The sequence below is a fragment of the Ambystoma mexicanum genome, chromosome 12 (genome assembly GCF_040938575.1).
Source record: "Ambystoma mexicanum isolate Mex_15411 chromosome 12, UKY_AmexF1_1, whole genome shotgun sequence".
Lineage (NCBI taxonomy): Eukaryota > Metazoa > Chordata > Amphibia > Caudata > Ambystomatidae > Ambystoma > Ambystoma mexicanum.
Genome location: NC_090936.1, coordinates 916,621,214 through 916,765,392, shown reverse-complemented (window position 1 = coordinate 916,765,392; position 144,179 = coordinate 916,621,214).

The window sequence follows — 144,179 nt, the reverse complement described above, 5'->3', positions numbered from 1 at the left end:
ATACCCTGGCCCTAACCTTGCTTTTACAGTTATAAAGTTTTATGTATCTTGTTGTTATAATGTAAAGCGCTTTGGATTAAAGCGCTATATAAACACAATAAATACAAAATACAAATAATGGGCATCATTGCTCAGTGTTACTCCTGGGTACCCCGCTTTCACCCATACATTTTCAGCTTGGTCCCCAACTGTGGCTACTAACACGTTTTTAATGTCTCCCATTGCTGTGTTCATTTCAAAAGCATATATCCACTTTCCTGCCCCTGCCGTGGTGGGAGTGCCTTAAGGAGGTTATTTTTGTTCATTTGCACCCAGTGTACATAATGAGGCCTCCATGCTCCCTTTTGTATCAGTAGCATTTGCATTTCCATCTTGCTTTTCCACCTTTAGTCACACATCCTTTTTTTCTTGCTGATGCTATCCTGCCAAATCTCTCCCCCAATCTTCCGTCCCACAAACTTTCTAACCTCGGTGTGTGCTGAGGTGTTTTCTCTGTATCCCCTTCCCCTTCCCCATCGTCCTCATCAAATTCACTTCAGTCTTTCATCTCTCCTTTCCGTGACCCTACATTCTCATAGCCTAAGCTGTCTGTCTCTCCTTCCCACTCCACGTGAACGGTTATTATGGGTGCGTTGTCTATTCTAAATAAGAAGTCTCCCAACTTCCACTCATCCCTCCTATAGGTGGCATCGGTGTACCTGCCTTTATAACATCACATGCTGCCCATACCCTGGCTAACTCTGTCCACGTTGATGCCAGTGCTACTTCCAGGTCTCTTGCGCTCACTTTAGTGTAGGCAGTAACCTCCGGAGGTGAGAAATATGGGGGAGGTAGGGCTGTGGCTGGTGCTGCTACCATCATGCCTGATGATACATATGTTGGATTAGTATATCCTTCCACCAGGCGAGTTGCTAGCAGATATATTCCTTTTTCCCTTCCAAGTTCATCCCATTTTCCCCTGATCCTGCATCTTTACTATTGTCGTGTGTCACCCCTTCCCCTTTTGGATCCTCTGTGTCCTCAAATATTTTCCAGAGGTTCAATACTTCCCTTCCATTCTGCAACGGTCTCCCCTTGTATTTGGCTGTCAGGAAGCTAGACATATGTTCCAACATGCTTCTGTCAAAAGATCCCTGATCTGGCCAGGAGTGGGGCATTCTCCCTCCTCTAGGGTCAGTCACCACTGGTTGTGTCTTCTTAATTTCTTCACAATACAAGGGCAGGGCCTTGCACATTTGTTCTATGGTGTCTCTCCCCCCTATGGTTGCCCTCTCGTGTGCATGTCAGTGGTGCCATACCTATGCTGCTGTGCCACAATTATACAAGTGTTTGTTCACACAATGCAGTTCAGTGTTGTCAATAATAAGTTAATGTCGTCAACATTTCCAGTTCAATTCCCCCACGCCCCTATTCTCCATTAGGGCTCTTTATTCATGCAAATACCACTCTCTCCTCACATGTCCATACACAATCCACACGTGCCCCTCTTGGCCTTCCTCCCTACACCATAAATACACTAAAAAACAAAGTTAAAATAACAAACTAAAACAGTAACCAATACTATTCCCGAGCTCTCTAATTATACAGAGCTCCTATGTATTTCTCATTTTCCCTTATTGTTGTTTAAACGATTGTGGTGCCACCTTCTCCTCTCACTCGGGGAACTTCCCACTCTTCCGTTTTCCTTTTCCTTATTATTCTCAAAAAATGTATAATAAAACACATACAAAAACATCAACACACTCCCAATTCCAATAGTCTTGTGTTCACACTATTCACACTCTTCCATAAATTCACCCTTACTTTGTTATCCCTTGTAAGCTATACTCAAGTGCACATGTTCACCTGCACTCCTCCGTTAACGAGGTCCCAACACCAGCCTGCAGCTCTCCTTGGGGCCATACCCTGCTCCAAAAAACCGGCAGGATTCTGCAAAGACGAATCCTGCAGGGCCACTCGGGGTACGCGTTTACGTCCCTGTTTACGCTCACACCAGAAAGTATACAACCATCTAGGGAAAAAGGCCAAGAGATTGCTTGAAAGGATAACAAGGTTTAATTGTACAAAATACAAAGGTATCAGCAAAGAACTCTGCTGCTCGAGAATGTTCTGACTCCAAATTGATTGTCATACAATATAAACCGCCACAGTGTCACAAATTACATCACATATAGGGTCTAAACCCACACAATTGATTGGCGAGCGCATATACAAGATCCTGCCCCATAGGGGATGCCAGGCTATGATTGGTTTTCACCTCTGCCGTCTGTCAACCTCCATGTGGGTCAGTTGGGCTAATCTTTCCAGGGAATGATGGTCAGGCGCTTCACATGTTGCTTGTTCCAAGGCCATGTCTATGAGCTAATACTCCTACTACATCATTATGGCATGCACCTGGGAGACTCATGGACTGGCAACAGGGGGAAGGGAAGAAATACAATCATGCTGACCCACGCAATCTGTGCTCTATCTCTGTTGCACCCATCGCACCGAAGGCCTCCACCTCTGTTTTGATCTATAATTTATCCCTCACTGTACCCCATACTACAAAAGGTGTATTTATGGGCAGAGGTGACATGGTCATGCATGTTCGAGTTCTTTATGGCCGATGGGTTTATTGCTGGGGTTACTCACTTATTGAGGCATGCAGGGACCCTTGGAGGGGGTCTGAGAGGGGCACTGTGCATCCTGGTGGGCTGGGTGGGGGTTGGAGGTCTGCTGTGGACCTAGTTGTGATGAATGGGCATAGCGAGGAGCCTGGTGCTGTCTCACGGCCTTGCAGGGCACATTCCTCATTGTGATACTAAATAATTGCAACAGTCAGTGAACAAGGAGAAGTTGCTGTGGGAATTAGCAGCACAGGTTCCTCTGTCCCCAGTGTTTGGGCCTGTTCATGTTTTCTCTGTCGGGTCTACGTTTACCGCGCAGCCATGTAGGGCTGCAGAAGTTTTGCAGAACTAAAAACTGCTGTCTCTTTATATGCACACACTACATCTATGCATCTATAATGCCAGTGATATTGCATCAGGATGGAGTTGCTTTTAACCCACTCTAAAACATTGCACTATTCATGGGATTCGCCGCACGCTTAAGAACCTAGGGGTTGGGATAGACTCATTTCACTCCCAACACATTGCTGGCAATAGAGTAGGAGGACAAAAAAACAGCTATCTTTTCCCAATCTTCTGTAGGGTTGTGCTAATGTTTGCAAGCATGCTCATCTTTTCTCTGTATTTATGAGCTATGTATTTGCTCAGCAGGTCACTGCATAATTACTGTGAGATTCCTGACACAAAATCTTGCCCAGAGGTTGATGGCCCAGAGTCTGATGGCCCTGTACAGAATAATGCCCTCAATCCTTTTCTAATCCCATTTGATGTGGATGCTGATTATTGTGACATGCGTGTGAACACCCACTAAGCACTTACAGAAACTGTTCTCAAGCCCATCCTGGGACTTCATGTTCTTAAGACTCCAAAATTCCACCCAAAACAGTGCATCTCTGATTGCCCCGTCACCAGAAAGAACACTTTCGGGCATAAATAAATGTGCAGTTGTGGTAAGAGCCACTACTGCACATAATCCACCCCCCTTCACATTGATGGTGAAAATGACTGAAGGAAAGGTGAAAAAAATCTTTCACATTACCACCTGCTGAGGTGGTATTTCTGAAATAGCTATGGAGGCATTCCAGAAATACTAGCTCTGCTGTCGGTAAACTTTTTCAGAAATACCACAGGCGGAGAGAGCAATTTCTTTAGAGGTATTTCATTAAAAGAAAATCCATGCAACTCTGAATGACCCCCTTAGTTTGTAGTCTACTAAGAATTAATACCTGAATACTACATCTTCATGTGTGTGTTTTCAACTGTGCCCAGAGGTATACACCATAAACAGTCCAACAGACATTTCTAAAACCACCATATGGTAACATTCATGGGTGTTATTCAGGGTGCTATTAAACTTTGTGTTGTAATGAACTCACAAGTGATCAGGAAATTCATCAAAACATAGGAGAAGCATTCTTACAGAATTAAACCGAGTACACACTCTAATAAGACATGGAGCCTTACTTCCTTGATAAGTAGAAGGCATAATAAACTGCCTAGGATTGTACAGATCAATAATGTATGGTACGCAGTGGTGCCACCATTACCATCCAGGGTCACGTAATCTGTCATTTCAATGTGGTATGAACATGCCCCTGCAGCTTAGACTCTTCTCTCTCATTCACTCACCATAGAGGCCCTTGTGTGGGAGCCATCTAGGGGCATTTGCAACCTTGCTGAAACCAAGACAAGTGCCTTGCCCCATTTACATAGAAGACGAGCAGGCCTTGCAGCACTAATTTCCTTTGAGGCAGGACAGATTCTAAAGTGTTTCGTCTTTTTTAGTGTGGGCTATTAGACGTCGCTTGTGACACCTATATACCAAAACTATTGCATTGGAGTACAGATAGGGAGGAACGGGGCATTTGAGAATGGACACAGAGGGCTGACACATGAGGAGGGACACACAGCCTGTAGGTGTTGTTTAGTTATGTGCACACCCATTGCCTGCCCATGCCATGCTAATCCTTATGGCCATTTGTAGCATACTGAGTTATATTATTGCCATGTTTCTTCATTGTATAAAGAAGGGAGATGTGTGGCATCCTTACTTACTTCAATTGTACACTGAAAGTGATTTAGAATATGAAATCTGTGAATCTCCAGATTCCAGGAAAGCTTAAACCTAATGGATGTCTGACCTGCACTCTCCTGCCTGCCTAACTGAATCATGTAACATGAAATAAAGAAGTCTCCTTTTCTACATTCTTGTATCCTGGTGTTCCTGCTCTGTGTCATTCTTACCTGAAGTCCCAGGATGCATCATTGAAATATTTCACTGGCAACGAGTTTAAAAAGATCTGCAAGTGCCTGCAAGATGAAGACAAATGCTCTTTGAAGTGGCAGGGGTGATGATGGCAGTTTCAGAAGTGATGATGGCAGTTCTGTGCCAGCCAACTGCAGATGAAGGAAGGCACTGCCATAGCTGTCAAAGGACAACGTCATCCTAATGCTATGTTATATTAAGGCAATTCTATAGCACAACATTCACCGGGTAGGGTATTTTGGCGCTGTAAAAGACTAGTTGCATGAGGAAGAAGGAGAACTAAATGAGAATCGTTTCAAGGGCACACCGAAATGCCAGATGGATAAAAGGAAGGTGTTCCAGAGTCGAGCAGCGGGTCACAGAGAAAAGGCAAGCCAAAGAGAAGCAGAGACGGCACGCATGGACACATGGGCAGAATTTAACCTGTAGGTACTCAGGCCCAGACTTGTAAAAGGCGTGGTGAACAATGCACAGGGCCTTGGAATTAACCTGATTGGCTACTGGAAGCCAGTCAAGCAAGATAAGGAGATGGGTGGCTGACGAAAGTCAGTGGGCCTCCAAGGCTACCCTGTCTGCAGTATTTTGCAAGAACTGCAGTCGCTGGAAAAGGTAAGCTGGTTGAGCCAGGTAAAGTGCGTTGCAATAGTCAAGGGAGCCAGATGTAAGGGCCGACATGACCAAAGGCCGAAGATAGAGAGGCAGATAAGGGAGGACATGCAGAAGGGGCCACGGGTTGAAGTGGACAGCCTGACAGACCGCACTCACCTGGGGCTCCATTGACAGTGAGGCAGACAACTTAACCTCCAGGCCCTTAGCAACCAAACTGGGAGTAGGGAGTGGCCACAGTTCAGACGGCCAGAAGCCGGTAGACCAGAGCAAAAGCACTGCTGTTTTGTCTCCATTGAGATGGATCTAGTTGTTAGACATCCAAGTGTGGATCTTCAGCAGGCAAGAGCGTCATCCGCATAGGAACAGCATAGAAACCCAAAAGAGTGAATAGGTGTTTACCAAAGATTGAATATACACATTGAAAAGAAGGGGGAACAGAGTAGACTGCTGAGGTACACTGCAAGTGATAGGGATAGCAGAAGACTTAAACAGAGAAAGAAATAATGACTGTAAGCGGTCAGAAAGAAAGTAACAAAACCAGTTGAGGACCCAGCCTGCATGTCAGGATCGAGGACTCTCAGTCAGGGGCAGAGACACTCGAACAACCCCAGTCTCAAAGGACAACTGTGGCCTCCTTTCACAGATGAAAGAGACTTTTCCCCCAAGAGTGCAGCCTGCAGAATGACAAAACCTGTCAGGCCAGGGGTTTAGGTGAAAAGGCAGGAGCGACAGCAGAGCTAAGAGGGAGAAAACAGATACAAACATTCAATATCTCTTTTGGGCTCACCAAGTACCACCTGTGTAACCCCCAGACAACCCCACTCTTACCTGTTGTGCTGCAATGTCAAGCGGGAAACATACTTGCACAAAACTCCAGCCAACAAGGGGTCGAAGATCCAGAACTCGTTAGAGACGGTGAGAACCCAGGCTAGGATTTTTCGGATTCTTCAATGCAGAGTAGTTCCCTAACCCGGGCCCACAAGGCCGCCGTCTAGGAGAGAGATACAGTCACAAAAGTTCCAGTAGGCAAAGGAAGTCCAAAGAGCACATCTCTCAGAAGGCAAGGTCTGTTGAAGCAATCCAAAGCAGAGTTCCAAAGGGAAATGCCAAACCAGGATGAGACAGCAGGGAACATCTTTGATGTATCAGCAGAGCATCCAAAAGACGCAGAACACTTTTCTGGGTCGTGAAAACTGAAGCTGGGCAGAGCGAAAGACAATCCAAAACATGTTAGCCAAGGTCCATGGGGGGCCAGGAAATCATGGAGGAGGGGTTGAGCACCGGACAAAGGACAAGGGCAGAAGCGAAAAGCAGTAACTGGAGTGGAGAATGCCAAGTCAGGGGAACCAGGTAATCAATCTGAGGGAAAGGAAACAGCGCCAGAAACAAATCGAGGGACAAACTCACAAAGCAGTTCCAAAGTTGTTAGCCAGGAAGGTCGGAATCATAAACAGGAGTGCAAGTACCAAGAAACACACAGCAACCGTAACACAACCACACGCAATGGTTTAGTAGTGTTGGCTTGCGGTTCAGGAAAGCCTTAATGCTGTACTTCCTGATGACGCGCGTGATACGTAGGCTGCAACGCGCCACATGACCAGGAGGCGCTAAGGTTCATGGGGATTGTAGTACGTAGCGGGCACCAAGGTTTTGCTTGCATTAGGCGCTAAAGCAGACGCCACTGCCCATGACATGTAACATTCCAGGGACGACCAGCCCCTGGATGCCGAAGGGATGCAACACCTGAATATCTGCAGAGGCAAGCCTGTCAACAAAGATGGTGTGGTCGACTGTGTCGAATGAGGCCAAGAGATCTAATAATATCAGCACACTGACACTGACCAGATCGGCAATCTGGGCAAGGTCATCAACCACTAACAGTAGAATGGACTTGGTGCCCCAATTGGGGCAAAAAACAGACTGTATGGGGTCAAGAATTCTAGAGTCCTCCGGAAAGGAACGCAGAAGAGATGTGACTAAAGACTACAGGAGTTTCATAGGAAAGAAAAGCAAAGAAATAGACTGAAAATTAGACAAAAGGATGGGCTTAAGGTTTTCCACCCGTGAGTAGCTTTTAACTATCAAGGAACAGTAGGCATCATATGCAGAGCTGAGACGAGTGCAGCTTCCAACTGTCAAGGGACAGTAAGCATCATATGCAGAGTTTTGCAACAAGCACAGAGAGTCCAAGTATATTCATAATGTACTAGCCCTCATTCCGAGTTTGGAGGTAAGTATCGAACCCTTGCCGGCATGGCGCAAATAGTGTGTCCGAGCTGGCAGCAGCCCGATAACAGAGGACTATTACGACTTTGCGGGCACGAGTTTTGCGCCATGCCGGTAAGGTACCTAGCGCCATGCCGCAAAAGGGCCCCAAAAAGCCCTTACCGGCATCAAGCACACCGTAGATAACACTACTGCCATAGTCCAAAGCGGTTATAGGTCAAATGTTCGAAAACAAGAAGTTTGAATGCCTTTTTTTCGACAGTAAAAGGACCGAAAAAAAGGATCGAATATTTTTTAATTTTTTTTACGGGGGGGTTCTCCCCCAAGCCCCTGTTTTCTTTTTATAAAAAAGTTTTTTTATGCATGCTAAACTAAAAAAATATATAAATAAATACATTTTTAAAAAATTCGATCCTTTTTTTCAGTCCTTTTACTGTCGATCAAAAGGTCATTCGATCCTTTTGATTCAAACATTTGACCGGACACTGTCCAAAGCAGCATTATCGGTGACCGTAAATAGGGGTGACCGTAATTAGCGGTCACCGCTATTTACAGTCACCATTAAATAGCTTAACCAGAAATAGCGTCATCGCAGAGGAATGGGAAGGAGCACGGCAGCCATCTTTAAAAACACAATCCATTGCCATCCTCACCACACAGGACCTCTGGGACACTGGTGATCTACCGAAAGCACATCCTACCTTCCAAGAATGCCAAAAGCACCCAACAAAGGATCTGCCCGCCTCCGAAAGGAGCGCTTCAGCCAGGATGAACTACAGATGCTCGTCGACACCTTGCATGAGCATGCAGGGACAGTGTTCAACAGCAACATGAGGAGGTAGGCAGTGTTGCGGAAAAAGGAGATTTGGGCACTAGTCGGGCAGAAGGTCAGTGCAGTCGCAACACCCCCCGCACGGTCAAGGATTGCTGCAAAAGGTGGGATGACCTGCGGCTGAGGGTGTGGAACATTCTTTCTCAAAACCGTACCCAGGCCTTGGAGACCGGAGGAGGACCAAGTTCTCCCATTAAGCTCACCCCTTGGGAGGAAACATGTGCGAGCATGATTGCCCCAGAATCCATAGAAGGCGTGGGAGAGATGGAGTGTGGCGCCACGTCATCTGCTGATGGAGGTGAGTGTTTAAAGTAAAAAATGCTAAGCCAAATCTAATGAAAGTCAATGCCAATGTCTGTCCAAAGAGTGATGCCATGGTCGGCCACACACACACTCCCTGTAAAGTATGCCGAAGCAAGTGAGACACATGCCGATGCTTGGTCCAAGGCCGTAACGTACATGACACATACCACACAAAGTAGGAAATTCCATGAGGCACAAACCATGCATTACCTAAATTGTGAGCATGTCAGACAGCACAGTACCTGGCCAGCATGAGTGAGACTGACATATGGCTACCTTTACCACCCATGTATGGAATGACGTGCCGTTCCCACCACAAATGCCTATTGCCCACAATTGTGTGGATGTGCAATCATACCAATGTATGTATGATGCCTATCCAAACATCCCTCATGCCGTCCCTCTCTTTGACCCCCACAGGCAGTGAGCATAACAGTGAGGAGCAGGACACCACCCCTGCACAGGACAGCAACCGTCCCTCTAAATCAAGGGGCCAAGACAGGGGTTGCCGTGTCCCAGCAAGGAAGCTGCCACAGGGACACATACCACCAGCAACACCAAGGCCCGTGGAGGGCACAACACCTCCCCCCCACCCCTCATTGCACTGCCTGCAGACACCTGTCCAACGCCCCGTTCGGAGGAGTCCAGTGTGGCTGGGGAGGTGGCAGCCACAGCACCCCTCACAGTCGAAGACAGCCTCAATGACATATGGGGCACCATTGAGGACGACTCAGTGGATGTTGTCTACGCCCCAGCACAATTGTCATCCTCCCAGGTATCCATGAGTGACACCGTTGATACCAACACCCCGGAGCAGTCTGGGCAAGTACAGAACAAGGGACATATCAGTTCCATATACAGTCTGGGGGAGGATAAGCAGGCTGGGCATGCCAGCCAGATCGCCAGCACGGCCACAGGTTCAGCGGCAGGAGCACAGCAGGCTGACCAGCTCACTGCACTAATACAGGAATTCGTGCAGGACAACTGTCAGGCCAGGGAGGAGTGGCGCATGCATTTGAGGGCACTGGGCCGGTCCATCACTGATAACACAAACCGCCTCTGCGAGGTGCTCGGGTGCATCGCTGATGCTTTGGAGGCAGCTCTTCCCACCCAACAGCCTCAGCATGAGGCCACACCATCCACAAGCAGCTCTACCCAAACCAGCCCGCTCCGCCGGTCGGTCAGTGCGGTGCGCCAATGGGACATGCCTCCCCTTGGCTCCGGGAGTGCTGAGTGACTGTACTGACAGTCTCATGTAGGCTCCTTGGACCCTATGGGACTTGTGTGGGGGAGTTGAGGGGGGAGGGGGATGAGGGTGTGTGGGGGAGTTGTGGGGGGAGGCAAAGGGGGGTGAGGGTGTGTGGGGGAGTTGTGGGGGTGGGGGAGGGGGTGAGGGTTTGTGGGGAGTTATGGGGGGAGGGGGAGGAGGGAGAGGGTGGTGGAGGGTTTGTCATTCACCTTGATATTATTACTTTCAATACACCGGTTGTGTTAAAAAAAGAACCAGAGTGGACATTCATCATTGCGCATGTGTTAATTAATCTTGCACAGTACATAGTGTGCATGTACCCCCACACCCAGTGCCCTAGGTCCAACCATTATGTCACCCTCTGCTGACATGTAAGTCAGAAATATTGTGCGATCACTGACTGGCGCATATCACGTCCCTCCTGCGCATCACCAACGTGATGAGGTCCTGCCACATCTTCATCATTCCCTTCATAATCATCAGGTGGTAGCAGTTCCATGTGAGGGGGCAGGGGCACGTTCTGGCGGATGCACATATTGTGCAGCATTACACGTGCCATGGTGATCTTTGCCACCTTCTCATGTCTCTAGAGCAGTGCCTCACACGACCGTCTGAGGCAGTGAAATCGTGACTTCAATATGCCAAAGGTCTGCTCAATTACCACACGTGTACGGGTATGGGAACGATTTTAGTCCTCCTCGTGCCTGTTCTGTGGGTTTCGGACAGGGGTCAAGAGCCACAGCTTCAAGGGATAGCCACCGTCACCTGCATGAGAGGGGAATTAAGGTAATTGTTCGCTAAATCATATTGGACAACTGTACTACTCTCACAGGCCTGCAGGTAATCGGTGCCCACATCCACATGTCCCTGGATGCATTGACACCCCCATTCCCACCCAGGTGGAGTATGCATCCCCTCCCCCTCATTCCCACCGAGGTGGAGTATGCATCCCCCCCATTCCCACCCAGGTGGAGTATGCATCCCCCCATTCCCACCCAGGCAGAGTATGCATCCACCCATCTCACAGCCCTGATGCACTGCCATGGCCCAGTCAGGAAACTCACCAAGCAGCCAGGCACGTCGTCCAGCATGTCGCTCCATGAAGCGTGGTAGCGTGGAGTTCCGCAGGACAATAGAGTCATGAGTTGATCCGGGATATCGGGCACAGCAATGTGTGATGATCTTGCTGGTGTTGCATACCATCTGCACATTGATGTAGTGGTATTACTTGCGGTTGCGATGCACCACCTCCATGGCATGCGGGACCACCAACTCCAAATGTGTGCAGTCGAGGGCACCTACACAATTTGGCATGCCTGCCAGTGCATGGAAGGCAACTTTTGTATTGAATATCTCCTGGGGAGTCTGTGGTAGGGATATGTAGTCCCTTAGTCCCTTGTGTGCTTGAGGAGGGCATCCAGCACTTGGTTCAGAATCCGGGAAAATAACGGTTGTGATATGCCATGCATGTGCCCCACTGTGTGCTGGTAGGTGCCTGTGGCAAGGAAGTGGAGCACAGACACTACCTTCAGTAGAGGTGGGATGGCGGTGCGTATTTCTATGAGGCTCACTATGTCGTCGTGTATCAGGTCCACTATGGTGGTGATGGTGTCCCGGTCAAGCCAGTAGAGGGTGTGGATCTGCTCAGGGGTTAGATTGAATGGACTGGCTCTGATGCAAGGGATTGTGGGCTGCTGGAGTGGTAATGGTGGCTGCACTGGTGGGGCTTGCTGGGCATGTCTCACCCTTCTTCTCCTCCTGCGTCTCCTCTGTGGTGGCAGCTGTTGTTGTTGTTGATGTTGAGGCATTGCAAGCAGGTCCTCCAGCTCCAGTAATGCTATTACTATTGGTATCATCTTGGTGTGGGAGGGGGTGTGGTGTGTGGGTGTGCTACTTTTGTACTGGGCCTGACTCCATTGCCTCCACCTGTGCTTATTGTGTGCACCTCTGGTAGTTGGAAACACTGCTCAAGGCTCTTGACGCCTGGTCGGCGATTCCGGTATTTACGCCATGCGGTAGGCACTTTGTCCGCCTTCATGAGGCCGTTATTTGCATGTCCGCCTCACTTGTGATCTTCTCCGGTTTACGGCATGTCACTAATGCCGGCATGGTGTGTCGCGTGCACACGCCTAGACCGCTATTAACAGCACCGTACTTTACGATGCCGTTAATAGCGGTCTGGTTGGTCAGAATAGGCCGTAGAGGTAAGCGATGACGGTATTCCTTTACCGGCATCATTTTTCCCTTAGCTCCAAACTCGGAATGAGGGTGTGTGGGACATCTGGGAGCTACACTCAGTGAAGAGCAGCCTTGAGGCACTTCTAAGGGAATGAGCACTGTGCCGCTTTTTGTAGAAACGGGCAGCTGTGCAAGATTTGCCATCAATAATCTGCCGGTGGGAGATATTGGGTGCTCCGAGTTGCCAGGTTGTAAAGTGCCCCGAATGACTGTTGTTAGGCAGAGAGCTCCGAGAGGATCCCCTACGTAAGACAGCATGATGACGTATAATGCAAGCTGTGTAGTGATGGTGACAGGTGGAATCAGGCATAAGGATGCAAGCCAAAAAGGATAACAGATCTGCGGTCTGAAAGGAATGAGGTCAACGAAGTAAAGGGGCTATCGGCGTTTGGTCCGCGGTGATGTGGGCATCAGAGTTGAATATGTATGTTTGTTTTCTTCCATCAAAGAAAGAGCGTGTGCATGCTACAAGTTGCCGTGTAATACCTACGATGCAGAATGCACCTGCAGCAGAAAGCGGAAAGCTGAAGCAGAAGTGCTGGGGGTGAAGAATGAAGGTGTTTAATGTGACTATGCCAATAAATGAATGCATTGGCGCCGGGGGCGTCATTTCACCAAAATGCCTGTGGTAGCGTGACATCATACAACCCTTGACCTCTGATGACAACACAGGAAGTGATGTCATTTGACCACACCCCGAAGTGACATCACAGGAAGCGATGGAACACATCCTTTCACCCCCGACAAAACAGGAAGTAGCATCACATAGCATTGTTTCTAAGTGCACTACGAAAAATATGGTTACGATATCGCTGTGAAGTGTTGTGCATTTCATGCAAGAATGGATCACCAAATGTGAATTTGTGGTATAGGGGTGCACAGTAAATTATTACTAGGATAATATGTGAATTCCTAGAATATTTTGGCTTCAAGATGTCTGTCTTTACAAAAAATGTAATTCCTGTTTCAGTTGCAGGCGGGCTGACGTCACAAGGCCACTTGGGACACAAATTTGAACAAAACCAGATTTGTATGCTGGATCTATTGAAATACACATTGTTTATTGAAAGACTTGTTGAAAATTATATGGAATAACCACTCTAATTTAGAAGGAGAATTTATGAATTCATTTGTACAAATCAGAGCCCCTACGGGCAAAGATTTTATTAGAAAGCTAACAAATTAACATTGTAATTAACATTGGAACCTTAGTTCCATTAGGAGTGCATTTGGGCTTACTGGGTAGCAATACACAGTTCTGGTTTTGGATCACCAAATGTATCATTAATATCTGCGTGTATAGGTCCATATTACCAAATTATTGTGAATGCAAGCAGACATCCAAGGCCAAACAATAATGATGTGTTATTATATAGCACTTACGCTTAAGCCCTTCATATAGAACACATATACATGCAATATCACCCAACCTGTGTTGGTACTCATTTCTCAACCTCAGCAGGATGAAAGGCTGTGTTGACCTTGTTCGGAGTCAAACCTGCAACCTGCAGAACACACACACATTGCATCAGTGAGCACTCAACCCACTGAGCTATCTTACCGACTATAGCTATCAGGAAACAAGCCACTCCAGAAACAAAGATACACATGCTGGCCACAGCCTAGGAGCCTCAATTAAAAAAAAAAGTGTTTTAAAATTTCGTTTTATGGGTAGCAGTAAGACCACAGGGGTTGAAAGGGAGACCTCAGGGGTCGCAGGTGTGGCCACTGGCGACGTCTAAATGATATCCCTGGGCAGCGCACTGAGGTTACAGATACTGATGCCAGCACTAGATGTACACTTTTAAAGCGGCGATACAGGAATTTAAGTACTGTTACTTTACCATGTGCCTGCGATGATGTCAATGTTTAAGTAGGCGATGGGAAATAAAGCACCAAAACCATTATCATGGCGACAGATACAGCACAGCAGTGCATAATTATATGTTTGTAAATACAGAAGGTGGTTGGATTATTTCGTAGAGCGGTTGCTGTCTGAGTACTTCATGCGTGACAAATAGTGAATGATTTAACTACAATAATGTTACTATGCTGCATTTTTTAAATGAGTTTAAAGTTCCATGAGTTTAAATTTCCATCAGGCATTCATGGATAGACTTAGTTGCACAATTACAATTAAATACCATGACACCCTGACTAACTGCAGTGTTTGAGATGAATGCTCAATCTAGATGTGCAAAACGATGTAAAGGTGGAAGAAAATGAGTACAATGCAATTATGAAATTGATGAAAGTATCAACATGTTACCTAGATTGGGGTCTGATATACGCCATTTCTTAGTAATATTTGATACTAAAAGAGGTAGCTGATCACTACCACCTTTGCTATTAATATACATGTAGGTACTAGTTCACCTAGAATGTTTGTACGCATGCAAATGTTGGGTTTGAGCTCAGAGTAGTACATGATGTTGACTAAATTGCCGTACTGTATGTGCTTAAAAATAGAGAGCAGATGAAGATGATGAAGATGAAATGAATACGACATATGCAGATGAAGTTAAAGTATTGTGTGCCGTACAGGCACAGAATGCAGATGAAGTTGATTAGTGAGAATTTATGTAGATTAAGTTAACATGCATATGCAGATGAAGTTAAGGAATTTATGTTGATGGATGAGAGATCAAGTTAAACAATGCATTATTGGTTTTGCACTTATTTGTGTTGCTGTGAAGATGAAGACGATAACAAATATTTGGAATATAAAGTGCAAATAAAAGAAAAGTTCCAGTGTGATTGTGAAGAGACTCTGAGTACTTCTGTACAATAAAAGGCATATATTTAAAAGTGCAAGTGTGAAATTGAAGAGTCCAATAGAGTATTTTGTACACTGTAACGCAAGGTATAAAGGATACATAGAAGCTTGCTAAAAAGAGCTATACATGCAATATTTAGGAGGGTCATTGGAAGAAAATGGATGACAGCCTGTGTTAAGAATTAACTCCGTTACCTCAAAAAGATCCGCCTAGGATTGCAAATTGAAGAACTGATGAAGAAGCTGCTTTCACGTGCAGAATAAGGGAGTACTTTGGCGAAGGATCAAGAAAGCAATTTCGAGAGATGGGTGCAAGGCAAGGCACAAAGGAAGTTGAAGGAACGGACCGCATGCGTAAGACATATTTCTGCTAAGATTAGGAGAGACAAGGACATTTGAAAGTGCCAAGCACTGAACAATCATGAGGACAACAGCCTATGTGAGGTGAGGTGAGGTGGTCTCTAAAGGCCAGACAGGGTGATGGCACCCTGTTTTATAAAATCAAATAGTCCTAAATAAGAGGTTGAAATGGACAAAATCATGGTCTTCTTTTTTTTTAAACCTTTATTTAACACATTGACAGTGGGTTTCAGGGAACTCATCATTTCATGCACGACATTGCATTAATTTACATTCTTTTTGTCAAACAGTCACCTTATCTTCTCAATTTGTTACAATGGTATTACCTGTTTCATGGCACTGCTTTCTATTGTGATACATATGCAATACTGAGTATGTCGACATATCTCGATACTTAGAGTTTTGTGACCTATTCATATATACTGGGTATGGAGCCCATATGTCCTTGGGTCTGCATGATGTTGCAACTGTGCTTATATACCCCTCTTCATTTATCATTAACAAATGTCAATTCCTTAAGCCATTGTTGTATTGTAGGTGTTTCTTTTGCTTTCCATTGGTTTATAGTCATTCCATCGAATTCATACAATCGACACACCATTCCATCAAAAAAATGCATTAAAAAATAGCATCAAATGCATTTTTTTGCTAATGTTTTTTTTTATGGGGGTCCTCCTAACCCCCCTTTTTTTACCCTTTAAAACTCATTAAAATTAAACTAAACCCTTTACCTTCATAAAACATGCATCCAGTGCTTTTAATCTTGATGCAATTTTTTAGATGGAAAGGTATTCGATGGTATTGCATTCCATGCAATGATCAGATACCCTTTCCATTTGAGTAAAATACATGTTTTGGCGATTATACATCCCATATTAAAGAGTCTTCGAATCGTTATTTTAACTTTCCCTATATTTCCAAGAAAATATTTCAGATGCAGGAGTGTTGGGGGTATATCAGTCCTTTCATGTAATGTTTTCGCAACTTGTAGCCAAAAGTCATTAATCAGGGGCAGTTCCAAAACATATGGATTGTGTCTGCTTTATCAATACCACATTTCGGGCATTTTTTAATATTGTCAAGGTTAAATCGTGAGATCCGTGCCGGTTTATGATAGAGTCTATTCAACATTTTAATTGTATGAAACATAGTTGTGTATTCAGTGAAACCTCTTTCATAAGATTGCAGACTTTCTCCCATTTAACCTCATCTATTACATTTCCAGTATCTCTTTCCCATTTATCTTTCACTGCCATGTCTATCTTTCGTGCATTTCATTACTACAATAATGACTATGAGCCTTTGTAGGCTTCCATTGTTCTATCACTTGTTAACTTCGTGTCTTGTTGTATCCCCCTCCATCCCGCCACCCTCACCATCTCCCCCAACTTGATGATGCAATATCTCAAAATATTTGGAAATACCCTGGGGTGCCATGTTGATCGCCATGCCCTCCTGGCTGTAAGTGATTTCAATCCGGCACTTCACCTAAGTCAATGCCTAGCAAGTAATGCACAACTGAAACCCTTATTTATTTTGTGTCTAAAAGTTCTTTTATTCTGAACGATGTACCCCCGGTCACACTGAATCAGGAATCAGGCTGGTTTGCAAAGTTAAAATATTTATTTATGTAGTTCACAATACAATCACACTATGTTTAATGGTTATACAATAATCACCAATGGGGTGAGGTAACACTAAGCAATCTCTTTAATCACAAGGAGTAATAGTGAGCAAAACAATACAACACAGAAGGAATACTTTTGTGTGTGTTCAGATCATAATAGCAGTGTGGTTACTATTTCCCCCTGCACACCCCTCGACCCCCAACAAGCAATGTAACGAGATAGGAGGAGATAAAGCAGGTATTCCGGAATGCAGAATTAAAAAAAAAATGTCAATCCCCATTTCCCCCAGCAAACACAGGAGAGAAACCAAACTAATTGGCAAAGTGTCAAACGGTTTTAAAGTTATCTGGAGAATGAATTGGGTAAAAACACTAAATATGGTTTAAAGAATTGATATTGTTTAAATTGTAATGGGAGCCACTTTATATGGTTGCAGACAAACACTAGCAATGATTTGACACTAATAAGCAATGTGAAAACTTAAAATTGAGGTCAGGTGCAATCAAAAGCTGTTTTCCACGTGTAATATTTTGCCAAAATGAAAATTTGCGGCAAAATTTTCCATGCGCAGTAATCGCGATTGCGGAAGAACTATATGGATTTGAAATGCTTTTGGTTCTATGGAAAGCTGAGAATGTTAGGATGTTTAAATTGTGTTTCTAGCATAAAATTTGAGGAAGTTATGGACGTTTTAGTGGATGTTGTTTTTGTGAGATAGGTGCAAGAATAAGAAAACAGGGATGCGCTTTCAAAAGACAAAGAGGATTTCTTTACACTAGGGGATGACGATGAAGAAGCAAATACCACACGGAAGCACAGCCACTGGACCAGGGCGCCACTGGATCCGGGCGACTGCATGCTGAGGAGCTTGCCTTCTTCAGACATATGAAATATATGAGCGCAAATATATTTAACAATACTAGTGCCAAAAGAGATAGTAGGGATAGTGTAGAGAGTTCAGGCAATACTAAAAGATTTCTAACAATGCAGGTTCTGAAGACACGATCGGATGGATTTAAGACAGGGATCACTATGGATAGTACATATGCTAGTGACACAGTCCTATATTATGGATAATCACTATATATGTTTTGAACAGAAGCGTCTGGCATTCTGGTCCGTCAAGATTTCTGGACAGGAATTCTGCTGGGCACGCCGGACTGGACTGGGTCTGCAATGGCTCTGGTCACAGCTATAAGGTGACAGCACGGCACAGCCCGGCACAGTACAGCACAGCACAGCACAACTGGATTGGATCTTTTGGTTCTGGTAATAATTCTTTTAGCAGGAAAGCAGTTACAGCACAGCCCGGCTGTTTCTTTTGTTCCCCTTAGATTTTGTGGGGTTCCTTCTGGTCCTGGAAACTCAAGGCCTAGTTGAAAATGGTTCAAATAATGAAATGGGCCTTTCTGCTTGCCAAGTTTCTGGAGTCAGGAGCAAGGAATATGGATGGATTTGCTTCAGGGTGCTTCACCAGGATCAGGATAGTGGGTGAATCTGTGTGTGTTTCTAAGTCCTCAGCTTTCTCTATTTAGGCATATGGTAAAGGGGTGTGTATGCAGGATTATCCTAAACATGCCCCCTTTGCAGGCTATTGGTTAGAATCTCTTCTCCTCCTTGATTGGAGAAGAAAACAGGGTGTCACCATGATGATGTGGGTTTATGAGTCAGAGAATCATCCCCTTGTCCCTTTGAACATAAAATCTACTTTTAGTACAATACATATTTACAAATGTGCAACCTTTCTAACAATAACATACATAGATCACATATTTTGTGGAGCAGATACTCTTCCAAGCCCTGTCGCTGTAGGATCTTGGGTCTGCTTTTGACAGAATTCTACCCTTTTTGTCTGGATCACATGGTCCAATTTCGGAGCAAATTTCCACAAATGTGCGCATTGCATAGGGGCATAAGCGTATGAAGTTTCATGCTTTTGACAGAAATACATTTGCTGCAAAACCATAATTTCCCCAGTTACTTCCCGGAACATAGCACAGAGTTCTGGCACCTCTTAAAATGTGCAGCCGAAAATTGGGTTCACAAGTCTGGGGTGTACATATTTTTCACAATTTTACACAGTAAATTATCAGTCTTTTTAAAAATGTGCTTTTTGTCCTTGTGAATCAACAAATGGTTGTCTGTCCCTGCCTCCTTACCCTTCTGGCAGCTCAGAAGCAATCTCCGCCCCCTTCCTTCTAGGAGAGGCCGTTTATGACTCTTGACACTCTGCATATCCTTTCAGCCAGAGGAAGTCCATTGTCCTCTTCCACTGCAGCCCAAGATCTCCTACCCTGATCTAATCCTCAAAGAGGTGTGATTTCTTGGCCTTATTGGGGGGAAGCTATCATACTGGTTGGGTGGCTTTGAGGCAGCTTACATTCAATGTCATTTTGTTACATTTTTTTTTCTCGGTTTAAAACAAACTTGCAATTTTCAAATAAGCAGCTAGAACACTTATTCCAGCTTCTAAACCATGGGATTTAAATAGTTACAACCTAGGTTACTCTCAATAACAGATCACTTAGTTTTCAGACATTAGATTCCAATGGTACAAGTTTAAATGCTTATGATGCGATCTACTGACAGCTGTCATACAGGCGGCCGCTTGTACTGCGCCCGGATTTTGACAGATTTCACAGGTAGGCACATTTCTGCTGTGAATGTTTTGATGACAAATCCAGCTTTTCTGGACCTTGTATGTTCATAATGATTTCTTGAATTAAGTGACTTGTAACACCCAGCAAGAATATTGGATGTTTGGTGTTTTGGACTGGCATACTGCAGTTTCAGCAACCAAGAAAAAGGATTTAAATGCAAGATTTCAGATTTCTTTCAGCAAGCACTGCTTTTCATCTGTGCTCCATTTCTACTTGTTGGGCAGCCCAGTGACATGTTTCAGGATTGAGGTCTCCATTCCACCACTGACAACATGCATAGTAGATTTAGCAGCCATCCTTTCATGTTACAAAGCACAATTTCCATAGGTGATGGCGCGCATAGGGGTTTTACAGCCATTTTGATAATTCTGGCACCATCAGGCCACAGTGATGCCGCAGGGCAGAGAATAAGTGGGTTAATACATCCCACATGGCTCAGCTCAAACTTGCCCCATCACAGTCTATTATTCTTTGCCTGCATATTTGGTTACTATACTGTTCCACAGGATAATCCTCTGCTTTATTGCGCCGGTTCAGTCATTTTTGTTGCCATGTTCTGATTCGTCTCTCTGTGGTCCATTCGGTTCTCGATTCTGATGAGGTGGGGGAGCAGGTATAGAGGCATCTATGTAGGTTAACGCCACAGCTGGGCTTTCAAAAAAGTGTGCTCTACCCCCATATTGAATCCTCATCTTAGCAGTTAAGATAAAGGAGTATGGTACCTTTCCTGATCTGAGGAGGCACTTCACTGTGTCTTACGTCTTTCTTTGTGCCTGCTCACCGGCAGCAAAGTCTGGGTAAATGTGTATTTTACTTGATTCAAAGCTCAATGTTCCCATTTCTTTAGATAGTATGAGGATTTCATCTCTGTCTCTATAGTTCAACAGCCTTGCGATTATTGTGCTTGGGGTCGGGCCCTGTCGCGGTGGGGGTGCAAGTGTACGATGAATTCTTTCCACCAGGAATTGAGAGGAGAGTTTAGAAGGATAAAACAGTGTTTTGAGGAGGTTCTCTACAAACGGCTCCATGGGGCCCGTAGACGACCTCTCGGGCGCCCCCATCTCTTGAATATTGTTGCATTTGGACCTTGATTCTAGGTCATCACAATTATTCTTCATTTTGCTGCATTCTGTTTTGATGGAGGTTAAATCTCGGTCATGTCGTTACAGAGTGTTTTTCGTCGTACTGACTCTTGTTTCCACCTTGTTGATGCGACCGCTCTCTTTCTTGATTTTCGCTTTCAAGGATCTTATTGTGGTGACGATATCATCTAATTGAACATTAATGGACATAAACCCACTTTGCATTGGTTGTAGTAGCTGGTCTTCATGAGAGCTGCCTTCTCCGACTTCGACCATATTTGTGTTGGGAGGATTGGTTGTTTCAGGGGTTGAGGGATGGGAGGCAGTGAACAAATCCATGGGGCCTTTCATCTTTTTAGCCCCTTTCGTCATGGTTCAGACTGTGCCAAGTTCTAGGTCAGCTGTGCAATTCCTCAGCTGAATTCCAGTGTGAGTTCAGAATTTTTAATGTCCCAAATTTGCTGGATTTGCCACTCAGTGATACTCTAGGGGGGTAGTTTGTGTCGATTTCTATGTCTGCTTCCCTTTCGGATCACAGAACTTTATGCTTTGGTGGGTGCGTTAGGTGACCCCGACCAGTACTGTGAGGATCTTTTGTGATTTTATATTATTCTTTTCTGGTGTCTGTGGCAGATTTTTCAGGTATTCTAGTTGAGTTATTACAGTTTGCACCACATGCAGGTGTTTTCTAAGTGGATAAAAGTCTTTTCGGGGTTACCTACAGTATGAGGTTACGTCCTAGCCACAATTGCATCTAAGATATGTTAAGAACTTTATCCTTTACGTGTGATTGTTTCACTATTTTCCAGTTGAGGTATGATGTCTACTGTTTAGTTTTCGTCTCTGTCACGGGACATCTTCATGGTGTGTTGTCTTTCAGTTATCTGTGCTTTGCATGTTTCGGAGAGCCTGCTAAGTTACCTCTGCCGAGTTCTGAATCTGCAGTCGGGTAATCTGTATATTCAGGGCATGTTGCATGAACTACTGGATTGAATACGACTCCCCCTCCCCCTGAGCTTCAAGGTTAAAGCTTGTTGGATGCCCCTCCGCGCCTGGTCGCTGAGCGGGTCTTCAAAGTAACGTGCTGGCATGTAGCAGGTTATTATCACTTCCAGTGGGACTCATCCGATCCCGTTGTATGCTTTTTCAGCAGTATGGAACTCTTTTTCACCTGTGTGTCCTCTCAGCTAGTGCAGTGTTCCTTAATATGGTTGCTCGTTGCAGGGGAACAGAGCATGAGCATTGATTATCAGTGTCACAGAGGAGCCAGGCTGTGCCGCAATATTGCAGTTCCTGACTTGTGTACAGTCCTTGGCCTCCCACGGGTGTCGTTTACTCAGCCAGGAGAAGCTGTGTCCTGCTTGCGTGTATGAGCAATGTTCTACATGCCACGCGGGAGAAATATTTATTTTGCCACTTAGCAGGGTTCCTATTATTGTATAGTTCTTGTTGTGTGCACAGCACTTAATCACCGGAGGGGAATGTATGATCTCTTGGTCTATTTTCTTATTATGAATGGCTTCTCCCGTAGGAGACCGGGTCACTGCAGCTCACTCGCTGGCACTAGGCTTTGTAAGTGGGCTTTTTTAACGGCACCTCTCCACTCTGTGTTACGTCACCTTGCAGTCGATCCCTGCCATGCTGGCTGCTCCAATCGCTTCACCGGTTGGCTTCTCCATGAGGGTTCTCCCAGTGCAGTGGGACAGCTGAGTAACTCAGGGCAACAACCCCTTCAGTCTCCCTCCGTTCCAGCAATGCTATGACCATGTGTGTTTACGCTGGGACGGAGCCTCTTCAGGTCCAGATTCCCCAGTCCCTTCCTCCTTGGTCTTGTTGGGAGTCAGCTCTGCCCCTGCCCTGTCCACATGCGGCTTCGTAGCTGCAGTGTTTCCTCATCCAGCTTCCGAGGTCTACAACTTTGGGGTTACTGTACCAACGCATCCCGCTGTTGGACCACAGGTGCACAGTTGCTTCTTGTCTCCGATAAGTCACATAAAACTGTTGTTGTATGCACAGCCACAGATTAATATTGCTAGGATTTTTGGTGGGGTCGGAGCCTCACAATCAGGCGGCCATCACGCTTGATTGCTCAATGGTGCCGCAAAAAAAATGTGGTCTTCTAACACGTGACTCAGAAGTAAACAACAAGGGCTAATAATTCAAACCTAGATGTAGATAGTGGTCTGTTCATACCTCCTCAATATTCCAGAACAGTGAGCAGACTACAAGGTCAACTACAAACAGAAGGTCTTGGTCAGGTCAATGACATATGATGGACTAATGGGAAAACAAGAAATGAATGATGAATCTGGAGCACATAGGTTTCGTTTCTACTGACGTGCCGCTAAACAATCTGAAAGTCCAAGGTTGGATGGGGTTGCCAACCAATTATAAGGCTTGCCATGCACTTTCACATACAATGTTGCCGTTACCAACCTGCTGCCATATCCTCTGCTATAATCAGTATACTGCATATGTAGAAGTAGCCCAGGGCATGTCCTACAGACAAGGACCAGCCAATGAGATGTTAACACTTATATGATTCTATAAGTAGATCACCCTGATCCTGGTGGGTGCAGGAGCTGCCCCCCATCACCAACACCCGCTGCAGGAGCAGCGCTTCCACCCTCACCGTCAGCCTCACTTTTTTCTGTGAAAACCGGAATAAAACAATGATTTCGGAAATCTACCTGGGTATATCCCACAGCCCGCTTGATAACTGAGGAGCAGCATCCAGGCACTATGCAGCTCCCTGACGTGATTTGGAGCCCCTATTTGCTGCCTGGATCCAACACGAGAGTGCTCACACAAGGTTTGTGTTTGAAACAATATTTGAAAATGGCTTACACAGTTGCAGTCTAGAAACCATAGTAGCTCTCAGCTACCATTCGATTTGCTGCAGCCGCCTTCTTAACTGAATCTGGGCAACCGGCAAGCGTAAAGCAAGTCCCTCCCACCAAAGGCCCTGTAACCAAGGCTCCTGTCTGAGCCTCTTACAGATCACCTAGAGCCTCCTGGGTGCAGGAGCCCCCCCATCACCAGCGCCCGCTGCAGGAGCAGCGCTTTCACCCTCACAGTCACCCTTGTTTTTTTTGGTGAAAACCGGAATTAAACAATGATTTTGGATATCTACTTGGGCGCCTCCCAGAGCCTGCTTGGCAACTGAGGAGCAGCATACCAGCACTCTACAGCTCCCTGATGTGATTTGGAGCCCCCATTTGCTGCCTGGGTCCCACACAACGGTGCTTACACATGGTTTGTGTTTGAAACATCAATATTTGAAAATGGCCGACACGTTTGCAGCATAGCAACCATAGTAGCTCCCAGGTACCATCCGATTTGCTGCAGTCACCTACTTAGCCCAATCAGGGCAACCAGCAGGCTGAAAGCCAGCCCCTCTCACTCAAGGCCCAGTAACCAAGACTCCTGTCTGAGCCTGTCCAAGACAGTACGAGCCCAGTCCATGCTGTAAACAGTGTCTCACACCGCCCACACATGGGTGCGGTTCACAACTGCGGACAAGATTTCCGCTTACCCAAAGCAACCTCTGCTACTGCCTGCCAACTGCAAGCAAGCCTAAAGACTCCAGGACTACATAGAAGCAGACTTGCAGCTTGATGACTCTAAGCCTGTAAGGCAAACCACCTGCTATTAAGCACCATCAGGGCTCTCGTTGCACACTTGCATATGGTATGTCAGTTTATTGTTAGTATTACTTGCCTGGAAATATATACACTAACGTACGCCACACTTGCACCCTGTAATCCCGCAGAGCAAGCTGAACACACTACACCATGACTGCCCATTTTGCATGAGCCATCACCCTTCACCCTGACATAGTGAACACTCCCACACATTCACACTTAGCAGGGCCCAGCCTAGGTCCCTTACACCTACATGACACCCTGACCCATAGAAGAGCTATGCTGCGATACCGCACGGAACCCCTGCCCTGTGCATCGCACCCTAGGCCAGTCTCATACAGAAATCACCATCTAGGCATGTGCTCCTTCCAGGCTGTTGCCCCACCTATTACTAGGATGGAAGCTACCAAGGTAACCACATCCAAGTCTCACAAGATCATCTCTCCTTGCCCCTCACCAGACGCCAGCATCACGCCCACTGTTAACAACTCAACTCCCCGTCCAAGGAAAGGGTCACACCATGCACGCTCCGCCAAACAAATCAATCCACCAAACTCACCTCAACACCCTATGCCACACCCCATCTCTCCAGCACAAGTACCCACTAAGGAGCACCCTATGATCTTCTGTACTTGCGCAGCGCCACCCTAGCCACACCTGAGCCCACGTGCCCAATGAAAGTGGTCAAACTACCGTCAGGAAGCAAAACTACACCTCATTTGCACCCTGGCACTCCCATCTTCTCTTTAGATGGCCCCCCCTTTGACCCGCCAACCACTTACCCTACCGTAGCCTCCTCCTCTTACCCGCTTAAATCTGCCACAGCTCCTTGCACCTCATCTTCCCCCTCCCCTGAAGCACACGCCCTAGTAAAGGACACTGCGACTCTGCTTCACCAAAGACATGTCAGCCACTCTGTATGACTCCAGCCACACACGCTACAGAAGACACTACCACCTTGCACACAAATGTCCTCCAACCCCTCTCAATCGCCACACCTGCCAACATCACAGTACCCAAAGCTGCAACTCAATCACAAACCATCCAGCCAAATCAGGTCCGCATCAACAGCTACTGTGCAGACACCAAGGCAAGACCTACACACTCTCCCAGGCCTACCAGCACAACGACCCCAGTTATCTCCAACGTCATCCAAACCACACTGCCCCACAGCCCATCCTCCACCTACACCATCAAACAGTCCATTCCCCGCCATTCGCCTCATCAATCAACGCTCCCTCCCAGCAAACGCCATGGAAACCTGGGACCTACTCACCGGCCACAACTTAAACCTCCTAGCCATCTCAGAAACATGGCTCCACGAGGCTTCTGCCCTGCCATATCCTTAGCCCTCCCCCAAGGATACACCATCTTTCGGCAGGACTGCCAACTCATGAAAGGAGGGGGAGTTGCCCTTATAGCCAACAAATCCTTGCCACTCAGACAAATAAACACATCAACAACATATCTCTAAAACTGTCAACTGCAGCATCTCAATTCACATTGTTTATCGACCCCCTGGTCCGGCATCCAACATTCATAAGAAACTTCCTCCACCTCCTAGGCAACAACCTAAATTCCTCCACCAAATCCACCCCACTTGGTGACCTAAACCTGGGATTTAGTGATCCAAAAGACTTACCTGCCAACTCCCTCGCAAAAGACTTAAACACCTTGGGGTTCATACAACTGGTCACCAACCCCACTCACACAAAAGGTTGTATCCTCGATTGGATCTCGGAACACAATTGCTATGCCACAGTCAGCTCCAACTCCCCCTGCCCCTGGACAGACCACCATGTTATCCTCTTCTCCATCCCCAAACCCACTAAACTCAAAATGCCCACCACACCCTTACCGTTGGCCCTTGCTCGTAGCTCACAGAAATTAACTAAAGAGAACCTCCTACCCTATCTAGACTCTCCTGTCGTCAGACCCCCCCTTCTCCAACAACCCCACAATAATAGCTGAAATCTATAACTCCACACTAAAGAAAGCTGTGGAGACCATAGCCTCAATATCATTGAAAAAAGCAAAATCTGCAAGACACACTAACTCTTGGTTCACCCCAGAATTACTGGAACTATGTTCCCTGAAGCGCACTGTGCTCACCAATTAGCAATATTAGCATTATCTAGACTCTCCTGTCTTCAGACCCCCCCTTCTCCAACAACCCCACAATAATAGCTGAAATCTATAACTCCACACTAAAGAAAGCTGTGGAGACCATAGCCTCATTATCATTGAAAAAAGCAAAATCTGCAAGACACACTAACTCTTGGTTCACCCCAGAATTACTGGAACTATGTTCCCTGAAGCGCACTGTGCTCACCAATTAGCAAGCAAACCCAGATAATCTACCAAAAAAGACTTCAACAAAATAGCTACCCAATATAAAAAGCCATCATCCTAGCTAAATCTACCTCCTTTAACACCAGAATTGCAAATTCAAAATCAGAATCCAAGGAGATCTTCGCCTTATTCAGGGAACTTGTAACACCGGCTCCAATCACACAGGTCATCTCCAAAGACGACTCTTGGTGCTCAATCATTCAAACAGACATGCTCAACAAACTAGACCTTTTCCAGAGCAAATTCAGAACCAGCCATAATGCCCTGCATTCACCATACCATCCCATCACTCCCTCCACAAATACCTATACCCAGGACAAGCCCCTCTTCTCCTTCAAAGATTCCACAGACCTAGTCCTCACCCTCCTCAAACAAATAAAACCCTCCAACTGTAAAGGTGATATTTGCTCAGCCAATATCATGAAAGACTGAACCTAGGAACTGAACCTAGAAGACTGAACCCTAGGCCCTTTCCTCACCGCAGTCATACATGCCTGATTCGCCTCTGGTTTTGTCCCCTCTTGCCTTAAAGAAGCTTGTGTTAGGCCATTCCTAAAAAAACATCTTGACCCTGCCTCCCCCAACAACTACAGGCCCGTAACTACAGTCCCCTTCCTGTTACAAATCCTCGACAAAGCAGTTTACACACAGGTCCAGCACTTTCTACAATCCAACTGCATCCTTGGGATGCATCAATCTAGTTTCCGCTCTGGTCACGGCACTGAATGAGCACTACTTGACTTAAATAATCAATTATGTAAGATCATGATTGCAGAGAAACCTGCACTTCTCCTCCTCCTCGACCTATCTACAGCATTTAAATAGTGGACCATAAGACCCTATGCAGACACCTCACAGCATCAGCCCAGTTCTCCCAAAAATCCACAACCTGGATCATCTCATTTCTCAAAGGAAGAGCCATGAGAATGTTATCTGACCAGGCCTGCGCAGTACCAACCACCATCCACTGCGGGGTTCCGCAGGGCTCATGTATCTCCCTGCACTCTACGACATATATACTAAACCGCTCTTTGACATCCTGGACTCCATTGGCAAAGCATACACTAACTATGCAGATGACACCCATATCCTCCTCCTACTCTCTGCCATCTATAAAACTGATGCAAAAGCACTCAACACAGTCTACTCTACCATCCAGGCATGGATGGCGGCCAAGGGGCTGTGCCTAAATGGAGACAAAACCAAAATCCTCTTAGTTGGCCCCAAGGAAACCCTCAAGAAAATCAACAGCCAATACACATCCTTCACAATTGACAACACACAGATTGGTGTCTCCCCCTCCATCAAGAAATTAGGGGTCTACCTCAATGCCACACTCTCCATGTCATGCCATGTCAATGCTATCACCTCCTCAGGCACATGCTCCACTAAGCTGATTAATGCAGTAAAACCTTTCCTCTCTACTAAGAATTGTCTCTCAATTGCCAGAGCCACAATAGGTGCAGAACTTGACTACTGCAACATCCTCTTCGCTGGCACCTCAGCAACAAATGTAAAGAAACTTCAAATAATTCAAAATGCTCCCCCTGCTGCCCTCAAAATACCCAAAAGGGAACATATCTCAGCTGCTAGACGCGCTAGACGCGCTGCACACTGGCTCCCCGTCAAAGAACGAATCCTTTTCAAAACCCTTACCATCACTCTTAAGTGCCTTACCCACACAGCCCCACCATATCTGTCAGCAAAACTAGTCAGGGCTGGCTCCTCCAAACCCACCAGAACACGCTACTCCAACCAACTAAACAACCCCATACTCAATTGCGCCAAAGCAGGCGGTGCCAGCTTCCCCTTCATTGCTGCAAGACAATGGAACGCCTTGCCACCCACTCTCAGAAACAAACCCTCACATACTTTTACATACCTTACCGCAAAGCCCTCAACATGAGGCTGTTCAACTAACCCACACACTGGCTTCCAGCTACCCTTGTGTGAGAAATTGTACTTGGGATTCATCCAGCTTGCCTGTAACCCATTGAACCGCATAGACCATTATAAGTTCTCACCGCTCTATGCAAGCTACTTTTGTACGTGCTTCTTTACCAGGTACTTCTGTAACCCCACAAACCTCTGACAGCTTGTGTATCTCTTCACTGCAACTAAGTAACATATATACTTCCTTGTAAAAGCACCACAATGCCTAAGGACTGCGTTGTGCGCTTTAAACATGTAAAAATAAATAATATAAAGATGTGTTCCCCTAATCCAATCCCTCCCGTTAATAGGTTTTGTAAAATGCCACGTAGGATGATGTCATAGATAACATACGAAAAGATATATCAACTCTGTATACACAAGAGGAAGTTTGATTGCATGCATCTATTTTAATAGCTGTACAACTCACTACTTTCTTTAATTGAGATGAAAGCAGTATTTTACCATCTGGTTATTTGGTTTAAGATGTTTATTGGTTATTCCATCTTGTGTATAGAGGACGCTTCAAAGTGCTACATCACAGTGCCACTGAGCAAATGAAGATGAAGTTGAGATTGTTACTATGATCCCCATTCCCATTTGAGCCCCCATAGGACTCAATGGGTATAGCTCCATGGTCCCTTAACAGGACCCGCTAAGGGACCTTGTAATAGGGCGGTAGGGGGTTAACGGCACCGGCATCCTTAACGGTGCTGTTAACCCCCTACCGCCAGGGTCAGAATGACCCCCCATTGTCAGCGTGAACTTGAGAACAGGGATAAGCAGCTATATAACACGTTTTACATTTCATCAGTCTACTCTGGAATACAATGTTAGATATGGCAATCCTGGCACTGTTTTCATTGTCCATATATATTCATCTGCAACATTACATTTTGAGAAACATTATGTGTGGATAAAACCTGATTCAGTACCAGGCGAGTGACTCATTAGATGTTGTGTTTTTATTTTTAATGAAAATTATGTTAAGGTAGCGTCTCTTTCTTTAAAGAGTGAAAGTCTAGACAGTACAAACTTTATTATTTGGCTCTTTATTAGACAGAAAGTTCTAGTAACCAGTATCTCCCACTGCCCGTTAAACAATCATTGGCAAAGCCAATATTTTTGGCGTGTGTATTTGTTTAGGGCATTTTATATTTATAGGTAAAAGTGCAGTAAATACTTGGGCTCTACTTATTCGTTCCAAACATGTCTGTAAATGAGTGCTTACAGATAAATAACCTAAGTAATAGACCCAGTCAAAAGAGTTCTCTTCACTCAAGAGTATGGAAGTCTTCTTAGTATGTGTATTACTAAAGTTACATGTCAGGAAACACTATGTTTGGAATTTGTTATGTAATCATGGCGATTTTATGTGTGAGATGGGGTGGCTGTATAGGTGTGAGCTAAGGTGGAAGGGAGAATGGATCAGCTATGGTATAGTCAGGAGGCAGGGGTCAGCATGGTGGGCATGGGTGAGGTAGGATTAGTGAGGGTAGGAAGAGATGAGCAGGTGTGGATGGGAGGTTTGGAATAGACAAGGGTGAGGTAGAGTGGGTCCGGTGCGAATACATGGGGATAGAGATGTATTGGTTTGTGTGGGAGTAAAGAGGGGTAAGGGTGGTGGAGTAGGAATGTTGGGTGTGGTTAGAGAGCGGTGAGGAAGGCTGAGATTAGAGATGGGTGAGGAAAGGTGTGGGGGTAGAAATGGTTGTGAATGAGTGGGTTGGTGGGTGTAGAGATGGGAATGAAAAGGTGGGTGGTGTTGGGATAGAGAAGGGTCAACATGGTTGGGTGGGGGTAGAGAGGGTTGTGAAAGCCTGGGTGGTGGGCATAGAGAGGGTTGTGGAAGGGTGGTTGGGGTATAGAGAGGTGTTGTGGAAGGGTGGGTGGGGGTAGAGTGATGTGAGGATGAATGGACAGTGGAGATAGAGAAGGGTGTAGAAGGCTTGGTGACATTAGAGAGTGGTGGGCAAGAGTTGGTAGGAGGCAGAACAGAATGGTGAGTAAATGTGGGTGGGTGGGTAGAGAGCGGGTGTTTAAGGTCTGCTCAGTGACAGGATTGATGAAGGCTGGAAGGGAGCAGAGATTGTTGAGGGGGGTGGGTGGAAAAGAGGGCTGAGAAAGAGTGGGTGGGTCAGTTGAGAATAGATGGCAGGGGATATAGTAATGAGGAAGGGAGGGCATATGTTGGATAGAGGGGAGGGGAAGGGTGGGAGCATGAGGGGGTCATACAGGGTTATAGGTATGGGATAGGGAGGTGAGGAAGGGTGAGAGTGCCATGGGATACAGGTGTAGGAAAGGGGTTTGGTGAGGGTAGATGCTCAAAGCATTGTGGGTAGTTGCTAGAAGGTTAAAGAATTGTGGGCGGATGGGGTAGAAGTATGAAGAAGGGCGGGTGGGGGAGCTATCTGATTACATTGAAAAAATCACTGTCCAGCCCACAACTTAGAATTTCCCCCTGAATCCGACACCCCCCTTATCCCTCCACGTTAAGCAATACACCAACCCAACCCCCATCTATATTTTCAATGCAATGTGCTCACATTTGTTATAAAAAATTCGATGAAGCGGGCTGCACAGTGATTGCATTTGATGTAATGGAGTAATACCAGCTGGGGGTAGAGATGTGATAAAGGTCGGTGGGCAAAAGGAGAGAGTTGTGACAAAGGGTGAGTGCGGTAGCGTGGGGTAGGGAAGATGTGGGCAGTGGTATGTGTAAGGGGAATGGGGTATAGTTGGACATGGGGTTAGAGTGTGGTGGGACAGGGAAAAATAGGGGAGAGGGTGGGGATTTGAGTTGGGGCAGAGGCAGAATACGGGAATGGGATTAGAGTGGGGTGGGTTAGAGTGGGATGCTGAGAGTGAAGGTGGTAGCTAGAGTGGCGTGATGGAGTGAAGTGCTGAGTTAGGGTGGAGTAGTGGAGTGGTGTGGTGGAGTGGGGCAGTGTGGTGTGGAGTAGCGTGGCATGGAGGTATGGAGTGGTGTAAAGGTGTTGTGCAGAGTGTGGTGTAGAGATCTGATATAGAGATGTGAAGTGGAGGCTTGGAGGGGGTGTGGATTCTGAATACCGAATAGTGAACCTCGAAGAAACTTTGAAAATAGGATACTGTGTGCTGTACAAGACTCAATAACATAGCATGGCAGGGCAAAGGCAAGAGGTTTACTCATTCTACTGTGGGCATGTTTTCTGGATGGCCCATGCAACTTTGGTAACTGGCAGCAATAGGAGAGGAAATAATGTTGGCTGCTGAGGTCAAGCCCCTTTACTAGAAGAAATTACTATATTTGTCCAGGATCACACACTTTGGTTAAACAGTGAAGCTGGGATGTTTACCCATGTTATAGTTAAGGCACTTGAACACATACTTTACAAGCTGTACTTGGTACACATATTCAAATTTTAGATTAGTGGCCTAGAAAAAATACTCTTATAAAGCAGAGCTCTCAGGTTTCCCATGGACATGTGTGAGAACTGTAGGAAAATCTATGCAAACAAAAGCATGCAAAGAAAGACAAGTGCCAGTTTAAAGGCAAACATGTGAGCTGCACCTTGCACACAGCATCCGAAAAATTACATGTGTGAGAAAATGTGTGATGTTAGCAGCCCATATACAACAAGAATATATGTTCAATAGAATATGACAAGCCACAAATGAAATCTTCCCGTTAGCAGTAATTATCTAACAACTTGAAGTTAAATTTAAAAAAAAAAACGTCCAATCTGGGATTAAAAGCAAATCATTTCATAGTAGAACCGAAATCAAGAGACCTGCTGGTGTTTGTTTTTATGTCCCTACAGGATTAAGAATCAGCATTATACAACCTACAGATACCGACCATTGCAGCAGAGAAAGCAACCGCAAAGGCTGGTTTTGTGACTGAAACCAAACCAGTCCTGGACCGCTGTTAGGATTGATTTTCTATACTCTGGCCTGGTGGACAGATGTGTATAGAAGGCCAACCTATATTGTGACATGGACAACTCTGGAAGCTGTAGCCAAACCAATTCAACGTATCAGTGATGAGAGGTCTAGGCTAAGTCTCTAGAGGTGGTGAGCTTGTAAAGGGTCCACAAAGAGTACACACAATGGGAATCACAAATGACACTTAGACAGTAAGTATAAAAATACAGTTATTTATTTATGGCCAAATATCACTATGAAAAATGACTTCTAACAGGTCGAAGTATCACACAACACTAATAATAGATTACATAGATACAGTCACTAGAGTAGGGTATAATACAAATGAAACCACTGTAAATGAAAGTACAGATTAGTTTATACACTAGAGGTCCACAGAGAATTACCCCAAACTTCAAATGTCCTTCCCTAAGTTGTCTGGGGCCTTATGCCCAAAAGTTAAGGAAAGTTTCTGACACAGCTTGTGATGCTGGAAAAATGAAGTTAGGGTCTCTGGGGTCCAGTGAATGGTCCCAAGGGTTAGAGGACAGTTTATTCTAACCAACAAATGTGTCCCTAACTTTCAGAAGGCTTGCGCAAGCAAGCAATGTCAAAGCCAAAGTACAGTAAAAGTTTAATAAAAATTACCAAAACCTTTAAAGGGAGTTTAGGTGCAGGTAAGAACCACTGCAACTCACCCCCATATCCGATTCTTCACGGGACTTGGCAGGTCAATGGAAGAAGGTCTGATGTCACTTTTCCCAATGTCAACTTCAGTCCTTGATTCGCAAAGGTAGCAGGTTCGAGCAGCTCTCAGGTCGGTGTCTTTAGCTGGTGCAAAGACGCTCGGATGAAGAATGCAGAAAAACACAATGCAGGACCCCTCTCACGACTGGACTCGACTCAGGTAAGCTGTTTCAGATAGTGGTCACTGCAGCACGGTAACGCAAGTGGACACACTGGTCGTGGTCAAACTTTCCCTCCTATCTTGGGTCGCCTTGATGCTAGGACTCCGAAATTTGCTGAGGAAAGTCTTGTAGGACAAGCTGAGAATCCACCATGTTCCAGGCCTCAACACAGAACGGCGACATCAGAAGCGTGGTAGCCCAAACTCAGAGCTGGTCAGCCATAGAACGGTCCCGGGACACTTCTGACAGCTCTTCTTTACAGGGTACCGAGCAGACATCAGGAATGGATGTTCCCTCCCCTCCACATGTCGCAGCTCCCTCGCAGGCCTGCTGAAAATCAATAGCAAGACAGGGCTCCTCCAGCACAGCAGCAGAAGTTGGTTGCCAGGCCTCCTTCAGACGGGCCTCCAGTCTCTTCACAGGTCTCACAGCTGGACAGGAGTATTGACTCCTTCAGATTACTCCAGGATCTCTGAGGAGTGGGTGCAGGGGTCCTCTTCTTATCCCAAAGCTAGGTAAGAGCCGAAACTCGCACTATCCAATAGGAGAACTAGCCCCACACACACACCAGCAGTGGTCCAATCAGGACCACTAGTTGGAAAACTCATGCATAGCACTCAGACACACTGAAACTAGTTTGTGAATCGGGACCAGACAGTCCCAGCCCACATCCTGGCAGCAAACACACATTGCCCTCCATTAGCCTGCCAAAAGCCGCAGCTTTCCCAGGCACTGGAAGTCCAGACAAAGGATTTTCCTGGCCTCACAGGCCAGGATGAAGGCTAAACAACAAGATGGCAAAAGAACAAGTCAAAAACCTTGTGGCATGGCCGTGTTTGGTCACTAGCCACAGTTAGCAGCCAAATGCTGTAAACGTGGTAAAACTAAAACAAAATGCACCAAAAATGTTAAAAAGTCACTGCTGCCACCATCTTGTCTATTTATCACACCTAGAGAACCAAACATCCTTTGAGTGTTAGTCTAGGGCAAAAACAAAAGTGTACCACATTGTGCTGTATTGTAAGATGTATTGTACAATGATAACATTTACCACACTTGATAACAAGTTACTAAAAGTAGTAACAAAGTAACTAGACAACAGAAAACAATTTTTCACAGTACTGACAGCCTGAAGGACATGTCAGTTTCCCCATAACAGATGAGCAACATACAGTGTAGTGAAGCTTATGGCTTCACTGCACTGTAAAAAGTACTGGTCAGGATAAAAATTCAAAGCAAAAGGTTTCGGGGTCCATAAAAATGGAAGGAAATGTGCAGTAAAGAGAAATCTTTTCTAATAGAAACCCCAAGTTTTACAAAGTTACAAAGTTACAAAGGAGTGAGGGAGCCCCTCTACCAATACCTGTTTGAAATGTCTTCCACTCAGGAGGGTCTACAACCCGGTTTTAGTTCACTGCACCCTTCACAGAGGAGAACTTACCCTTTGCATAGCAGTCTTTGTCCCACCCACAAGGGCAGTCCAGCATCCAAATGCTATCTCCTCTGAACAAGAGTACCACCAGCAATACCAGACATGTATTTTGTCCTAATCGGGCCTCATCAGGGAGTTGAAGCTGAGCCTCCCTAAAACACAGTGAGCAAGGCGTCCACGTCTGGATTACCCTGGGTTACTTAGGGCGAAACCCTAAGTTTTACAAAGTTTCAAAGGAGTGTGGGAGCTCCTCATCTGAGAATGAACATGGGTCAAATATCCTGTTGTATGGCATTTCTTCCACTCAGGAAAAGAAAATGAAATGTTGCATTGGCGAGATGAAAGTCATGACATTTCTCATGTAATTTTAATATGCCAATGCGAGAATCTATTTTTTACAACAGGTACTGAGAGTTAAAAAGGACTTGTTAACTTCCCATAGCAAAACACTGGAATCTAATCTGGCAAATCTGTGTGATTTGACGAACAATGAGTCCATTATAAGCAGAAAATGATCAATGAAATGGAAAACATGCAACATTATGCCAGGAAGTAAGGGATTATACAATGGCCTCACAACCACAAGAGACAAGTATTTTGGACATGGGGGAGTATTCCCTTCCTCCAAAGACCTTATTCAACCTACCTAAAACTTCCCATATGCATGTGAAAAAATGTGATCTGTATCGAAAAATAACTGGGGAACAATCTATCCCGGCGTTAGAAATTTTCAAAGCAAAGCACAATGCAATAAACGCTAGGGCCCTGTCTAAATGGAAACAACAAATACTAAGAGCTTTAGGAAATGAAGAGATCACAGAAGAAATGCTACAAATGAGGCCCCAGCATGCAAAGAAACGACTAATGTACCAAGATTGGATAAGAACCAATGAATGTATAACTCGATACAAAGAAAATATAGCAAGTAAAGCTGAAATTAGATCGATCAACGTCCTCCCACCGTACCTGGTGATATTTCCGGACAAAGAAATAAGAATTTTTTTTTTTAAATTCCGGCTTAATCTATTACCCACTAGAGAAAGACTTGTAAGAACTAAACAGCTAGTGAATAAAGACATTTTTTGTCTGATATGCAAAAATCAGGACGAGACCGAAAGTCTGTATCACCTTATGATGACATGTCCCGCCCTCAGTAAGGAAAGAACTATATGCAGATCTTATTTTGAGTCAATACAAAAGACGTTGAGTGCTGAGCAAAGATGGGCCTGGATACTAGCAGGGGCGGAGAAACGAATGACTTACATAATCTTTCATTTTTGGAAGAAGATCATTGATAGAATTGTAAACATGAATTGACTAAAATGAAGTTTTAAAACATAACAACTGTAATAAGATAAAATCAAAAGTTTAAATTGAAACTGAAACATTTTTAATTAAAAAAAAAAAAAAAATATGCATGTGAAGGTACATAATATGCTTGACCCCTCTAGAGAGCTACGAGCTGTGCAGTGTATAACATTCCCTCTCTCCCAAATAGTTCTGATCAGGAAGGAGAGCATTCCTTATCAAGCATAGATTACTTCTCGCACTTCCCATTGAGAACTGGGGGGGGGTAGCCCATTCGGCATGTCAGAAGGGGCCAGGAGCGGAAATGAAAATATATCTGAATCTGAGGCAAAATATCAAGAAAAATTGAAAGATGTAGAACTGCACAAAAGGATACTGCAGAGACATCATCTAGCCCACTTGGCTGAGATAGAAACTGAACTCTTCATCTCAGGAAGGGAATTGTATAGGCCTCTTCCCACCATGGAGACTGGGAGGATTCTTCTAGGTCATCTAAGAGAAGAAACAGCATTTATTTTAATCTCTCAGAGGAAGAAATCACTATTAACCAACCTCTAAAATGCATCCTGGGAAAAAAAACTCTGGCAAGTCCCAGAGAAGAGAACAAAGTGAGGAGCCTGTGTCCCATGCATTTATAAGGCATTCCTGAAATCAGAGTAGTAGAAAGGGCCCAGATGACAACAGGAAATGGGGTTCCAGCAATAGCTCTGACTCATGAGTGAGAGTAGACGCAGGTTCAATGATGCAGGAATCGTAGATCCCAAAAGAGTTTAATCAAAGACCCTGTAAAACAAAGAAAAGCCATAAAAAGTGTTATGGCCCCTTATCACAAAAATGCTAAATATTCTGTGTGGGAACATCTAGAGTTGGATGAACATATGATGTCTGCATTTGGAATAAAGAGTGACCTCAATAACATGATGTGTGCAAAATGGACATTCTCTCCAGAGTTTTCCAGCTTCTTTGCAGGGCTGGAGGACCAAAACCATCAAAAATGGTCTACTTGTAATACTCCCAAGATGCCCATAAAGCTGCACACAATATGGCGTGCGGAGATGACCAATCATCAAGAGTAGTTTCCCAGGAGATGAAGCGTACATTTGCACAGACTTTTCTGTGGGTATATAGCAACAGCAGGGAGTTCATTACCACATGTTTTCATTCTCTTCTAAAATACATGGGGCCTCATTATGACCTCGGAGGTAGCCATGCCACTATTGGCGGCATGGCTGCCGCCGAAATCCGGTCCGGGTCCGGGTCCTCAGAATGAGGAATTACCGGGCCATTCCGAGTTCGGAAGGCCCGTTAATTCCTCCCTTCAAGGACCCGGACCCGGTCTTTCCCCATTCCCATTTCAGCCCCCATGGGGCTGAATGGGAATGGGAGAGGGAGCAAACAATGGGCCATTACGAGTTGGCCCGTTGTTTGCTCCCTCTTCCCCTCGCGGGACCCGGTAAGCACGCTTGGTTTGACTTTCCTGCGACCTGGAGACCACTATACCCAGATTCTTAAACCGTAAGGGGGCCCACTTGAAACCCATTAAGTCAGTCAGAGTTGTTGCAGCATCAGTAAGTGGGAAGCACTCCAACATGGCTCTGTTGACTCTATACCCAGAGTATCTAGCTCATTTGTGGACAGTGTCCATCATGGGACCCAGACTGACCTCCGGATCACATACATAAAGGAGAGTATTATCCGCATATAACAAGATGACTTGTGGAGGGCCCAATATGTGAATGCACCTATGCCCATTCAGTGCTCTAATATGCATCGCCAGGGGCTCTATAGGGAGTGCAAAAAGCAAGCGGGAGAGCAGACATCCTTCTGCGTACCCCTCCCCAACTACAGTACCTGCAATATATTATTATGGGTGCAAACCCTGGCCACAGGCCCCAAATAAAGCAACCGTACATACTAAAATAGTATCCACGTTTGTATCACTGCAGAACCCTGAATAAATATATCCACAACACTGAATCAAAGACTTTCTCAGCATCAATCAAAGCTGCTACCGGCCTGGCACAATTTAATTAATTTGAGACATAATGCAGAACAGCCACCTAAGGTTCAGCGATGTGGAACTACCTGGGATAAACCCGGACTTATCCAGGTAGACCAGCTGGGATACCTTTGGGAGAAAACAGGTAGCAAGTATTTTAGCAAAAACCTTCACGTCCACATTAATTAAATGCAATGGGCCTCATTACGACCCTGGCGGTAGAGTGATAACGGCGCCGGTAGTGCTGCCGGCGCCGTTATCACTCTACCACCACATTACAAGTTCTGCTCGTGGGGCTGCTCTGTATGCCTGGTCAGACCACACTTGCAGAGCGGCACCCGCTTACAGAACAGGATGGTAGCAACAGTCCCATTATTAACAGAACTGTTGCTACCATCCTCCCCATTCCCATTGAGCCCTATGGGGGCTCAGATGGGAATGGGGATGTACCAGGTCCGGGTCCTGCAAGAGATTGGGGGTAGCCATGTCAGTAAAAACGGCATGGTTACCTCCAAACTTGTAATGAGGCCCAGTGGCCTATATGAGGCAACTTCAGCAGGAGGCTTATCAGGCTTTGACAAAATGGTAATAATGGCTTCCCAAAGGGAGGCCGGCAATTTCCACACCTCATACGATTTCTCCCACACTCGAAAAAGTCTAGGTGGTAAGGTCTATTTGAATTGCTTATATAACTCGACTCCAAGCCTCTCTGACTCAGTGCTTTACCAGAGGCCAGGGCTGATATAGGCCAGCATGCTCTCTTGGGATAGCTCCAGAAGAGTGACACTGGATAAATAATGATGCAAGGCTGACTCAGAGCATGCGTCTGCATTAATGTACAATGCAGCATAATAGTCTGCAATCACCCTATTGATACCCTCATTGGTGACCACCACCTCCCCGGATGGACTATGAACATCAGTAATGGATTGCACACTGTCCTCTGCTCTAACTGCTCCGGCCAATGATCTCCGAGGCCTCCCCATACGACCGAACCCGCAATGGCTTGACCATATGCCTCACCTCCCTGTCTGCCATCTCTCGGAACCTCAACAGTTTTCCTTTAATCACACCCAATAGGACTCTATCATTCGTCACACCATATTCATTTTCCATCTGTCTCAGCTGCCGTTCAACCCCACTCAACTCAAGCCCTAACAGACTTAAGAGTCCCTGCTGAGACCTACAACAATTCACACCAAATCCACACTTTAAATATTTCCTACACTGTGGAATGCAAGGACACAGAGCCCAAATTAATTCTAAAGAAATTATCGATTTTATCTTGCAGGTTGGCCAGAAGCCCAGGGTCCAGCAACATAATGAAGACATCCTCCATAGAGGAGGAGGTTGCGGCTGCCAGCACAGAACTATGGACAGTACCACCGGAGAATGATCAGACAGCTTTTGTGGTAAAATTTCACATCATTGACCATTAGGGAAAATACAGATGAGAGCAGCCAATAATCAAGACATCATATCGTGCACAATGGAGTAGAAAGTATACTCTCTTGCAGTGGGGTGCAGCCATCGCCAAACATCAGAAAACTGTAGCTGTCGCGTATTTTCGGTAAGTGCCTGTGCCGTAGCGGAACCTGTACGGGGGCTGTGGAGGGTCTATCAAGGACATCATGTGCTGAAGTCACCCCCCAGATGAGGGGGACATCAGCAGCTTGCATGAGTATATCAAGCACAGAGCCATATAAACCAGGGCCCTCAATTTGAGCCCATTTGTATTAATTAAGCCCACAGCCTTAACATAGATCTTCCCTCAGTCTATCAGATACCGGCCCATAGGATCAATGTTACTGTTTCAACCTGAAATGGAATCGGGCGATGTATCAGGGTGAGTATGCCTGTAGCTTGAGAGAAGTAATTAGTGTAATATCTTTGGTGACCCCATCTCACCTCACAAGTATTCTCCAAAGCATGCGTCTCTTGAAGCATAAGGATCTTAGGCTGATGTTTGGTAATGGAGGCCAGCAACTTTCTTGCCTTGATCAGGTTATACACCCCCCGTAAGTTCCACATAAAGAAGGTAACAGGCTTAACATTCCCAGCAGTGTCATTACCTTCCATAAACCTTTATAATTGCCCATCTCCCCCCCACAACACCCCATGTCACCACAGTACAATAGCCATTGCGCCTGTCAAACTTTTCAAATTAACACCCCAATCACCCTCCCCCAACCAGATAGTGGGCCTGATCACGGGTTGGGCGGAATCCCTTAAATGCGGCGTAATGCTATTACCGCTGCATTTAAGGTTCTGCCCTATCCCGAGTATGGCTATATTTACGTCCAGCTCAGAGATGGAGGTAAATGCACTGGCGGAATGGGCAATTTGCGTCGGTACCAATAGTGCCCCCAGCCCCATTGGGTCCAGTGGACCCAATGGGGAATGGTAAAATAACCATTACCCCACTACTCGTGATCCGGCGCAAATAGCGCTGGACCGAGGAGCAGTAACGCTATTTGCCCTGGCGGTATCAGGCCCAGTGTCTCCCTCAAACCTACCCATTTGAACAGTGAATAATCATGTGTTGTTCGAGGCAGGCCATCCAGGAAGGGGAAATCGAAGCCTCAATAAACTGCATAGCGTCCCCTGGAGTCTCAAAGAAATGCACCCTTCACCATGTAAAATACGCAGCTTGGATGGAAAAAGGATAACATATTGTATCCATCGCTCGAGAAGCAGCCGCTTTTACCGGGTCATATGATCTTCTGACTTGCTGGACCCCAGAAGTCCCCAGCAATACATATGCAATGTGCTGGAGTCAGATTGAAGCGAGTCCCTCTCTCTGGATAAATGCAATCCTTGATCACTGTCTCAATAATGTAATAGCTGAGCAATAATTGGGCACACCAGGTTTGTGAGCAGGAACCAGTGCACAGTGGCCGCGCTCTACCAGAATCTGTGCAGAAAAGTTAATAACCCCAAATAGGGACCTCAGGAGATCATCCACAAATTGTTCCATAGGCCCTTTCGCCGCTCTCTCAGGCAGCCCGACAATACAAATATAATAAGGGCGAGAGGGCAACTCCAAGTCATCACACTTCACCCTGAGGGCAGTGAGTTCCTTCCTGACCCCCTTCAGCTGCTGATTATGGGATTCAACTGTGTCCTCAAAGTGCCCAACCCGTGACTCAGTCTCAGTAATGCGCCCACTCTCTTTATCCATCCGAGGCTGTAAGGGAGCCGATGTTGGCCACAATATCATCCAATTTAGTATAAACTGAAGTGAAGCAAGATTGCACCGCTGCCATCATGGGTTCCATACCAGCAGATGGTACCACACCGCATGCATGGGAAGACTCCACAATGGGGGCAGGATTTTCTTCCCTACTGGGGGTGCTGGCACAGGAATCCATCAGGTCACACTTTTTCGCAGCCCCCTTTGCCATTTCCAGGGTAAGTAGTGCTGCCAGGAGATACCTCCGAAAACCAGCCGTGACAGTGGCAAGGCCGCTCCAGAGTAGTCAATGGGAAGGTATCACAATGCCCTGCACCTAAACAGGCCATCCAACCACCAATCCAGGTGGCCTCCAAGTTAGAACCCACGTACCAGGAATTTCCAGCGAAGCACCTGACTGAACAGCACTAGTGTATTAGAAAAACATGCAGGGGTGAAATGGCACACCTACACACACAATGGGAGTGACCGGCACACAGCAGCGTAGCAGGCCCAAAGAAAAAACCTCCCTGCCAGGAATAAGTAGACAGCACAGATTGTGCCAGTGCAGGTGAGCAGCAGGCCCCCAAGAGCAGACTGCCACAGGCCGGGTCCCTAACAGCAAAGCAGTGGATCACAAATGGTTCTAACAGTGCAATCTGCAGTCTCCAGGAAAATATAGAGCCACAGAGGCCCCAGGGACAGTATCAGGAGTATAAGGATCTGCACACACAGCAGTTCACTCCACAAAGGCCCCCAGGGACAACCAGTATTACTGCTCGCAACCTGCGGTGTGTAAGGATCTACGCAAGCAGCTGCCAGGCAGGCAGACTAAGGCCCAGCCACCAGGAACACAGAAGGGGCCTCTCGACCTCCACCGGCCGATAATGCAGAAGAGGTTAAAACAATTTACTGAGCCAGGAGCATGCCAGAGCCCAGCCCAGCATCATCACTGGCAAGCCACCTCACACCTCCGTCCTGCCAGCATCACCAAGCCAGGAGGTCACGCGCTGCTGGCTCCAGCAAACACACAGCCACAATCGGCTATGAATTCTAAGTGTGCTTGGCCAGTGCTCCTTTGCTACAACACGGTCACCAATCCCTCCAGGAATCAGAATAGACCGACACCAATGGATCCGCTAACCGCTGCAAGCCTTCAGAGAAGGAAATCAAGGGCTGAAAATAGGATTCATTAACAAAAGGATCTTGTCAGGGATGGTTCTAAACACTTAAGTGGCTATGATTGTTGCTGCTCAGCAGTGCCCCGCCAGCAGCCACATTCTTGGTATGCAAGGTATTTAATCAATGGGGGAAATGTGAGGTCCTACGATGTGATAATGGAGCTCACTTTTATAATGGATTGTTTAGGGAAATTGCATCCCTATTTGAGATACAGCACAAACTGCTCGATATATCATCCTCAGGCCAACAGGTTTGTCAAAAAGATTAACAGAATTTTGAAGTTGTCTAAGATTTGTACATTGTTATGGAGGAACTGGCTGCACTGTCTCCCTTTGGCTTTTTTTAGCCTGAGAACACAGCCCATTAAAGACCACCAATTGTCCCAGAATGAGATAGTGACTTGGAAAAGAATTCACACACCTCTCAATCTTGCACACACAGCATCAGATGCTCCCAGGGCAGCAAGAATTTTGTTAAAAGTATTTCAGGGGTATTTGTAGGAATTAACAAGGAGTATATAAATGTTTTGTCTGAGCAGATTTGTCCTAGAAGGTAAGACATAGTTAAAGCATCACTGATTAGATGAAATGCATTACTGGCGGCACACTTGTATACAGGGGACCAGGTGTTCATCAGAAATGTTGTCTGTCGCTGGTACGAACCGAGGTTCCTGGGGCCTTACACAGTGATCAATCCCTCCGCCTTTTGCAGGTTGTGTGAACGAGTTGCGCCGCTGGGTCCATGTATCTTATGTTCAGAAAGCAACTGGCAAATCACCTTCTCACAAGAATGACTGCATTATAAAGTGATGTTAAAGTTTATATTTTGTAGCATGTTTCCTTCTGATATTTTAGTTGGTCTGTCCTTTTACGATGATGAGGAGTTTGCATTTTTCTGCATGGTTGTCTGTTTTTTCTGTCCTTCTGCAGGTTTAGTACGACAAGTGTTGTGTAATATATGCGTTATGTTGTATATGTTGTTTTCTTTTTAAAGTAGGTATCATATTTCGGTGTTGTCATATGGTTGGGGCATATAAATTGAGGATATGGTAACAACACAGATGTATCTTTGGGAATGACATGAACCAGGAGTGAAACTGAGGCAGTGATCAAAAATAATCAGTGGTGGATGTGCACTACCCCGAATAGGAAAAGATGTGGTTTAATCACATGCACAAAGTTGGGAGGGAGAGGTCAAATGAGATCTGTTATGTATGTTCTTTGATACCTCATGCAACGGGCACACCCAGGTTGTTTATACCTCAAGAAATACCAACTCTTATAGCTCGTGTTTGGTACACTTGGCCCTGTGCAGGGTTGGAAGCCTTTTCCAAGGGCACATGGTACATGTGGCAATAATGGACAGAGATGAGGAAGAATGTGCTTAGAAGAATGAACAAGCCTGCTGTAAAATAAGAATATTGCTGAAAATAAGAGGAGCATTGTGGGTGGCAGGAGTAGTGAGCTGCACAGTGGGGGCATTACTTGGGTTTTTAGAAGATGTAGTGGCACATGTGAATCAGAACTGTTGCAGAAAATGGGAAATTATGCGCCTAAATTGACATAGATCGAGTTAAAAAAAAACCATCAGCAAATGTACATAGGCCAGCAGAGTATTCCTTTTGCTACCAAGGAAGTGGTACCATACCTATAGGAGCAAACATTCATTGTAATAAGACACTGGGCCTCATTACAGGTCAGGCAGTCCAGAAATAACAGTGGCGGTAAACCCACCGCCACTGTTAATTCCGGACCGCCCGATCCCGATTCCTGCCGGCGGGAGGTGATGTTCCCGCCAGGTCTGACCTGGCGGGTTTAACACCGCTCCGCCTGCAGGCGGACGTGGAAACACCGGCACCATCACGAGATGGTGCCGTTGTTTCCACTTCCCGGTTCCCATTGAGTCCTATGGGACTCAATGGGAATGGGGATTTACCGAATTCCGCCTCTGGAATTCCCGGGACACCAGGGTCGTAATGCCCTAGTCTTTACGGGAGTCACGGAGGCGGAATGGTAATACGAGTCCGGCGGTAACCATGCAGTATTACCACCTCGGTTACCGCTGGACTCGTAATGAGGCCCACTGTATCCCCAATTTGAACGGAGGCACAGCAGTGTTGATGAATATGTATTGGGTGTGTGGCCAATACACACACCTACACCTCCCGCCACCACAGAGGACCGTATGTTCACTGACTACCCTACACATTTGATTGTTGTAAATGTGCTGTCCCCAGAATCAACTCATCCTCCATTAAACAAGCGTGCCCATCGTTCTCTAAGGCTTCGTACTCCGAGAAGATTGAATTATCTATCCAAAGACTCATCTGATAAATTGAACACAATCCCGGATCAATACAGGCTTTAACCCAAAACAGAAACCTTTTTCACATCCCTCCTGGTGTCAGGTATCTAGACTACAGCAAATGCTAAGTGACTGCAGAAAACCAGGTGAGAGATGCTTCAGCTGCCGAAGAGACAAAGCAGGGTCTAAATTCAATAAAGACTGAATTATAGGCAATCAGGCTTAGGACCGTCCAGAACAGATACATTCTGGATTTGCTCACAGCTATGGAAGGGGGCATGTCCAAGAAAATTGGCCTGTCTTGCTGCATATCTACACCCCCAAATGATGCATACAACGGGTCCTTGACCCATACGATAGGGGCCCTTCACAATTTGATGATTGACATAGAGAAAGACGCTGGAGTGAATGCTGAAGATTGGTACAATTCTATGTTTTCATGAACCCCATTGTTACTAGAAATAGCCGTAAAATTGCTGGTTCCCATTGTGATTTTTCGGTTCGTACTTTTTTGTTCATGTCAAATGATCCTGAGATGTTGTACGAAGATCCTGCCAAACAGTGCATTGATAATGGTGTCAATAACAGAGGGTAGAGCTCCTCCTCTCACAAAACACAAGTATACCCAGACTGATAGATGGGATGGGGTTTTAAGACCCCCGATGGTGTAAACAGAGCAGAGTTTTGCACCCCCGGAGTAACTTGACCACACACACACCAGACCCACAGAATTACATTGAGCACTGAGTTGGTCTAGCAGGAGATGGAGGGAGTTTCTTCATGACGGGTATCCAGGAAGAATATGCCCGTGGGCGATTGCGTTTTGTATGCAGGACATGGGTATACAAGGATGACGACTATAAAAGGAAGGAGTCATAAGGGTTAGTTAATGGAGTATTACCTAAAGGGGCGGATGTTGGAATGCACTTACAGCGTCCCAGCCAGGCAAAAAGGTTCAGACTGAGAAAAACCTATTAGCACATACCATCAAGGAAGCAGACAGAGGTTTGCGCTGCAGAATACGCATGTGTTGTTTTAGTTTGGTTTGACTCAAAGAGCAACACATATATTAATGTTGCAGTTGCAGTTATATATAGGGAAGCATTATAGCCTCTGTGTTTAGTTGTCAATTTCCTAGTTATTTTGTGTAGTGAGATGTGTGGGAAGAGTTGAAACAGATAGAATATGGAGTCAGAAAGGTACTGTGGTAGAAGTGAGTTCCGTGTGTTAACATGGCAGAAGTATCACCATATTGGATGTTAAGGCCTAGTACACAATGAATAGAATAGAATACAGGCCCTGATATGGAGCCGAGGCTCTGTTTAGCTCAGCTCCAAAAATAAATCCGGCTTTCCCATTCCCGTTCTCCGGAAGAGAAGTTGAGGTCAGAGGCACCTACGGTGCACAGATAAACGCTAATTGTATCCAGCTGCACGGCTTGAACGTGGTGGGAATGTGAGGATAATGTAAAGCAAGAAAGGATGCGCCATTTGCAGGATATATTCATGAGAATAGGGCATAAGGTTTTCTGTTGCCAATGGGCAAGAAGAAGATCTAAAAGATCTGATCATCCCTTGGCTCACAGAGGTTGGAGCAGGAGCTCCCTCTCACCCCAGCTGCTGGAGCAGCCCCATGCAGCCAGAGCCTGTAGCCAGACAAAGGATACTACATTGCGAACGGTGAGAGCCCCATCTGGTTGCTAACTACCCAGCTTCTCTCTCACCCTCCTTCACTTGAACCCCTCACGCCCATCTCAGTTCGCCTAGCACCACCCACGTGAGCTCCACTACGAACACTCGCTCCTGCCATCTCTGACCTATGGTTACTCCTGCCGTCCACGCTACCCACTGAGGGCACGAATTTCCTTAGCGCACGGCGCCAATATCCGATTGCTCACGGCACCTACGTGTCATCTGTACCTGCATAAATTGCTGACTTTCTGCTAGCACCGTACGTCCTATTATAGCTAGTGCCTCTCTGTGCCCCATTGCACTGCCTGTGAACTACCAGAGACCATATCGCCAATTGCCCTGCTCATACTACTGCAGCATTGTACCCTCGACTTACAACCAGTGCTCTCCTGTGCCGCTTTTGCCCAATTGCCACATTGATCCGTTGTTAACACTGTATTTTAATACTGTAGCTCATACTGTATTTTAAGTTACAACTAGCGCCCTCCGCATCCCACCGCACTGCCCTAGATTTACTGGTGCCTAAATTCCTCTGCATAGACCCTATATTCATAAGACGACTAGCACAAGGCTAGCAAATACACGCATCGGCTCCCTTTATCCTAGAACCAGTACTGCTTTTAGCCTAATGTTGTCCCTGGTGCATTAATGCTATTTAGCCTAGCTTATGTCCTACCTAGGATTACTGCTCTTAGCCGAATGTTGTCCCATGTGCATTAATGGTATTTAGCCTAGCTTCTGTCCTACCTAGGATTACCGTTCTTAGCCTATTGTTGTCCCATGTGCATTAATGGTATTGAGCCTTGTCTGTGTCCTACCTAGGATAACCGCTTTTAGCCCAATGCTGTCCCATGTGCTTTAATGATATTTAGCCCAGCTCGTGCCCCACCTAGGATTATTGCTGTTAGCCTAATGCTGTCGCTTATATGATAATGTTATTTAGCCTAGACTGCGCCCCTCCTAGGACAATTGATTCTAGCCCACTGGTACTTTACTTATGACTACTGTAACTAGCCTAATTTGTGTAGACAAAGTCAGCCTAGCCTCGCCTCACCCCACTCCCATATCCTTAGCTATGATAAATTGGATATTGTGCATCATGTTCCCCTTCTGCCTTGTCCCAGCGACACTGTTAGGAAAGATTTCGTAATTGTAGGTAATTTTCCTTCCATGTGGCAACCCCTAAACTTTTTGCTGTTGTTTTTCACCTTTTCTCGACTTTGCCAGAGAAGTGCAGCCTTCTGCCGCACTCCTCTGGGCTTTCGCTCCATTCTTACGGGGGAACTGACATGCCCTTAAGACAGTCAGTACCGGGAAACGCTGTTTTCCGTAGTTTCTTTTATCATGTTGCGGCTTTCGTGCAACATGACACAAGAGGGCACTGTAAGCTAAGTTACTGCTCTCTTGGGTCTCTAGCCTTCTACAGGCCCTAGATACTCTTTTAGGATTGTAACTGATCGGTGCAAGTGATTCACGGACGGGAATGGTGGCAGCGATCGTTTCTTGTGTTTTGAGCTCCTTTTGGCGTTTTAAGCGTGTTTCTCGCGCTTAGCCCAAAATGGTGGCCTGGCTCCCAAAATGGCCAGACCACGAGACTCCTTTGTCCTGTCCGCTGACCGTCTTGCTCCCTTCACCTTCCCCAGGTCGAGCCGACCCGGGGCCTTCCTTATTTGGGCATGTACTTTCCCGCGAAACACGGATGCTTTTGCGGGCTTCTACATGCCTGGTGTGTGCCTCCAGGATGTGGGCTGGGATGTCTGGTCCCAATACACATCCTGGGTGCCAGAGAGTCTGGGGTGATGTGAATGCCTGGGACCACCGTGGTCCGTGATAGGTCCACGAATGGTGTGAGTGTTGATGAACAGATCTCCCATTGGGTCCCCTCCGTTTTGGAGCGAAGGGAACCGTGGGTAAGAGGGGGCTGGAAACACCACTACCATGTCGATCTCCTGAGTTCTCACAAACAAAGGAATACAGGAGTCAAGTATCCTGCAACCAAGAGGCTGAACCGAGGAATCGCTGGTGACCCGCTGAAGGACTGCTCCTCTGCACTGCTGTCGCCTTGTGAAACCCTTTTCACCTTTGATCGAACCAGAAGGCCTGTACTGGTACTTCGACCCTTGGAATAGCGGGGACAGCTATTCTCGGCATCTTCACCATCTCCTGCTAGTAAGCCTTCGGAAGCGTCTCTGGGCCACCCAGCAGACTGACCAGCCTACACAGGAGTCTTGCTCTGTAACCGCCACCAGGTTGTGTAGTATTTCGAGTCCTTATCACTCTCACACGATTCGTACACTTGGCGTTCCCAGGTCTGAAGTGAGTAGTGTACATATGGCTCAGATACACACGGCCGCTAAGTTGCCCTGCTGTGGTAACAAACTGTGCGGGTTCCTTCGTTTGGGACGTCTTTTACTCAACTCTGCTGCTGCAGACTCAACACGACGACGAGACGTCCCCTGCTCTTCTGACCTGCCAGCGACTGAAACTGACGTGGAGAAGCCTGGGTCTGCTTGCATCGGGGACCGGTGAGTAGCATAGCTAGGAACTGGTCACCCTCCTGCTGGAGTCCATAGCTTTTCCCCGCTGTGTCAAAACAGCACGCCTTTCCGTACTCGCGCTTTGCTTCTGCCCACAGTGGAGGCTGCGCTTGAGTTGCGGAACACTGTTCTTCTTCATTTGTGCACTAAACTGAACTGCCTGATTTCCCTCGAAGAGACTCCCCTTTTGCCCGTTGGCACCAGCGTGTGCAGGTACTTTTGAGCACAAGGCTCCACTCTTCGTAGGGCTCGGACTTCCTTTTAGTTAGGTGCCTCTGAAGGCGGACTGGGTCTAAGCATTATTTCGCACTGCCTGTTTTCCTTCCCTTTTAGGTGGACTACACATTTCGTGCATCTAATGCTTGAGACTTGTTTGTATTTGTATATATATATTGTATTGGTATGGTATGTGTTGGTTTACTAGAGTTGTATTGTGATTTCTCGCTACGGTCATTGTTTTAAAGGCCTTGGATTAAATGTGTATATATTTTTAATATAACACCTGTTTGGAGTAGTTTGTAAGTGTCCTTGCTTTGTGTGCTCATTGCGGGCTTTCAGTCACCCTCACCCCTCTTGAGACCTAGTCTTGACCGCCGCGATCGCTACCCTGATTGGTCTGGCTTGTCCAGAGGTTACCCTGTTCCAAGTAATTAGGTTGGCCTTCTGAACTTCTGCGCCGCCAGGACAGAGTTCAGAAATCCGTCTTAACAAATTGGTGTAGAGCGGTGGGATACGACTGAAGGTATCCAGTGTTGCGCACAAACTAAGGCATTTCAAGTTATTCCTACCAGGACACGTAGTGAATTGTTGTAGTATAACTTTAAAAAGGCCATAGTCCTATCTAACAGTATGGAAACAAATACCTTGTTAACTTTAAATGCTTCCAAATCAGAAACATTGAAAAAGATGTGTGCGGAGAGAGGTGTTTCCTCTCAAGGCATGAAATTGGATATGATCCAAAGAATCGTGGCGTGGCAAGAAGCGCAGCTTGACGCTATAACTTCTGAGGACAGTGCGGAAGGAGGTGGGGCTGCTCTCACTGGTACAACTGACGGTTCTGCCGCTGCACTGATCCACCGCGACCACGAGGACAGGGAGGATGAGATGTCTAATGTTTCCTCTGCCAGTGCTGATGGGGAGGCTATGCTTGAATTCAAGAAGCAAGAGCTGCGGTTTAGGCAGAAGGAGCTTGAATTCAGCATAGCCAAACTAAAAATCGAACAGGCAGAAAAACAGAAAGACAGGGATCACCAGTTGGAACTGGCCAAGCTTCAGGTTGCAAATGGGTCCAAGGGTCCTGGACATGGGTCTGGGGCCTCCTCTCATCCACGGTTTCCGAAAGATCTGCTCAGTGTGTATGAGGAAAGGAATGACATTATGGACTGGCTGAATGCGTTTGAGTATGCATGCAAAGTTCAACAAGTTGACAATGCTGATAAGATTGCCTGGTTACTCAGCAGACTGCCGCATTCTGGCTGTAGTGCCATTATGGAAATGTCAAAGGCTGAGCGAGCTGATTTCGCAATGTTAAAGCAAAATCTCATTTTAAAGTTTGGGAAGACTCCGGCCCAATATTTGAAACAATTCAGAGAGTATAAGAAAAAGGAAGGTGGTACTTGGGTATCTTATGTCACCGAATCCTTGAAAAACTGAACTGGCTGGGTCGAAGGTTATAAGGTTTCTACCTTTGAAGACATGATAAATCTTTTCATGCTGGAACACATTTTTGCATCTTCTTCCCCGGAGCTTAAGCAGCATTTGGCCGATTCGAAGGGGATAGATCCTAAGAAGGTGGCCATTGCAGCAGACTTATGGGTGTCACATCGAGTGTCCCATACGGACAAAACTCATCCTGGTAAGCAGGAGGAAGGGAAAAAGTCCAAAGATAAGGAGGGTGGAGAATCTGATAAATCTTCTTCTCAAAAGGGCCACAAAAAGAAAAATAAGGGTAAGACACAAGAGAACTCACAGGGTAGTGGAGGTCAGCCTCCAAAACAGAACTCTGGTTACAATAAGCCTCCCTATGTAAACAGACCCAATGGATCTTGTTTTGATTGTGGAGCAACTGACCACGTGAAGGGGGATCCCCGGTGTAAGGTTAGACCTTTGGGGGTCCACTCCGCTAATCTGGCCTTCTCCTCCTACGAGGAAGAAGAGATTACAGGAGCATCCTTCTCCTCAGACTCATTTCCCAGCGGGATAGAGGCTGAGGTAGTTTTAGTTTCCCTGGGTTCCTGGGAGCCTAAAGTCGCAGAGGCTTATGCTAGTATTCCAGATAATACCAAGCACTACTTTAAAGACAGTGTGCTGATCAATGGAGTAGATACTCCAGCTCTTAGGGATAGTGGGTGCAGTCGAACTGTAGTGGATTGTACCTTGGTAGACTCAGAGGAAGTTGCCAGAGCTACTCTGATGCCCACTAAGTTGGCTGACGGCCCACTCCGTATGTTCCCAGTAATACCTGTAAATCTTACTTTAAATGGTACAGCAGTCAGGATTCCAGTGAGCATTCAGAGAAACGTCCCGGGAAAGGTCTTGTTAGGTAATAATCTCAGAGTTTTAGGGCTCGTAGGAGACACTGCCGAAAGACCCTACACACGGTCTCAAGCACGGGCAGCATTGGCCAAGACCAATACGCTGCCCGAGCCGAAGGGGAAACCCAAGGCGAAAGGAGTAAACAAGTCAAGACGAGGGAAAGAGAATATTCCCCCGAGCTCGCCTACCACTGCGGTGGAGGAAGTTGGTCAATTGCCCGGGCCTGACGAGGAGGTGGCGATGCCTGAAGTATTTGACCCCAACGATCATCCTGAACTAAAAGACTTGTTAGTAGAAGGTGGTCCTGATAGGGACGAATTCAGTAAAGGCCAACGTGAGTGCCCATCTCTGGAAGGCCTAAGGAGACAGGCCTGCTCCCAGCTTGAGGGTGAACCTCCTGGGACGCATAGGATTTATTGGGAAGGTGGACTCCTGTATAGTGAGCCCACAGAGTCTACAGAAGGAGACCATAGGAGGTTGGTGGTTCCCCTTGCTGTTAGGCCCTTCCTCCTGCAGTTGGCGCATGAAGTGCCCCTTGCTGGTCACTTTGGTATTAAGAGGACCAAGCAAAGGTTATCCATGCACTTCTACTGGCCCAAGATGGGGGTGCAAGTAGAAAGTCACTGCAGGAGTTGTGCCTCCTGCCAGTTATCTGGTAAGGTTGGCTCGACAATCCAAGCTCCCTTGGTACCACTCCCAGTTGTGGGGGTACCATTCGAAAGGGTAGGGATCGATATCGTTGGTCCCCTTGACCCGCAAACATCCTCAGGCAATAGGTTTATCCTGGGGCTGGTCGACCATGCAACCAGATATCCTGAGGCCATCCCATTGAAAACTGTAACTGCCAAGTCAGTTGCAAAAGCTTTACTTGGCATATTTACTAGGGTTGGCTTCCCTAAAGAAGTTGTGTCGGATCGTGGCAGCAACTTTATGTTGAAGTATATGCAGGCTATGTGGAAAGAATGTGTGGTCACCTACAAGTTCTCTTCGGCATACCACCCCCAGACCAATGGTCTGGTGGAACGTTTCAACAGAATGTTAAAGAGCATGATTGGGGCTCTGGAAGAGCCTCAGAGAAGAAAATGGGATCTTCTTTTACCATGCTTACTGTTCGCCTACCGAGAGGTACCACTGGAGGGTGGTGGCTTCAGCCCCTTCGAACTTCTGTTCGGTCATCCTGTACGGGGACCCTTAGCCATAGTCAAAGAGGGATGGGAGATGCCCACTCCCCCTGTTACTACCAACGTAGTTGATTATGTGCTAGGGCTCAGAAAACGGATGGTACTTCTGATGGGCTTGGCTAGTGATAAATTGAAGGCAGGACAAGCGCTGGTGAAACATTGGTACGACCAGAAAGCTTCCCTCATCAACTTTACACCTGGTCAGCAAGTCCTGATCATGAATCCCATAAGGCCTCGAGCTTTACAGGACAAATGGTCAGGCCCTTACACAGTGGTGGAGCCCCTGGGTGAGGTTAACTATTTAGTGGACCTTCGAAGGCCTGGACAGGCTCCAAAAGTGTTTCACGTGAATAGGCTGAAGGCTTTCGTCCCAAGAGTCGAAATCGCAGCACTGCTACTGGCTTCAGATGTTGAGGAAGAGGAGTCTGAACCTCTCCCCGACCTGTTCCAAAGCGGTCCTTCAGATAGCTCCTTTGAGGGTGTCCGAGTGGCCCCTCACCTGACTTCTGATCAGCAGGCTGAGGTGAAAAGTTTGCTTAGGCAGTTTTCCCCCCTGTTTTCACAGTCGCCTGGTTTGACACATTGGTGCAAACATAACATAGACACGGGAGACAGTGTACCTACCAAAAGTAGGGGATACAGGATGTCTGACAAAGTACAGTCTTATATTAAGACCGAGGTCAACTAGATGTTAGACCTTGGGGTGATTGAACCCTCCAGTAGTCCTTGGTCCAGCCCTGTGGTTTTGGTTCCAAAGGCAGGTACTTCTGAATTGAGGTTCTGCATGGACTACAGGGCTCTGAATGCTGTCACCAAGACAGATGCACACCCCTTGTCTCGAACAGATGAGCTGGTGGATACTTTGGATGCCTCCAAGTACATCAGCACTTTGACCTCACTGCTGGCTATTGGCAAATAGCTTTAGCAGAACATGCCAAGGAGAAGACAGCGTTTTCTACTCCAGACGGCCTTTACCAATTCCGGGTAATGCCGTTCGGGTAGAAGAATGCACCTGCCACTTTCCAGAGGCTTGTGAATCATGTTTTGAATGGGTTGGACGAATTTTGTCTTGCATATCTGGAAGATATAGCAGTTTTCAGTGCCACCTGGGAAGACCATGTGAAACACCTCGGGATTGTGCTCCAGGCTCTTCAGAAAGCACACTTGACCATAAAGGCTAGTAAATGCCAGATTGGACAAGGCTCAGTGGTTTACCTTGGACATGAAGTAGGTGGAGGGAGGATACAGCCTCTACCCAGTAAAGTACAAGCAGTACAAGACTGGCCTACCCCCACTACACAAACCCAAGTGAGAGCCTTCTTAGGACTCACAGGTATTACCGAAACTTCATGGCAGACTATGGCACCATAGCTGCCCCTCTGACTGCCCTCACCACTCCGAAGAAACCCAAGAAGGTAACTTGGACCGACGAGTGTGAGAAGGCCTTCAATGGCTTAAAAGACTCCTTGTGCCAGGCCCCTGTCCTCAGGGCTCCTGATTATCAAAGACCTTTTATCGTGCAGACGGACGCCTCTGACACTGGGATAGGAGCTGTACTATCACAAGTAGATGAGAAGGGTAAGGAACACCCTATTGGTTTTATTAGTCGCCAGCTTAAGGACAGAGAGCTCAGATGGTCCACGGTGGAGAAAGAATGTTTCTCTGTTGTGTGGGCCCTAAGGAAGCTGAGGCCCTACCTCTATGGGACCCACTTCACTGTGCAAACTGACCATAAGCCCTTAAAGTGGCTAATGAACATGAAGGGGGAGAATCCAAAGTTGCTTAGGTGGTCCATAAGTCTACAAGGCTTCGACTTCACTATTGAGCATAGGCCAGGTGTCCAAGATAGCAATGCTGATGGGTTGTCCAGAATGTTTAACCGACCTGAACAAGAGACTCATCCAGGGGTGGATTAGTTCCCCCTGTCCATAGTCTGGGAGGGGCGAGTGTTAGGAAAGATTTCGTAATTGTAGGTAATTTTCCTTCATGTGGCAACCCCTAAACTTGTTGCTGTTGTTTTTCACCTTGTTCTCGACTTTGCCAGAGAAGTGCAGCCTTCTGCCGCACTCCTCTGGGCTTTCGCTCCATTCTTACGGGGAAACAAACATGCCCTTAAGACAGTCAGTACCGGGAAACGCTGTTTTCCGTAGTTTCTTTTATCATGTTGCGGCTTTCGTGCAACATGACACAAGAGGGCACTGTAAGCTAAGTTACTGCTCTCTTGGGTCTCTAGCCTTCTACAGGCCCTAGATACTCTTTTAGGATTGTAACTGATCGGTGCAAGTGATTCACGGACGGGAATGGTGGCAGCGATCGTTTCTTGTGTTTTGAGCTCCTTTTGGCGTTTTAAGCGCGTTTCTCGCGCTTAGCCCAAAATGGTGGCCTGGCTCCCAAAATGGCCAGACCACGAGGCTCCTTTGTCCTGTCCGCTGACCGTCTTGCTCCCTTCACCTTCCCCAGGTCGAGCCGACCCGGGGCCTTCCTTATTTGGGCATGTACTTTCCCGCGAAACACGGATTCTTTTGCGGGCTTCTACATGCCTGGTGTGTGCCTCCAGGATGTGGGCTGGGATGTCTGGTCCCAATACACATCCTGGGTGCCAGAGAGTCTGGGGTGATGTGAATGCCTGGGACCACCGTGGTCCGTGATAGGTCCACCAATGGTGTGAGTGTTGATGAGCGGATCTCCCATTGGGTCCCCTCCGTTTTGGCGCGAAGGGAACCGTGGATAAGAGGGGGCTGGAAACACCACTACCATGTCGATCTCCTGAGTTCTCACGAACGAAGGAATACAGGAGCCAAGTATCCTGCAACCAAGAGGCTGAACCGAGGAATCGCTGGTGACCCGCTGAAGGACTGCTCCTCTGCACTGCTGTCGCCTTGTGAAACCCTTTTCACCTTTGATCGAACCAGCAGGCTTGTACTGGTACTTCGACCCTTGGAATAGCGGGGACAGCTATTCTCGGCATCTTCACCATCTCCTGCTAGTAAGCCTTCTGAAGCGTCTCTGGGCCATCCAGCAGACTGACCAGCCTACACAGGAGTCTTGCTCTGTAATCGCCGCCAGGTTGTGTAGTATTTCCAGTCCTTGTCACTCTCACACGATTCGTACACTTGGCGTTCCCAGGTCTGAAGTAAGTAGTGTACATTTGGCTCAGATACACACGGCCGCTCCGTTGCCCTGCTGTGGTAACAAACTGTGCGGGTTCCTTCCTTTGGGACGTCTTTTACTCAACTCTGCTGCTGCATACTCAACACGACGACGAGACGTCTCCTGCTCTTCTGAACATGCCAGCGACTGAAACTGACGTGGAGAAGCCTGGGTCTGCTTGCATCGGGGACCAGTGAGTAGCATAGCTAGGAACTGGTCGCCCTCCTGCAGGAGCCCATAGCTTTTCCCCGCTGTGTCAAAACAGCACGCCTTTCCGTACTCACGCTCTGCTTCTGCCCACAGTGGAGGCTGCGCTTGAGTTGCGGAACACTGTTCTTCTTCATTTGTGCACTAAACTGAACTGCCTGATTTCCCTCGAAGAGACTCCCCTTTTGCCCGTTGGCACCAGCGTGTGCAGGTACTTTTGAGCACAACGCTCCATTCTTCGTAGGGCTCGGACTTCCTTTTAGTTAGGTGCCTCTGAAGGCGGACTGGGTCTAAGCATTATTTCGCACTGCCTGTTTTCCTTCCCTTTTAGGTGGACTACACATTTCGTGCATCTAACGCTTGAGACTTGTTTGTATTTGTATATATATTGTATTGGTATGGTATGTGTTGGTTTACTAGAGTTGTATTGTGATTTCTCGCTACGGTCATTGTTTTAAAGGCCTTGGAATAAATGTGTATATATTTTTAATATAACACCTGTTTGGAGTAGTTTGTAAGTGTCCTTGCTTTATGTGCTCATTGCGGGCTTTCAGTCACCCTCACCCCTCTTGAGACCTAGTCTTGACCTCCGCGATCGCTACCCTGATTGGTCTGGCTTGTCCAGAGGTTACCCTGTTCCAAGTAATTAGGTTGGCCATCTGAACTTCTGCGCCGCCAGGACAGAGTTCAGAAATCCATCTTAACAGACACCCCGTGCACTGGCAACCACTTCTGCACCCTCAGCAATGGGCTCACCAAACTAGCCTGCCCAAGACACCATCCTATCCCCTGTCTTACCCCCTTCCTCCCTACCACTCCCCCCTTCCCATCCTCCTCCTTTCTCACTCTCAGGCCCAAGGACCTCTGTGCAACCAATAAGGAACACCATTCCACCCCAGCCATCCTTAATGATCCACGCGTACTCCCCAATCCCTCAAGCAATGGTAAAACACACCCTATTTTAGGATATGAGAGAACATCCCGATTAAGAGCACGCACTAGGTTACCACACCACAACCCCACTGCCAGGACCCAGCCACCTAGATCACCCAAACTCACGGCCCACACAACAAATAATAAACCCACTGTTAGGCAGAAACCTGTGCAGTTCCCTTAGGGACCACTGCAAAAGATTTAAGACTATAGGTGTTGGCAGTAAACCCACTTGGTAGCAGTCTGTACCACCCAGATTTACCTGGTAGCTGCGGCTGAGCAGTCAGACTTCCCTCAAGAAGAGTTAGGCAGTATGCAAAGTATACTCAATAGGCACTCAGATACAATAGTACAAGCCAACACTGACCAGAGCTTTGGTATCAAAGTATATAATTATTTATTTAAAAACACACAGTGGAAACACTCCAGCACTCTTATTGTAAAATATTCTAAACACAGTTACTATTATGATATATACACCCCTTTTTTCCCGATTAGAAAATCACAGTAAAACACCACTTATTTTCATACAGAGGTGAGCACTTAACTAGATTGCACTCTAATAAGTTTGTGAAAAAGGGGGGAGAAAGACAGAATATGAAGAGGTACACCACTCTACGATTCAAGAACACTGTTAGCAAGGCAGAGAGCAAAAAGTCACTGGTGAGCCAAAGTCCAAAGGCTGGGCCCACTCTTAGAGAGAGCAGAGCACAAATGCGCCCAAGATCACACAGTTACACTAGGCTTAGAAAGTCTTGCAGAGGGTTCAGAAAAGAGTTTAGAGAGGCTTAGAAAAGTTTAGCCAAGGTGTCCCAGGCTAACCCAGGTTTGAAAGCCGGGGGCTAAATCTACCCCGTACAGTCGGTAGCAAGGGAAGCCAGGCGGGACACGGTACCTTAAGTGGGAAGGATCCTCCAGCGGTGGCAGTTGTTCCTGGTAGTGGGTGCAAGTTGCGTCGTCGTCCAGGGGAAGAGAAGATCTCGACTTGGAGGAAAGATGAAGGTCGTTGCACTACCAGGGCAGAAACCAGACATGGAGTTTTCCGGTTAAAGGTGGTACCTTTGTCTCGCAGTCATGGTAAAACGTGGTATCCCGGTTGCCAGGGTGCTTGGCACGGGCAAGGCGGCCACGAGATACGTCGGGAAAGCGAAAAGACGGTGAAACTGGTTGTCCCCACCAGTTAAAGGAAGAAGATTTTCCGGCAGGGAGATCTCCTCTGTCGTTGGGAAAAAGTGGTGAGACGGTCCAGCAGGGCTCCACCGGTAGTGGTGTCGTGGCAGGTCAGCTCAGCTTCTCCCTCGTCGGATTCTTAGGTCCTGTGGCGACTTCTGAAGTTCCAGTCCCCAAAGCCCTGCTTTTATGCAGCAAACCCCCATTCACTCAGCCTAGCCGTCACTCAAACATGCTAAGTGGTGAGCCGGCCGGCTCACCACTTGGGCCAATCAGGACGGAGTGTGACTTGAGTTGCCTAGACAACTCAGTCCAGGGTGCCTAAATTCCCCTCTACCCCTCCTAAGAACCCCAGACATAGTGGCACCACTTTGGAGGGTTTCTGTGGAGAAGCCCGCCAAAAAGTGGAAGAAAGGGCTCGACTTGGGTTGGAGTCACAGAAGAGAACACAAACGCCATTTTAGAATCAAGTTTTGGCAAAAAATACCAACCGGAGAATTAATATTCATTAAATAAACCGGCGGTATGTTCGAGGCTACCGTAAATAATTAAATAAAGATAGTAGCCTAAAACAATGGGAAATCCCATAGGAAAATATTCGCGGTTGAATATAAAAAGTAGTATCCACTGCCACCAGCCAAAACTCGATCAGGGTTGACAGAGATGTGTCCCCTCGACTACCAGACCCTGGGGCAATCGAATTGCCCCAGCCAGTACGTCCACAATATGATGGTTTGTACTGGTTCTGCTCAGAATTTAAGACTAGTAAAGTCAATGGTGACTTTACAAGCCCTGGGAGACAGTAGTCAGTCCCAGGGTATGGAGTCTATACTGGGGGGTCACTATGACACCCCTGTGTTACTGCACTGAGGGTGCTGTGTAACACATATCACAAAAACACATGAAACCCTATGGAGTAAAAGACCCCATAGCCCATTAAACACTTATAGATCCAAAGAAACACACTCAAATCATGTCCAAGAGTGAGGGTAAAAGAGTCTCAATCTTGGCAGGAGAAAAACATAAACCCCAAAAATCCAGCAAAGCTGCTGGGGGACTCACTAGGTTAGGAAATTCAGCCTACACAGAGAATCCTCCCTAACACCCACCCAGCCTATAGCAATTAAAACCACTCCACTAAGTATTCCACCAACTACAAATACACCCACTAAGGATCCCAACCCTCCCATTAGTCTAAGAAATGCACTCATCAACGCCCACTCCCTAGGAGCCCAGGCCATTGAAATTCATGACCTCATCATCGAACTTGACCTAGATCTGTTAGTAATCACAGAAACCTGGCTGCATCAAGCTTCAGGTCCTCTGCTAGCATTGGCCATCCCACCTGATTACACCATTCTCAGATCTGATAGAACCACCACTCCAGGAGGCAGTGTTGCCATCATTACAAAAAACACCATCAAATTAAGATCAAGTTCCATTGAAATAATCGCAGGGTACGAAGTACTACTCGCCAAACTCACTTTGAATGAAAACACCACAGTTAACATAGTGGTCATCTATAGATCCCCTAGCACAAACAGCCACCCAGAAACAGACATCCCACTAATACTAGCGCCCTTCCTTAAACCTAAAACGAAATGTATCATCATTGGGTACTTGAATCTCGGTTTTAACGATAACCAAGAGACCAAAGCAACCTCCCTTCTCTTGGCACTAAATGACATGAATTTCTGCCAACAAGTCAATGTCCCCACCCATACCAAGGGCAGAACCCTTGATTGGATCCTAACCCTCAATACTAACATCACTATAGGCCCGATTACCCCACTTAGCTGGACAGACTACTATTGCATAGAATTTACTATCACTTGTGACGACCCTTGCACACCCAAGAACATAACTATGGACACCACTGAAAGTAGAAATCCCAAAAAGCTCACAGCTAAGAACTTTGACCCCACCCTGAACAAAATGCTAGATACCCACTCAATCCTCAGCAATGATCCTACTACCATGGCTGAGTACTACCACAAATGCCTTTCCACAGCGATTGACACCATAGCACCTGTCACCACCAAACTAAGACGTATCAATAAAAAATCTAACTTCTGGTTCTCAACGAGGAACTAATCACCCTCAGAAGGAAAAAACGCTCTCTTGAGCATGCCCATAATAAACATCCCTCTCCGGACTCAGCCGAAGCATTCAAAGACTCAAATACCCTCTACAAAACAGCTATCATCACCCATAAAGCAAACGCCTACAATGCTCGCATTAGCAATGCAGCATCAGACTCTAAAGAGCTCTTCTCTATCCTTAGAGAACTTTAAAATTCACTTCCGACCGACACACCCACCAACGCAAGCAAAGAATGGTGTACCACCATACAAGATGCTCTTGCCTTCCAAAATCGCTATGTTGCAAAATAAAATCAACTCCAAAAGACTACTTCTAGCAATCAAAAACTCCCCCACCCCTAATCCCTGTACCCTTTCCAGTGACAACTAAAACTCCCCTTTCAATTCACACCCGTCACCCACGATCTCGTATTGGACACAATCTCCAAACTAAAAGCATCCAACTGCAAAGGAGACACTGTCCCAGCCCAATTAGTCAAAGCCTGTGCCCCTACCCTGACTCCCCTCATCACTAATTTTGTCAATGCCTCATTCAACTCCAACACAGTTCCGACCTGCATTAAAGAAGCCTGGGTTACCCCGCTTCTAAAAAAAACAAATCTAGACCCCATCATTCCAACTAATTATCGCCCCATAACCACGGTTCCATTTTTACTCAAAATCATCGACAAACTAGCTTACAACCAAATTCAAACCCACTTGGAATCCAACAAGCTCCTCGGTACCAGACAATCAGGTTTCAGGCCCAGCCACAGCACTGAAACAGCTCTCTTGGACCTCAAAATCCAGATGGATGCCATCAGAGATTCAGGGAAACTCTGCATTCTTCTGCTGTTGGACCTCTCAGCCGCGTTCGACCTGGTGGACCACGACAAACTCCGCAACTCACTTGCCCGCGAGTTTAATTTCTCTAGGGTAGCCACTGCTTGGGTGAAATCCTTCTTAACCGACCGCACCTCCAGAGTGTCCATAGGCAAAGAAGCAGCCAACCCCATCCCAGTCCCCATAGGAGTGCCCCAAGGCTCATGCCTCTCTCCCACGCTCTTCCCAGCACTTGACGATATGGGTGTCATATACACAAATTTTGCGGATGACACCCAGATCCTTATACCTGTTACAGGCAACAATGACCAGGACACCGTAACAATCAATAAAATTTACGTCATCATACAAAACTGGATGACGCTAAACAGCCTATGTCTTAACGAAGAGAAGACAGAAGTCCTCATTGTAGGATCTCCAGCCAAAATAGCAACCCTTCACCCAGAATACTCAACCATCAATATCGATGGCACCAATATTCCAGTGTTGAAGCAAGTAAAAACACTAGGCGTGTACATTGACGCCAGCCTGACTATGACTACACAAATCAATGCGCTCGCCTCCTCCACGGCTTACACCTCCAAATTAATTGCGCTCAGCCGACAATTTCTGACCCCAGCAAACTGCCTCAACCTAGCCAGAGCACTGGTCCCATCGAAATTGGACTACTGTAATGTATTAATACTAGGCACCTCCAACACTATCCTAGCTAAAATGCAACTCTTGCAAAATAAAGTCCTGAGGGCAGCCCTAGGCATAAAAAAATCAGACCATATATCCAAGACTAGGAAAGACACCCACTGGCTCCCCATCAAAGCCAGAATTATCTTCAAAACATTATGCATCACCCACAAATGCCTTACCAAAAAAGGACCTATCTACCTCAACAATACTCTGCATCCCAAAACTGACAAGAGATTACTTAGATCCAATGACAAATTCCTCCTGGGCCCCCCTCGATTCAAAACCACAAGAGCAGGGGGTAGCAGCTTCACCACTTTAGCCCCCAAACACTAGAACACCCTACCCATTAATATAAAAAAAGCATCCTCCTTCACGGTCTTTAAGAAACAGTTAAAAGCCTGGTTATTCAACCAATATTAGCACCTAAAGATAGGACCCCATCCATTGTATATTGCTGTGAATATTTTGTATTCTGTACCATGTAATGTAACTATTGAAATGTTGAATTTTACTAATTGCTAAGCTGTCTTATAACCACGCCGTGACACCCGAGGGTCTGGGCGTGTAACAAATAAATAAAATAAAAATAAAATAAATAAATAAAACACTACTTCCCTCTGTAAGGAAGGCATGGTATCAAACAGTGAAGATAGACACAAGTGATCTCAGTTCAAGGGTGTTTATTGAACTTCAATGGGTTGGTTGAATACCTATCTAACCCAAATCTAAGGATGGGAGCAAGCTACAACCATCAAATAATAATAACACAGTTCTATTCAAGTCTCTGTCAAAATAAAAGGGCCTATACTAATAAACCTATTGGCAATCCACAGCCTGTTGTAACAAACAAATATCAAAGTTCCACCCAGTATTTATCATGGGTCTCCCTCCTTCAGGCTAGGACCCCTTTGTACCACAATGTTTACTCTTGGTCTCCCTCATTCAGGCTCGAAATATGGATCTCCCTCGTTTGGGCTTGGATCCTCTTGATATCAAATCGAAGACTTTCAAATGTGCGATCGGTTTTGCTTAAGCCGTTGCAGGACCACTTCGATTCACTTTATACAATATTCTCATCAATCTTTTGGCTTTCATTTCTCTTGGCAGGAAACCTTACAGAGAACTTCGATTGAGCACTATTACAGTGCTGAACCACTCTGTTAACAGTATCGTACCTTTCCTTCTCAAGTTCAAAACATTCATCAGCAGTTTAGCCTTACTCGCGTCTTTCATCACACGCATTTAACAATGTTAATTCCAGTGCTCGTTATACAATGTTGCCGCTTGCAACCTTGACTTCAACACAGACTGGTCTTGCATCGGTTTCCCCAACTCGCCCACTGTGTTGATCTCTCTAATGATTCTTTGTTCTTGGAGCCAAGGACGATATCACCACGGCTGCTGCTCCTCCCCACCTTGGTTGGTTATGCAGCAGGACCTTTGGTATCTCTGACACACAATGCAGGATTCTTCAGTCTGTTTTCCTGGCCTTATGCTTTCTGTCTCAAAGGTTTCTTGAAAGTAACGGCTTCTCGCCGAAAAGTTCAAGGCTATTTCCATCCTTGCAAATCTTTCTTGGTGTCCCGTCTTTCTCCCCTCATTCAGCTGCCGACTCGAAACCGATGTTCCTGTGTGTGCTTCGCCTCGCTCAGAATGTGCTCTTGTGCTCCACCTTTTATCCATGTGGGGAAGTTTAATGGAAGTCAGGTGTGAGAGATTGTCAATAATTGCCTGACTTTTCCTACCCATATTAGAAGGACATGTCAAATACATTGTTTGGGTTTGAGCCTGTTTTCTCCCAGAGCAGTCTGTCCATTTGAAAGTGTTTGGGAAGGGAAAGGGGGCTGAAGTTGCCACATATCCTACCTGATAGGATGGGGTAAAGGTGTTATAGGGGATGGATACCACGTCTCGCCATCCGGTGCCCCACTCCCAGTTCCCAAAGACCCCTCATCCAGGTGATCCTCCCGCACTGGTCCACCCCCAGGGTCTGGATCCAATGGCAATAGAGAGATCCTGGGACTAGCGGGTGAGACACCTTCTGGTTTCTCACATCTCACGCAAGAGAGGTCATCCAATTTGAATTTTACAACCACATATATTACCATTATGCAGTATTTATAACAAATGAAAAAACTAACGACAGTGTTTTCAAAAATTGTGATATTGTACCCCCTTGCAGGTACACCTACTGCAGTCAGAAGTTTCCATGTCAATGAGCACATTGAGAGATGGCATGAGCAGGGATTGGCCAGTCCTTGCAAGCCATATAATATTTTCCCCAATGTGTTTGTGGCAGCTGTATCAGACCCTGCTTCAGTAATGAAATGGCACAAATATTGATTTGTCTATAGTGCATCCATTCTTTCTATGGGCTGCACAATCTTCTGACTGCCACTTTTATTGTTTGACATAGTAATATGCTTGTATGCTGTTGATAATTTGGAGTGTTGCGCTATTTCATGTCTTCCCCCTCAGACATGTTTTATATTCATATGGCCTTTTGTCTGTAAAATGCATAATTGTGGTAGTCCTGGTGGCAAAACCGGATTGCTCATGGAGATTTTGCATTGACTTTTGAAAGCCTTCCCCCGAAATGTCCATCATCCCAGCCAGGTTGAGTGGGTGGAGGGTGGGAGTGGAGAAAGAGGTATACTGGTGTAAGAAAGCTGGAATGGTAAAATTATTATTTTTTGTTGTGTTAATTGTTTAACCTTTCTGGATTATACTGTTTATGAGAGATTCATTTTCTGGACCCGATCTGTTATGTAACTGTACGATCTTGACTTTTCGCCACTTTGAAGTGAATCACTTTTCTACATACTTAAAAAATATATATTTCCAACCCAAAAAAGGGATTGTATGAATGAAAGACAGTCACTCGCTCTTTTTCAATTGGACAGAATGTCTTGGTACTGCTCCCTACGTCCAAGAATAAGATGCTCTCTCAATGTCATGGGCCATATGAAGTTTTAGCAAAGACTGGCCCACATGATTATAAAATATCACAACCAGATAGAACTCTCAAGACCCAGATCTACCTAATTAACATCTTGAAGGAGTGAAAGGAGGACCTGGAACAGTCTTCTTCAGTTGTGATGGGCAGTCTGTTAACTGATGAACGGAAAATCCATAATTTAATACCATCAGACCTCCGTATGGCACAACAGCATAACATTGAATATCTATTGTCCCAATTCCCCAACGTCTTCAATGAGGAACGAGGGAGGTTTAAGGGCCTTCATCATTACATTCATACCACCCCAGGGAAAGGTACTAAACCTGAAGCCATACAGAATTCCAGAAGCTAGAAAAGAGGTAATCCCCCATGAAGTGGAGAAAATGCTTTTGGCTGACATAATATAGCCCTCTCAGAGTACATGTTCCTCACCAATAGTCCTGGTGGCAAAACTGGCTCAGTCATGGAGATTTAGCACTGACATCTGAAAATTAAACGGTGTGTCCCAATTTGACAATTATCCCATTCCTCGGCTAGATGACATGATTGATTGATTGGGCACATCTATTCATATCTCCACAATCAATCTTACCAAGGGCTATTGGCAGGTCCCTCTGTACCCTGATAATAAGGAAATGATCACATTCTCCACCCCTAGAGGACCATTTCAATTCAATGTGCTGCCCTTTGGCCTTCATGGCACACCAGCAACCTTCGAAAAAGACTAATGGATTCAGTTTTAAGACCATATTCTAGTTTCTGTAGGGCTTATATAGATATCTTCATCCACAGTAAAATGTAGGAGGAGCTCATGAACACTCTAAATAAGGTTACTAAAGCTGTGCAACAGGCCAGACTCACTGCCAACCCAAAGAGGTGTCAAGTGGCCCAATCTGCATTAAGGTGTTTGGGATTCTTTGTAATGGGTTGGTGCAACTGCAAGTAGATTAAGTAAGAGCAGTATGAGAGACCCCTGTGCCAAAGACAGAGTGAGACCTAAGGGCTTCTTGGGGCTGTCAGGGTACTACTGATGGTTTATATCTAACTTCATATCCATCCTGACCTGTTTAACTGATAAACTGAGAAATGCAGAGCCTCCGAAAATCAAGTAGAGAAAATAAGAACAAAGCTGCTTTGACACCCTCAAAAGACCATATCTATAGTTATACTCCCTAACTTTAAAAAATGATTTTCTGCTTCAGACTGATGCATTCAGGGTGGGCCTAGGAGCAGTTCTTTCTCAGACATATGATGGGGGAGAACACCCTGTCATGTACATCAGTCAGAAACTGTTCCCTAGAGAAGAACAATATGCCACAATGGAGGTTAAGTGGGCAGTGGGACATATAAAATATTACCTCACCGGAAGAAAATTAATCTTAATCACAGACCACTCACCCCTCACCAGGTTAAGGAACCAAATCACTGAAACATGTGCTGGTATCTCGATCTGCAATCCTTTTGCTGTAGCATAAAACACTGCAAAGGTAAGGAAATGCTGATTTCCGGTCTGCATTACCTTTACCAGATGGAGAGACTAGCTGCATGAGGGAAAGGGTATGCAACAAATCTCAGGGTATTGTCACTTCTTTCATGGGGGAAGCATATTCCCATGGAGCCTGGGAGGTGAGGCGGCTACCCGATATTCCCCCAGGGGTGGTAGTCAGCGGGTGGATTTCATGGGGAGGGAAATCCTTCATGGGACCATTGACGATGGCCCTGGAAAAATGCCCTATCCATTTAACCCTTCAGTGTCCCCACACATCTCATCCCCTATTCAGGTCCCTCGGTTCCCCATACCACTATATGTTAAAGTAAAGCAGAGGGTTTTCTTGATAAGACTGGGACGAGGAAGAGGGAGACTTACCCAAGCTTGATGAAAAAGAATACCGAGACGAAGAAGATTGAACAAGGTGGTGCAAGGGCCGCCGTGGAACCAACACACACGGTACAGCTGTCAAGAGGCAGCCTGAATGGTAAAAAGGGAAGAAGGAGTCAATGGTCTGGTGAACTGGCCCTGGAGGAACACAAAACAAGATGCTCGTCCCGTGGTAGGGGACCCGAAGGATGAGAGCTGGGACGCGGGGAGCTGTAGCGATCAGCGAGGTCCAGGCGAGCTGGACCTGGCCGGCGGCATGAAGGAAAACAGCCAGGACATCAGAAGCAGAGCAAGAAGGAAGGCACGGGCACCCAGAGATGTGAGGGAGAATCCAGCGCTGTGGATCTGCGAGGAGAAGGAGAACGCCAAGCGTGGTAACAGCAGAGAAGCTCCCCTCTGCCACCCGAAGACACCGGATACTGCCCTGAGGATTCCCAAAGGTAAGTAAAGGGTTGACTGGTTGCTAGGACATTGAGGGAGCTGGAGAAGCTGAAAATCCACACAAACATATCCCGAAGAGGGATACAATTGGCATTATATTTGATATGAACTTTGTGAACCACGCAAACACATCTCAAAAAGTACAAGGGGATGTAAGTGGCATTACATTTTATATAAACGTTGTGAACCATTTAGACAGATTCCGAAGAGCACAAGGGGATACAAAAGGCATTAAATTTGATACAAACTTTGTAAAGTACTTAAATACATCCTGGGGAGCACAAGGGGATGAAAGCAGCATTTCACAGAGTGACAAGAACTTTGTACAGCAGATATTTCCAACCCAAAGATCACAGAGGGATAACAGTGAGAGTAGTCAAGTTCATACCAACATTAGGAAGACACCTATGTGGTAGAGGGCATAGCAGAACAATATACCAGGTCTGCCCAAGCAGACACTAAGTAATGGAGGGACGGAAATCCCAGAGAAGCAGAGCAACAGAGTCTGCGACCCACATGGAAGCGGGGAAGCCCTGCCAGTGTGAGCAGGGTCTCACATCCAAATGGAATCGGGCAAGGCCCATCAGTAACTTTTCTAATGGTTGAAGGCCCTCAACAGTGCAGATACAACTACAGCCAGTGGGCTGGAGTCCAGAAGCAGTCAGAGAGACCCTGACTAGAAAAGGAGAAAACAAGCAGGAAATCAGCAACAAAGCAAATATATTTTTGGGTCTGAAAATTGTGTAGTCAAGTTGGCAGGATAGTGAACCAGACTTGGTCTACCATTGAGGAAGTCTACGCTCAGATCTGGCAGGTTAGTGAACCAGACCTAATAAATGACTGGAAAGGTACCTTTTGTTTAAATGAACGGAGGAAAGGGATTCCTCCAGAAGATCTCTACATCCAGAGTGAGAGAGGCCCCCTTCTGGGTGAATAAGACATCCAGTTTTCCATAGTTAGTTGAAAGTGCAAGGGGCAGAAATAGGTTTAGACACAGGACGATGGACATTTAGTTCACAGACATACTGACTGGGTCTTGAGTATTTTTGTTGAGTTAGGGCAACCCCGCATAGTAAATGGAAAAAGATAGGCTTTTCACATTCAAGTTAATTTGTTGCTTTTCTTTGTTGACTTAAAAAAAGTAGTAGCTAGATATAAACATGTATGTAGATACATTAGTTAAATATATCTATACACATTTAGTGTTCTTGTCACCTAGAATATTTAATAATTCTTAGGTTAAAGTACTTTGTATGCAGTATTTAAAGTAAATATAATGAGGGCAGAGTAAATATCTATACTGTCTAGCAATGTGACATGATGGCACCTCAAGAAGAAGATCAATGGAAGCTGAAGCAGCATTGCTTACCCTAGTGAGCTAGAGCACACAATATGGCACCTCTGGGCATAGCTCACTAAATGTAAATATCATTCCACTCATGTGGGAACTTTTCTGATTTCATTGTCATTAAAGGTAGACAAAAGAGGTGAGGGCTGGAAGGTTTAGAATGCATGTTAACTTCTGGCATCGCTCTCAGCAACCCTCCAAACCATTGTTCTTCACCTGCAAAGCCATCACAAAAAGGGGAAAGACCATACGCAAATCAGGCTTGGTCCCACCCCAAAAGGAACAGTTAAGCCTGAATTGCTTGATCACATCAAAACATTCAGTAAACAATATACAAATATAAATTCATACTAGAGATCTGCAAAAAAAGTTAATATTAGTTGTCAATACATATTATCAATCAAAGAGGGTAAGAGACAAATTCCTCTGCGAGCTGTGCATTTTCCCAACCCCATGAAAATTTAAATCTAGCTTATTACAGTCCGTCATCATAAATTGGGCAGAGCTGTAAAAATGTGGCGGTAATGCTATTACCGCTGCATTACTGCTCAGCCCAACTATGAGTTGGTTCGAAAGTTGCCTTGCTTTACCTCCAGCTTTGAGCTGGAGGCAAATCTGGTGGGTTTTTGCCTATTGCATCATGATAATAGCGCCCACAATGTCCCATTGGGTCCATTGGGAATGGGGACTCCACCCCCCGCGGCAACACAGGATCTGGTGTTAATTGTGCCAGACCAAGCTGCGGTAATGCTATTACCACTGGGAGGTATCTTGGCGCATTTACCGTGGGATACCGCCAACATCTGATGAGGTCCAATCTGTTTTTTGGAGGTTTGTTTTGGTCTAGGCTTTACATGTTTTGCAGTACCGCCAGCCGGGCCCTCTATAGTTCTTGATGAAGTGAGGCATTACTTGTATTCGGACAACACTTCCAGAAGTCAGAGTCTTTGATGGAGTCTAAATTATGAACTTGGTTACCAAGATGTCAGATATAAATTGTACCCATTTTACAGCATTCAGTTAAAACATGTTTTAGTGACTCCCTTTTAGTGGGGATCTTCCAGATACGGTAAGCTATCTCTGCTCGGGGGATGTTTAATGCCAGTCCTAAGGTGGTCAATGTCAGTAGGCAATTAATACGTAAAAGCAAAATAAATCTTCAAAGATTTTTTGAGGGGCGAAGTGTAAGGTTGTGGTTTCTTATAAGTGTGTACCATTTCAACACCAAATACATATCTTTTAAGGAGGCCAAATGCGTGTAATTGAGACACCAATCCAATTGATAATTTTTTTTTCTGAAGGGTAACTTTGGAAACATAATAGGAAGCATTCCAATCTGGTTTCCAATCAATGTTAATGAACAATCTTCTTATTACCTCCTCATATGTCGCCTTACCCCCCTTTTCAGATTCTTTACCCAGCGATTGTAACAGCTGACACTCAGGATAAGTTATGGTTATAATGTACACTACTGCGCGTCTTTTCAGTCTAGTGACTTCTAGTGAAATGAATCCCAGTTCGAGGTGCAGTATTTCCATAGGGTCGTACACTGGGAGACCCAACATTTTCTTTCAAAAGCATCCCTACATTTTCTGTAACCATGACAAGTTTGCAATGGTTAAGCTATCATGTCCATATAGGACCACAGGGTTCAGACATTGTAGGTATAGACGCCTTGCACCCTCCAGAGTAAAGCCACCCGTATGCTTGGCGAAATTGGGCCATAAGTGAGGTCAGCTGTGCTGCCTTTCTGATTCAGAGCAGCGCAATATCTGGTTAACCCTTACGGGTTTCGAGTTCAACACCCAGACATCTGTACAGATCGGTGTATTTGATGATGGTGCCCTCAATATTTAGTCTCACTCTACTTATTTGCTCTCTATTAAAGATAATACCCTGTGTTTTACTCATATTTATAGTCAGACGATTCACTTTTGAGCATTTCCCAGTTCCTTCGCTAATCTGGTTTAGCCGGAGAAAGTGTGGTCCAGAATCACCAGATTGTCGGTGTATGACAACCGTTAGCATCCCACAGCAATTTTGGCAAATCTGGCAGGTATAGATTGAAGTGGAGAGGAGCCAAGACACAGCCCTGCATGACTCTTCTTGTTATCAGTATTGGGATGGTCAAGGATCCTCTGCCGTACAATCGCACCTGGGCAGTATTATTCTCATGCAACAATTTTACAAAATGATGAATGAAGAAATTACACTTGTAAAAACACTTGTGTATGAACACGATACAAATAAAATATCATATCATATCAAGGACATGTTCTGTTCACCCTTAAGACTCCAGTTTCTGCCACAGCCTCCTCCTAAACACAGAATCAAAGACTGTTCGAAAATCGACAAAGAGGGCGTACAATCTGGGATTACCCATTATGCACACCCTCTCCGCCATGTAATCCATAAACCTAAAATGATATACAGTTGAGCACACTGGCCTATAGCCAGCTTGAAACCTGTCTAGTAAACCGTCAGTTTCTGCCCATTTCTGCACATCCTGAAGGATAAATGCTGCAAAAAGCTTCCCTGTGGTGTCCAACTCAGACAAAATCTATAGTTTCCAGAAATTAGTGGGTCGCCTTTTTTAAACACAGAAACTATGATCGCAGTCTGCAAGGTACGGGGGATTTTGCCATATCTCAATACTTTACTAAACAGGATCTACAATATTCTTGCCCATAACTCAGGATCCTCTTACATGATTATGCTGGAAAGCCCATCTGGGCTAGGGGGCACAGATGTTTTTAATATACCTATTTTATTTGATATATCATTCTTGTCCATCAACTTGGTGGAAAATAGGTATAGTTCTTACCCACCAGACCTTTCTCTATACTTTCATCTCCCAAGTATTTAACTAGGTGGTCACTCCAAAGCGACTCACTTATGGAATTTAAGATTTTATTATTCTTGACACCTTTGGCCTTGTCTAGCAAATGCCAGATGTTTCTTGGGTTTCTTGAAACATTACAATCATTCTCTGCCATACTGCACCCCTACAGGAGGCCTTCCACCAGTGAACCCAATTTCTATACTTGTTTTTGATGGAATGTATCAAGAAACACAGGGTTGAAAAGATTGCACCAGTTGGATCTAACTCTATGGATTTCCCTGCGCATTAATCATTTCTGATCGCTTATAGATATATCATACACAGTATTTACCTTAGTTTAGTTTAGTTTATTTATTTGTAAACTAATCTAAACTAAGGCAAATACTGTCTATGATAGATCTATAAGCGATCAGAAATGATTAATGCACAGGGAAATCCATAAAGTTAGATCCAACTGGTGTAATCTTATCCTCCCTGATGATTTGTATGCACATTTACTGGTAAACTGTAGAAACCATTCCTCGATTTCGTCCCAATTTAACAGTTGAAATCTGCAGATAATTGGAATGCCTTGCTCTCCATGTAACTCCGGGCCCTCTCAATGTTTTGGGCTGACCAAGCTATGTGGTTCCCAGCATGATTGACTTCAATGCTTGCAATTTTTGTTAAACTATTGCCTGATCTGTCACAGCGATAAAATCATTGTAATCCACAGTCAGGCTTTGTATAATAGAGAACAGTGCCATATTAGCAAAATAATGGTCCAACATAGCTTTTTGTCTTACCCAAGCGCCAGGTATAATTACCTGGGCAGTCACCATTCGTCCACCCATTCAACATTTTCAGATCCCATTGTTCCATGAAATTCGACCAATTCTTACTCTCACGATTTGGTTTAGTCTGCAGCATAGTACTTTGACTCCTAAGATCTGTATGCTTTAGGGACTCGTAAGTGCACACAAAATGGCAATTCAAATCTCCCCCCATGATGATTATATCATGATTTGCACCACTTGCCCAATTTACCAACACATCTGCCAAGGCGTCCTGGATGATCACCCTTGAGTCTGCCCAGAAGGATTGTAGATATTAACAATCAGCACTCGGGAGGCCAAATCGGAGGTTATACCATCCACCTCATTGCCAGTATGAATTCTTTTGCTCACCAATTCTAACATTTGGGCCTTAAGGGAATGTTTTTTTCGTATTAACAGACCTCCATAGGGTCTTCCTTTAGCTCCCTTTTTTGCGAGAGATTTGAAAATAAGATAACCATCAATTAACAGATTTGACATCAGACATGTTGCCTGCAAAATAAATATGTGGTTTTGGACCAGTAGTGCTAGTGATTCTCTGTAACCTAGTAAATGGCCAAAATCATGTGTATTCCATGACATCAGGGATATAGATCAATGGGAATCTGACGAAACAACTGCAAGTGATTCAGCCCGCCATATTAACATTTGTTGAACGTCCACCATATTTACAGGTTCTTTAATTAGCTGCAAGTTGTTAAATGGTACGGTTTGCCAAACACCTTTATTGCTCTGGTCTTTCAGTGGCAACTCAGGGTCTATGTTACCTGGTTCAACATCCAGTTCCACACCATGGGTCAAAAGCAAATTGGGGTAGTTTCGTATCAACAACACAGTACCCACGCTCTTGTAATGGACCCGGGTGACATTAGGGTTGACTCTTTTAAGGGGCTCTATAAATTCAAAGTCATCAGTCACCAGAACATGCAACTGAGGGATTTTCTTTAATATTGTTAGCAGTGATGATTGATTAATCAATGTATCTCTTCGTTTATGCTGTAGAATTTTCATATTGAATTTTTTTCATTTGTTCCTTTATTTTTAGGCCCTTAGCTTTATCCCCATTTGCTAATCTATCAGCAGTTATTTTAGTTGGAAGTGACCTGCCACGTTCAGTTATCCGAATCATGGTCAGGTACCACAGGGGTCATATTTTTGTCATTGTTGATCAGCCAACTTGTCAGGGATCCCAACTGTTTTGAAAGATGCCTCTTGGAATGTGCTGCCTTCTTTCTCGTTTTCTCAGGGGCCTTGGCTTTATCAGGCATTTATTTTACTTCCAACGTGGTCTTACGCCTCAGCTGAGCCTCAGTAGCACAAAGAGCCAATCTTCTTTGTTTCCTGTAGAGATCAATTTCAGGTGAATCAGGGATACGTGTTTGGTTGTTGGCTTCACAGGACGACCCCTCAGCCTCCACATTAGATCTAATGGGAGCTTTTCCCTTGTTTGAATATGCCTAATTTCTCTGTCGCACTTCACTGCACTTGGCTGTATTTTGAACTGATTCTACTGTAAATGCAGCAGGTGTCACATGCGGTTTTAAGTTGTCATGTATTCTGACACATACATTTAGTAGAATCTTTATGGCAAACTGAATGGTTAACATGAAGGAATGGATTTCTGCCTTTGCGTTTGAACTGCTGTTGGTTTCATTCACCAAATAGTCTGAAGCATAGTGTGTAAATTGATTTGGGGAAGCTGAAAGACGATTAGGATCCTTGACCGGCGCCACCACCACCTCTTCATTATTTCTCAAAAGGTCCACTACTGGGCCCACAATCATGGGAAATAGCTTCCTCTGCTGCTATGTTCCATTGTAATGAGTAATGTAGGTTAAGTAGGGAGTTATTGTTGATGTCTTTGAGCATGCAACACTCTTCACTCGCTCAATCATCGCTAACTATTGTTATTTTGTTAGTTATGATGGGGATTGGGGCCGTGGACTGTCTCATTCATAGAATTAATAACCAGTTCCACAAAGAAAAAATAAGTAATTTGACCCCTTGGGCTAGCAGTCTCAATTTTAATGTTCCCTCTGGGTGTTGTCTGCTGGATTTGTGTTGCATTATCTATCGGATTTCAGTGCCCTTTCCCTAAGCGATATCTAATTTGTTTCATTTCGTTTTTGTACACCATCGTCTCAACTGGCCCCTGCAGTCTGACCGGGTATTTCTAAATCTGTGAGCCTGATTCTTTTATAAATGCAAGCACACCTAATTTTTTAATGAATGTAAATAGTTGAATACACTTACTACGTGATGTTGGGACTCTGCCTCCAATGGCAGCGGGACAGTGAGACAGCACTCGCAATTGCACTCCCAGCTGCAACTACACTCTACACAGACACAGAGACAGGCACAAGGCTTCGCTACCACTGCATTCAGTAGTTAGTAAGGTAGTAAGTGCAAGTAGTTAAGAAGGTCCCAAAGTATTTAAAAAAAGTCCTAAGTATGGCGACCTTCCACAGAATGGGACTCTCGATAACACTACAAAAATACACAACGAGCATGGCAGTGTTTACTGGAACACTCTGAGATACACAGATTATCCCACAAAAACCCCACAAAAAATGTACAGTGCTGTGGTTTGCCTTCTTATACAATTACAGGGAGACTCAAGGCTCTTAGAGCCATCTGCAACCACAGCAATTAGCCCAATACCCACATGAGTAGGTGCAGTGTTACGGCTCACCCACCACCTTATAAGACCATTTAGCCACGAAAACCACACATCAGCTAAACACAGCTTACCCGACTCACCCAACCCCCGGGAATTGTGGGCTGATGGTCTGGGGTAGCATTATACAAGGTACCAGTACCAGCAGGATCCTCCAATAGTTCTCTGACTGGCTGTCCTCTGAAGGGCTCACCGCTGCTGCTTGTAACTACTGCCTGTTACACTTGCCCGCTGAACACTGGACCTGAACAATCTAAAGAAAAGGACCTCAGGACGTCAAGCCGTGCCACTCACCTGAGAGTGGCCGCTTCTGACATCCACCCCTTGAAGGACATTGCAGACACTAAAAGACACCTCTGCAAGAAGGATTTTGCTTAAAGCCTCACAGTTTTATGTCAGTACAAAAACCTACATCTCTTTCTTCAAAATATGTCCCGAGAGTTTGTTTTATGCCTCCCGAGATGATCTGTCTAGATTCAAACTGACTCAGTCTGTGAACTACCACCACCTCTTGGCATGACTTTCACATGATCAAGAGCAGACTGACACATCTTTTTAAGATCTTTATGTGTAAAAGCAAAGTGCACAGCAATTTGGTAATTTGTGTCTACACATTTGATTGCTCTAATGTTCTGTTATATGTATATTTTAAGGTCACAAATAAAAGAGCCAATGTACTTAAAAATTGCACATACATTTTAAAGTATGCACAACAAATATCATTGTGCATGTCATATATTTCTTTCTTTTAAATTCTCTTTATTTCTTATTTTCAACAAGGTACAACAAAAATAACAGAATCTACATCTTAGGTCATGGAGTTACAAACTACACAATAGCTTAAGACAATAATTCTAATAGAATTAGAAATCGTAACTCTATATTCTACAATATTTAAATAGAACTAACCTAAAACATAACTATATGCACTCAATAAATGTCAACAGACAAGTAAGACTACACAAAACAAACCACATAACCGACACAACCCCCCCAACATCCACAGTACCTGAAAGTAAACCATTCACTCCACTTCATAACCCAATCTCGCATTACCCATAAAGATCAACAAAGCTTCCCCACAGTTCACCATAAAGGGTTTCCTTGTTTTGTTTAATATATATACAGGCTAATTCATAGAATTTCGCAGAAAAGTGTCGCAAGCGGATGGCGCAGAGTGTCCGCGTGTGATTGTCTGCGCCAGGCGCGTGCGCCAAAACCGATTTCCGCGCACAGCGTATTCATGGATTTTAGTCTCCCAAACCAGCCGTGGCGCAGAATATCGCAGCGACCCTGCAGCAGCGCCAGTAACGCCCCCAAGAACGCCCTCGCGCAAGGAAAAGCCATCAAAATCGCTAAATCATCGCAAAGGGCTGCGCTAACCCTGGACCAGTTTACAGGGCTGCCAAACAAGGAACGCAAAGCGGGTAATGTTCAAATCAGGGGTACGCGGGAAGTTTTACATGCGATTAGCCAGGGTAAGTGTATTACAGGGGTACGCGGGAAGTTTTACACGCGATTAGCCAGGGTACGTGTATGACAGGGGTACGTGTGAAGTTTTACACGCGATTAGCCAGGGTACGTGTATTACAGGGGTACGCGGGAATTATCACACGCGATTTGGCTGGGTACGTGTATGACAGGGGTACGCGTGAAGTTTTACACGCGATTAGCCAGGGTACGTGTATTACAGGGGTACGCAGGAATTATCACACGCAATTTGGCTGGGTACGTGTATTACAGGGGTGCGCGGGAATAATCACACGCGATTTGGCTGGGTACGTGTATTACAGGGGTGCGTGGGAATTATCACACGCGATGTGGCTGGGTACGTGCATTACAGGGGTGCGCGGGAAGTTACACACGCGATTAGGCTGGGTGGGTCCTCACAGGTGTTCCCTGTACACCCTCCACGGCGCCTGCAGGCACCTCCCGGCCACCATGGGCAGCCTCCACCAGGCCCCCACTCATGTCTCCCACCCACCCCCACCCCCCAGCAGTGCAGGGGCAGCCTCCACCAGGCCCCCACTCATGTCTACCACCCACCCCCACCCCCCAGCCACCATGGGCAGCCCCCACCAGGCTCCCGCCCATGTCTACCACCATCCCCACCCCCCAGCAGTGCAGGGGCAGCCTCCACCAGGCCCCCACTCATGTCCCCTATCACCCCCACCCCGCAGCACTGTGGGGCAGCCTCCACCAGGCCCCCACTCATGTCTCCCAGCACCCCCACCCCCCAGCCACCATGGGCAGCCCCCACCAGGCTCCCACCCATGTCTACCACCACCTCCACCCCCCAGCAGTGCAGGGGCAGCCTCCACCAGGCCCCCACTCATGTCTCCCACCCCCCCTCTGCCCCCCCAGCAGTGTGGGGCACCCTCCACCAGGTCCCCACCCATGTCTCCCACCACCCCCACCCCCCAGCCACCATGGGCAGCCTCCACCTGGCCCCCACTCATGTCACCCACCCACCCCACCCCCCAGCACTGTGGGGCACCCTCCACCAGGCTCCCACCCATGTCTACCACCACCCCCACCCCCCAGCCACCATGGGCAGCCCCCACCAGGCCCCCACTCATGTCTCCCACCCACCCCCACCCCCCAGCAGTGCAGGGGCAGCCTCCACCAGGCCCCCACTCATGTCTCCCACCCACCCCCACCCCCCAGCCACTATGGGCAGCCCCCACCAGGCTCCCACCCATGTCTACCACCACCCCCACCCCCCAGCCACCATGGGCAGCCCCCACCAGGCCCCCACTCATGTCTCCCACCCACCCCCACCCCCCAGCCACCATGGGCAGCCCCCACCAGGCTCCCACCCATGTCTACCACCACCCCCACCCCCCAGCACTGTGGGGAAGCCTCCACCAGGCCCCCACTCATGTCTCCCACCACCCCCACCCCCACCCCCCAGCCACCATGGGCAGCCCCCACCAGGCTCCCACCCATGTCTCCCACCCACCCCCACCCCCCAGCAGTGCAGGGGCAGCCTCCACCAGGCCCCCACTCATGTCTCCCTGTATTAAAAACAACAGTAATGGCAATCAAAATTAAACAAAATACACAAGTAAAAAAACAACAAAATTAAGCTGGCTGTCCCTTTTCAAATTAAAATCAATAAATGACAATCCAAAAAAATTTCTTCCAAAGTTCAAGTCCATAAAAAGGAAATGAAGGGAAAAAAGAAATAGAAAACCATTGCTCCATGGAAAAAAATATTCATAGTAAAAAAATATCCAAATCCAAAGTCCAACTATGTACAAAGTATTCAGGGTCCATCATCCCAACAGAAGAAATGAAACCTACCAAAAAACCTATCTAAAATGGAACTATATACAAAAGGTGGAGCAGTGTCCGTCGACTCCAAATAAAAATAAACTATAAAGGAAACCTATCACTAAATAACTATATACAATGGCGGCGGGCCAGTCCAGCGGCTCACTTGGTGGTGTTCCGGGCCAGGGCATCATCGAACTCCTCGTCTATGTCCCGGAGGCGGTCCTGTTCCATGGCCCCGAGGGTCTGCAGGGACGCCGACATGTTTACCTCCAACTCCCTGCGGATTGCCTCGAGGCACTCGGCCCGCCTCAGGGCCCTCCGCATGGAGTTCTCCGCCCTGACCATCGTGAGCCGCGCCTCTTCCGCCCGCCGCCGCTCCGCATCTATGGGTGGCCCAACCGCTGCCACACGGAAGACACTTCCCGTCCAGGGTCCTCCTGCCCTCCGGCCGATGCCTTCCCCTCCGATGTTGAAGGCCCAGAGCTATTGTGGCTCCCACCTACAGCCTCCTGCTGCTGCAGCTGCTGCTGTCCATGTGCCCTGTCCGATGGTGCCTGCACATCCTCCTCCAGCTGGGGTGCAGTCGTTGATGTGGCCACCCCTGCTGGACGTCCGACTCCCGACTGTGGCAGGGATCTGTTGTCCACCAGCCTGGCCGCACGGTCGGAGACAGCTCCACAGGGCACCCAGGTGACACATGGGTGGGAAGATGGCATGGAGGACGACTGGGGCATAGGGGGTTCCGTGGAGGAGGGGGTCGGAACAAGGTCCAGGAATCGGAGGAATCCAGCCCTGGTGAGCTGTCCCAGTGGGTCAACGCGGTCAACGAGCCATGCGAGAAGACGTGCAGACTCATCATGAAAAGACTGCAGGTCAGCTCGCATGGCCCGTTGACGCAACGCCACCCCACCCTGGACAGGCTCAACCTGGTGCAGGATAGCCACATCCGCAGGGAGAGGAAGGCCAGGTGTTGTAAGCCAATCCCCTCCCTGAGAACGGGCCTGGAGGTAGGCATCCCCGCTGGTGCAAGATGATGCAGTGACAGGAGCAGGGACAGGATTGCACACAGTCACCTCCGCTGCGGCCTGTGCTGCCTCCTGTCCCTGATCCTGCACTGCACCACTAGCACCAGTGGAATCCCCACCTCCAGACCCCGCCTCTGTCGCTTGCACGGCCTCCTCCTCCTCCAAACCCCCCACCAACCTGGATGACTCCGTGCCATCTTCCTCCGTTGGGCCCTGTGGGGTCCCAGCTGCCCCTTCTGCTGCCGAGGAGTCCAACTCCAACCTCCGCCTCTTGGACCTCCCCTCGGCAGCTGCGGCCTGGGACACGGCACCGGACTCCTCACTCCCCGACGAGATCAGAACCTGGGAGGGGATCCGGGCCTTGTGTCTCCGGCTGGTGGTGCGACCCCTGCAGCTGTGCTCCACAGCACCTTCTGCGCCCTCTTCATCAGTTGACGCTGCAGACAGGGAGAAAGAAAACACAGGCATCAGGGCACTGTATAATGGACTCATACACACATGACAGTCATACATGAGTGGCATTGGTAAACCTCAGACATGGCATCACAATCCCCAACACACATGTCATTTCAACTTGCACACATGAGCCATACCATAGCCAAATTGCAACAGCCAGCACCATCCATTCACATACAACAGCATGAGCAGCCAAAGGTCATCCACACATCACATGCAACATAGGGAGTACACTACACATGCACACACACCACCAAACTTGCATGCATGTGTACACCTCCGCCAACTGTCGCAGTGTTCCGATCGACATCCATGTCACACCTGACAATCATTCCTCCACATCCTGTGCCATGCAAGCCCACACACACAAGCACCATCCATGTGTCACACATGAGACCCCTCGCATGTGTCACCCTCACGGCCCTGTACACCCCCCCCTACTTGCCCACATAAAAATACATGTTCAACCTGCACACTCCTGGCACACCACACGCACAGCTTACAATCAATATGCATGTTCACTTACCGCTCGACTCCAGACGGGTCTGCCTCTCAAGGACCTGGACGTGGAGCGCTGGGGATATGCGTTCCAGGACCCTCATCTGATCTTCCGACAAGTGGCCCCGGCGCCCCTTAGCATCCGCTGCCTTCAGGAGGCGCCGGGCCTTGTTGAGGGTCCTGGACCTGAAGTCCTCCCAACGCTTCCTGACACGTTCGTAGTCGCGGACTGCAACCTCCTCCGCGTTGATGGCAGTCACGATGTCCATCCAGATCCGAGTCCGTCCTTCCTTGTCGGCGCGCAACCTTCCGAAGAGGGCATCATACTGCCCCAGGACATGCTTCACCAGGACACCAACTTCGGTGGCAGTGAAGCTGGTGCCCCTCTGCCTCCTTGGCCGGGGGTTGCCACTGGTGCCAGATGTTGCAGTGCCCGACATGGCAACCCCAGAGGCAGGAGTGGGTGGGCAACTGGGTCCTCGGGCTGGCTGTGGGGCGATGGAAAAGCAGTCGGGAGTCTTCGGTTCCAGCAGGGGTGGTCACAGCAACAGCACCCCTGGCTGATGTGCAGGCAGCAAATGTCAGGGCACGTGGGCAGCAGGCAGTCAGGCAGTAGCAGATGGCAGGTGGGAGGGTGCTCAGGGCTCTGGGGGGCAGTAATTCGGCCTTCTGGGCAGGAGCGTGGTCTTCCGTGTGTGAACGCGTGGCCAGCTTGATACGGAGTGATTTTGCACGTGAAAATCCAGCACGTCTGTGTGTAATTCAAGGAAAGGCCCTTAGCGCGTAAGCGCGTCAGCACACGTCTGTACATTCATTGGGCCAAAGGCCACCAGCGTATGCGCGTCTATGAAGTCACGTGCACGTTGAATATGGCACACGTTTGAAATGTTGCGTGTTAAAAAAATGAAAGACACGTCCGAGTGTCAAAGCGTGTAATTGGTGGAAATGGCCTTAGCGCGTACACGCGGAAGTGACAAAGCGTGTAATTGGTGGAAATGGCCCTAGCGCGTACACGCGGAAGTGACAAAGCGTGTAATTGGTGGAAATGGCCCTAGCGCGTACACGCGGAAGTGACGCTGGCCGTGTGGGCCTGCATAAAAGGTACGTGTAGAACACCATTTCCTTGTACGTGCTTTTCGTGGAGAGCGAGTGGGTGAAATCTGTACTTCTTGTCGTTTCACACGCGATTTACTTCACGGCGTTTCAAGTTCGTACTCCCTGTTACCTCTGACAGCTTTTTCTCTTTTTTCTCTTTTTCTGGTTTTCCTGTGCCTGTTCCCTCAAACAGCGTTCCCTTCTACTGTTGTCCTGTCTCCTCAGACAGCGTACAATTCTTCTTTTGGCGGGGGTGTTGCCAACGCACACACGAGCTTCTTTTTCACGCTCTTTTTCCTGGCAGACGGTGAGTCACGCACGTATCTAACATCTGTGCTTGCCCCGTGTGTAGCCTACCCCTTCAGAGGTCATTCTAGGCTGCGTGTGACACGCATACGTTCATTCTTGTGTTACTGGGTGCCACAGCGTAGTGCAGGTTTTATTTTCCGCACACGTGGTCTAGGAGGGGTTGCGTGCACGTTATCTCCCTTTTTTGGGCTTCCTGTGCGTTGCGTGACCCGTCATCTTTCCCCAGGGGTCACATTCAGCCTTGCTAGAGCACTAGGGTACGATTACCACCTGGTACCCAACCCCTTTGACCCCCAATTGCCCAAGACAATAGTTTACAGCCACTCCCATACGCACATTAACATCAGTGCCATGGTTGGGAGGCGAGGAATCCGTAAGGGTGGCAAAGGTGGACGAGCCACAAGTGGTGGCCGTGGTGGATCCGGTAGGGGACGTGGTCATTACTTGCAGGGTGACCCTGTCCCCCCATGTGTGGAGGACCAGTCAAGGGCACCCATAATGCCCCCCCCGCCCCCCCTGGTTGAGGGTGATGTGGCTGACACCATCCATGCTCAGCCCTTGTTGGACCAGCCTATTGTGGCATCAGACCTGGCTGACTCCATGGCTGATTTCCAGGTCAGCAGGCCTATGACACGTGCGCTGGTGCACAGTGATGTCATCAGGCCACGTGGATCAGGGGCAGCAAGGTCATCTGCTGCCCCAAGTAGGCAAGGTGGAGAGGCTGCAGGGGCAGCTGCGGCTCCATCCACCCCAGCTCTCACACACCCAGCCAGGACAGTGTCGGTCCTAGTCCATCCTGCTGACATTCCCCCTGACACCATTACACTTGAGCCAATGCCTGCACCAACTCCCATGCTGAGTTTGCAATCCCATACTCCTGATACAGAGTCCACCAGGGCTCCTGCCCCTAGTGTCCAGAGCGGCGTAGGACACTCAGGATAACCACCACCTTCCAAGCGGAAGAGGAAGAGTGCTCGTCCGGCACAGGCTGATGCCCCAGACACGGCTACACAGTCCGGCCCGTCGAGGAAGCCCAGCTTCACGGATGCCGAACTGAATGTACTTGTCGAGTATGTGTCCACACATGATAACGAGATGGTCATTGTTGCAGGATCCAAGACCACACCTGCACAACGCCAGGCGCACTGGCAGACCGTTGCGGACATCGTAAGTGCCCTTGGAATCGTGAGGCGCACAGCCAATGATTGCTATAAGCGCTGGAATTACCTAAAGCGCAGGGCAAAGAATAAGCTGGCCTCAAGTCATGCCGCAACTCTAGTGACTGGAGGTGGGTCTCCAGTAGAAGACATGGAACTCACTCCACATGAGTCAGTCGCTGGGACCTACGTCACGGAGGAACAGATCCAAGGCGTGGGAGATCTGCCTGATTATGAGGCATTGTCCGGTGAGTGCACATGCATGTGTGTGTCATCCATGTGCATGGTGTGTGTGTGAGGGCTTCTGTTTGTGTGCCAGGTGAGGGTGTGTGCGCCTGAGTTGTTTGGGTCACCCATGTGCTTCATGCAATACATTCTGCACAGCAGCATTTGGCCATAGCAGTATCCCTTCTGCCAACAGTAGACATCTAGCCCAACAGGACGCCAGTTGGCCTTGAAGTGTCACCTTGCCACAACATTGTTGCTTATTTTTCTCTGTTCATTAGGGCAGATTGTTTGCATTCCACCACTTTTACTAGGCATTTCTCAGTCCTCTAGTCACATGTCTGACATGGCTATGGTAAAGTGGAGTGACTTTGTTTACTGGATATCATTTGTTTAGACATGTCCCTGTGCAATAGGACCATTTTGGACTGGCAGCTCCAGGTGAAAAATCAGACCTGTTTGAATTAGAAAAGCTATTACATGAGGGAACTGGACTTAATGAATAAGTGCTGCCCTCCTCTCCATCTTCACTCAATAGCAATGGTACATGCCATCTGTGTGATGGCATGTGTATTTCACCTGGCAATCACAGGCCAATGTGTGATGCCACTGCTAGGCAGCATGCAGCAAATGTGTTCATCTTCCATCTTGGTGTCATCAATGTGTGCCATTTGCCTCCCCTTCATACGCAGTGAGGGTGCATGCATGGGAGGGTTTTAGTCATGTGGGACATGTGTCAATCAAGTACTGGTTCTGTAGCTTCTCAGCCCTCATTGTGTGCCATGGTGCTAATGCCTGTTTCCATTTGTTTTCTTTTATGTCTTTGCAGGGGAAGACGCACCTGATACTGCTGGGGTTGTGGAGATGGTGCAGACCCAGGAGGGGTCTGAGGGCCGACCGACCACCAGTGAGGGACGTGGTGTGGTGGTGGGTGAGAACCCACAACTGCTGCAGGTCGTGCTCTCAAGGGGTGTCTCTGGCTGCACCTCCCCCGAGCTGTACTCAGGTGTTGATTCGGATGATGAGACCTACGTGCCGTCGCAGGTGAGTGTTCCTGGGAGGGATTCTGTTCTGTCCGACCCACCTGCACCAGGGTCAGAACCCTCAATGGGGATGTCAGTGTTGGCAGCTACGCCTTTGGTGGTTACGGATGCAGGGTCACACTCTGCGACATCTGATCCTGTTCCTGGGCCAGCAGATCAGAGGGGGAATGCAGTCCTGCAGCCTCAGGCAGTGCCGGCACAGCAAGGCGCAGTTCGCCTTGCCCCAGACAGGTGTGGTGCCCGCCGACGTGGTGGCCGTACGCCACCTGGCAATACCGCATGGGAGCAATCCATTTACGGTGTGGCAACCCAACAGGCAGCATCATCAGAGATGATGACTCAGGCCATGGATAGGGTGGCCACTTCCATTGTCCCCACCGAAAGGCTGATGGAGCGACTACAGCAGGCAACCGACTCCATCTGCCAGTCACACAGGGAGGACATGTTGGCGTCCAACAGGGACAGGCGGGCGGCACTGGCGACTCTGCAGGAAGCCATCTCCATAGAGTCCCAGGGCCACAGGGAAGCCCTGAGGCTGGAACTCCTTCACCTCAGGACGACTATTGTTGAGCTTGAGGCTTCAACACACCAAAGGACAGAACAGCAGCTGGAGCGTCTCACCCGTACGCTCTCAGCTGAGATGCAGGCAACGAGGGCGGAGGTCCGGGCATCCCGTGAGTTGTTGCATGGGGACCTCCGCACACTCATCCTCCAGAACGAGACCTACCACACCCGCATGCTTGCAGCCATGGAGGAACAGACTAGGGCCTTGCGTGGGCTGCCTGTAACGCTCACCTGATTCTCGCAGAGGCGCCGGTCTTGACTGGGCGACTATGTATCTTCAAAGGTGATGTGTAGCACCCGGTTGGCTCTTTGGGCTGGACCTCTGTGCACTGTATGCCTGACTTCAAGAGTAAGATGTCTGCAGATAGAAAATATGGGATTAATGAACTGGGGTTATTGGGGTGTCCCTATCTCTTTCCTTTTTTGCTCTCCTGTAGACCCCCAAAGGTTAACGCTCTCACCTTAGGTAAGTGAATGCCGAGCTCTCCATCTGCCTCGGGGCAGGGTGCTGTAACCAGTTTCTTCACTGGATAGGTAGCGCAGGCCTCTTGACTTCAGAGGACTGCTGTCCGTCGTTTACTGCACGAACGGTAAGTTTCGAGTAATTCTATTGTCTTTAAAGTCTTTAGTAATGATGTCTCTTGTTTTGCAGGGTTCCGGCGATGGCGGATGACAGGCTGAAGTGAGTTGAAGATAGAGTCCGTGTGATGAATAGAAGCGCCTGGAAGCACGTAAGTAAGCGCTTGTTGCCTGCTTCACGATGCGCTCTAACTGTCTTTTTATTTTGCAGGTACGAGTTCGGAGCGGCTGCAGGGTGCCGGAATACCCACTGGGTTAGATGAGGAAAGGAGTAATGGCACGTGAGTATTAAAGTTCCCCAATGTCTTTAAACGCACCTTGTTTTGTCTTTCAGATGCTGGATGCAGCGCCGAAGGCCTCCGGAGCGTGCAAAGAGTTGGTAAGCTTTTGTCTTTCAGATGCCGGTATGCAGTGTGAAGACCTCCGGAGCGCACGAAGAGTAGGTAAGCCTTTGTCTTTCAGATGCCGGAATGCTAACCTGTTCTTTCTTGTCTTTATAGGTGTTGCTGAAGACTGGATTCAGGATGGTAAGCCTTTTTCCTTAGGCCCAGGATCCGATGCAGAAGACACGATGAGCGTTCTGCTGCAGAGGATGCAGAATAACGCAAAGCAAGATTCATCCACCGGGTGTGGTTTAAATAGCCTCCTGTAGTGCTTAGGTGTCTCCTTCCACAGCCACGCCTAGGTAAGAAAAGAATTCCTGCTTTCCAGAAGAGTTCCAGTGTTCTGAATCTAGGGAGTGGCTCCTGCCCCACCCAACAGGAAAAGTAGTTCCAAACAGAAGAGGATCAGAGGCTCAACTGGCAGGCAAGTAAGCAGCATGGTCTGCTGCAGGTAAGTCCACCCAAGCATTATGAGCCCGGCGCTTCCAGCGCTGGGACTGGGCATATTTATGAGCCTGGTGCCACTGGCGCCAGGACTGGGTCCAAACGGTCCCAATTGGGACTGGTTGGCACTCGGAACCTGGGTTATGGATCTGCTTCCAAGGGAGTTGGGAAAACCCTGACCTTTTGGAAGCAGAGATCATGACAGTACCCCCCGTCAAGGCCCCTCCCAAACCGGGCTTCTCCGGGGGTTTTGGCTTGTCAGGAAATGTTCGGTGAAATCTTTTGATTAGGCGAGGAGCGTGGACATATTCAGCAGGTTCCCAGGATCTCTCTTGGGGGCCGTAGCCTTTCCAGTCAATTAGGTAAAATAGTTTAGATTTGGAGATCTTGGAGTCCAGAATGCTTTTGACTTCAAACTCGAGTTCTCCATCAACTAGGATGGGTTTTGGAGATTTAGTTAGTCGGGTTTGAGGTTGCACGGGTTTTAATAGAGAGACGTGGAAGACCGGATGTATCTTCATGTGCGGGGGCAAGTCCAACTTGACCGCTACTGGGTTTACTATGGTAGTGATGGAATAGGGACCAAGGTATCTTGGGTTGAATGTGCGTGGCCCTTTTAAAGGTAGATATTTGGTGGATAACCAAACTTGGTCCCCTACTTGATATTGAGGGGCTTCCTTCCGATGTTGATCTGCTCCTTTCTTGTATTGTTCTTTAGCCCTTTGAAGGTGAGAAACAGCTTCCTTAAAGGCTTGGGTGATTGTAGAATGCAGGTAGTCTACTGCTGGTGTTTCAAGATCTTGGAGGGGATCCAACTCCGAGGTTCGAGGGTGACTGCCGTACAAAAGAAAAAACGGTGTTTTCCCAGTTCCCGAATGGACAGAGTTATTGTAGGCATATTCGGCTATCCAAAGGATGTCTTTCCAAGTTTTTTCAGTTTGTTGCAGCATGCAGCGTAAATACTGTTCCAGAGTTTGATTGGTCCTCTCGGTTTGTCCGTCGGTCTGAGGGTGGTGACTGGTCGATAGTCTCACATCAATTTGAGCCGACCGACAGCAACTTCGCCAAAAATGAGAAATAAATTGACTACCTCGATCCGAAATTAGAACCGAAGGAAAACCGTGTAGTCGGACGATGTTTTCGAGAAATTCTCGGGCCAGAGTTGCTGCTGTTGGCAAGCCTTTGAGCGGAATGAAATGCGCCATCTTGGAGAATAAGTCCACGATTACTAGAATCGTATTGTATCCGGAGCATGGAGGTAGATCGGTGATGAAGTCCATAGAAAGCGTATGCCAAGGGCGAGGTGGGATGTCAATAGGGCGTAAGAGGCCTGCTGGTCTTTCCTTTTGACTCTTGTTTTGGGCGCATACTCCACAGGACATTATAAAGTCTCTGATATCTTTTTTCCAAGACGGCGACCAGAAGTAGCGCTTGATCTTTTCTGAGGTCTTGGCCATACCGGGATGACCTTCCATTAAAGAATCGTGATAACAAGAGATTACTTTTTTCTGTAAATCTGTGCTGGGTAGGTATAATCGTTCTTGGAAATACAATAAGTTGTCCTTTAATGCAAAGTCCTTTCCCTGCAGATGCCAATTCTGTATGTCTGCTGGAGTTACAAGTTGCCTGGCTTTATCCTTAACTTCCTCTATGGATTCTGTGGTGATTACACCCAGAATTCGTTGTTCGGGAATGATTGCTACAGGTTTAGGGTTGATCAAGTGTTCTTCCACTCCCATCCGAGAAAGGGCATCAGCTTTACCGTTCTTTGTACCAGGTCGATAGGTAATTATGAAGTCAAACTCGGCAAAGAATAATGCCCAACGGAGTTGTCTAGAGGATTGGGCTTTTGCGGTTTTCAAATATTGCAGGTTTCGGTGATCCGTAATCACAGTAACGGTGTGTCGGGCCCCCAGCAGATAATGCCGCCAAGCCTTAAAGGCAGACTTGATAGCCAGAAGTTCCTTGTCAGTAATCGTGTAATTGATTTCAGGAGGCGAGAATTTGCGGGACCAAAATGCCACGGGATGCAACTGATTGGTTACCGGGTCCTTTTGTGATAGAACTGCCCCCATGGCAAGGCTTGAAGCATCAGTTTCCACGATGTAGGGGAGTTCGGGGCGAGGGTGTTTTAAGATTGGTGCAGAGATAAATTTAGTCTTCAAATCCTGGAAAGCTTGTTCCGCCTCGGTAGACCATTCAAAACGTTTGTTTTTCTTTAACAAGGCAGTGATGGGCTGGACTATTCGAGAGAATTCGGGGATAAACCTGCGGTAAAAGTTAGCGAAGCCTAACATGCTTTGCACACCTTTTACGGAGGATGGTGATGGCCATTTGAGAACTGCATCGACCTTCTTTGAATCCATACGTACTCCGCCAGGTGATAATATGAATCCCAAGAATTCAACTTCAGTCACGTTGAAAACACATTTTTCCAACTTAGCGAAAAGTTTGTGTTGACGCAATCTTTCGAGGACCATTTTCACGTGTTTCCGATGTTCAGATTCCGATGAAGAATAAACGAGGATGTCGTCAATGTAAACAACAACACACACATCTATGAGCTCTCTGAGGACATTGTTCATAAAATATTGAAAGGCGGCCGGGGCATTGCAAAGTCCGAAGGGCATGACCTGATATTCAAATAGCCCATACTTGGTGCGGAAGGCCGTCTTCCATTCATCGCCCTCTTTTACTCGTACCAAGTGGTAAGCTCCTCTAAGATCCAGCTTTGTATATATGCATGCTTTTCTGACTTGGTCCAGGAGTTCAGGGATCAAAGGTAATGGATATCTATTCTTAACGGTGATCTGGTTCAGGGAGCGATAATCGATACAAGTTCTAAGGTCTCCTTCCTTTTTTGGAACGAAGAACAAAGCTGAAGAAGCAGGGGACTTGGAAGGACGAATAAACCCATTCGCCAGGTATTGATCCAGGTATTGTCGAAGGTGAAGGTTCTCAGGCTCGGTGAGGGCATAAATTCTACTACAAGGAGGAGTAGATCCAGGTATCAGGTCTATCTGGCAGTCATAAGACCTATGAGGAGGTAGAGAGTTAGCCTGATCCTTCCGGAAAACATCTTGGTATTCCAGGTATTCGGGAGGTAACTGGGGAGTCTCTGAAGAAATTGCTGCCAGTGCAACACCAGGTGGAGGGTGACAAGTAGAGACACATTCTGGAAACTGGACCGTTCTTGCTCGCCAATCGATCAGAGGATTGTGTTTCTCTAACCAAGGTATTCCTAGAATAATCTGAAACTGAGGGGCCTTGATCACATCGAACACGATCTTCTCATGGTGTCCATCTTGACTTACTAGCGTCACCTCTTGAGTGGTATGCGTTACTGGCCCGGAGGCTATCTCTGTACCATCCACTGTAGTAATGACGTCCTTTACAGCCTTGGTACAAAGAGTTAGATTCATCCTCAAAACCATTTCATGATCCACATAGTTGCCGATGGCACCGCTGTCGACGTAAGCTTCAATTGCATGTAATCGATCCGGATTATCAGGGCTAATGAGGACCATAGGTATCACGAAATGCGAGGTCACGGAACTGGTTTTCACGCTCGGCAAGAGGACCTCTATTCTTGTCGGGCGAGGTCGTTTCCCTGCTCAGAGTTTGTAACTTTGGTAACTGCAGCTCCTACTGCCTTCTTGGCAGGTTTCACCGGACAGTCTCGAAGAAAGTGCCCTGAGTTTCCGCAATATAGGCATAATTGCAACTGTTTTCTCCTTTCCCGCTCCTTTTGTGTTAGAGGACCTTTCAGACCACCTATTTGCATGGGTTCCCCGGAGTCTACTCCTTTGGAAGGAGTTGGCGGTTTGGAAAATACTCGAGCATCAAACTTGGAACGGTCGGCCTTCCTGTTCTGCAGTCTATGATCTATTTGAACAACCAAGTCTATATAATCCGAACAGTCTTGTGGGGGATTCACTACTTGGGCTAAAACGTCTTTGAGCTCTCCACGTAGACCTCTATAAAACAGCGTAATCCTTTTGTCCTCAGGCCATTGAGTTTCCACTATTAGTCTATTGAAAGATGCAATATAAGCCAAAAGGTCTTGATTACCCTGTCGCAACGAAAGAAGCTCATTGTCCAAGGCCTGCCCCTGTGAATGTCTTGCGAACAGTTTTTCCATACTAAGCTGAAAGGCTTGAAAATCATGGAGAACCGGATCATCTTGATTAACTAGAGGGTTTGACCAGTCTGCCGCATTGCCACTAAGGTACGAAAGTACAAAAGCTACTTTAGCTTGATCAGTTGGAAAGGCTGCTGGCCGGCATAAGAAGTGCAACCGGCACTGATTGATAAATACTGCAAACCTCTTTGGGTCACCAGAAAATCGTTCGGGCGGAGCCAGAGGTACATTCCCAGGTAGGTTGATCTGCACTGGATTCATAGAGGATGTTGAAGGAAGATTTGCCCCTGATGCGGGTAACGGGGTTTGTCCGGCTTGTGACTGTAGCAATTGTCTAGCAAGACCGTCTGTTCTCTCCTTGGAAATAATTAGTTCCCTTCTTAGAGCATTCGTTTCCTGACGAGCTGCATGCACTTCTGCCCTTAGTTCCCCAAGTAACCGGGCTAGGTGGTCAGTATCCGAGGTTTCCATAGCGCCTGGGCGAGAGTTTTGCGGTAGGCTTTGCGTTCTGTAACGCTCACCTGATTCTCGCAGAGGCGCCGGTCTTGACTGGGCGACTACCGTATCTTCAAAGGTGATGTGTAGCACCCGGTTGGCTCTTTGGGCTGGACCTCTGTGCACTGTATGCCTGACTTCAAGAGTAAGATGTCTGCAGATAGAAAATATGGGATTAATGAACTGGGGTTATTGGGGTGTCCCTATCTCTTTCCTTTTTTGCTCTCCTGTAGACCCCCAAAGGTTAACGCTCTCACCTTAGGTAAGTGAATGCCGAGCTCTCCATCTGCCTCGGGGCAGGGTGCTGTAACCAGTTTCTTCACTGGATAGGTAGCGCAGGCCTCTTGACTTCAGAGGACTGCTGTCCGTCGTTTACTGCACGAACGGTAAGTTTCGAGTAATTCTATTGTCTTTAAAGTCTTTAGTAATGATGTCTCTTGTTTTGCAGGGTTCCGGCGATGGCGGATGACAGGCTGAAGTGAGTTGAAGATAGAGTCCGTGTGATGAATAGAAGCGCCTGGAAGCACGTAAGTAAGCGCTTGTTGCCTGCTTCACGATGCGCTCTAACTGTCTTTTTATTTTGCAGGTACGAGTTCGGAGCGGCTGCAGGGTGCCGGAATACCCACTGGGTTAGATGTGGAAAGGAGTAATGGCACGTGAGTATTAAAGTTCCCCAATGTCTTTAAACACACCTTGTTTTGTCTTTCAGATGCAGGATGCAGCGCCGAAGGCCTCCGGAGCGTGCGAAGAGTAGGTAAGCCTTTGTCTTTCAGATGCCGGAATGCTAACCTGTTCTTTCTTGTCTTTATAGGTGTTGCTGAAGACTGGATTCAGGATGGTAAGCCTTTTTCCTTAGGTCCAGGATCCGATGCAGAAGACACGATGAGCGTTCTGCTGCAGAGGATGCAGAATAACGCAAAGCAAGATTCATCCACCGGGTGTGGTTTAAATAGCCTCCTGTAGTGCTTAGGTGTCTCCTTTCACAGCCACGCCTAGGTAAGAAAAGAATTCCTGCTTTCCAGAAGAGTTCCAGTGTTCTGAATCTAGGGAGTGGCTCCTGCCCCACCCAACAGGAAAAGTAGTTCCAAACAGAAGAGGATCAGAGGCTCAACTGGCAGGCAAGTAAGCAGCATGGTCTGCTGCAGGTAAGTCCACCCAAGCATTATGAGCCCGGCGCTTCCAGCACTGGGACTGGGCATATTTATGAGCCTGGTGCCACTGGCGCCAGGACTGGGTCCAAAAGGTCCCAATTGGGACTGGTTGGCACTCGGAACCTGGGTTATGGATCTGCTTCCAAGGGAGTTGGGAAAACCCTGACCTTTTGGAAGCAGAGATCATGACACTGCCTCCCATAGTGCCACCACCTCCGGATGCAGCTGCACAGGGTGAGAATAGCGACAGCAGTGATACTCCCACAATAGGGTAGCCGTGTGGGCCATGAGCCCATGGAGGTGTTTTTTTTTCGCAAGATCCACACAGGTGGGTTTTGGTGTGCACCCTGTCCTCGGACCTCCTGGGTGGCCTCCCCAACCCCCCCAGGCCCATTAATGGCCATTTTTTTTTTTTTTTTTTTTTGGGACAGTGTGTTGCCTTGTGTGGCTCCCGTGGGCATACGCTGCATTGTGGCTGGGCACATGCAGGCTTGTCATGTATTTGGTTCAGATGCTTGGGTTTTTGTCACACACACCCCTCCTGCTTCCCATTTCCATGGGCTTGCAAAGGGTGTGCCCAAGTGACATTGACGTACATGGTGACATTGGACTCCCACTACATGTGTGGGTAGTCTAGTCAATACTGTGTATACATTCCTAGTGCATATTGTTGTTGTGTTTGTACACTGCATGTTGCATTGATGTGTAACTCATCATCCATGTCTACCTCCTAATTTGCAGGTCCTTTCCTCATGTCTACACTAGGCCCTCTACTTTGGAGATGGAGTCCATGTTGGCAGCAGTGCACCTACAACTCTACATGGCGGCAACACTGTACAGTTGGAAGTGGTGGGAGTGCAGGCATTTCCAGGTGGTGAGACTACTAATTCCTTACATTCGTAATGTCATGTTAATGGTAGTTTTGAGGGTCAGTAGCTGATAAGTGTTATTGCTAAATACCTGCTCAAGTGTGTTGTTGGTTCTGCATTACTGTGAGCATTTCAGGTGTCGCGAGTTTCAATTAGGGACACTGTACTTTGTGACACTTGTGTCATGTTGTGGGGATTACTTTGTTTACCCGCACATAGCATGACATGGCATGGTGTGTCCTGTGGCGGTGCTGGGGATGGGTTGGGTGACATGGCACTGTCCTCATGTTGCATTTTGCAAGTGGGTATTCATTTTAGCTGCATGAATGTGTTTTTTCACGAAACTGCATTGGTGGTGTCTGTGTAGGTAGGGATGCACACATTGTAACGCTTCCAGGTGAACAATCTCAGGCTGATATGGTTTTGACGGTTGATTCTCCAGACATTCAGGATGATTGTCAGGTTGAGTCATCATTGATTGTCAGATGGTATGTGCCAGGGCAGTGTGCACTCCACAGGGGTGTGACTTCTATGTGAAGTAATTAGCCACTAGCTGTGTACGGGCTGCCTCCCCCGTGCCCTTTCCCCTCCCATGCGCAGCGGGCGTGCATGTGGTTGGGGATGTGGGGGCACCACCATGTCCACGGCCAGGCCCCGGCGTGTTGCAACATTGTGCAGGACACATGCTGCCACTATGATCCTGCACACTACTGGGGGAGCGTATAACAGCTGCCCGCCAGAACGGTCAAGGGAGCGAAAGCGTGACTTAAGCACTCCGAATGTGCGCTCCACTATGCCCCGGGTTGCAGTGTGGGCTGTGTTATATCTTACCTCGGGTGGCGTGGTGGGGTTCCGAATTGGCGTCATCATGTGGGGGCTGAGAGGGTAGGCACTGTCCCCTGTGGAGGTGGTGATGGGTATCATTGGTGGGGTTGTGACCTTGCTCAGTATCTGACATGCATGCATGTGCAGTGGCATTCATACTCACCAAGCAGCCATGTATCGCCATGCTGCCCAGCTTCTAGGTCCCGGCTTAGGGTGGACATTCGGTAAATGAAGCTGTCGTGGGTGGACCCGGGATAGTTGGCATATACTGAGGTGATGATTCCCTTGGCATTACATACTACCTGCACGTTGATGGAATGTCAGTGCTTGCGGTTCCTATAGATGTGCTCAGATGCCCTGGGGGGACGTAGAGCCACATGGGTGCAGTGGATGGCACCTAGCACTTTGGGGAATCGTGCCACACCGTAAAAATCCAGGGCGGCAGCATGCCTTTCTGCAGGTGTTCTGGGCAGGTATATGTGCCTGCGGACTGATGGGCGTGCAGTGATGATGTTCAAGACCTGGTGTAGGCAGCGTGACTGCGTGGCCTGTGACACCCCACCCACTATGGCACTTGTCCGCTGAAATGATCCAGTGGCTAAGAAGTGCAGTACATTGAGGACCTTCTCCAGGGGGCTGAGTGCTTGGGAGCACAGGGTGGGTGATGTGAGGTCATCCTCCCACTCACTCACCAGGTCCAGTATTATGTGTGGTGGAAACCTGTACCTCCCATATACCTGGTCATCAGGCATCCCGAAAAGGCTGGTTCTGGGTGTGAAAATTCTGGCCCTGACTATCCTCCTCCTCCTCCTTTGGTAGCCCACGGCCACTGCTGCTAGGAACGGTATATTCATCCTGGCGTCTGAGCTTGTTAGTTTTTTGCGCGCAAATTTATGCGTCGCGGGTCGACGTATGCCTGCTTCCTGCTGGCGTACGTGTTTCTTTGCGCGTGTTGTAGGCGAGCGTGTGAAACTTCCCGCGCACCCCTGAAATCCAGTACCCAGGCCAATAGTGTGTGGAAATTCCCACGCACCTCGGAATACACGTGCGCTGATGTATTCGCGTGTGTAAGTGCCCGCGCACCCCTGAAATACACGTACATAGGCCAATCGCGTGAACGCGCACTTTTGTCCAATTACACGCAATGACACGCTGACGTGCAGTCTTTCCACGTGTGCTCCGTCATCACGTGCTATGAGGGAAACACCCGTGCGGGTCACGTCACAGACGCGCTTACGCGCTGAGGGCCTTTGGCCCAATAGAAAAGCGTATGCGTGCTGATGCGCTTACGCGCTAAGGGCCTTTCCTCGAATTTCACGCTGACGTGCAGGATTTTCACGTGCCAAATCACTCCGTATCAAGCTGGCCACGCGAAAACACACGGAAGACCACGCTCCTGCCCAGAAGGCCAAATTATTGCCCCCCAGTGCCCCGAGCAGCCTCCCACGTGCCATCTGCTGCTGCCTGCCTGCCTGTCTGCCTGCTGCCACCGTGCCCTGCCATCAGCCATCTGCAGGGGTCCAGTTGCTGTGTCCACACCTGCTGGAACAGAAGACTCCCGACTGGGATAACATCGCTCCACAGCCCAGCCCCAGGACCCAGTTGCCCACCCACTCCTGCCTCTGGGGTTGCCATGTCCGGCACTTCGACATCTGGCACCAGTGGCAACCCCAGGCCAGAGGGGCAGAGGGGCACCAGCTTCACTGCCACCAAAGTTGGTGTCCTGGTGGAGCATGTCCTGGGGCAGTATGATGCCCTCTTTGGAACGTCCCGCACCAGCAAGGAAGGACGGGAGAGGATCTGGGCCGACTGTGTGGTTGCCATCAACGTGGAGGGGGTGGCAACCCGCGACGTCCAGAAGATCAAAAAGCGCTGGGAGGACTTGAGGTCCAGGACCCTCGTGAAGGCCCGGCGCCTCATGGAGGGGGGCCGGGGCCGCATGAGTTCCATCCAGATGAGGGTCCTGGAACGCGTACGCCCAGCGCTCCACGCCAAGATCCTTGAGAGGGAGACACGTCTGGAGTTGAGCGGTAAGTGGCCAAGCACTGCTGTGTGAGACAGGGCATGTTGCGGTGTGCTGGTTGTCTGATACTTGCCTGTATGTGTGACATAGGCCATGTACGCATGTATGTGTGCAGGGACATCATGGTAATGCATGTGCGACCAGTGATGTGTGAACCACATGGTCATTGCATGTGTTTAAATGCGACATTGTTAGGCGGAAACCTGTGCAGTTCCCTCTGGGACCACTGCAAAAGATTTAGGACTACAGGCGTTGGCGGTGAACCCACTTGGTAGCAGTCTGTACCACACAGATTCACTTGGTAGCTGTGGCTGAGCAGTCAGACTTCTCTCAAGAAAAGTTGAGCAGTATGTGGAGTATACAAAATAGGGCAATTCTTCACAGCAAGACAAGCAAACACGCAACGAGGCTTAGTGTAAAGATATCAAGGTATTTATTTATAACACAACATCTATGGAAAACACTAAAGCAAATCATGGCAAACAAATCAAACACAATTACTCTACGAAGTAGAAAACGATCAATCCCCCTAGCAAAATATCGACAACTCTAGGTTCTACCGGTACCACTTATTTTCAGACAGAGGTGTATACCTCAACCTAGATGACACTCGAATATTAGTTAGGAAGGGAGAGAAAAAGATAGGCAGGTTATGAAATCAACACAGTTCAATCCTACGCAGAAAAAATGCAAGGCAGGAAGGCAAGAATCGCAATAGATCATAAAGTTCAGAGGCCAGGCCCACTCGGAGAGAGGCAAGGCGCGATGTCCCGAAAAGTCTCTAGTGGAGATGCATTCAAGTCTTTACAGCAAATTGTTATCGGCAGATTGAACCAGTTCAGAACAAAGAATGAGCAAAGCTTGGAGGCGACCCAGCGGAACGGAGAGGATTAAGACACCTCACTCGAACCGAACGAAAGGGAAGCCAGGCGGACACGGTACCTTGTTGTGGAAGGAAGCTCCGGCGGGGGCAGTTGTTCCTGGTGATGGATGCACGTTGGGTCTTGGCCAAGAGTAGAGATGATCTCGTTGTTGAAGGAAAGTAACGTCCGGTGCACCACCAGGGAAGAGACCAGCCGCGGAGTGCTCCGTCACAAGGCACCACCTTTTGGTCGCGGTACAGGGGTAGTGGCTATCCGGTTGCCGAGGTGCTCTGCACGGGCAATTCAACCACTGCGTCCTGAGGCGAATAAAAAGCAAAGGGGACTGGTTGTTCCCACCAGTCAGGGGAAGACACTCTCCGGCAGGGAGATCTCCTCTGTCATCGGGAAGTGGTGAGTCGGTTCCGCAGGGCTCCACCAGAGGTGTCGTCGTGCAGGTCGGCTCAGCGTTACCCTCGTCGGATTCTTAGGTCCTGTGGCGACTTCTGAAGATCCAGTCCCAAAAGCCCTGCTTTTATGCAGAAAACCCCCATTCATTCAGCCTAGCTGTCAATCAACACATGCTAAGTGGTGAGCGGGAAAGCTCACCACCTGGGCCAATCACTCCAGAGTGTGACCTGAGTTGGCAAGGCAACTCGGTCCAGGGTGCCTAAACCCCCTCCCACACCCCTGAGGTAACCCAGACAGAATGGCACCACTTTGGAGGGTCTCTGTACAGAGGCCCGCCAAAAGTGGAACAAAGGGCTCAACCTTTGGTTTAGGAGTCACAGAGACGAACACAGACGCCATTTTAAAACCGAGTTCTGGCAGAAAATACCACTCGATAAACTTATTTAAGATAAGCAGATCGGTGGTATGTCAGAGATTAATGAGAAAAAGTATCAATCTCCAACAATGGGACGAATCCCATAGGGTTATGTTCGGGATCAAACATAACAAGTAGTTTCCACTGCCACCAGCCAAAACTCAACGAGGGGGGACGGGACAGTGCCCCCTCGAGTAACAGATCCAGGAGTAATCGAATTACCCCTACTAGTACGTCCACAATAAGATGGTTGGTACTAGTTCTGTTAGTAAATTTAGGTCTAGTAAAGCCAATGGTGACTTTACATGCCCGGGGAGACAGTAGTCAGTCCCCGGGTATGGAGTCTATGGTGGGGGACCCGCTAGGGCGCCCCCGTGTTACGACACGTAGGGTGCGGTGTAACACACATAGAAAAACATATGAGACCCTATGGAGTAAAAGACCCCATAGCCCATCGAACACATTGACATTTCAAAGGAATTACACACATACATGTCCAAGAGTGGGAGAAAAGAGTCTCACTCTTGGCAGGATGGAAAAAAACAAACTCCAGAAATCCAGCAAAGCTGCTGGGGGACTCACTAGGTTAGGAAATTCAGCCTAAACAGAGAATTCTCCCTAACACTCGCCCCCCCCAGACTAAGGGACAGGAGGATTTAATCCACTCCTGGATGAATCTCATACCTCTAGTCGATGACATACATCCTAGAGAGACCATCAGCATTTTGGTGGTGACACCCTGACCTGTGCTCAATGGTGAAATCAAACCCTTGCAGGCAGATCGACCATCTCAATAGTTTTGGGTTTTCCCCTTTCATTTGCATTAACCATCTCAAGGGTTGGTGGTCAGTCTGAATAACAAAAGTAGAACCATACAAGTACGGCCTAAACTTCTTCAGAGCCCACACGATAGCAAAGCACTCTCTTTCGATTGTTGCCCACCTTGTTTCAGGATCCTTCAGCTTGCGGCTGATGAAGCAAACGGGGTGCTCCCTACCTTTCCCATCCAGTTGACTGAGTACGGCACCTATCCCTACATTGGAAGCGTCTGTCTGCACAATGAAGTGTTGGCGGTAATCAGGTGCTCTGAGTACTGGGGCTTGGCAAAGAGCCTGTTTCAGGTTTTCAAAAGCCTGATTGCACTCCTCGTTCCATTTAACCTTTTTAGGAAATTTGGGCGAGGAGATGACATTCAGTGGAGAAGCTATGGTCCCATAGTTCTCTATGAAATTCCTGTAATACCCAGTGAGGCCTAGGAAGGATCTCACCTGGGTTTGAGTAGTCGGTGTTGTCCAATTTTGCACAGCTTCAATCTTACTGAGCAAAGGCCTTATTTCTCCACCGCCTACCTCATGCCCAAGATAGACTGCCTTACTCTGTCCAATTTCGCATTTACTCGCCTTTATGGTCAGATTGGCTCGTCCAAGAGCCTGCAAAACATCTCTCAGATGGATTACATGTTCTTCCCAGGAATTGCTGAACACTGCGATGTCATCCAAGTATGCCATGCAGAAGTCCTCCATCCCATTCAGAACCTGGTTTACCATCCGTTGAAAGGTAGCAGGTGCATTCTTCAGTCCGAAAGGCATTACCTTAAACTGGTATAAGCCTACGGGGGTAGAAAATGCAGTTTTCTCCTTGGCATGGTCTGTCAGGGCTATTTGCCAATAGCCTGACGTCAAGTCAAATGTGCTGAGGAACTTGGCGGCGCCGAGTTTATCCACCAACTCATCTGTTCTTGGCAAAGGGTGGGCATCAGTCGTGGTGACTGCATTAAGAGCTCGATAATCCACGCAGAATCTAAGTTCTTTAGATCCGGCCTTTGGTACTAACACAACTGGGCTAGACCATGGACTAGTAGAGGGCTCTATTACCCCGAGATCAAGCATCTTGCTGACCTCACCTTTGATGTGGGTTCGTACGTTTTCTGACATGCGGTATCCTCTGCTTTTGACCGACAGACAGTCACCAGTGAGTATGTCGTGCTGGCCCCAAGGGGTCAAGCCTGGTGAAAGCGAGAACAGAGAGGCAAACTGATTCAACATAGATTTGCACTCTTCTTGTTGCTCGGGTGTCAGATTGGAGGAGAGATTCACTCCTTCAATTCTTTCATCTAAAGGTAAGCCTCTGAGGAGATCCGGAAGAGCTTCACTCTCTTCTTCTTCCTCGGATGATGCTAGAAGCAACGCTCCTACATCAGGTCGTGAGACATACGCTTTAAGTCGGTTGGTGTGAAAGACTGTCGGAGCCTCCTTGGGATTGCCCAAGTCCACCAGATAGTTAACCTCTCCGAGTTTACCCACTACTCGGTAGGGTCCCATCCACTTATCTTGCAAGGCCCTCTGCCTTGTTGGAATCATAACGAGAACGAGCTGGTCTTGAGCGAACTCAACCATGTTAGCCTTTTGATCGTGCCAGTGCTTGACCAATGCTTGTCCAGCTTTCAAGTTATCGCTTGCTTCCGTCATCATGTGCGACATTCTCCTCCGGAGACCTATCACGTAGTCAGTCACTATGACTGGCTTGGGGGAAGGAGCACTCTCCAACCCCTCCTTAATCAGGGCCAATGGACCTCTGACGGGATGACCATAGAGTAGTTCGAAGGGAGAGTAACCTACTCCCTCCTGAGGGACTTCTCTATATGCAAAGAGAAGGCATGGCAATAGAAGGTCCCACTTACGCTTAAGGGGTTCCTCTAGATCACCTATCATGCTCTTCATGGTTCGGTTGAACCGTTCTACCAACCCATTGGTTTGTGGGTGGTAAGCCGTTGAGAACTTGTAAGTTACTCCGCAGGTTTTCCACATGGCTTTCATGTAGTGGGACATAAAGTTTGACCCCCTGTCAGAGATTACTTCCTTAGGAAACCCGACCCTGGTAAAAATACCAAGGAGGGCCTTAGCCACAGCCGGAGCTGTAACAGTCCTCATAGGAATTGCCTCAGGATACCTAGTAGCATGGTCTACTACAACAAGTATAAACCTGTTGCCTGAGGAGGTTGGAGGATCAAGGGGACCAACGATGTCAATCCCTACTCTCTCAAATGGGACTCCCACAACCGGGAGAGGCACTAACGGTGCCACGTTCTTGGATCCAACTTTACCAGAGATCTGGCAGGTGTGGCAGCTCCTGCAGTGTTTTTCTACTTCGGCCCCCATCTTTGGCCAATAGAAGTAGAGCGAGAGCCTTTCCTTAGTCTTCTTGAAACTCAAGTGACCAGCCAAAGGAATCTCGTGGGCTAACTGCAAGAACTGTGGTCTGTTCTCTTGGAGTACTACAAGTCGTTTGTAGTCTCCAGGTGCAGACTCGGTCGGTTCACTGTAGAAGAGGCCATCTTCCCAGTGCAACCTGTATTTCCCAAGCTCTTGCCCTTCAGCCTGAGCTTCTGCCTGATGGCGAAGACCTTCCAGAGTTGGACATTCTCTCTGTCCCTTACTGAAGTCTGCCCTGCTGGGTCCACCCTCTGCCAGTAAAGACTGCAGCTCAGGATGGTCAACAGGATCCAGATCTCCAATGAGTTCCTGGCCTTCCATTAGCTCTTCCTCAGAGTCTAATTCTACCACGCAGGGTTGTACCTCCCTCTCAGCCTCGGCTGGAGGTGGAGTTACGGGTGTGACGTTGGACAACCACGGGGAAGTCCGTGTCAGCTGCACTGAAGTGCTGGCGGCTGGTTTCGGAATAGAAGTCTTAGGTTTCCCCTTTGCTTCTGATTTCTTGGAGACAGCGGCCGACAATTCCAGTGGAGCAGGAGTGATTTCTTTCTTCATAATCTCCCCGAGAGTACCGCGCATGGTCCTCTCTCTTGCAGGTCTGGTTAGCTCCTCTAACCGTTTACTAGGAGGTCTGGGGGTATGCGATACAACTCCGAGAGTTTTCAAATCGTTACCCAACAGTACGCGTCCTGGTACCTCACTCTGTATGCTGACGGGTATCTTCACAGTCATGTCGTTACACTGGATGAGAACTGGTAATTGGGGAAGCATCTGCACAGGCCCTCCAGCTAACTTGGTGAGGCGTTTGGGTGCCTTAGCAACATCCTCAGCCTGAAAAAACGATTTATCCACCACAGTTATGCTGGCCCCAGTGTCCCTAATGGCAGGAGTCTCCTGACCATTCACCTGGACACTGTCCTTATAATACTCTTTAGTATTATCGGGGATAGAATTATAGACATCTAAATTCTGTTGTTCCCACAACCCCAGAGATACTAAAGAAACGCTGGCTTAGACTCCAATGGGTTCGTCAGCTAGCAGTAGAAAGTTTCCACTTGCCATTTGGACTTCCTCCTCTGGAGCGAAGGCTAAGGAGACAAGCTGGACCCCTGAAGGTTTACCCTTACATCTGGGATCTCCTTTCACGTGGTCAGTCGAGCCACAAACAAAGCATTTACCGAACGCTTTCTGGAATGGTGGCTTGTTCTGACCTCCTTCCGGTTTGGCACCAGAAGACACACTATTCTGCTGTGGTTTTCCCGGTGGCTTACCCTTCTGGTTTTGTTTGGGGCCCTCTTTGGAATGTGAGTTATTCGAATTCTCTTTTGAGTCTTTTTTAGGCTGTTTTCCCTCATCCTTTTTCTGAGTTGCCCCAGGATCCTTATGAGTAGCCCTGTTGGCAACCCACAAGTCAGCAGCCTTAGCTAGTGCCCTGGAATCTAATTCCTTCGAATCAGCCAAGTGCTGTCTGAGCTCAGGAGAACAGGCATCATAAATAGACTCCAACATAAAAAGATTTCTCATACTCTCATAAGTGTTCACTTTGTAACCCTTAATCCATCCCTCTAAGTTTTTCAACCCTTCACTCACCCAGGTAGCCCAAGGGGTACCATCATGCTTTTTGAGGGTTCTAAACCTCTTAAGATACTGGGAAGGGGTCTTCCCGAATCTAGCTATCAAAGCTAGTTTCACACTTTCGTAATCCGTTTTATCCGCCTCCCCCAACTCCATTACCACATCAGTCGCAACAGGAGGGAGCCTAGAGAACAACCAGGGAAGCAACGCATTCCCGGTGATGTCCTGGAGCCCATGATTGTATTCAAACAGTTTCAGCCAATCCAACACATCCAATCTCGGTTCATACATACCCACTAATTCCTTCGGCATCCGGGGTCTTTTGGGACTGGAGCTCCTAGAGGAACCAGAGGAGAGAGAAGCATTTTCCATAGACAACTTTTTCATCTCTAATTCGTGATTAAGTTCTATTTCCCTGAGTCTTAACTCAGCTTGCTTCTGCTCAGCCTGGGCATTCATCCGTCTGAACTCGAGTTCTTGGTTTCGTTCAGATTGAGCCAAGAACCGTTTATATTCTAGTTCGAGCTTCATTTTTTCAAGTTCAAAATAAGCAGGGTTACATGTGGGACCTGGTATGGGCCCCGTAGGCACAGCTGGTAAGGCAGGTAGAGGAGCGGGGGAGACAGTTTCGTTAGCCTCTCCGTCCTCGTCAGCCTCTTCATCGCTATCATCAGAATTACGATTCAGATCAACACCATTACTGTCGTCTACATCCGCTGGGGAGATTGGTTCCTCTGAACCAGTACCCAGACTTTGGTTCGCCAGCAATCTCTCTATTAGTTCTAACTTCTTGCCTCTTACAGAAAGATTCTCTTGCCTACAGAGAGCTCGCAAACTCTCAGTATTTTCACCTGACAAAGACTCTTGACTGTAAGTTTCCATCGTAGACATGTTTTTTGAAAGTTGCTTTTTGTGCAAAGTTTTGTGGTTAGTTATCCTACAGTGTCGAAAAGCACTCTAAACTGTATACTCGATACAAATCCCACCGCTGTACACCAGTGTTAGGCGGAAACCTGTGCAGTTCCCTCTGGGACCACTGCAAAAGAGTTAGGACTACAGGCGTTGGCGGTGAACCCACTTGGTAGCAGTCTGTACCACACAGATTCACTTGGTAGCTGTGGCTGAGCAGTCAGACTTCTCTCAAGAAAAGTTGAGCAGTATGTGGAGTATACAAAATAGGGCAATTCTTCACAGCAAGACAAGCAAACACGCAACAAGGCTTAGTGTAAAGATATCAAGGTATTTATTTATAACACAACATCTATGGAAAACACTAAAGCAAATCACGGCAAACAAATCAAACACAATTACTCTACGAAGTAGAAAACGATCAATCCCCCTAGCAAAATATCGACAACTCTAGGTTCTACCGGTACCACTTATTTTCAGACAGAGGTGTATACCTCAACCTAGATGACACACGAATATTAGTTAGGAAGGGAGAGAAAAAGATAGGCAGGTTATGAAATCAACACAGTTCAATCCTACGCGTAAAAAATGCAAGGCAGGAAGGCAAGAATCGCAATAGATCATAAAGTTCAGAGGCCAGGCCCACTCGGAAAGAGGCAAGGCGCGATGTCCCGAAAAGTCTCTAGTGGAGATGCATTCAAGTCTTTATAGCAAATTGTTATCGGCAGATTGAACCAGTTCAGAATAAAGAATGAGCAAAGCTTGGAGGCGACCCAGCGGAACGGAGAGGATTAAGACACCTCACTCGAACCGAACGAAAGGGAAGCCAGGCGGACACGATACCTTGTTGTGGAGGGCAGCTCCGGCAGGGGCAGTTGTTCCTGGTGGTGGATGCACGTCGGGTCTTGGCCAAGAGTAGAGATGATCTCGTTGTCGAAGGAAAGTAACGTCCGGTGCACCACCAGGGAAGAGACCAGCCGCGGAGTGCTCCGTCACAAGGCACCACCTTTTGGTCGCGGTACAGGGGTAGTGGCTATCCGGTTGCTGAGGTGCTCTGCACGGGCAATTCGACCACTGCGTCCTGAGGTGAATAAAAAGGGGACTGGTTGTTCCCACCAGTCAGGGGAAGAGACTCTCCGGCAGGGAGATCTCCTCTGTCGTCGGGAAGTGGTGAGTCGGTTCCGCAGGGCTCCACCGGAGGTGTCGTCGTGCAGGTCGGCTCAGCGTTACCCTCGTCGGATTCTTAGGTCTTGTGGCGACTTCTGAAGATCCAGTCCCAAAAGCCCTGCTTTTATGCAGAAAACCCCCATTCATTCAGCCTAGCTGTCAATCAACACATGCTAAGTGGTGAGCGGGAAGGCTCACCACCTGGGCCAATCACTCCAGAGTGCGACCTGAGTTGGCAAGGCAACTCGGTCCAGGGTGCCTAAACCCCCTCCCACACCCCTGAGGTAACCCAGACAGAATGGCACCACTTTGGAGGGTCTCTGTACAGAGGCCCGCCAAAAGTGGAACAAAGGGCTCAACCTTTGGTTTAGGAGTCACAGAGACGAACTCAGACGCCATTTTAAAACCGAGTTCTGGCAGAAAATACCACTCGATAAACTTATTTAAGATAAGTAGATCGGTGGTATGTCAGAGATTAATGAGAAAAAGTATCAATCTCCAACAATGAGACGAATCCCATAGGGTTATATTCGGGATCGAACATAACAAGTAGTTTCCACTGCCACCAGCCAAAACTCGACGAGGGGGGACAGGACAGTGCCCCCTCGAGTAACAGATCCAGGAGTAATCAAATTACCCCTACTAGTACGTCCACAATAAGATGGTTGGTACTAGTTCTGTTAGTAAATTTAGGTCTAGTAAAGCCAATGGTGACTTTACATGCCCGGGGAGACAGTAGTCAGTCCCCGGGTATGGAGTCCATGGTGGGGGACCCGCTAGAGCGCCCCTGTGTTACGACACGTAGGGTGCGGTGTAACACACATAGAAAAACATATGAGACCCTATGGAGTAAAAGACCCCATAGCCCATCAAACACATTGACATTTCAAAGGAATTACACACATACATGTCCAAGAGTGGGAGAAAAGAGTCTCACTCTTGGCAGGATGGAAAAAAACAAACTCCAGAAATCCAGCAAAGCTGCTGGGGGACTCACTAGGTTAGGAAATTCAGCCTAAACAGAGAATTCTCCCTAACAGATATGGGGAGCCCTATGCAGATTTTACACATGAGAGCATGCCAGTCTCTGTTTCTGGACATGGGTGGGGGTGAGGGATGGGTGCTGATGCCAGGTACATATATGGTAGCCATGTCTGTGTGCCTGACCTGCATGTCTGTGACTTGTGAATGCCATGGATGCATGACACATGTGTGTGACAATGCACAGATTCACTGATACAGCCTAGTTATCCTTGTATCCGCTGTGTTTGGGGTGTATGAGGCCAGATGGATGTGACTGAGGTGAAGTGTGTGCATGTGATAGGCATGACCCATGATGCATGTGAGTTCCATATCATTGTATGTTTCAAGAGTCCATTGGACATGTATGGAAATGTCCATGGCATGCACCATGCCTGTTACTGTGTGTGTTTTGCCTGGACTGACCCATGTGTTGTGGAGGGACATGATGGAAGTGTACTTTGACAGTGGTACTCATCTGCTATTGCTTCCTGTCTAGGGGACCATTGTACAGTACCCTGATGCTTGTGTTCTATGTCTCCCTCTACGCAGCGGCTAGTGAAGAAGAGGGCGGAGACGGCGCTGTGGAGCAAGGCGGCGGGGATGCCCCTACGGCTGCAGCGGAAGGGGTGGGTGAGCCCACACAGGGGCCTGCTACTGCAGAAGACGGTGAGGAGACATCCAGGTTGGTGGTTTCCACAGAGGAGGAGGAGGCCGCCACTGAGGCACACATGGGGCCTGGTGGGGGCATCCCTGCTTGTGCAAGTGGTGCAGTCCAGGGGCAGGAGGCAGCACAGGTCACCGTGGAGGGGCCTGTGCATGTCGCTGTCCCTGACCCTGTGAGTGCACCACCATGCACCAGCAGGGATGCCCCGTCCCAGGCCCGTCCGCAGGTAGAGGTGATGTCCATGTCACCTGACTCCCCTCCACCTGTGGACGAGGGGACCCGTGGCCGTATGGAGAAGGTCCTGATTGGGGTCGCGATGCGCGCGGGTGCAATTCGTGATGACGTGCGTGCTTCCCGGGAGGAGCACGCACGTCATCACGAAGAGCACCGTGACGACGTGGCCCAATTGGGATCTTCCATGTTCGGGGGTTTGCTGCATGTGTCGGACAATCTGGCGGCCCTCTCCTCCTCTGTGGAGGCTATACGCTGGTCGTTCTCCTTGCCGTCTTCCGGCCCAGATGCCACCAGGGCCCCCTGTGGACCTGCCCTGACCAATGCAGCCAGCTCGGTGGGGATCCCATCCCTGCCACAGTCGGGAGTCGGAGGTCCAGAAGGGTGGACACCACAGCAACTGTACCCCAGCAGATGGAGAATGTGCCGGCATCATCAGGCAGGGCACGTGCACGACAGCGTCGGTGGATTCCATCAGCCTGGATGCCGTCTTGCTAGCAGAGGGGGTTGCATCAGAGGCAGCAGCAGAGTCAACGTGGGAGGCATCATGGCTCGGGGCCATCAACATCGGAGGGGCAGGCATCGGCCGGAGGGCAGGGGGACCCAGGACGGGAAGTGTCTTCCGTGTGGCTGCGGTTGGGCCAGCAGATAGGTGCGGAGCGGCGGCGGGCAGAAGAGGCGCGGCTCACGATGGTCTGGGCGGAGAACTCCATGCGGAGGGCCCTGAGGCGGGCCGAGTGCCTCAAGGCAATCCGCAGGGGGTTGGAGGAGCAGATGGCGTCGTCCCTGTGGACCCTTGGGGCCATGGAACAGGACCGCCTCCGGGACATCAAAGAGGAGTTTGATGATGCCCTGGCCCGGAACGCCACGGAGTGAGCCGCTGGACTTGCCCGCCGCCTTTGTATATAGTTCTTTAGTTTTAGGTTTCCTTTGTTTCTTCTTATGATTTGGAGTCGACGGACACTGCTCCACTTTTTGTATATAGTTGCATTTTAGTTAGGGTTTTTTGTAGGTTTCCTTTGTTCAGTTGGGCTCATGGACCCTTGGATGTTTTGTACATATTTCTCCATTGGATTGTTTTATTTTTTTTGTTTTTATTTATTCACCATGGAGCAATGGTCTTTGCATTTATTTTTCTCTCTCGGATTGATTTTTTTTTTGAATTTGGATTTGTAGTTTTAATTTTTTTTGACAGACATGCAGCTTATCTTTTTTTCATTGCCATTGTAGTTTGTTTCATTTCATTTGCATTCAATTTTTTTTAATACAATTTTGTTTTCATACTTCACTGTGTGGTATCATCTCATTGGTTTCATGCATGTCATGTTGGGTGTTTTCCCATTCAATTGCAACCATTGTGTGTGACGGACATGGGTTCATTTGCTTTATGAACATTGGGGGTGTAACATGTAATTTCGATTTCCATGTGGGTGAATGGGTTACTTGGTAGGGCCTTTTGGCTGTGGAGGCTGACCATAACGCACATGATTGGAGATTGTGAGGACCTGGGTGCAGGGGGACATGAGTGGGGGCCTGGTGGAGGCTGCCCCTACACTGCTGGGGGGTGGGGGTGGTGGGAGACATGAGTGGGGCCTGGTGGAGGCTGCCCCTGCACTGCTGGGGGGTGGGGGTGGTAGGGGACATGAGTGGGGGCCTGGTGAAGGCTGCCCCTGCACTGCTGGGGTGTGGGGGTGATAGGGGACATGAGTGGGGGCCTGGTGGAGGCTGCCCCCGGTGGCTGGGGGGTGGGGGTGGTGGGAGACATGAGTGGGGGCCTGGTGGAGGCTGCCCCTGCACTGCTAGGGGGTGGAGGTGGTGGTAGACATGGGTGGGAGCCTGGTGGGGGCTGCCCATGGTGGCTGGGGGGTGGGGGTGGTGGGAGACATGAGTGGGGGCCTGGTGGAGGGTGCCCCTTGTGGCTGGGGGATGGGGGTGATAGGGGGCATGAGTGGGGGCCTGGTGATGCTGCCCCTGCACTGCTGGGGGGTGGGGGTGGTGGGAGACATGAGTGGGGGCCTGGTGGAGGCTGCCCCTGCACTGCTGGGGGGTGGGGGTGATAGGGGACATGAGTGGGGGCCTGGTGGAGGCTGCCCCCGGTGGCTGGGGGGTGGGGGTGGTGGGAGACATGAGTGGGGGCCTGGTGGAGGCTGCCCCTGCACTGCTGGGGGGTGGGGGCGGTGGTAGACATGGGTGGGAGCCTGGTGGGGGCTGCCCATGGTGGCTGGGTGGTTGGGGTGGTGGGAGACATGAGTGGGGGCCTGGTGGAGGGTGCCCCTGCACTGCTGGGGGGTGGGGGTGATAGGGGACATGAGTGGGGGCCTGGTGGTGCTGCCCCTGCACTGCTGGGGGGTGGGGGTGGTGGGAGACATGAGTGGGGGCCTGGTGGAGGCTGCCCCTGCACTGCTGGGGGGTGGGGGTGATAGGGGACATGAGTGGGGGCCTGGTGGAGGCTGCCCCCGGTGGCTGGGGGTGGGGGTGGTGGGAGACATGAGTGGGGGCCTGGTGGAGGCTGCCCCTGCACTGCTGGGGGGTGGGGGTGGTGGTAGACATGGGTGGGAGCCTGGTGGGGGCTGCCCATGGTGGCTAGGGGGTGGGGGTGGTGGGAGACATGAGTGGGGGCCTGGTGGAGGCTGCCCCTGCACTGCTGGGGGGTGGGGGTGATAGGGGACATGAGTGGGGGCCTGGTGGAGGCTGCCCCCGGTGGCTGGGTGGTGGGGGTGGTGGGAGACATGAGTGGGGGCCTGGTGGAGGCTGCCCCTGCACTGCTGGGGGGTGGGGGTGGTGGTAGACATGGGTGGGAGCCTGGTGGGGGCTGCCCATGGTGGCTGGGGGGTGGGGGTGGTGGGAGACATGAGTGGGGGCCTGGTGGAGGGTGCCCATGGTGGCTGGGGGGTGGGGGTGATAGGGGACATGAGTGGGGGCCTGGTGGTGCTGCCCCTGCACTGCTGGGGGGTGGGGGTGGTGGGAGACATGAGTGGGGGCCTGGTGGAGGCTGCCCCTGCACTGCTGGGGGGTGGGGGTGATAGGGGACATGAGTGGGGGCCTGGTGGAGGCTGCCCCCGGTGGCTGGGGGTTGGGGGTGGTGGGAGACATGAGTGGGGGCCTGGTGGAGTTTGCCCCTGCACTGCTGGGGGTGGGGGTGGTGGTAGACATGGGTGGGAGCCTGGTGGGGGCTGCCCATGGTGGCTGGGGGGTGGGGGTGATGGGAGACATGAGTGGGGGCCTGGTGGAGGCTGCCCCTGCACTGCTGGGGGGTGGGGGTGACAGGGGACATGAGTGGGGGTCTGGTGGAGGCTGCCCCCGGTGGCTGGGGGGTGGGGGTGGTGGGAGACATGAGCGGGGGCCTGGTTGAGGCTGCCCCTGCACTGCTGGGGGGTGGGGGTGGTGGTAGACATGGGTGGGAGCCTGGTGGGGGCTGCCCATGGTGGCTGGGGGGTGGGGGTGGTGGGAGACATGAGTGGGGGCCTGGTGGAGGGTGCCCCTGGTGGCTGGGGGGTGGGGTTGACAGGGGACATGAGTGGGGGCCTGGTGGTGCTGCCCCTGCACTGCTGGGGGGTGGGGGTGGTGGGAGACATGAGTGGGGGCCTGGTGGAGGCTGCCCCTGCACTGCTGGGGGGTGGGGGTGATAGGGGACATGAGTGGGGGCCTGGTGGAGGCTGCCCCTGCACTGCTGGGGGGTGGGGGTGATAGGGGACATGAGTGGGGGCCTGGTGGAGGCTGCCCCTGCACTGCTGGGGGGTGGGGGTGATAGGGGACATGAGTGGGGGCCTGGTGGATGGTGCCCCACAGTGCTGGGGGGTGGGGGCGGTGGTAGACATGGGTGGGAGCCTGGTGGGGGCTGCCCATGGTGGCTGGGGGGTGGGGATGGTGGGAGACATGAGTGGGGGCCTGGTGGAGGCTGCCCCTGCACTGCTGGGGGGTGGGGGTGTTAGGGGACATGAGTGGGGGCCTGGTGGAGGCTGTCCCCGGTGGCTGGGGGTGGGGGTGGTGGGAGACATGAGTGGGGGCCTGGTGGAGGCTGCCCCTGCACTGCTGGGGGGTGGGGGTGGTGGTAGACATGGGTTGGAGCCTGGTGGGGGCTGCCCATGGTGGCTGGGGGGTGGGGGTGGTGGGAGACATGAGTGGGGGCCTGGTGGAGGGTGCCCCTGGTGGCTGGGGGTGGGGGTGATAGGGGACATGAGTGGGGGCCTGGTGGTGCTGCCCCTGCACTGCTGGGGGGTGGGGGTGGTGGGAGACATGAGTGGGGGCCTGGTGGAGGCTGCCCCTGCACTGCTGGGGGGTGGGGGTGATAGGGGATATGAGTGGGGGCCTGGTGGAGGCTGCCCCTGCACTGCTGGGGGGTGGGGGTGATAGGGGACATGAGTGGGGGCCTGGTGGAGGCTGCCCCACAGTGCTGGGGGGTGGGGGTGGTGGTAGACATGGGTGGGAGCCTGGGTGGGGCTGCCCATGGTGGCTGGGGGGTGGGGGTGGTGGGAGACATGAGTGGGGGCCTGGTGAGGGTGCCCCTGCACTGCTTGGGGGTGGGGGTGATAGGGGACATGAGTGGGGGCCTGGTGGAGGCTGCCCCCGGTGGCTGGGGGGTGGGGGTTGTGGGAGACATGAGTGGGGGCCTGGTGGAGGCTGCCCCTGCACTGCTGGGGGGTGGGGGTGGTGGTAGACATGGGTGGGAGCCTGGTGGGGGCTGCCCATGGTGTCTGGGGGGTGGGGGTGGTGGGAGACATGAGTGGGGGCCTGGTGGAGGGTGCCCCTGGTGGCTGGGGGGTGGGGGTGATAGGGGACATGGGTGGGGGCCTGGTGGTGCTGCCCCTGCACTGCTGGGGGTTGGGGGTGGTGGGAGACATGAGTGGGGGCCTGGTGGAGGCTGCCCCTGCACTGCTGGGGGGTGGGGGTGATAGGGGACATGAGTGGGTGCCTGGTGGAGGCTGCCCCCGGTGGCTGGGGGGTGGGGGTGGTGGGAGACATGAGTGGGGGCCTGGTGGAGGCTGCCCCTGCACTGCTGGGGGGTGGGGGAGGTGGTAGACATGGGTGGGAGCCTGGTGGGGGCTGCCCATGGTGGCTGGGGTGTGGGGGTGGTGGGAGACATGAGTGGGGGCCTGGTGGAGGCTGCCCCTGCACTGCTGGGGGGTAGGGGTGATAGGGGACATGAGTGGGGGCCTGGTGGAGGCTGCCCCCGGTGGCTGGGGGTGGGGGTGGTGGGAGACATGAGTGGGGGCCTGGTGGAGACTGCCCCTGCACTGCTGGGGGGTGGGGGTGATAGGGGACATGAGTGGGGGCCTGGTGGAGGCTGCCCCCGGTGGCTGGGGGTGGGGGTGGTGGGAGACATGAGTGGGGGCCTGGTGGAGGTTGCCCCTGCACTGCTGGGGGGTGGGGGTGGTGGTAGACATGGGTGGGAGCCTGGTGGGGGCTGCCCATGGTGGCTGGGGGGTGGGGGTGGTGGGAGACATGAGTGGGGGCCTGGTGGAGGGTGCCCCTGGTGGCTAGGGGGTGGGGGTGATAGGGGACATGAGTGGGGGCCTGGTGGTGCTGCCCCTGCACTGCTGGGGGGTGGGGGTGGTGGGAGACATGAGTGGAGGCCTGGTGGAGGCTGCCCCTGCACTGCTGGGGGGTGGGGGTGATAGGGGACATGAGTGGGGGCCTGGTGGAGGCTGCCCCTGCACTGCTGGGGGGTGGGGGTGATAGGGGACATAAGTCGAGGCCTGGTGGAGGCTGCACCTGCACTGCTGGGGGGTGGGGGTGATAGGGGACATGGGTGGGGGCCTGGTGGAGGGTGCCCCACAGTGCTGGGGGGTGGGGGTGCTGGGTGACATGAGCAGGTGTGCAGGGTAGTCCCCTGTGGTGTCGGCTGCCTGCAGGGGCCGTGGAGGGTGTACAGGGAATACCTGGGAGCACACAGCCAAATCGCGTGTAGAATTTCCTGCGTACCCCTGAAATACACGTACCCAGCCAAATCGCGTTTGGAAATTCCTGCGCACGTACCCGGCAAAATCGCGTGTGGAACTTCTCGCGCACCCCTGAAATCCACATACCCTGCCAAATCGCGTGTGAAACTTCCCGCGCACCCCTGAGATCCACATACCCAGCCAAGTCGCGTGTGGAAATTCCCGCGCACGTACCCGGCCAAATCGCGTGTGGAACTTCCCGCGCACCCCTGAAATCCACGTACCCTGCCAAATCGCGTGTGAAACTTCCCGCGCACCCCTGAGATCCACGTACCCAGCCAAATCGCGTGTGGAAATTCCCGCGCACGTACCCGGCCAAATCGTGTGTGGAACTTCCCGCGCACCCGTGAAATCCACGTACCCTGCCAAATCGCGTTTGAAACTTCCCGCGCACCTCGGAATACACGCACACTTTATTTTTCAGTCAGCGGGTGTCCGTGTTTGTGGGTACCCCTTTGCACGTCATTTGTCCTGGAGGGCCACAGTATAGGACATTCATCATAGCTGTATATAGGTGCTATTTGTTGGCGCACCTTTTGGCGCACATTTTTTACAGGCGCAGAGACGCTACTGCCTGCTTTCTTGTGGCGGTCGTGTTCGTGCCTGTGCGCTGGTTTGACCGTGCGCTTTTTTGCCCTATTCGAATCCATGAATATGTGTTGATGGCGAGCGTGTGGGCGTTCCGCGCACTTGCACCCTGTACTTCCCCCGTGACGCCCACATTTTGGCAAGTTGTTCACCATTCCGAGTGTTACGCCCCGTATTCCGCCTACTTTTGTTGTGTGCGCCGCGCTATGTGCGATTTTCGCTGTGGCCTGTGCGATTTTCGCTGTGACCTGGCGCACGCCGTTAGATGGCCTGTGTGCCAACGTGCGCCGCGCACTTTTTTAGCGCACATCCGATGGTTTTCTCGCGCACGGCCTTCCATGAATCGATGTGCGCTGCTTTTCGTGCGATTTTCGCACTTGCACTGTGATTTTCGCTATTCCACTGCGATTCGCACGTTTTTGGCCACTTGCGCCGCGCTAATTATTCCATGAATCGGCCTGTTAGTTTTTTCAAACCTTGACAAAACTTTAACATCTAAAATCCACTCCTCCACTGTCGGTTTCTTCCTCGTCTTCCAGACCTTTAATATCTGTTTAGCTGCCGCCAACAAAACTTTGGAGGGATTGCGTGGATAAATATTGTTCCAGATTTGGTCAATCCTGTCAATAACATCCCTCCAGAAACCCACCACTCTTTCACAACTCCACAACATATGTACCAAATTACCCTTTTCCTTCCTACAACCCCAACAGCGATCATCATCAACCAACCCCAATCCACACATATGCACTGGGGTCCAATATATTCTGCTCAATATGCTCTTTTGGATGTAACGTAATTGCAAATCCACTTTAGCATTGATAGATATTTTCCAAACCTTTTCCTATTCTTTTAGTGTAAGTTCCCTGCCTAACTCCTCTGACCATGACAATCGTAACTATCCCATGAATCCAACCATTTCCCATTAAGTTGCATAACATGCATAAAATTAGAGACTTTTTGGGAACTATTAACCAATAATTGAAAAAATTCCGATTTCTACAAAAATGGAGCATCCATCATTTGTTTCCTTTCTGATAGTAGATTTACCAGTATATTATATCTTCTTAATTCCATATTCTGCAGTCCAAACCTCTCAACCAAACGTTCAAAAGGTACCACTCCACATGTCACCAATTGTTAAAATACCTCTCTTAACCCAACTTCTCCAATTCAGTACTTTATTATTGACCTGCAGACCAGGATTATGCCAAAGGGATGCCTCCTCATAAATATAAAGTCCTTGTCCAGTTCCAACTATCAATGACGACAATGCTTCTTTTGTAGCTAATACTGCTTTCAAACACTGCACCTTCCTAGGTAACTTCCCGAAAGAAAACAAACATTTAATATCATATGCAAAAAACACCACCACAGCACCTGACGCAGATCTCCAGCAGTGTAATCAGGCACTTTTTTCAATAAAAAAACACTACTATAATTCTTTAGTATCGGGTACCCAAAGCCTCCATCTTTAACTTTCCGGACCATATTGTACTGAGGAATTCTGGCTCTCTTCCCAGATCCCCATAAAAAGTCTTGAAACAACCTATCTATGTGCTCAAATGTTCCCTTTGTAAAATGCAGAGGTAAAGATTGGACAACATACAGAACCTTAGGTAGCAGAAGCATTTTAATTGCATTAATTTTACCCCAAATAGTAAGATTGACACGTCCCCATCTCATAATGTCCCTTTTAATAACCTCAATGATCTTATTCACATTATAACTTACTAACTTTTTAAAATCCTGAGTAATATAAATACCCAAGTATTTCACACTAGAATATTCCCATTTACAATTCCATCCTAGCAAATGTTCACATCCTAACGTGTTCCTCACGGGAAATACTACCGTTTTTTCCCAATTGATCCGGTAACCTGATAATTCTCCCACTTCCACAAAAATAATCCTTAATACATGACCCCCCACAACAGGATCATTCAAGATGACCACCACATCATCCTCATAGGCCAATGCCTTAACTTCCCCATCTCTTACACCTAGCCCTCTGATACAGCCATTTTGACGTATGTACGATAACAATGGCAACAAAGGGCAACCTTGCCGTGTGCCTCTATACAATGAAAATGATGCAGAAAATCCCTCATTCACCCACACCTTCACCGATATACCATTTTGTAGTGCTTGAATAGCCCTAATAAATAAAGGACCAAAACCCAATTTTGATAGTATATAGTTCAGGAAGCCCAAATTAATCCTATCAAAGGCCTTCTCAGCGTCTAAAAAGATCAACAATATCCAACAAACTCAATATATCTAACAGTGTTTGAATATTGTCATATCCCTACCTTCGTTCCATGAATCCTGTCTGAGATTGCTCTATTAACTCATCCATATATTTTTGAGTCTCACAGTCAGGATCTTGGTAAAGATTTTTATGTCAACATTAATTAAGGAGATAGGCCAATAATTACTGCACTTAGTTGCAACCTTTCCAGATTTCGGGATCACTGTGATGATTGCCTCCTTCATTGAAGTGCACAACCTCCCCTCTCTCAAAAAGTGGTTATATAAATGACATAAAATCGGTGCCAACACTTCATCATATGCTTGATAAAATTCTACAGTTAAGCCGTCCATTCCTGGAGATTTAGATTTTTTTTTTTTGCGCTATATAAATAAAATAAAATAAAATCAAATTCAATTCCCCAATTACCGACGAAACCTCCAGGATGGTAACTGGGGCCTCCATAAAACATCTACCTTCTTCAGAAAGTGTGGGGAGGGCAAGTTCATCTCTTTTGGGGAGATATCTTCAGTGTACAAATTAGCATAAAATGAACGAAAACATTCACCTATGTTATCTTTCTTAACTTCCATGTTCCCAAATTCATCAACAATTTTTTAAACATACACCCTTTCTGAATAACTGTTCAATCTGTTTGCCAACAATTTACCCACCTTATCCCCTTGTTCCCAGTATTTCTGTTTCATATAATACATCCCTCTCTCAATTTGTGAGTTCACCTCACATTTCAGAATGTGCTTAACATCTAATCTCTTGACTCTTATACTTTCCTCCTTTGACAAAGCATATTCCCATAGCAAATTTCCTAGTTCTTTTTCAAGCTCTTCCAATGTACATTCTCCCTCCCTTCGCACCCTTACAGTCCAGTTCATCAGTTCCCCTCTAACAGAAGCCTTGAATGCATCCCATACCACCAAAACGTCCGCCGTTCCATCATTCACTTCAAAGAAATCTTGTATAAACCTCATTAATGCTTCAGAGGCATCCTTATTTTTAACACAAAAGATTTCAACCTCCATCTATTAGTTCCTCACCTCTCTGCAGATAAAGACAACCTTGTCAGTACAATTGAGTGGTCTGAAATGTGTTGTTCCCCCAAATTCACCTCCTTTACCTTTTCAATCAGTTTATCTGACATTATTATGTAATAAAGCCTAGAATAGGAATTATGTCCCAGTGAGTAAAACGAGAACTCCTTATCCCCCCAATGAAAATTCCTCCACACATCAACCAAATCATACACTTCCATAAAATCTCAGAATTCTTCACTGGACTTCTGCCCGGTAAATTTACACGTAGAGGACCTATCCATTGTAGAATCAATTACACACTTAAAATCGCCACTCAATGGGCCTCATTACGAGTCCGGCGTTAACCGAGGCGGTAAAACTGCCTGATTAACGCCGGACTCGTATTACCATTCCGCCTCCGTGATTCCCGGAATTACCGGGGCATTACAACCCCGGTTTTCCGTGAATCACGGAGGCGGAATGGTGTAAATCCCCATTCCCATTGAGTCCTATGGGACTCGATGGAAATGGGGATCATGGAAACACCGGCAACATCTCGTAATGCTGCCGGTGTTTCCTCGTCCGCCTGCATGCGGGAGGTGTTAAACCCGCCAGGTCAGACCTGGCGGCAACATCACCTCCCGCCTGCAGGGGTCGGACTCAGGCGGTCCGGAAACAACGGTGGCGGCGGGTTTACCGCCACCGTTATTTCCGGACCGCCTGGGTCGTAATGAGGCCCAATATAACCATTTCACCTCCCATATCACCTAGCATCACCTTCAGTGAATCAAAGAAGTACCCCCCTCCCGCACAAGGACCATATATAGACAATGGTGATCAGTGTCTCCATGGAAGTAATGCTCTTCTGTCTATCTAGTCGCATTACTGGGCATGGGAGAGGGTTCTTATTGGCATAATGGATGGGACACCCTGCTAGCAATCACACAGATTCCTAAGGCATCACTCAATTGTTCACTTGCCAACTCAAGATATGACCAACGTAAATACTGCATCCCATCACTAAGCAGACGACCTGGGCCTTTTAAGGCCACGCATGGGTTCTGAGTTTGACGCAGGGGACGCGATATAGCGCAAGATGAGGTGCATTTCCCTTTGATTCTGCTAAGATTAATCTCTCTTGCATTATAATAACATATATCAAGAAGGAAAGCCACATACAATGTGAATGCTCAAGGATGCATGGATGAGACTGGTGAAAAGAGCCAGAAATCTACAGGGGACTTTCTTTGATGTGGGAAGCTGACAGTTTGCGGGAAGACACATGAGATTTAAAACACACTTGGCCACTTGCCATTTACTGTATTGTTCCCTGCAGCTTTAGGATGACTGTTATTTTTCGCTTTCTGCTAAGTGCAGTGGTACTGCTGTTTAATGGAGGTGTCTGGTGCATATTCTTTCGACTTTTGTGTGAGCATGCCTGTATTCACAGATATTCCCGGACCTATCTTGTGTTCAGAGTTCTATAAACTGGTTGAACTGGCCTGAAGGGAAGGGGAGGATATGGGGGTTATGAGAGTGCAAAATTGTGAGAGGGACTAGTTTATGTGGAGGTATACTTGCATTTTAGTGGAATTGTTTGGACAGGGTGTGGGCGAGGAGTGTTAACTTTTTTTGTTGGTTGGTAGTGTTGGATAGATTTCTGAATTTAGATTTAGGGTGTTTGGGTGTCTGATTTAGAATGTTTGGTTTTGTTTTGGATTCAAGGGATTGTAGATAGTAGGGGATGGTAAAATTGTTTGTGGTGTTTAGCATGTGTGGGGGGATTGTGATATGTTCAGTTGAGTAGGTTTGTTCAATGTATTAGGAAATGATTAGAATATACTAATTTAACACGGAAGGGATAATTCTGTTCTTGAATGTGGATTCCCTTGAAACATGGGTTTATTGGAGTTTGGTGAAGGTTTTGTGACCTGTTACTCAGAGTAGATGAGGAAGATATTCAATAATATTGGCAAGTTGGGCACAGGATTCTTGTATATAATAGTATTTTATTGAAACACAGGATATATTGGGTTTCTTTCAATCAATGTTGTTTTTCTATGTATAGATGTTGTCTTCTGTTGTCTGTGTGGTGTGAGGTCAGGGGTGAACATATAGTACTCGACTTTATAGTATGGGATCAGCATCACTGTTTTGATCACAATTTTCAAATTGTATGATGTGCTGTTGGTTGGAAGTGCTATGTGGATGAAAGGAAGATGGTGAATGGTTAATGGCATATGAGTGCATGAAAGAGAATGGAATGTATTTGTGAGCTATGAAAGGGCCAGTTTCAGTGTGTACTTGGAATGTGAAAGGGTTGAATTGCATGCGGAAGAGAAAGAACTTGTCCAAACTTTGGCGGGAAAACATTGATGTGGCTGTTCTACAGGAAACGCATTTAGTGGATGGTACTGGTGATTCTCTGACCAATGCCAGGTATACGAAAATATTTTCAAATTGCTACTCCTCTAATTCTCGGGGTGTTGGAATTTTGTTGAGGAAGGGTTTGGATGCCTGTGTTGAAAAAGTAAGTATGGATGGTGAGGGGCTTATTATACTGATTGACCTTAAGTATGAGGGCACATTGTTAACAATTGGATCTATATATGTCATATATTTCTTGACTTGCCATGTTTATTTGTTTTCCAATAAGCAAATACATAAGTCAAAGCAGAACCATTTTCCAATTGAGTGACTTTTGAATGAGTTGTGAGGTTATAATGATAGGAACCACTCAGGCATAAAGCCTGGGTAGTTTTCTGGCTTGCAGTGCTTAAGATGGGGAACCTAGAGTTAGTTGAAGGCTTAGATAAAGAAATGTATTCATGTGCTAGTTCAGCATACCGGTGTCAACAAGCATTGGCAATGCCAACAGTTTGGGCTTTTGTGTCCATATGTACTCCAACACAATCTCTGTGTTCTTCCGCATATGTCATTCCTCCCTATCTGTACTCCAATGAAATAGTTTTGGCTAGAGGCGTGTTACAGAGTACATGGATTTGTTTTTTATGACTACATGGCAGACCAGCATGTTCCCAAACAAGTAGAGGATAATGATGGTGTACACCATCATCAGTAGAGCTTTAAGCCAGGGCCGGCACTAGGATTTGTGGGGCCCTATGCAGCAAAAGCTGATTTGCATAAATAGCGACATAAGTGATATTAGAGAAAATGAGATAATAAATGAGTCTTTAATACACAAAGGTATCATGGGAAGAGACATTAAAAACATGCTGCCATGAGTTAAGCAGGAGACAAACAATCTGTGAAGCATAGTATATGAATTGACACTCCACAGACCTCCTTCAATACAACATAATGCACCAATTATTCAGTCAATTGCACCATTCGCACAAATTGGCTAACATTTTGCAAAGCACACATACTTCTGAATGACTGCTTCAGTTTGCTTTCTTGAGGGGTTAGAGGAGAGAAAATTCTGATGAAAGCAGGTCCTCAGAAAGGAGTTTAAAAAAGACAATCAAGAGGTTAGTTGAATATCAGCCCAAGTGTATGTCATAATAGAGGATTCTTCAGACCTTTCCAGAAACTGCTGATGGGTGGGTGCAGCAGGCAGAGGGAGCACTTGCCTCCTTGTGCTGTTCCTAGGACCAAAGGATATAATTGGCTTTGAGACACCAGCAAACCGAGTGCAGAGTGTATGTGGGTGGCCACCCTGCAGAAGCCCTTCTTGAACTGAACATTTCTCTCCTTCCCTGATATGCTCCTTGATCGACCTGACATTCTCAGATATTAGAGACCTATAATATGCATGATCCCCTTATCATGACACTCAGGGTATATTAAGACAGCTCTTGCCCGAGCCCTCATGCATGCATTAGCAGGTGGATTGAACCCCCATCTTGTTGTGTGTCCAACACCCTGGTCCACCTGCCCCACCCAGCCCTGGAAAATAAACTATTTGGTTGATGTAAAGGTATCAAAGGAAGTCCTTTCTGTGAAATATGCCAATAATTGCTTGATGTGGGTAAATATTTTGCACAACAATGGTGATGGCGATAACCAAGTTCTTCACATAGATTATTGTTCCACATGCATCTATTTGTACCTCTGAATCTATAGAACAATTTTTATATTTTTGATGACAAAGAAAAATACCTCAGTACACACAACCCCATGGAGCAGGAGGGTGTGAGGTGCTAGCAAATGTACTGACACATCCTCTGTACCTGCTGTCAATCCAACCAGGTGTGTAGGACACACACATTAAAAGACTTATAGATGTACAGTATCATGCTTAAAAGAATGACACATGCTCAGACAAATGTCTAGTTGTATTGAAAAAAACACATTGAGGCATGTGTAAATGTATAGGCACTGCCTGTTGCAATATACATGCTGGAACGGACTCCTATTGCAATGCATTGCACAACAGCTCTACTTGGCATTTTATTTTGGTAAATCATCAAATCAAAACATGTGCACAGCACTCTTTTTTCTTGAAAGGAATTCTACCTGGGGGCGTTATAAATAACCTGTCATATCAATATCAATATCCCTGGCTGAAATAAATTTGAAAAGAATGCTTTTTGTGCAAGCAAGTCTGGGCTGCTGTAACCACGCAGAGCAGAGGCTAGTCACGCTCTAAACTGGAATAAGGGCTGCATCGAGATCAGCTATGAACAACGGCAAGGTAAACAAAACAAGCATAATAACACAACATTACTGTTAAGGGGTGGCTTTACGGGGGGAAATAATAACCCCACTGTGTTCTGAAACTATAGAAAATCAAAGATAGGTCAGTACTGTACAGTGTCAACATGGTCCCTACTGGACTGATAGAGCCCACAGGACCTTCACTGTAAATGTTGGGCCAGATGTTTTGTGATGGACCAAAGGCACAAATCTACCACCACAGATCGCCCCTTATTTGGGTAGCAGTGTATGTTAACCACTGCGCTGCAGAGACAAAGAAACCCGCCGGGTAGGAAGGACAGCGAATTTCCTGGAGATCTGCAGCATGACAGCCCCACCAGGGACAGTGAACAGACTGAACGCATATCCCTGCTCTGCGCCCGGGGATGAAATGGGGAGTCAAAAGTCACTGTCATCTATCTACAGCTGCCAAAGTTACCCAATAGATGCACTTATCGGCACAGAGCTCACTAAACAGACCGACAAAGGGAGGCTCCGACCAGCTAGCTCACAGAGGTGAGAACAAATTAAACATGTAGAGTACACCGCAACATGTTGGCTACAGTAGCTCTGAGCCGGCACATAATTTAGCTCACACAACGCTCTGTTTAATGAGTCTGCTACTGGACATAAGAGATTTAAAATTCTTCACTTTTCTGTGCAGAGACAGCTGAAAATAATGTGTCAGTAATGCAATGTAAATCATTTCAATATACACATGTAGATTTTGCAACTGGTAGGCATCCTATTCAGTAATAAAACAGAAATGTAACAAATCCATGAAAAACAAAATAAATGTACATTAGCCATTTAAAAAAGATTACACTCACATGATTCAATGTATCATTTTATTTGGAAGAAGCATGGTATCTTTCCCATTCAAAGATGGCCACTAGTTTCAGCTTGTTCCCAGAGAGCCTCCTTAGAGACAGTCATCCAAGATGGCTGCCTCCATGGAAGAGCTCATAGCTCAAAGACTTCCCGAGATGGACAGGAATGGAAGGGTTTAGCCATAGGGATTAGCATGGGTAGGGGCAGAGAATGGGAGAGATCAATAGACAAACAACAACTGTGTATCCCTACTCAAATGTCGTTCATGTGTGCCCCTTGTCAGAAGCCCTTATCCCTATGTACACATGAACTAGTATTTGAATGCAATAGTTGGGGCTATTATAGATGTTGCAAGCAACACCAAATAGCCCCAAGTAAAAATGGCATAATCAGAGATGGAAATGGTTTCAGACTGTCTGTCAGTAAATCTAGGAACCAGGTGTCTATCAGCACAAACCAGTAAATCTCTGTTTTTACCAATGTGCCCTTGGATTTATAGTTCTCTTTCACTCTGTCCCAGAACACTGATGCCAAACAATCATGCTCCTGAGATATTCTGTATACTCTCAAAGATCGACAAAGATGGATCATCTCTGGGGTCAGCACATTACCCAAGTCCATATCTGGATGTAGTGAAACCACCTTGAGATAACAACATCTTCGAACATGACACTACACATTTTCTCGGTAAGATTCAAGAAGTTAAGCTTGTACCACTGAACGTCCTGCTTGCCACTTTGGTTGTCACTTCACATTATGTCAATATTTCACATGAAGGTGGAATAGGTGCATGACAGAGTTTCCTCTAAAAGGTAACCAATTAGAGCCAAAGCAGATCTCATGAAGTATACTTACACACAACAAGTTCTGCTTTAATGGAAGGCATTTCCTACAAAAGAATGGAATGGCCATGGGCACAGAAATGGTGTGCCAGTAGGCAAACATTTTTATGGCAGACCTCGAGCAGCGCTTTTTTACAACAACAATTCCAGAAACCACTATCATACATGCTGTACATCAATGACATTATCTTGAGTTGGACAGAAGGACAATATTCCATGGAGCAGTTCTGTAAATCCCTAAATGGCTTCAACAACTGCAGTAAATTCGCCATGGAGAGCATACACTTCCTGTACACCTTGAGTTCTGTTGGAAAGAATTGTCACCTAGAAACAGCTGTATATAGGAAACCAACACACCTGAACACATACCTTCACAGATCAACATTCCATACAAGCCACACAAAACCTTCTTTTATCTACAGTGAGGCCATGCATTACCAATGTATATGCCCCAACAGGAAGACAACAGAAAATCAACTTGCCACACTTTGTACATCCTTCTTGAAAAAGGGCGACTAGGCCAGACATATTGGCAGGGAATTTGATTGGTCATTGAGAATATCAAGAATTACTTGCTTCAATACAGAGACAGTGAAACCATGGAAAGAATATTCTTAATCGTCATGTATCATCCAGCACTAACACAACTGAATAGAATTGTTAAGGACCTACCATCACTATTAAATGTGGATGGGCACTGAGGAACCTTTTCAAGGAAGCACCTTTAATAGCATATAATAAACCAAAACATCTAGCATGGTCCCTCACCAGAAGCACCTAACAGATCAAGAATAAATTAGACAAGGAACCTCCCCATGCAATATTTGAATGTGCAAAACCTGCCAACACATCTGCACTGAGTCAGTTGTAGCAAATCCACAGAACTAAACATTACAGATAAAAGGCACATGCAATTGCAAATTGCCAAATTCGCACACCTCCTCCAATGCAATAAACATGTGCAAGGAAAGTATGTTGGTGAGACTTTCAAGGAACTATGTGAAGAGATTAACTTGAATATATACACCATCCTGTATCACAAAACAGATACACCAGTTGGTCAACAATTCACACAGCATGGGGACACACTGCAGGTCCTGTCACTGATAACACTGTAAATAGGCCTCTCGAATACCATACAAAGAATAATGTGGCACCTGAAGCACTTGAATATTCTAAATCTGAAAATCACTGGACACTGAACATACATTCAGAATGTATGGCAAACTGTGGCCTACTTTGAGCCTGTGACCTTCAAGGCAACCACATCGACAGTGCAAAAAGATGGCCTGCCATGATCCCCTCTCACATATGACTGTTGGATGTAATAGTAAATTGGGATGACTGAGCACAAATGATCAGAGGCATTCTCAGCCAACAGTGGAAATGTCACAATTCTAACAGCGGTAACATATTTTTGAATTCACCACTTTGTATGCAAGTTAGTAAAGCACTGTCAAACTGAAGGCACAACTAGTATGAATTTGGACATGGCACCTTGGAAACTTAAGGACTATTTCTCTATGTGTTCTACTATACGCATACAAGTAGGCCTAAGTAACTCTGGTTGTCCTACTCCATGGTGCTAGCACAATATGGAGGCTGCAAAAACATGCACTGATCTCTTACAATCTTTTAGTGTCAACACACTCATGCACGTTGCTCTTTTTGTCTCCTTGGGCATTACAATCACTACAAGCGAGGAAGATGCTAATACACATTGTAGTTGGAAAATCTGAAGTCTGGTTGAAGCATTAGAAATGTAATTTCCCTGTGCATGTGAACAACTTTAGAACGTGCAGGGAAGGTGTGAAAAAGCATATACTTTCTTTCACAATCTATATGCCTCTGGCTCTAACCATTTGGAATGTCTATAAAATAGAAAAACTGCTTTTTCAAAGTGGGTTCCACTTATTGGACTAATTGTGCTTAATTGTTTGGACACATTACATGAGAAACACTGGGTGAATAACAATGGCCTGCTTGAAATGTAATGTCTGTGCACGGGTGATGAGAACTGCTTCCCAGTGTTTCAATGTGTGTCTGTTTATTTCTAATGTTATGACCCTGCAGTCAAAAAAGGGCCAAGCAGGACTGAATACCTTGCATACTTCTTGCAGCCGATAGAGTTTAAAGTGGGAAAATGTCTTGTTTTCTTCTTCTTGCTATGTAAAAGATATGTCCAGCTATGTGTGTAATTTCCTTTGTTGCACGGCGAAGCATTCAAAACAACAATATTACTGGTGTACCAAAATGAAAGGAATGTTCAATCAGGTGTCTATTAAAAATTGGAATTGTTAATTAAACTAAAATACAAACACACCATTAAAATTGCTAACCCACCCCCGTGCAGGAATGCACAGATGATGCATACTTTCAGATGATAGGAGACACTCTCAGTATTGAGACAGGGGTCTGCAGGCAATTTTCTTTTCCAGGAATATTCAAATTCAAGGATATGTGGTGAAGAGTTGGAACTTAAATGTCAGCAGGACACTTTAGTTATTATTATTACCATTATTATCATTATTATTATGCATTTTGATAGTGTAAGGCTAACTTGGGAGCAACGGAATACTATTCTGATTAAAGAGCAAATTAGTTGCACCAAGAATTTAACAAATCAGGCTATGGGGACAGAAGCACTGCAAATACCTTTGTCTTGTTCTGGAGGCTTGACGATGTTGAGTTGACCTTCTAAGGGAAGATGGCTCAAGTAAGATACTTCCCAATGGGTCAAGCTGGCGTTAAGAAGGTTTGAGTCGGATTCTTCCCAATGGGTTGAATCAGCATCGAGGAGACTTGAAAACTGATAGGGGTAGAAGGTCAAGAGCAGCTCAGTGGATATTGTGGTTGCTTGAAGATGTCTAAAACATTGTCGGGTTGGTACAAAAAGTGTTCAAAGCAGGAAACAGAGTACAGTGCTGCTGCTCTGATCCTGTGGGATGTTGTCCAGAATATAAGAGAATAAATAATGTAAGACCCTCTTCTGCCCTTTACAGACAGGAAGGTTGCTAGAGAGCACTTGCAGGGCTGCCACTTCCGGTAAGCAGAGTCCTGGTTACCAGTTTCCCGGCAGCAGGCAGCCCTTGTCCAGCAACGGGTCACCCCAAATGTTCCCCTGGAGTGGCTGGGGGAAATGACTTGCACCTTTCTTGGAAAGATTTATCTGCACCACAAAGTCAGAGAAGTAGTTTGGGCAGAGTTTACCCCTATAAAAGTCAGTGAAATTCTCTTCAGCAGTCCAAATATGATTCAATTAAGGGATGTGTGGTTTAACCCCTTTGTAGACTACTTTTTTCCACAGCTGATTGTTTCATTTTACCATTTCTTTAAGGGACCAATCGCAGCAGTTCAAATACGTGTTTTGCCTATCGATGTCTGCTCCCAGAGTGCCTTGTCAACAGGAAGTGGGAAGGGGCCCTAAACAATTTAAATACGATGGGACCCTTCCTCTGGAAACATAACCTCTCCTAGGCTAAGCAGCATGATACTCCCCCTTTCCATGTCTGCTTTATATCAAAGAGGCTCCAGTCATTATCTCCTGGAGTTACTTCTCCATTATATTGGGAGGGTTTGCGTTCAAAGCACTGGCCCCTCCTTGACTGTGGGGGGTTTATTCTGTTTTCATCGAACAGTGTCAAGACTTCTAAACATAAAACAAAATAAGCTTCTATGGCTGGATCGAACAGTTTGTTTTGGGTGAATCACAACCAAGACAGTGATAGACACATCTCCGACAGTTGTATAAGTCACTAGAAACCAGTTTGACAATAAGAAGACAAAAGAGGCTTTTTGGCAGAAGGCAACATCACCTCCTCAGAGGCCACTATGTGAAACTAGTTATGGATTTGTATTTATATGTTACCATTGCATATGCCACCAGGCATTTGGGCATTTATATAATAGCCCACTTTTAAGGGTGGCCCATGGCTGAAATTAATGTTTGTTCCAGTAGGCTGTTTGCCAGGAGTGTACATGTTACTCTGTTGCTGCCATGTTGTAAACTACCTAGCAGCGGCTGATGTGTCAGTAGAGAGGACCTAGTCATGACAACATGTCAACTAAACTTTTTCATCATTGAACAATAAAAAAGTTATTAGCCTGATTAGCAGAACTCGCCAACTGAGATAGACTCACAAGCATCATGTTGTGTTACAAAAATCAAAAAGATTCTGGGTTGCATACACACATAGATGGCCCTCTGTTACAGTCATATCCTGGATTGAGACCATTACAGAGGTTTGAACTTCTGCACTGTAGTAGGATCACCCAAATTGCACTGGTGTAAGGTTATAAGAAGGAGTTTCTAATATTGCTTTAAAAAAATTAATTTGCCGTCCCCCTGCTTTCACTGGAAGTTCCCTCATGTCCCCCTTCAACCCTCTCTCACTCCTACTAGTTAATCCTTTCCACCATATGAGGTTTGGGGAATTTCAAAACAGGATTTGAATCCACTTTCAAAATCAAAATTGTGTTACAAAAACAAAAATCCTTTATAGTCCATGCCAGGCACTTTGTCACTGATAGTTGCATAAATCAAGAAGTGCAAATTGTAGCATTTGTCAGTCAATGAAAATGTTAATGAAGAATTGTGTGTCACCTGCAAAAGACTGCCCCTCGTCCAGGTAAAACTGCCCATCACCATTGCAGTGTTTTAATGTCTGCTGCCCCATGCACCTTATTTCCTCAAGTAGTGAAGAGTGTCCTTCTTGTAGCATTTTGTTATGTAGGTAAAAGTAGTTTGAAATGTCTTAATTTTTCGTTAATCACTTTAGGATATATGTTTCTATCTTTGTCAAACTACTAATGCCATAATCTCAAAACCCCCATGTGCATGTTATTGTTTCTTCCCCAATCCATGATGACATCTTCCTTCTAATCGATTATTATGCCCTTTCTCTTTCCCCCTCCTTCCACCACTGTACCACCAATGAAATCACTCTAAGAAACAAAACCAACAGTGCCATATGTCCAAGTGCCCATCTCATCATAACCACCCATCAAGAAGCTCAAGTATTCCTGTGAAAAGAACTGCAGAGCAAAAAATCCTTACAGTGTTGCATCACAAAGATAAATGGGAGAAGGAAGGTTGGAAGGTTGGAAGGAGAAATAATACTTGACACTGTACTATTAAGATAAACCCAACTCTCCATTATAATTTACTGGTAGTAACTAACATTCTTTAGCATGGCATGGAGGCTTCTTATTCTGCAGGTTATAACCACAGACGTTGCAGCACGAACAATGTGTTTGAAATGGAACTATGAAAAACCTGGTCATGAGACTAATTAACTGATCTGGGAATGTCCTCTTGCCAGTCTCCAGATCAACGTGCCTTATATGCCATGATACTCCTAGCTGAATGACTAACAGAACTGAAAGAACCACACCAGTAAATTACATAACCTTCCAGCTCACCCAGCCAGCATTAAAAAAAACAGGATGATCACTCCCAATAAAAACAGATGAATACTTGCTCACGGAACATTCTTAAATTCACTGTCTGATCCTCATACTCCTTCAAGCAATGCATCACACATTACAAGGGAAATTCCTGAAACAAAGGAAAGTCAATTATAGAAGCCAGTCTTGGTTCTTTGGCTGATTTTAAAACATACCATCTGGAGTAAAAATACCTTCCAGATAAATCTAACTCTATGATGTAAGACATCCCTTTGAGTTAAACTAGAAACATCAAACTAATACATTTGACTGATAACTTCTGCAAAGACTAGTTGCATTATCTCGTCAATTTCCAATTTCCAATTTCTGAAGAAAAGAGTGCCACAAGTACATTTCAAAGACAAAGGTGCATAGGTTTAAGCGCAATGGACACTCAAATACCCTTCAGTAGCTAACATATCATAGGTGTGATGCCACCGGCCAACCGTATACCAATGCATTCCAAGATAATATGGCAGACTTGAAAGAAGATGTAACCTCGGCCAAAACCTTTACCCCCTGCTCCACACTCCTATTGCACCAACAAACCCAGGTCTCCCAGGCATATTGGTAAGCCTGGGTTGTGCTAGGTGCCCATGATTGATTGATTAACTGTGCACTTGCAGATGACATATGCTCTGAAGAGTCGATCCCAATGTTCCCTGGGGGTATGTAAGGAGCACAGATTTTAAGTGATTTCAATCCGGCACACACCCAAGTCAATGCCTAGCGTGTAATGCACAACTGAAATCCTTAGTTATTTTTGTCTAAAAGTTATTTTATTCTGAATGATGTACCACTCATATGACGCCCCTCTCCTGGAACCCCCCAATCAGGCTGGTTTGCAAAGTTAAAATATTTATTTATGTAGTTACAATTTAATCACACTATGTTTTAATGGGTACACAATAATCACCAATGGGGTGATGTAACACTAAACACAATCTTTAATACACAAGGAGTAATAGTGAGCAAAACAATTCAGCACAGAAATAATACTTTTGTGTGTGTGTTCAGATCAAATAGCCCCGCACACCCCTCAACCCCACAATAGGCAATGTAAAGAGATAGGAGGAGAGAGCAGGTATTCAGGAATGGCAGAATTCAAACAGAATATCAATTCCAATTTCCCCCCAGCAACACAAGAGAAAAACAGAATTGATTGGCAAATGGTCAAAATGGTTTTAAAGTTATCATGAGAATGGATTGGGTAAAAACACTAAATATGGTTTAAATTGCTGAAATTGTTTAAATTCTTATGGGAGCCGCTTTGGATAGTTACACACAAACATTACTGGAGGTCGTTTTTCCGAGACAGGTGCAAGAATGGGAAACAGGAATGCACTTTTAAAGACAAACAGGATGTCTTACACTAGATTATGACTATAGAAAAAGAAGAATGCCACACATGAATCTCCACAGTTCCTGGCCAGGGAACACTTCACGTGGTGGATACTCAATTTCTTTCTGGGATTCACTTTAGTTACTCACAACATTAATGACTTATGATTTTAGAATACAAATAAGAGAAACTCAACGCAAGAAAAGTTCTGACAATTCAAAAAATATTCCTAACAATATCAGGTTCTGAAGACAAGATAGGCTGGGTTTAAGATAGGGATTAACTATGGACAGTACATATGCTAGTGACACACTTCTATCTATAGATACTCACTAGATATGTTTTTAAACGGAACCATCAGGATTCTGGTCCATCAAGAGTTCTGGTCAAGGAAGGGAATCTGGTTCTGGGATAAACAGCTGGGCACATTGGATTGGACTGGGTGTGTTCACAGCACGGCACAGGACTGGATCGGATCTGCAATGGCTCTGGTCACAGCAGGGCCCAGGACTGGATTGGATCTTTTGGTTATGATGATAATTCTTTTCAGCAGGCAAGCAGTACAGCACAGCCCGGCTGTCTTTTGGTTCCCCTTAGGTATCTGGGGTTAGTTCTGGTTCTGGAAATTTAAGGCCTGGCTGAAAATGGTTCAGCTATGCAATGGGCCTTTCAGCTTTGCCAAGTTTCTGGAGTCTGGAGTAAGCAAGATGGATGATTTTGCAGCAGGGTGCTCCGCCAGCATTCGGATAGTGGGTGAATCTGTCTGTCTTTTTCTGCCCTCTGCTGTGTCTATTTATGCTTATGAAAAAGGGATGTGTGAGTTGGTTTATCCTAAGCTCGCCCCTTTGACAGGGATTGGTCAAGGTCTCCTCTCTGCCTTGATAGGAGGAGAGAAACAGGGTGTCACCTTTATGGTGTGGGTTTATGAGGCTTAGAGTCTACCCCTAGCTGCTTGAACACAAAATCTACTTTTGGTACAATACATATTTTCACATGTGCAACCTCTATAACAATCATATAAACAGATTACATATTTTGTGTAGCAGATACTTCTCCAAGCCCCGTCACTGTGGGATATTGTGTCTGCTTTTCACAGAAGTTTGCCCTTTTCATCCGGAACACAATGTCCAATTTAGGAGAACATTTCTACAAATGTGCGCGTTGAACATGGGCTTACGTGTATAAAGTTTCATACTACTATCAGAAATACCTTTTGTGTAATATCACATTTTCCGCCATTTCTTCCCAGAACATGTCATAGAGTTCTGGCGCCTTTTCACCCATGCATCCAGAAATTACATTAAGAATGCTGTTATTTCTATATTTTGCACAATTTTACATAGTAAGTTATCAGTCATTTTAAAATGTGTCTTTTGTCCTTGTTAAGCAACAAATGGTCATTTAGCGCCACCCCTTTTTGTCTCCCTTAAGTTCAGGAGCAATCTCTTCCCAGTTCTCTTGGTGGAGAGTTAATTTTATGATGGTCCTCATACCTAGTCTTCCCTGCTTTGCAGCTGTTCAGACCAGACCAGATTTTTCCCCCACCCTATAATTATCACTTAGGTGTGATTTCCTGGTGGAGGGAGCTGGAGGGGGAGGCCTTGCATCTGTGAGGAAAGCCGTTATTCCGGTTCTGTAGCTTTAGCCATCTTATTTGAACTGTTAATTCTGTTGAATTTTCCCTTAGCATACAACAAACGTATGGGATCAAATCACAGCTAAATACTTCTTCAAGATTTTAAACCAGGGAATCAAAACAATTACAAGATGGGTTACTCTCAATAACAGGCCTCTTAGCTTGCAAATATTTGATTTTAGTTTATACATATTTAAAGTTTTAATCCTGCAGGCCCTTGACAGCTGTCATTCAGGCAGCCGAGGGTACTGCGCCCAGATTTTGACAAATCCACAGAGCCACTTTTGCTGTGGAAATCCATTGATGCTTTCCGCTTATCGGGATATTGTATGTTCACAATGTTTTCTTATACTAAGTGAATTGTAGCACCCAGTAAGAATTTTGGATGTTTGAGGGTGTTTTGTACCAACATTCTGCAGTTTCAGCAACAAAGAAAAAGTGATTTAAAGCAGGATTTTGGGTTTCATCTTGCAAAACACTGCCTTTCCTTCTGTACTCCATCTTCCCATGTTGTGGAGCCCCGTGACATGTTTCAGGAGTGAGATCTCTGTTCCACCACTGACAACATGCATGGCAGATTGGGCAGCTATCTTTTTGTGTAGCAAAGCGCGATTTTCCAGGGATTTGGCATGCACAAGGGTTTTGCGGCCATTTTGATGTTTCTGGCACCATCAGAACACAGTGATGCCACATGGCAGAGCAACAGTGGGTTAAGACATCCTACAAGATTGCCTCTGCCTTGGAGCACTCCTTCTTCGTCTCAATGTTAGAGGGCTTTCAAAAGACTGGCTCTTTCAAAAGAGGTCCAAATTAATTATTTCTTCAGTCCAGGGTGGTTCAAAAATGTATCACAGAAGGCGTGGGTGACCCCTTTTATATAGGGCAATGCCCCACAGGATTGAGGAAAGAAAACCTCCATTAAGTATCTTTGCGATACCTAGGAAGATGTAGAAGTGATGGGTTGTTTTATCTTATGGTCTGGATAGCACAGTAGCACTGCAATTTCTCCTGCATAGCAGGACAGCCTTTCCCGTTCAGAGCTCGATGGATCATACAGGAAGCTTTAAACTTGACTTGAGCTGAGACAGGGTGCTAATGCAAAGATTGCCAAGTCTTGGTGACATGCTGACCAAAAAGGATCCCCTTCACTAATCGAACAACTGTGTTTAGTAAAACTTGCAGATGGTGAATAAGATATAGAGGCTGCGGGAGGTAGGTGGTGTTACAGTAGTCAATGGGCCTCATTACGACCCTGGCGCTAAGTGTTTAACGGCGCCGTAAAAGGCTGCGGCGCCGTTAAACACTTAGCGCCTTACTACGAGGTCCCTTTGCGGGACCCGACCTTAACGGCTGGTCTACACCAGCCGTTAAAGTGGGGACCCGCAAAGGGACCTTGGTGCTAAGTACGGTACCGCAATTTGCGGTACCGTACTTAGCGCCTTCCCCATTCCCATAGAGCCCTATGGGGCGAAAATGGGAATGGGGAAGGGCCATGGTTCAATGGGGAATTACCGCCCCGACAACCTTGGAATGGGGTGGTAATTCCCCATTGAACCATGGCAGACCCGTTACAACACCGGCACCAACCATGGTGCTAATAGCGCCATGGTTTAGCGCTGATGTTGTAATGAGGGCCAATGTTGCCATTAAGGCAGGCTACTTGAGCGTGGAATTCCCTAGGAATGTAAGGGAAGACTTTTTTCAGCTGTTGCAGCTTAAGCAAGCCAAGTCCACAGACAGAATTTATCTGGTTGTCCATATTAACAAAGCAGATATCTTAACACCCAAATTCCGCACCACCTTAGCCTGTTCTGGTAAAGGGCCCAATGAGGGAGGCCAGAAGTCAGAAGTCCAATTTGCAGAGGCATCAGTTGGGTACAGAATCAGAACCTCAGTCTTTCCACCATTCAATTTTAGCCAATTGGCTTCCATCCAAACCCAGACCTTTTCTGTGTAGGAAAAGACCCGGAATCCGAAAGATCGAATGAATGTCACTAGGGGCTGGATGTGCAAATTAAAAAGCAGCAGGGACAGCACCGAGCCCTGTGGGACCCAGCATGTTATCGCAACTGAAGAGGATCTATAAGGTAGAAGAGAGACCATCTGGATTCGAGAGGTCAAAACAGCACAGAATAAGTCCATGACTGGTCCTAATAACCGTGGACCTTGTAATCTGGATACCAAGATCCCATGATCAATGGTATTGAATGTGGCCAACAGGGCTAGCAAAATAAGGCCTGCTCTGCCGCCCTCATCCCCGATCATGGTAAGATCGTCCAGTACTGCTACATAAACAGGCTACGTCCCTATCAGGGGGCAAACGCCCATTTGGCAAGGATCCAGGACATTCTGTCCCTCAAGAAAGGCCCTCAGAAGGGGGGTAACCACCGCTTCCATTAAAAACTGTAGTGATTAAATGGGATGATAATTAGAAAAAACAAAACATCCAATTATGGCTTTTTCAGCAGAGGGATCACCAATGCTTCTTTTAGCTTTGCAGGAATCTGGACGGAAGCCAGTGAGGAATTAATGACTTCAGCGAGAATCTCGTAATAATTCTCTAAAGCCAATTTAAATAAGCAAAGGGGAATATCATTGAGAGGTGAGGCTGATTTGAGGCTGGTCACCACCTGGTTGCCTTATTGTCAAAGGAGGAACCCCGGTAGAACACTGAATCAAACTGGTTGGCAGTATCTACTTTGTCTATATCCAGGTGGATATTGATTACCACCTGGTTGCTCCATACCCAAAGTGAGGTGATGGAAGTACAGGAGAAAGCAAGGAAGGAAGGAAGGAAGGAAGGGAGGAAGGGAGGAAGGGAGGAAGGGAGGAAGGGAGGGAGGGAGGGAGGAAGGAAGGAAGGAAGGAAGGAAGGAAGGAAGGAAGGAAGGAAGGAAGGAAGGAAGGAAGGAAGGAAGGAAGGAAGGAAGGAAGGAAGGAAGGAAGGAAGGAAGGAAGGAAGGAAGGAAGGAAGGAAGGAAGGAAGGAAGGAAGGAAGGAAGGAAGGGATGTTGGAATCCTTCCCCAACTGTTCTGAGCTCCAACTGGCTGCACTATACCCATTCACCTCTCAAGCCCATAGCATAATAGGCCTTTTGGTATGCAACACCCTGATATGAGGCTAGTCCTTTTGTTCAGGGTGTGCTCTTTGAAAGATGTGTCCCAGTACAGATCCTTTAATGGCTGTCCTGCTGGAGAGAGGTGTAACTCAACCTCACAAAGGATCAAAAGAGGGTCAGCTCCCACTGGCAATTGCCTTGCTGGTTGCAGCAGTTTACAGCCAGTCTAGGGAGACCAAGCAAAGCCTGTCCATAACTGGCCTGCATTCACAGTGTTGGCATATGTATGATACAGATCAGATGTGGCTTTAATGATTATGTGAATTACCAGACACCATACCCAATGCAGGCATGGCTTATCTTTAAAGATTAAACTGCCACCATAATGACAGTTCATTATAATTATGTGGTTTTGGTACTAAGGTGCATATTTTACATGCAGCCCCTGTGCTGAAGTGACGTTGCTATCTCCCCAGCTGTCAGGCAGGGCACCTTTGACCTCTCTTCCTGCTCTTTGCCACTGGAGCAGGTGCTGCAGATCATAAAATTGATATAGCAGGGCAGAGGTGTACACTATGGTTTTGGTATGGGGTTGGATGAAAGAGGGGTTTGGTAAGCAGAACACACCTTCTGAGATGGAATTACCAGAATTAGTTAATTAGAAATCTAAAAAGCTAGAGCCTGTATACCTTTGCCCCATATCTATTAGATGCAGATCTCTAAAGCCTAATAACAGAAATGGTCAGTCTATGGTCATTGCCTGTGAGAGAGGATAGCAGGCCTAAGAAGGCGACCCTGATGTTACTGAGACCAGGCTAGCTTTCTGTGTCTGATCATGCAGTACAATGTGTTTGGGTCTACTGCTTTGGAGAAGACATAAGGATTTTCTTGCCTGCAAGCTTGGAATAATTTCTCTATCATTTTTGTGAATGGATCTGGTCTACAGCTCTAAAATGTGTGGAGTTGTTTGTTCAGACACAATGCACACTGGCCTATCTGAAATGATCCTCAATGAGCCCACAGCTGCAGAAATACTGAACTGGTAAATAGCCAGCTGCTGCTATGTGCCCAATTTCCAGTGGAACAATTTGCTACTAGGTTGTATAACCTTGGAAGATTCTCTGCCCTCACATTTATGTGAAGCTCAAGAAGAAATTGACAGAAGTTTATTTTCATGTCTGATGTGTTCTTGGACTATGCACCCTTATGTTTGTTTATGTATCGTACAGTGGAAACCTTGTCTATGAGAAGACTTACTATGCAATGAGAATGATGCTTTGTGGAACTGCAAACTGTAAAGTTCCAGGCTAAAATCTTGAAACAGTTGATCTGCCAACTAGACGCTTGAAGTGACCAAATACCTTCAGTTCATGTTGAACCAAATTTGGCACCCAACCCTTTCTGGCTGACATCGTATTATAAGTGAAGGTCTGGAGAAGTACGATAAATGGCCCTTGCATTCCAGCTTTGACATTTTAAAGCCACCATTGCAATTTGGACTTTCCACATCTGGAAAGAATTCCCAAGTTTCGGTAATTTAACCCTTTCCTTTATGCCTGAACAGTGCTGTAGTTTAAGAGAGTCAGAGACATTATCTAAATCGGTGATGGCAAAATCATTACTATGAATGCCAGGTTTCTGATTAAAATGACCAGTGACAGAGTTGCTCTTCTAAATTCTCTCTTTATTGACCTCACTATGGTCTTGGTAAGACTCAATGTAAATTGTTTGCAATCCCAATACAATCCCAATAAATTCATAATTTGAGATGGACAAGCCATGGATTTCTCCCAGTTTACTCTGCAACCCAGCTGGTATCAAACATCTAACATAGGTGCAATGAGACTACGCCATAATCGCATTATCATGTCTGTAAATTTACAAGCAGACCCCTCTCACCATCAGGAAGGCTGCTATGGACAATAGCAGTTTTGCAAATCTCCAAGGGCTGATGCTAAACTGCACATGAGGGCATTAAATTTGTAAGGCTTTTCCTCTTAAGAAAACTGAAGAAATGTGCTGGGCTGACATCGTATTATAAGTGAAGGTCTGGAGAAGTACGATAAATGGCCCTTGCATTCCAGCTTTGACATTTTAAAGCCACCATTGCAATTTGGACTTTCCACATCTGGAAAGAATTCCCAAGTTTCGGTAATTGAACCCTTTCCTTTATGCCTGAACAGTGCTGTAGTTTAAGAGAGTCAGAGACATTATCTAAATCGGTGATGGCAAAATCATTACTATGAATGCCAGGTTTCTGATTAAAATGACCAGTGACAGAGTTGCTCTTCTAAATTCTCTCTTTATTGACCTCACTATGGTCTTGGTAAGACTCAATGTAAATTGTTTGCAATCCCAATACAATCCCAATAAATTCATAATTTGAGATGGACAAACCATGGATTTCTCCCAGTTTACTCTGCAACCCAGCTGGTATCAAACATCTAACATAGGTGCAATGAGACTACGCCATAATCGCATTATCATGTCTGTAAATTTACAAGCAGACCCCTCTCGCCATCAGGAAGGCTGCTATGGACAATAGCAGTTTTGCAAATCTCCAAGGGCTGATGCTAAACTGCACATGAGGGCATTAAATTTGTAAGGCTTTTCCTCTTAAGAAAACTGAAGAAATGTACTGTGCTCTTTGAGTATTTGAATTGTCAGAGATGCATCTGTCCGATCCAGCTGCATCAGCCAATCTTGTGGATGCAACATGCGCCTCAATTGAGCAATTGTTTTCAATTTGAAATTGTGGTATACAATGAATTGGTTGAGATTCTTGAGATGTACCTCAGCAGAAAAAAAAAACTTGTCCTTCTTTCTGACCAGGAACATATTGCTCACAATCCCTGCAGGACAAACCGGTACCCACACTATAGCCCTTATCACCAACATACTTCTCACTTCCTGTGTTATCAATGAATGATTGTCTTTGGATATCCTGATCTCCCTTCATTGGAAGAACTGATAAGGTGTCTGTGTAAAGCATAGCACAAACATTTGAATAGATCACAACACCCATATATCTTGTGAAACATGACACTAATTTGCAAAATATTCCCAAATCTCTGCCCAAAGGACAGGCTGCATGATACTCCAGATATAATCTTACACTGGGAGAAAGTGCAGCATCCTTTGCCTTCTCTGCCCTCGGTTGCTGAAATGCCGAGCTTGCTGGTGAAAGAAAGGTGTTAGGGAGAATTCTCCAGAGTGGATAATTTCCCTTACCTACTGAGTCCCTCAGTAGCTTTGCTGGATTTCTAGGATTTTATTTTCACCTGGTAAGAGTGTGAGCCTTTTAACCCCACTCTTACATGTGTTTTGGTGTGTGTGTTTATCATTTTCTTGTGCTCATAGACTGTGGAGCCTCACCTACTCCATAGGCATCATCTGTTTACTGTGTGTTACACAGCACCTTCAGTGCAGTGACACAGGGTTGTCTTTTAAACTTCCCAACTCAGACTCCATTTTCTGGGAATGACTACTGTCTCCCAGAACATATAAAGTAGCCATTAACTTTATTAGTCTTTTAAATCCACAGACCCAGTACAAACTATCTTACATAGAGTACTGGAAAGGGTTAATACTTATCCCTTTTTGTCTGTTTCTCTTGGAGCATTGTTTCGCTTCCTTTTCATCAAGACTTGGCGGTGGCAGTGGTAACTACCCTATTTGTCCTACCGCGGTTATCTTAAATAACCTTGGTAGTGTTTTAGGCTATCTTGGTAGCCTCAAACCTAAACCCGCTAGACCATATACGTTTTTATACGCTTCCAGCTGGGTTTATTCCCTATTTCTTTTTGAAAATGTCTTTCTCGTGTTTTACTCCGCACGCCAAACAGGTTATGTTCCTTTGTTCACCGTCTTTTTGCGGGCTTCTACACAGAAGCCCTCCTTAAGCGCCTGAAAGCCTGGGTAGGCAGGTCGTAAGGGAGGGGTTTTAGGACCCCTGCCATGGGTTCCCTTGGTAACTGTAGGGTATTTTGTATAAACTTGGGGCTTGGCGGTATTTTCTTACCGCCAAAAACAATGGTAATTTGACAGTGACTATTCCTTGCATTCAGATTGGGTTTGGCTTTATAGTGGAATACATTTTGTTGGTGGTATTTTGGTGAGCATAATTTCTTTATTTTATTTGTGGCCCCAACATACAAAACCCCTTTCTTTTGTTTAGACTGTTCTTGTGATCTCTAGATGCCTCAGACTTCTACATTATTCAGAAACACCACATTTTCATATGGAGTGCCACCTATGGCTGTTATCACTAATTTATTTACATTAGTGAGACTATGTTTCCATGGAGTATTCACAATAACATGTGGTATTATCACTAATTTATTTACATTAGTGAGACTATGTTTCCATGGAGCATTCACAATAACATGTGGTATTATCACTGGTAGGCAACAACCTGTGCAGTTCTCTTAGGGACCACTGCAAAAGGCTTAAGACTACAGGTGTTGGCAGTAAACCCAATTGGTAGCAGTCTGTACCACCCAGATTTACCTGGTAGCTGTGGCTGAGCAGCCAGACTTCTCTCAAGAAGAGTTAGACAGTATATAGAGTATACACAATAGGTACAGAGATACAGTAGCACAAGTAAACACTGACCAGAGCTTTGGTGTAAAAGTATATAATTATGTATTTAAAGACACACTTGTAAATTACACTAGCACAAAAAGAGGTAAGTAAATTCAACACACATTCACTATTATAGATATACAACCCTGATTACTTGTTAGACAAGTCTTAGTGAGAAACACCACTTATTCTCAGACAGAGGTGAGCGCTTAACTTAAGATGGCACTCTAATAAGTTATAAAAAAAGGGAGGGAAAAGGCAGAGTTATGAAAGCACACAATTTCAATACTTTTAAAAGAACCACAGTGAGGCAGGATAGGCAAAGTCTACTGGAGAGCAAGGAAGTTCAAATGGCAGGCCCACTCTTAGAGAGAGCAAGCAAAATGTGTCCAGGATCACACAGTGGGGTTATGCCCAAAGAGCCTTTGTAGATAGTTAAAAAAAAAATGAGATAAAGTGAGGAAAAGTTAGTTAACAGGCCCAAGGCTAACCCAGGTTAGAAAGTTGAGGATTTACTGTCACCGCGAACGATCTGTCGCAAGTGAAGCCAGGCGGGATACAGTACCTGAAATGAGAAGAACGCTCCAACGGGGGCAGTTGTTCCTGGCAGCGGGTGCAAGTCGGTGTTTCGTCCAGAGGAAGAGGAGGTCTCGACGTGGAGGAAAGATGAAGGTCGGTGCACTACCAGGGAAGAAACCAGCTGCGGAGTTCTCCGGTTAATAGGTACTACCCTTTTATTCGCGGTAGTTGCAAACCGTGGTATCCCGGTTGCCGGGGTGCTTGGCACAGGCAAGGCGGCCATGAGATGATCCAGGAAGCCGAAAAGACGGGCAAACTGGTTATCCCCACCAGTCAAAGGAAGAAGACTCTCCGGACTGGAGATCTCCTCTGTCGTCGGGAAAAGTGGTGGGACGGTTCAGCAGGGCTCCACCGGTGGTGTCATCATTGCAGGTCGGCTCTCCCTCCTCAGATTCTTTAGGTCCTCTGGCGACTTCTCAAGTTCCAGTCCCCAAAGCCCTGCTTTTATGCAGAAAACCCCCATTCATCAGTCCTAGCTGTCACTCAAACATGCTAAGTGGTGAGCCGGGCGGCTCACCACTGGGCCAATCACACCAGAGTGCGACTTGAGTTGCCAAGACAACTCAGTCCAGAGTGCCTAAACCCCCTCCCATATCCCCTGTGGTACCCAGACAGAGTGGCCCCACTTTTGGAGGCTTCTGTGGAGGAACTGAGTTTCGGCAAAAATTACCAACCGGTGAATTTATATTAATTTAATAAACCAGCGGTATGTTCGCGGCTATATTAAAAAGTGGTAGCCTTGAACAATGGGAAAATCCCATAGGAATATATTCGTGGTCGACTATAAAAAGTAGTATCCACTGCCACCAGCCAAAACCCGGCAGTGACCCTCGAACAACAGACCCCGGGGCAATCTAATTGCCCCGAATGGTACATCCACAATGTGATGGCTTGTACTGGTTCTGTTCCCAATTTAAGACTAGTAAAGCCAATGGTGACTTTGCATGCCCTGGGAGACAGTAGTCAGTCCCAGGGTATGGAGTCTATGTTTGGGGGTCGCTACGACACCCCTGGGTTACTGCACGGAGGGTGCTGTGTAACCCACATACCAAAAACACATGAAGCCCTATGGGGTAAAGGACCTCATAGCCCATAAAACACATACAAAGTCAAAGGAACACCTCAAATCATGTCTAAGAGTGGGAGAAAAAGAGTCTCACTCTTAGCAGGATAAAACAATAAACCCCAACAATCCAGCAAAGCTGCTGGGGGACTCACTAGGTTTGGGAAATTAGCCTTTACAGAGAATTCTCCCTAACAATCACTAATTTACTTACATTAGTGAGACTATGTTTCCATAGGCCTCTCTCTGCTGATTCATATACGCTCAGCAGACTATTGCATTATATTCCACTCAGAAGCCACACACACATACCCTGAGTGGAATCACGTGCACAACTATTTATAATGGCTCATGACATTGCTTCATCTGCATAAGAAACCTGGCACATTAAACATCATTCCCGCCCCTACTGAGTATTTTCTTTTTTTTATAGGCACCAGATGAAGAACAGAAGCAAGAATACTCTCAGGCAGACTGTGTTATCACAATTTCATTTCAAAATGATACATAACCATTCTGGTGAGACAATCCTTTCTGAAATAAACATAAGAGAAACCAATGCAATAATACCACGAATTTCATTTTACATTTTCAACAAGCAAAAGAGAGATTATATCATGTGTCTTGCAACATTATAACATGGCAGTTAAACACAGGAGAATTCCCTATCGCTACACTGCCTGTCTAATAGTAGATAATGTGTCCGGCAGTTACAGCAATCTCACTCCATTTGTATATTTACCAGCTATTTGTAGCTTTTCAGCACTCAAAATCTCCTGGCTTGTCTTCTTTGAGCAGTGACCCAGGGCTCTCTTTTTTTTCTCTCTTTAAAGCACCCAGCAAGAACATGCAGTTCAATCTGCAATCTACAGTTCTCAAGCTGGTGCCAAGTGACTAGGAAACCCCAGTCTCTGAAGGTCAGTAGTCCAGCTCCTCATAGCAGCAGAACGAAGGCGACCTCACTGCACCTCCACAAAATGTCTTCTCTTTGTAATTCTGTCAGAGACACTCCAAAAAACCTCTGTTACCTCCCCTAACTCTACATAGATTATTGCCTCCTCCTTCCTCAACAATAGCTCACTTTTACAGAAAGCAGCTGTATCTAACTGATTTTCTTGCATTCGAATTTAGCTTCCAGCAAAGACAGTGAACAGGGCAAAGAAAAATTGCCCGTTTAAAAATGAATCTCAGCCTGCCTCATTTTGCACACGGAGAACATATTATAATGTTAAGTAGTTAGAATCGTGTTAGTATGTGTTAGTTAAGTTAATTAATCAAGTATCTAATGTGTCTCCTGTAAGTGAGGCATTTCAAGTGAAGAAAAAAAAATGGTGTGCTTTTAAATAGGTATTGAGAAAAAAATGAGATAAAATGGTTTGCTATTAAAAATAGATAACCTGTCTTCATATAGTGCTTTTAAAATAGATAGCCTGTCTTCATATTCATGTCCATATGTTACCCTGACAACACATGGCTTGCCGTACCACAGCACAGTAATAATGTGATCTCATGCAGTGGCGCTGCACTCCAAAACACGCGAAATTATACTACATAACCCAAGTCGCACTCCTGTTTGATTGGCTATGTGACTGTCCCGCCAGGACAGCCACCCTGCTGTGTGATTGACAGCCATGTTGTGTGAATGGGGAAAACTGCATGAAAAGCAGGTCTCTGGGTCTGGAAAGGTAGAGTCGCCACTGGAACGAAAGAACCGACCAGGAGCTGACAGAAGAGGAACCCCACAACGACTGAACCACCCGGTGAAGCCCTGCTGCAGGTGTGAATCTTCAGACTCCAGTGACAGAGGAGATCTACCAGGAATCTCCTTCCCCTGAACTGGTGGGACCAACCAGTTCGCCCAAACTGCAAGCCAGGACTCCCTCCTCTGGTCGAATTTGCTGTACAGAGCTACAGTGAACCGGATAGCCAGGAAGGTCAGACCCTGCTTGGGTTTTAAGGAGCGCACCTTTTATTTGTTGCTTTGCACTGCTGCTGGTTTCTTCCCTGGGCAGTGCAGGATCCTCCAGTCTTCCTACTTCATGTCAGTCCGACAGTCGCTTCAGGAACCGTGAGCCTGCAGGAACTGCTAGGAACGTCCGCCTCAGCTACAGCTTCTTCCCCATTTAAAGGTACTGTGAAAATCTGGTTGTTTGTCTCATCCAGCTGCGGTGAAGGTGTGTGAAACCTTTCGCCTATCCGAGGGATTGTCCTTCTCTACTCTTTAAACTAACTTTTCTGCCGACCAACTTCGTACGGAACTCTTGGCAAAGACTTAACCGCAAACTACGCTGAACTGTGTGATCTTGAGCAAAAGACTTTTGTCCTATTGACTTCGGCCCTAATCCTTTTTGATTTGATTCCATCACTGTAGTTCCTCTTTCTAGATTGCCCTGCTTACTTACCTGTTGGTGATGCTAAACGTTTACCTAACTTTGTATTTCCCTTTTCAAATTACTGGAGTGCCATTTTGCTCATACTTCATTTTGAGTTTAACTTGTCCAGAATCTATTGGGAGTGGTGTGGGAGTGTGATTTTTCAACTGCTTTACTTTAGTGAAATGTTTTACAACTGATGTGTAAATAAATGTATATTCTTTTACTCAAAAACCTTCAGTGAGTGTTTGTTTGAATCATAGTATTTGCCGTCCTTTGTGTAACTATTGATACTGCTCACTTGCTCTTGAGATAAGTCTGGCTGCTCAGCCATCGCTACCACTTTACTGTGTAGTACAGGCTTGTACCAAAGGTGAATTTGTACTGTCACTTGTAGTCTTAATTGTGTGTGGTGTTCCCAAAGGGTACTGCAAAAAATTCGGCCTAACCAAAGGTGAATTAGATTGTTGTCAATCCATCCAAACATCGGTGGTATATTGAGTGAGGCCTTATGATTTGAGGGTTCAGTCAGCCGAGTAGAATGTCCCTCTGTCATCATGGAAGAAACTTGAGGTGAAAAAATACACTGTAAAGAAGTTTGTGATTTGTCCAATGCTAAAATATTTACACAAACATTTGACAACTCTATCCCAAATTAGTTAGTTCCCAAAGGCATACATTTTTTAGAATCCAACAATCCTTCAAGTTTGCGTCTAATCTATAGCAGAACGCCCTTCCCCGTTCCTGAATGATAATCGTATCACTAGTCCTTAAAAGCATAACGCTCTCCTCTTACAGTTGCACACTTCACCTATGTCTGGCTGATGTCCCCCAAATTTGCCTCATAAGCGATGACTATGATTTTAAGGGACATGTGGTGTTTAACACTCAGACCTGCTAGGTATTCCAGGCCTGGTCTACTCCCATAGATAAATCCATCCCATAATTCGAGAAGGAAAAAAATATAGTTTTGCTCACCAGTTGGGTTGAGGTCAGTTGTGGTAGGAAGCCTGGGACCAGGACATTCCGCTCTCATTATGTTCCTTATAGTCGGTTCAATTATGTTGCACAGAAAGCAACCTGAGAATTCTGCTCCTATTTTCATAGGGGTCCCCTTCCTAGAGTTAGGATGTGCCAGAGCTTCAGCAACGTCATAGTATATACCATGTTTGGTTTATTTTAGATGCCCAGAAAAAATCATGCCACAGTAGGAAAGGACTAGACTGGTTGCCCCAAAATGCCAGACTAGCAAAGTAATAACATAACATGCTTGCTTTATCATAGATGCCCAGAATAAAAGTCATGCCACAATAGGAAAACGGTAGACTGGCTGCCCCAAAATGCCAGTCTAGCCAGGTAATAACATACCATGCTTGCTTTTTTCATAGATGCCCAGAATAAAAGTTATGCCACAGTAAGAAAGGGCTGGATTGGCTGCCCAAAATTCCAGTCCTGCCAAGTAAAAGCACATTCCATGATGACTTTATCATAGATGCTCATGAAAAAAGTCATGCCACAATAGGAAAAGGCTAGACTGGCTTCCCCAAAATGCAAGTCTAGCCAAGTAATAACACATACCATACTTGATTCATCAGAGGTTCTCAGAAAACAGTTATGCCACAGTAAGAAAGAGCTAGACTGGATACCCCAAAATGACAGTGTAGCCACACAATAAAACATACCATGCTTGCTTTATCATGGCTGCCCATTAAAAGATGGCAGTGTATTTATGGCACCCGTCCCCTCATCTCCCATCCACAAAAATCAGCTGCTGCGCAGCATGTCGAGCACATTGACACATGCACACCAATTCATACAACATTCACTTGCTCATTTAACCAAACCATTCACTTACTCATTCATACACCATTCACTCACTCATTCACATGTGCATGCAGCCGCCCATGCCTCATACACTCACTCATTTACACACACATTATATATTACATACGATACCCATGCAAACATACATCATAAACA